Source organism: Heterocephalus glaber, unplaced genomic scaffold (assembly GCF_053883595.1).
Source record: "Heterocephalus glaber isolate CG9 unplaced genomic scaffold, H.glaber_assembly_v1.0 deba00001429, whole genome shotgun sequence".
Taxonomy (NCBI): domain Eukaryota; kingdom Metazoa; phylum Chordata; class Mammalia; order Rodentia; family Bathyergidae; genus Heterocephalus; species Heterocephalus glaber.
Window position 1 is genome coordinate 10,852,152 of NW_028258294.1, and position 144,179 is coordinate 10,996,330.

Below are 144,179 nucleotides of genomic sequence, written 5' to 3' on the forward strand. Positions count from 1 at the left end.
AAGTGAGACCTGAGTCAAGGTGCTGGCAGGGGGAAGAGCAAGGCTGTCAGAGATTGGAGGGTGGAATCAAAGATGATTATGAAATTTTTAGTTTGGTTGACGTCAAACACAAAAGCATGAAACATCTTTGGATCTCAATTCCTCCTAGAGCATTTAGCTTTTCTCCATTATTTTATCTGAAAGTTCCAGAAAATCCACTCTTATCTCTACTTGTTGATATTATATTCACTCTTCAAGCCACTGTGTTTGGAGATGATAAGTAGATGATCCTCAGCTCTGCTAAAGGACTAGACAGATCCTACAGGATTTTGTGATTGGAATAGCAGATTATGTGGCTGAGCCCAGAAGAAGGCAAATGGAATAAAAGGTATTTGGCTACAGGAAGTAAATCAAGTGACTGGCTGTAAATGTGTAACTCAATTGCTTGAATAGACTTGTTCCATCAAGATGATTTGGAATCATCTTATAAAGGCAGGGCTGGAACAGGATGACAATTTAGAAAGCAGAATCCTAGTCAATAGAATTTTTCCCAATCTCAAGAAAAAGCTTACAAGTAGAAGAGTCCCAGTGAGCATCAAGTGCAGAGAAAGACCAAAGGTTGGCAGCACATTTCCAAACAGTCTCTTCCAGTACCCTGCTCAGTACTCTGCATAGACATATTATTAATCTGGATCACCTAACTAGTGACTTCACTTTGATTTCTTACTCATCCTGCCTATCCTGGAGATGGGAGAACATTTATGCCCAGTGCCTGAAACTTTCTCTCTGAAAGAGAAGGTGAAGTATTTTAGTTTTCAGCTTTTCCTTGAAGCAATATCCCAAGACAGATTCTAGTGCATCGGTTTACTTAGGAAGTGAAGGAAAACACCAACAAGGGAATGAAGAAGTGAGATAATGAAGGGAAAGTGTCCAATGAAAAGTATGTTGTCAAGCCAGCTGCCACCATGGGTGACTGCAGCTTCATTCCACTTGTAACACCAAGTGGAATAAACATCAAGCATGGACATCTGTTCTCCAAGGCAATGAGTGAGGAAGCTGGGACATCTACATATGGATTCCTATTAGGCATTAGCTGAAGGCTTTTCCCAGAACACATTAATTCTCTTGAGCTTCTGGCCTTCCAGCAGGCACTCAAAATAAACACAAGAGGCAGAAGGTGACCCACAGGCAAGTAAATTCTGGTGCTGGCAGCTGAATATTGAACTACTGTGCTCTAAAGAGGTAGGGGTACTGAGAATATCCAAGGAAGACATGAAGTCTAGAATCATTTCCTTTCCTCTTCCCTAGGGATTCATCTCTGCACTCATGCTAGGCCTCCTGCGCCCTCCTGAATCCCCAGCCCAGCACAGATGCCTCAGCTTATCCTGAATGTCTGGGGCAATCCATTCTTCAGTGAAGCAAGAATAGCTATTTACCTTATGCCACGCTAAGGCTAGGTTATTAAAAATTCTTTCTAATATATCTTTAATATATCTTTCTGTATGTTATCATCACTAGAGAATTATGGGAAGACACAACTGCTGCTACAAAATGAACTTTTATGCATTCTGGATAAAACCAAGAACACTGTATAGTGTGTGGTGAATAGTAATTAATTTCTACATTTCCATTAATAGACATATTAAACATACCAAAGTGCAGAGAGTAGTGTTGATTCTCTTGAATCTTTTTTTTTTTTTTGAGATAAGGTCTCACTATGGAGCCCACACTGGCCTCAAACTTGTGGCAATCCTCCTACCTCAGCCTCCTGAGTGCTGGGATTATAGGAATCCACCACCATACCTGGCTTCTTAGATGGTTTTGAAGGAAAAAAGAAAAAAAGGACAAATAATGAATCATTCCATAAGTATTTTATGAAACTTAATTTCTCCCCTTCCTTCACTGTATCTACAATTCTTTACTGTTCACTTTTCTTTCTTTGTTTTTGTACAGGGGATTGAACTCAGGACCTTGCACTTGCCAGGCAGATGCGGCACCGCTGAGCTACATCCCAGGCTACTCCATAAGTATTTTAATAAAAATGAAACAAAAAATTATAGAATACACCAAGGCCTTAGAAAGAGGTGTTTCTGCTTGTCGCATTTGGCCAACATTCCTAACACCACAAACAATGCCCCTTTATATCAATATTGTTTTCTATAAAGGTCCTACTTGAATTTAAAACTCACCATACTCCCAATTCCCTTCTACCACCAATCTCAGTGGCATAAGGGAAGAGAGTGTCATCAGCACAGGGCAACTGAACATCGGACTGGTGTGCCTGTGAGTGAATCAACATTTGTTTGTTTTAATTGCACAAGTTGTGTATCAACATACTTGAATTACAAAGAAAACAAATATGGCTGAAGATACACTTAACTCCAATAAAAATGCAAAGTGTGTGAACAGGCTAATCAGGAATTGCTTCCCAAGTTTTGGCACACTGGACCCACAGAATAAAAGTAACTAAAAGATATACTTAAGCCCCAACTTACAGTTTGTGAACCCAAATTAAAGTTCCTTGAACTTACTCTACACTTTTACATAGAAAGTTTTATAAATGGTGGCTTAAGCCTTGGACCAACCCATCCCAACCTACTTACCCCATAATGTAGCATTAGCTGTACCATAGGATGGCTAGATATTTTCTATGGTTCCATCTTACATGACTTGCTTCTCTTGAATCAAATGTCCCCCTGGGTGATCCCACCACCTCCAACAGTTTAACCTTCCATCACTCATCAGTAACTCCAAGATCTGTAGCTCTACTCGATACCTCTGTTGAAAGCTCCAGACCTGCGTTACATATTCACTGTTGACTGGATATTCTCATCTGGAATAACTGCACACACTTAAATTTCAGCAAGCTTCAGACTAAACTCAGTATAGCCCATTCTACCCTCACTTCCTCATACTTAATGCTTGGATCGGGGATTTAGCTCAGTGTCGCCTCGCTTGCCTCACAAGCACAAGGTCCTGAGTTTGATCCCTGGTACCGGAAAAAAGAAATCCTCATACTTAATTCTCTTCCTGTTCACTTGGGATGAGAATCTTGGAGTCATCTTACACCTCACCAATTTCATGATACTACTTACTTGAAGATGCTGTTTCTCTACCCTCAACTATCATTTCTGCTATCATAAGGACAGAAAAACTTCTTTTTTTTTTGTTCTTTTATTGGTACATTTTAGGTATACAATTCGTTTACATTTATCATTGGGTGTTTGTACCTGTACATGATATATCTTGGTTCTTATTTTTTTCCTCATTACCTGTGCGCCTTTCACTCCCTCTGCCCTTCCCTATTTACATAGATTTCATTTCCATTTTGTTTTTCTTTTCTCATAGTTTTTCCTTTCCCTCTTTTCCTTTCCCCTTCCCCTCCCTTCACTCCTTTGTCTTTGGACCTTTTTTCCTACCGAATAGTTTCTCTAGTGTGAGAAACTGATAGTGTAAACAAGGGTTAAAATGATTAAAGTGAATAATTAATAATTTAAAATAGGAAAAAAGAAAAACTTCTTTCTTCAAGACCCAGTTCAAGAGTCTGGGCGCAGCGCGCCGTCCGGAGTGATTCCCGCCGGGCAGTGGCGACAGTGCCCGCGGGTCCCGAGGGACTGGAGGGCCAGGCCGCACGGCAGCGCCCCGGGTAACACCAAGAGAATGAACGAAGTAGATAAACTTGAAAGTATAAAAGAAGAATGGGTTTGTGAAACAGGACCTGACAATCACCCGCTTAGTGATAATCGACAAAGGAATTGTGAATATTTTGTTGACAGCCTCTTTGAGGAAGCTCAGATGATTGGAGCCAAATGCTTATCCTCCACTGAACAGAAGAAACAGGAGATCTAAGTATAAAATTATGGAAAAATGGATTCACAGTGAACGATGATTTTAGAAGTTATTCTAATGGTGCAAGTCAGCAGTTTCTGAACGCCATCAAGAAGGGGGAATTGCCTTCAGAATTACAGGGAATTTTTGATAAGGAGGAGGTGGATGTTAAAGTTGAAGATAAGAAAAATGAAGTATGCACGTCCATGAAGCCTGCATTCCACCCCTTCTCAGGGCAGGGCCACAGACTGGGAAGTGCCACACCAAAAATTGTTTCTAAAACAAAGGCTGTTGAAGTTGAAAGTAAAAATAATTTGTCCGCTGTTTGACTGAATAACTTGGAGCCCATCACTAATATACAGATATGGCTAGCAAATGGGAAAAGGATCATCCAGAAATTTAAAATTTCTCATAGATGTCTATGTCTACCTTAGAGTGCAGCTGGGGTCTTTATCTGCTTCTGCATTCACCGTGTGGCAGTGTCACATGTCTGTAGTCCCTAGAAGACACCATTAAACTACACTGAAGAGAGGATGAAAGAAATAAAAATTTAAAAAAAGACCCAGTTCAAATGTTGCTTCTCTTCTGAAGTCACTGATCCACTTGACTGCCAAAGCCTTAGGACAAGCAACATCAGGTTCCTTAAATCTATTTTTTAAACAGTGTTCCCATAGCATGCGATTCATTCTGATATTGCACTTGCCTTTTTGTAGTCTCATTATCTGCTACACAACCATCTTTCTCACTAAACTGTCATGTCCTCCAAGCCAAGAATTATTTTATACCTAATGTTCCTCCTACAGCCTAGTCCAGGACACAGAGGGGGGTTTTGGCACTACTGTAGAGATACTAGACCTGAAATCATCAGACAATCCAAGATGTAAAATTTTGTTTCTCTGAATATTGCTTTATCTACCTAGTAGGATCTTGGGATATATCTACTCATTTAAAATTAAATAAACCTCCTCCATCTTCTATATACATTGTAAATTTATCTTCTGTGAAAAATAATTTTCTGGTTCTGTTATTATCTGCTTAAAATGCTTAGATCTTGGAGAAAGCAAAAATAAGAGTTTCTCTAATGGGTAGAAACATGGGATTGATGTTTCAAAGAGATTTTCCATTATTCTATAAATTGAATCATATTTGCTTTTTTTATTCATTAAGTTTATTGGTACATTTTAGGTATACATTATGATCACATTCATCATTGGGAATTTGTGTCTATACATGATGTATCTTGGTTCTTGTTTGAATCATATTTCTTAATACCAGCTCTAAATCTATGTGCTTAATTGCTACTGAGCTACGTTTTCCTTCTTATTATTTCTGCTGCGTACTTTGTTTCAAACCAAGTCTTAGAATGTGAAAGAGGATAATTAGCTGTGATATTTAGACCAGCTGAGTAATAGTGCATTTTAGAGGGGGAAATGATGGTAAGACGTTTTTTAAAAAACAAAAAAACAAACAAACAAAAAACAATACCTGTAGGGGACAGGGGAAGGGGACGTTACCAGAACCTCTGCAGTGAGTCCTGGTCTCCTGCGAGCCACGGCAGCACACGGCGAATCACAGGAAAGGTAGAAAAATGAGACTGAGAAGAAGCTGAGTTTTGGGTCTGATCAGTGCTGCTCTGGGCAGCAAAGACAAAAGCCCCCAGCTTACCACACCTTTTATTCAGTACATCGGGAGAAACAAATGTAACAAATGACTTGCACAGAGTTCAGTAGTTCACATTGGGATAAACAAGGTGTAACGGAAGGCTTGCAGAGAGTTCAGTACATCTCCGGCAAACAAGATGTTAATCAGTCCAAGAACAATGAGGAACTGAGCAGATGTTTGTTCTCCCAGGATGTTTCTTGTCCTGGAGAATCACAGCATCACTGGATCACTGAAGTCTCAGTTGTGACCGGAGGCCAAACTGGAGTTATTCTGTAGCTTGGCTGTAGGCAAGAGAACTAGGCAACCAAATGATTTTTCCCTAGAATTATGTAGCATTGCTCCCAACAAATACCAAGTAAAGCTTTCGTTAAAGATATTTGTAGAATATCTGCAGATCACCAGATCTGCAACTCATTTCCACAGGATGTAAACATTACCTGTCATTGACATACTCTCCAAAAATGCTTTAATGAGATTTTTAAAAATTACCAATCGAGGCTATTAACTTTGAACTCCTGAAAAAGAAAAGTTGTTCTTTTTTATATCAGTTTTACAATGACTAGTATTTAATAAGAGACATACTATAGTACAAATTCTAGCAATTAAAGTTGAAAATTCTGAAAAAAAAGAAACATAGAGAATGGAATCACATTTAATCTTAACAAAAAAAAGTTGAAAATTCTGGTTGTAGATGGGATCCAGGGAAGTCATGGTGTTTGAAGTATGAGGATCACACCTGTCAGAGGAAAAAACTGTCCATAGTGAAATAAACATGTAGAATGGGAATGTGAAAGTCAGATCCTGACCTGCAGTTACAGACTATTTCAAATGTCACTTAAGGGTTTTAGAAAAGTCTGAAATTAAAAGTAGAGTAATAAAACCTAATTTAAATTGTATAAGAAAATGACCATTTATACTATACCTAGAAGTTTAATTGCAAATAAAAATTATATTTTTAGCTTTTTTAAAAGTCAGCATTTTTATTAGTGCATATTATACAGTCTAGTGGGTTTCATTTTGGCATATTCATACTATATAGAACATATTTTGATCACCCCTTGTTATGGTTTGTATTTAGATGTCTCCCCAAAGCCTCATGTGGATGAGGTGGGACTTTCTTTTTCAGAGGTAGCTGTATCTGGAATGTGTGATGCTGGGGTTAAGGGCATGTGCTTACATAAACCACTACACCCCAGTGATTAGTTTGGCACCACCCTAATCCGGGTAGTCTGAATAAGATAAAAAGGGGCAGAAAGATGCTACTAAACTTCTCTTGTTACCTTTGCTGCCTTGTGTGCACCATGTTGTTTCTGCTCTGCCATGCCAGTTTGTCATCCCTGCCTTGGAACTGGCTGATTATGGACTGAAACCTCTATGAACTGTAAGCCAAATAAACTCCTTCCCTTTTAACTTCGGATGTCAAGTATTTTGCCTCAGCAATGGGAGAAAATTAACACCCCCCACCCATTACTCTCTTCCTTTTCTCTCCTTCCCCCAACATCCTTCCTCTTCTCCCACAGTTTCCCTTCAATTTTCAGGTCATCTCTTTCTTTTTTTTGTTAGATTCCTCATATGAGAGAGAACATGCAATATTTGACTTTCTTAGTCTGGCTTATTTCATTTAACAAAATAGCTCCATCCATTTTTCTGCCAATACACGATTTCATTCTTTATGGCTGATATATATCACATATATCACACACACACACATACACACACATATACATATATATCATTTTCTTTATCCATTCATTTGTTGGTGGACACCTAAGCTGTGTCTATAGCTTACTTATTGTGAACTGTGCTGTGATAAACATGGGTATATAGGTATTTCTATAGTATGCTGACTTTTGGGGGGGACTATACTGAGGTGTAGTACAGCTGGATCAAATGGTAGCTCTAATTTGTTTTTTGAGGAACCTCCCTACTAACTTCTACAATGGATATATTAATTTATATTCCCACTAACAGTGTAGGAGGATCCCCCCCGCCTCCCAATCCTCACCAGAATTTATTAGTTTTTGTTTGGTTGGTTTGGTCTGTTTTTTTGAGACAGGGTATCACTATGTAGTTCAGACTGGCCTTGAACTATGTAGCACAGGCTGCAATTCTCCTGCCTCAGCCTTCTAAGTATTGGGTTTACAGGTGTGTGCTACCATGCCTTGTTCTGGTTTTTGTATTTTTGATGATAGCCCTTCTGTCTGAGGTGAGATGGAATCTCACTGTAGTTTTAATTTGCATTTCCCTGATAGCTAAAGATGTTGAGCATTTTTGTCTTTTTTTTTCATACTTATTGGACTTTGTTACTTTTTTTTTGTTTAGAATTTGCTATTCATTTGCCTACTTACTGGTTGAGCTGCTTTTTTTCTTTTTTGCTGTTTTTGAGTCGTTTATATATTCTAGATATTAATCCTCTATCAGAAGAGTAATTACCAAAGATCTTCTCCCGCTCTATAGGTTGTCTCTACTCTGTTGTTTACTTTGCTGTGCAGAAGTTTTTAATTCATTGATTCTTGGTATTTTTTCCCTATGGGTTCCTCTGGAAGTCTGGCTTCAAGTATTTCCCTTGTTTTCTTCAAATCTTTTCAAAGTTTCCAATCTCATGTCTAGGTCTTTAATCCATTTCCATTTGATTTTAGTACACGGTGAGAAGTAGGGATCTAGTTTCAATTTTCTGCACATAAATAATCAGTTTTTCCAGCATCATTTGTTAAACAGGCTTTTTAAAAAAACTAACATTATCAAACACACACACATACAAAAAATTAAAACCATTCAAAGAAGAACAATGCAAGGAGAAAAAAACTACAATAATATTTAAATACAGTAGAACTTAACCAAAACAAAACTGAAAAGCACTTAAACATTTTTCCATATAACTTAAAAAACCATCTCAAGCACCAACAAGACACCAGAGGATGTGATTTGTTTCAGAAAGGTCCCCAAAACTAACATTAAACAAATAATGATCTGGAAAACAAGCTCCAGTTAGTTAGCAGACTCCACACAAGCCAAACTTCTCCCTAATTTAAATTTCGATACAGTCATATGACTCGCAATGGAAACACAATCCAAGAAATATGTTATTCAACAGGCTTTTTTAAACCTATGCTCTTGAGTCCTGTGTTAAGAATCAGGTGACTGTAGTTTCATGAATTTGTCTCTCTGTCCTCTCTTCTATTCCGTTGGTCTACATGTCTATTTCTGCATTGGTACCAATGCTGGTTTTGTTACTATAGCTCTGTCCTATATTTTATCATAGTTCAGGAATTGTGATCCTCCCCAGCACCACTCTTTCTGCTCAGGATTGCTTTGGCTATTCTAGGTCTTTTGTGCTACCATATAAATTTTAGGATTTTTTTTTCCTAGTTGTGAAAAATGTCATTAGTATCTTGATGGACATTGTGTTGAACCTGGCTAAATAAAAATTCTTAACAACATGTGATTTGTGGAAAGTTGCTGGACCCCCAGCCGAGATTCCTCCTAAGCTTTCCTCCACCCCAGCCTTTTATTACACAATGTAATTAACTGCTGACACAGTCTCTCCCACTACACTGAGTTTCCTTACAGGTAGGTATCTCACTCTTTCCCTGTTTTAAACCAAGCCTAGCATCATGCCTGGCACAGAACAGGCTAAATACTTAATGCATGAATACAAGAAAACATAAATAGATTGTTAAAAGAAAAATTCCAAAGCATTCACAGAAATAAAGCCGAGCTGTTAATTTTACCCTCACTCTCTGACAACAGAAATACATACCTCTTATAAACACAAATGGTTGTGCTCTGCAGTAGAGGTACAGCATATAAATTACAAATCAATGATTCAACTTCCTCTTTGCCAAAGATCTTCTTTACTATAGCTGAATATTTCCACCCCTGTCAGATTGGTTCAGTGGGCTAATCACACCAGTAATCCATCTCTGATGGTGACAATAATAAGGATTTTGTTATAGTAAAGATCAACTGTCATCTCCTATAAACAACAGATTTTTTCCTGAGTATAAAAAAACTACTTTTGTTCTTGAGTATAAATGGCATTTGGAACAAAACTGAAAACTACAAAAATAAAAGCAACATCTGCAATTCTTCCATTAACATTTTAGTGTGCTTTCTTTAAATTCCTTACATAATTGAAATGAAGTTTCATCAATTTATATCTTGCTTATATTGAAAGCATTTTCCGTGTTACTAAATTTTCCTCAAAAACATCCTTTTGAACGGCTGCATATTATTTTGTCTCATAGAATACCACAATGTATTTGCCACTACAGTAAATAATGCTTGATGGAATCATCTTTTTACATAAACACTGTATTTTTAGACTTTTCATATGGAGATTTATGCATCCATTATCTAGCTTCAATCCATTTCCTTTGTGGTCCAGATTGTTAGGACAGAGTCCAAAAAATACAATTTCAGGTAAAGAGATGGAAATGTTTTAAGGCTTATGATAATTTAGCTAAATGGCTCTGTAGGAAGGATATATCATTTATACTCCCACCAACAACATAAGAGCCTCTTTCACTGCACCCTGACAAACATCTAGTCATTTATTTCATTTTGTGAAATGTAGATGATTTATCTATTGATTTTAGGTTCCAGAAGTCTTCTTTACCCAGAAGCGAATGGTGAGATGGCTTGTCATTCAGACCTGGGCTTCCATCCTCTAGCAGTTACGGCTGTGTGATTTATGCTAGTCAGTCTGTGAACATCTGCTTCAGTGGATAAAAATATCTACCTTGGTGGGGTTTGTGGTGATCAGATGCAGTGATGTTTGCAAAGAGCTTAGCACAGTCCTGGCCCCAAAAAGAGCTCAATAAATGGAGTATTTCTTTTAGACTAAAACCTCTGTGAGGTCATTTTTATTGTGCTTTTTGGTATTTTCATAGTGTCTGATTCACAGCTGTCACTCAATACTGAAAAACAAAAAAGATTTGTTCTGATAGGTAAAAGTAATATTGCACCAAAAGTTTAATTTCATTACAGCAAAGTCCTGGGCTTTTTAGCTATTTGCATTTCCAGTCTGTCACTTTAAAATTCATGGTCTTTGGTTATTCAGCCAATCTGACAGTTTGAATATGAACACACTCTATGTCCAACACATAATCTAAGAATTCATCCTAAAGGAACAAAGCAGCTATACTCACAAATATACATTATGTGTTCTTTATGCTGTTTAGTACTTTTCAAGTTTTCTAAAATAGCATCCATTTTTTTACATTTAGAAAAAATGATGTGATTTGGGTAGAAAAAAGAAAAAGTAGAAAAATTTCTTGCAGGTAATTACTATTCAGGTTTCTAGCTGATGGCCACATTACACTTAGAATCCTAAGAATCCCAGCAGAAGCCCACTCTCTGTCATATAGTATCGATTTTTAACTAAACCATTAACATTTTCAACTGCTCCAGAACATGGTATAAAGGTCACCGATGATTACCACTCAGTGTCTAAGGACTCTTGGTACCATCTCAAATGTCTTTTCCCAAAGAAAAACCCCTCTTGTTGTTCACCCTGTCCAGGCCAGTCACCAGCATTAAAGACATAACTCATGTTCTCTCCTGAGCTTTGCCTTCCTTTTCTGTAGACTGCCTGTTCAAACATGCTTCAGGATATAAGGCTCATGTCTCCAACTGTAAGAACATCCCTCAGTTGATGGGAGGCAGTGTGGCTGTGTGAAAAAAAAGGATTTGAATTCAGACAAAATTACATTTAAATCTCAGCTCTACCATTTATTTACATTAAACTTAATAATTAAAAGTTTAACATTTTATGTGAATTTAAATATTTCTAAGATTTAAATCTCAGCTTTAACATTTATTAGCTGAGTTCATCCTTAAGCCTTAACCCCTCTCTATAAAAGGGTAATAATGTCTACATTATATTAGGCATTGTTATAAGATACACAGCTGAGCCTACCATAGAACAGCAACACAACAGTTTCCCTCTTCCTTTTCCATTCTTCCTTTCTTTTTAGCACCTACTGCATTTGATAGGAAGAAAGGACTCGTGTAAACATGAGATGACTGTGTTAAGACTGGAAGAAGTGAGGAAAGAAAAGCCCTGGTTTCTTTGGTTTCAGGTCGTAGGATGGAGGGAAATGTGGGTGAAGAAACCATAAGAATTAGAACTGCAAGCAAGCCTGGGTTGGTTGTTTTGTAAATGTAGGCAGAATCTCAAGGAAAAAGGGAAAGAGCCAGGCATCTGTAATCCCAGAACTCTGGGAGGCTGAGGCAGGTAGACTCCAAGTTCAAGCCCAGCCTGGACAACTTAGTGACTTAACCAGACCACAGGTTCAATCCTCAGTACTGGAAAACAAACAAGCAAACAGTCGGAAAGACAATACACACTTTACACAGGTTGGAGGAAGGAAAGTGGGGTGCTGAGGGGGCAAGACAAACATTATTAACCTCTTTCTACTGAGCTGTCACAGATGGCAAAGGGCCATTAGGTCAGGTAAATGTGATAACATTTCCAGGTAGGAAATGGAAAGATTTCAGCAAAAACCAAGTATGTTCCTAAGCTCACCCAGAAGCTGTAGCTCTGGGAACCAGTGTTAGCTTCTCTGACTATCAAAGGAAATGTGTAGTCAAGCCTGGGAATAAGATCAAGGTTTAAATTAAATCAACTGCAACTGACAATAGTTATGAACTATAACTAAACTGAAATCAGCTATTTTTGTTAAAATCCTATATTAGGTTACAGCAACATGTATAATTATAAAATTTATTTGAAAATGCAAAGAGCCAAGAATTCTCATGACATCAATGAGGAATTTTAAGAAGTAGGAAAAACTGTTCTATAAGTAAAGATATATTATTAAGCCAGTCATTAATTCCAAATAGGTCAATGGAACAGAATGTTCAGAAACAGATCATGCAGATAGGAACAGAGCAGGTCAAAGGGTAGTCATTTCTGACTAGTGTTGGAGCAAGTGCATTATTTTATGAAATAAAATGAATGAATGAAATGTGAATCCACAAAAATCACACCATCCACAAAAATCAATTCCTAGCTGTATATTGAGTTCATTATGAAAGGCAAAACTGATAAACTTCTTGAAGATGACATCGAAGAATCTTCATGATGTTAGGATAGGGAGTGGTTTTCTCAAACAGGACACAGAAACAATCATTATTGATAAACTAAATAAAAGTCCAATTATAAAATTCAAAAATTATTCATTAACAGAACTTCTGTTCAATAAGACACCATTTACAGAACAAAATCTGAAGTGCAGACGCAAAAAAAGATAAAAGAAAAAGGAAAAATTTGACTACATGGAAAACAATCTCATTGCAAAAGAAAATAAGCAAAATCAAAATATAAACAAACTAGAAAAAAGTTCTGCAATATGCTCCAAAGTTGTTTTATTTCTTATGTAGAATGTTTTACATTGAGAAAAAAGGGACAAAAAATCATAGAAATATGGACAAAATACACGAATAAGCAATTCATCAAGAAATGGATGTAAAAAAAAGGCCCTTAGGTCAGGGATTTAGCTCAGTGGTTTCACCACCTGCCTCGCAAGTGCAAGGTCTAGAGTTCAATCCCCAATACCAAAAAAAAAAAAAAAAATTGAGATTTTTTTAAAGGGCCCTTAAACTTATTTTTACAAGTTTATTATGAGAAATGCAAAACTACACTGAGATAACATTTGTTATCCATCAGTTTGGCAAAGAATCAAAAGCCTGACAGTGTGTTCTGATAGCAAGGCTATGGAAATAGGCAGCTTTAGATCTTCTTGTTGGACTACAAAATGGCATCCACCTCTATCACAGGAAATTTGGCAATATTTAGGATGACTTCATACTCGTTACCCTTTTACTCAATCACACCTCTGAGAATGTTCTCGGAAGATACACTTTCGAGAATATGAAGGTACTAACACACAATGAGTACTGCAGTAATTGTTTGTAATTGTAAATACAGAAACTACCAAAATGCACAAATATATGAGACCAACAAGAAAAACTATGATATTTAAATTCAATGGAGTACCATAAAGCAATAAAAAAGTGAGGAAGATGTTTATGAAGTAATTTTCAGGACATAATGTTCACACAAAAGGGTATGTATAGTGTAAAATCTTTTGTGTAAGAAAGGAGAAATGAAAATATACACAGTCATGCTTGTTTTGGCAAAAAGAAACGTAGAAAGGACAATGATGAAAGGAGCCAGTGACCTACAGTAGTGGGCAGAAGTGATAGGGATAGGGAAGGAAGATCCTGAGTGCACATTTGAATGGTTTAGGCTTTGTGAAGCATGTGAATCATGCCCTACATAATCAAAAGCTAAAATTAGGTCTTGGACTACAGGGGAAAAGATCCTCTGTAAAGGAGTTACTGGACAACTGACAAAACTGGCACATGGACTGTGGATGAACTGTGCTGTGGCTACAGAAGAGAATGTCTTTATTCCTCAGGAACATTCACACAGGAGTGAGGCATAAAGGAGCATGACTCCAAAACCTACTCTCCAAGGATCAGCACAGCACCCTGGGAGGCTGAGGTAGGAGGGCTACAAGTTTGAGCCCAGTCTGGGCAACTTAGTGAGACCTTGTCTCAAAATGAAAAATAGAAAAGGGGCTGAGGATGTAGCTCAGTGTGGAGTCCCAGTGTTCAATCCTCAACACAAGAAAAAATTACATGTGTTCAGATTTGTGTATGACTATGAATGTATATATGTAAGATACACATACAAGGTATGATTGAAAAATATGGTAAATATGTAACTTAAAAAAATTATAACAGTAAAGGGGACACATTGCCATTAATGCCCCTCATATACCCACCCCTCACTTTAAACATGCTTATTCCATAGTTCTTGACACTCTGAAGCAGTTCTAGAAGTCCTTTCTCATGTCATCAGCTGCTATTGTGGCTTCTCCAATGTTTTGAATCCATTCAAGATATCTACTTTTCATGGTCATTTTGACTTTGGGGAAGAGCCAGAACCCACATGGTGCCAGGCCCAGTGAATAAGGTGGATAAAGACACGATGTAATTTCTTATGAAAATACCTTTTTATTGTATGTCACATGGCACCAGAACTCACTATATTTTTGATGATACCCCATGAAGACAGTCACAAAATAGGACTTCCAGAACTGCCTCACAAAGTAGTAAGGATGATGATAAGTGTGTTCAAATCAGGGATGAGTATTTTGAGGGGGATTAATGCCAATGAGTCTTTTACTATAATAAATTTTTTAAATTTAGGGTATAACTATCTATGATAGACTGATTTATTTCACTGTTTATGGTAAACATTTTAATGTATATAAAATAAATCTTTTAATATTTCCAGACTATCAAAGGACCTAAAGAAATACACCTGTGCCATCTGATTAAACAGATTTTTGTCTCTAGCAAAACTTGTTCAAAGTCACATATATTGCAGCATCAGTTCAAGTACTTAATATGTAGTTATGTTTACAAGCTTATAGTGGGCCAGGGATTTAGCCCAGTGGTTCCGTTGCCTGCCTCGCAAGCGCAAGGACCCGAGTTCAATACCCAGTACCAAAAAAAAAAAAAAAACAGTACAAGCTTATAGTATAAAAATATTTTTTAGGTTCCACCACTCCTAGCCCAGAAGTAGGGTCTTCCGGGATGCCTTTCCACCGCTCCCGGCCCAGAGGAAGGGGCTTCCAGGCCGCCATTCTACTGCTCCCAGCGCAAAGGAAGTGAGCTGCTCGGGGGCCAATGACACCCACCACTCCCCCCCCACCCCCCGCCCCCATTGAAATTAGAAGACACGTAAACAAGTCTCAAAACCAGACTTCCAGATCACCTACACCAACTCCAAAGGGAAATGAGATGGAATACTCTGATACTCAACCACCTGGATTCGCTGAACTGGCAACAAAAGATGATCTGGAAAAAATGAAATCAGAAATAATTTTGCAGATAACAACAGAGATTGTGCCCATAGTGCAAGACATGATTAATAAATCTAAAGAGCACACAGATAAAAAAACACAAGAGCTGAGGAACATGATGGAATCCCAAATAGGAAACAAATGGAATCCATGAAACAGATGCAAACAGATTACCAGGAGATTAAAAACTCCATTGACAGTTTAAGCAGCAGAATGAGCCAATGTGAGGACAGAATTTCAGATACAGAAGATAAGACTGCAATTAGTGAACAGGAAAAGAAAAATTGCTTCAAAGTTGTAAGGAACCACGAGAAATCAATCCAGCAGCTGCTAGACAATGCAAAGAAGAATAACATAAGACTGACTGCAGTCAATGAAGAAACAGGAGAGAGTGCAGATGACATAAAAAAACTGTTCACAGAAGCAATGGCAGAAAACTTCCCAAGGAGGGGAAAAGAACTTGACGTAAAGATCAGTGAGGCACATAGGATTCCAACCAGCGTTGATCAAAAAAAAAATCTACATATACGCATATAATAGTTAAGATTTCAGAAACCCAACAGAAGAACAAAGTTCTACAAGCAGTCAGAGAAAAGAAACAAATCACATACAAAGGAAAGCCCATCAGAATCACAGCAGACTTCTCAATGCAAACCCTCAAGGCAAGAAGAGCTTGGAGTGACATATTCCAAGTCCTCAAGGAAAACAGCTTCCAACCCAGATTGATGTACCCTGCAAAACTATCTTTCAAAATGGATGGAGAAATAAGAAACTTTCATGAAAAGAGCACCTTAGGAACTTCATGAATACCAAACCAGCACTCCAAAAAATTTTAAAGAATATCCTATGAAAAGGCAATGAGGGGCTGGGGATTTAGCTCAGTGGTTTCGCCGCCTGCTGCGCAAGCGCAAGGACCCAAGTTTAACCCTCAGTACCAAAAAAACAAAAAAAGACAATGAGGATCACAACTCCAGGAATCCCAGTGGAATGAATCCATCAGGCACAACAAGAAATCAAATGCAAAGGGGAAGAATCCAACAAAAAGAAAAGGTCATAACATTGACAAGTCAATACGTATCAGTTATAACCATCAATGCTAATGGTCTCAATACACCAATCAAAAGAAATAGACTGGCAGAATGGGTCAAGAAGCAAAATCCAACAATATGCTGCATACAAGAAACACACTTAATTCAAAAAGAAACTCACAGACTAAAAGTTAAAGATGGAAAACAATACTCCATGCAACAGGAACCCCCCCAAAAAGCAGGAGTAGCTATCCTCTTTGCAGATCAAGTGGATTTCAAGCCAATACTAATTAAGAGAGACAAAGAAGGACACTACATCCTTTTAAACGGAACAATCAAACAGAAAGAGATGAGATAATCATAAACATCTATGCACCAAATGCTAGTGTGCCCAACTATATAAAAAAAATATTAACGGACATGAAAAATCAAATAAACACTAATACAATAGTAGAGGGGGGCCACAACATCCCACTGTCACAAATAGATAAGATTAAATAGACAAAAAAATAAGCAAAAAAAGTACCAGAAATCAATGAAACTCTTGAACAAAGGAACTTAACAGATGTTTACAGAGTGGTCCACCCCACAAACACAGAATACATGTTCTTTTCAGTTGCACAAAGGTCATTCTCCAAAACAGACCACATACTGGCTCACAGGGCATGTTTAAGTAAGTGTAAAGGAACTGAAGTTATCCCCTGTATATTATCAGACCATAGTGTGATGAAATTGGAGATCAATAGCAAAAGAAACCACACAAATTTCATAAACACATGGAAATTGAACAACACACTTCTGAATAACCAATGGGTCATAGAGGAAATTAAAGAAGAAATCAGACAGTTCCTTCAATTAAATGACAATGACAATACAACATATCAGAATCGATGGGACACAATGAAACCAGTATTATGAGGGAAATTAATAGCAGTGAATACACATATTAAGAAAACAGAGCGAGCCCAATTAAACAACCTGATACTGAATCTCAAGCTTCTAGAAAAAGAAGAGCAGGACAAACCCAAAGCTCATACAAGGGAGGAAATTACAAAGAGCAGAACAGAAATCAATGCAATGGAGTCCAAGAGAATGATAGAAAAAAATCAATGAAGCCAAGAGTTCATTCTTCAAAAGAATAAACGAAATTAAGAAACCCTTAGCCAATCTTATCAGAAAAAGGAAAGAAAAGGCCCAAATCCATGTGATTAGGAATGAAAAGGGTGAAATTACAACAGACCCAGCAGAAATCCAGAGGATCATCAATACCTACTTTGAGAACCTATATGCCAATAAGATGGAAAACAAAGAAATGGACAGATTCCTAGATATGTATGAATTACCAAAGTTGAACAAAGAAGACCTAAAAATTCTAAACAACCCAGTATCAATGAAATTGAAAACGTAATTAAAAACTTACCAACTAAGAAAATCCCAGGTCCTGTTGGCTTCACTGCTGAATTCTACAGGACATTTCGAGAGGAACTACTGCCACTACTGTTTAAACTCTTCAGTGAAATTGAAAGGGAAGCAATACTCCCAAATTCATTCCTGGAAGCAAGCATCACCTTGAGCCCCAAAGCAGAGAAAGACCCAACCAAAAAAGAGAACTATAGGCCAATCTCACTAATGAACATAGATGCAAAAATCCTTCATAAGATACTGGCAAATAGAATGCAGAAGATCATCAAGAAGATCATACACCCTGATCAAGTGGGATTCATCCCAGGGATGCAGGGATGGTTCAACATATGCAAATCAATCAATGTAATACAGTATTTCAATAGAGCCAAGAACAAAAACCATATGATCATCTAAATAGATGCAGAAAAAGCATCTGACAAAATCCAACATGCATTTATGATAAAAGCCCTACAAAAAATTGGACTAGATGGTCTATACCTCACTCTGATAAAAGCCATATATGAAAAACCAAGAGCCAATATCATACTAAATGGTAAAAAAAGGAAATCCTTCACACTAAAATCAGGAACAAGACAAGGATGTCCACTATCACCACTCTTGTTCAATACAGTTTTGGAAACATTAGCCACAGCAATTAGACGAGAAAGAAATAAAAGGAATAAAGATAGGAAATGAAGAAGTCAAACTGTCATTATTTGCAGATGACATGATACTCTATATAGAAGACCTCAAGAACTCTACCAAGTCTTCTAGACTTAATAACTAAATTTGGTAAAGTAGCTGAATACAAGGTCAACACAAAAAAATCAATAGCTTTCCTCCACACGAACAACAGACTTACTGAGAAAGAGGGCAAACAATCCCTTTCACAATAGCATCCAAAAAACTGAGATACCTAGGAATCACCCTACAAAAGAAATCAAAGACCTCTTCTCTGAAAACTATGGCACTCTGAAAAGAGAGATTGAAGATGATATCAGAAAATGGGAAGACATCCCCTGCTCCTGGATAGGAAGGATCAACATAGTGAAAATGGCCATACTTCCAAAACTGCTATGTAGATTCAATGCAATCCCAATTTAAATCCCAGCAGCATACTTCATGGACCTTGAGAAAACAATCCAAAAATTCATTTGGAACAAGACAGACCCAGAATAGCAAAAGCTATTCTAGGTAACAGAGACATGGCAAGGGGTATCACAATCCCCAACTTGAAACTATACTACAAAGCTACTGTGATAAAAACAGCATAGTACTGGCAAAGAAACAGACCTGAGGACCAGTGGAACAGATTAGAAGATGCAGAATCAACTCCAGACACACTCAGCCATCTCATCTTCAATAAAGGAGCCAAACACCCTCACTGGAGGAAAGATAGCCTCTTTAATAAATGGTGCTGGAAAAATTGGGTTTCAACTTGTCAAAGATTAAAACTAGACCTATATCTCTCACCATACACTAAACTAAAATCAAATGGATTAAAGATCTAAATATTAAATCAGAAATGCTAAACCAGCTGGAACAGAGGTTAGGTAGAACTCTTGAAGACATTGATGTAGGAAAAGATTTTATGAACAAAACCTCAGTTGCCCGTGAACTAGCACAAACAATCAACAAATGGGATCTCTTCTTATTAAAAAGCTTCTGTACAGCAAGAGAAACCACCAGCAGTGTGAAGAGACCACACACAATGTGGGGAAAAAAATCTTCACCTGCTGTTCCTGAAAGGTCTACTATCTAGAATCTATAAAGAACTTTAAAAAATCAGACTTCCCAAATTTATAGACCCAATCCAAAAATGGGCATCTGAAATGAACAGACATTTCTCAAAGAAGTAGAAATAGGAAATAAACATATGAAAAAATGTTCCATATCACTGGTCATTCAAGAGATGCAAATGAACACAATGATGAGATTCCACCTCACCCCAGGAAGAATGGCTGCTATTATAAAACCAGTAACAAATGCTGGCGGGGCTGTGGGGAAAGAGGAACCCTACTCCACTGCTGGTGGGAGTGTAGACTGGTGCAACCACTGTGGAAATCAGTATTCAGATACCTCAAAGAACTAGAACGGAAAGTCCCATTTGACTCAGGTATTCCCCTCTTGGGTGTCTTCCCCAAAGAATTAAAAGAATCATACCACAGTGATATATGTGTACCCATGTTCATAGCAGCACAATTTGTAATAGCTAAAACGTGGAAGCATCCCAAATTCCCATCAACTGGAGTCTGGATAAAGAAAATATGTTTTTTTATAAAATGGAGTACTACTCAGCCATAAAAAATGAGAAATTAGAGACATTTATAGCTAAATGGATGCACATTGAGGCCACACTCTTAAGTGAAATAAATAGGACACACATGTGTAAATACTGAATAGTTTCTCTAGTGTGAGAAACTGAAAATGTAAATAAGGACTAAAAGGTATAAGAGATAATGTGAAATAGGAAGAAAAGGGGCAAAGGGGAAGGGGAAGTGGGAGGGGTAGGGGAAAGGAAAGAAGGGAATGGAATTAATATGAGAAAATGAAAAAATGGAAACGTCTTTGTAAATAGGGAGGGATGGAGGGGTTGGAGGGCAGGGGAAGGGGGAAAAAGAAGAACCAAGAGAGATTATGTAAAGGTGCAAATTTCCAATGATGAATGTCATTATAGTGTATACCTAAAATGTACCAATAAAATATAATGAATTTGTAAAAAAAAAAAAAAACTAAAAGAAGAAGAAAAAATATTTTTTATTAAAATATAAAGTAACAAACTTGAAATTAAACCAGCATGGTGACCACAAGTACTTTCACACTAATTCTGGTCATCTGCACAAGAATCATCAGGACTGCATAGCAGCTAAGACAGAAAAAGATCAAGCATCAGCCAACCAGCCGAGGACCCAATGCAGCTCTTTTGGTTAGTTAACTACAATATGCAATTACCAGCCAAGAGCTCTTGAAAATTCACTTTACCACTTCTGACATAAAAGCATCCCAGATTGAATATATTTTATTTGATCTAAAATAAACAATAACATTTAAGTCGCACATTGCTGATGGTTTAAAGGGTTAATAAGGATATGGAAAAATGTGGATACCAAGTATGATGGTATTTACCTTGGTATGAAGACTAGAATATTTAGCTGTACAATATAAAGTTGTAATCCAAAATTTTGGTTTTTTTGGTACCGGGGATCAAACTCAGGATCTTGGGCTTGTGAGGCAGGTGGCAGCACCACTGAGCTAAATCCCTGGCCCTCCAATAATATTTTTTACTAGTCATGCCAGAAGTAATTGGAGAAACATGTACCTTATTGTTCACAAGTTGTATGTGGGGAGAAAAATTATAGGGAAACAGACATTTTGATATGGACTTCAAAGTCTCAATTTTGAAAAACCAAATACATATTACTCTTATAATTTAAAAAGAGCTAAAATCAGATCTAATGATCTGTCATAGGATATACAAATGTGCATGGTAATAACAACCTATGTGAACTAAGATCAAACTAAAATTCTAGTAAGTTCAAAATTTTTAAAAGGAAATAAGGTAAGCAAATGATGAAATGTGGACATTTTCATTCAAGGACAGAAGCTCTCTGAATTCAAAACTAAATTTTTATTATGCAAAACATTGATAATTTTACTGGAAATTAATCTTAAAATGCCACAAAATATTATAAATTAAATGTATGACAGATACAAAAAGGACATCAAATGACTTTAGGAGAAAGTTGCATTAAAATATTTTACATTTTGAAGAAAAAGTATACAGTGGGAGCCTTTTTAAATTCAACTTTTCGAATAAAGAATTTCTCTTTATGAAAACATAAAACATTTTTCTCCTTGAACTTTTATATGTAAATTTTACCAAGCTGGCAATTTCTATAGTGACAAGCTCAACCAGTAAAACATGTAAGGCAATTTACATATAACTTGAGAAGGCTAAACATAGTACTGCTGCATAGATTTAGTATTACTGCATAGATTCTAAATTTGCTGCAAAACTATATATGCTAACTTCTTCATTTGAAAATTGCAGTTGAATTACTGTAACTGCACTTAGAGGTGGGAGCAACACCTTGTGGCAGAGTAAGCACCCTGAGGGACGGAAGTGTGGATGCTCAGCCAGAGGAGCAAACAGTTCACAGGCTCCAGGACAGCAGTGATATTCTAGATTCTAGCGCTTCCATGAACACTCACTTTCCAATTACTTGTTAAATTGTATGACTTTTCTGTATTTACTGTAGGTAGTAAGTATAAAATCTTATGAAAAAATGTTTTACACGTCCCTGAATTAAAGGTCATCTGCTTAGTTGCCTGGCTTTTCTAAGCGGTCTCTTTCCTAGAATTTCCTAGAAGTGCAGTGCATTAACCTGGTATTTGCAAGATAGGGAACAAAGAGGCCAGGAAGAGAATTATTCTTTGGTAAGCATGGAAGGACTCCCTACAAATGTTTTCCTCAGACTATTTTCATCACTTCTCTCTCACAGCCTTCCAAAGCAACTGTAAGTGCTCTGGAATCATCTGAAAGACTTCTACACACCTATATCAAGAGCTCTGAAAATTATCACATAAAAACAAACAATGGATTCTGATGCCTCAATACAGAGAATCAAGGGAATGTGTTACATTTAACTGTGCAACAACATTTAATCAAGAAGGCTTTTCTTTCCCATTTTATTCGCCATATTTCTAGGACACGATGCACGCAACTATTCAATGAATGAATTAGTTGAAGAGTTCCTCCTCTGTAACTGCATGGAATCATTTTCCTCAGCAGCTCACTGCATCATTTTAAATAGATCTTCGCATACTCTAGAGCAATTTTTTAAAGAGAAAAAGCCTCACTCCTTTTTCCCAGGAAGCAGTGAGGGTACTTTAGTGGCCATGCACTGACTCTCAGCCTCACCCAGGAACACATAAGCAACAGCCACGAGCTGACGCTCCCCACTGCTCAGCCCAAGGTGGGGTGCTCTGGGCAGTGAGCTTCAGCAGTTTCACAAAGGAAATCTTACTTTTTACTTTCAGGATATCCAGAACCTCTAGGAAATTATCAAAACTGTGTAAAGGTTAATTTTTTTTTCTTTTGGAGACAGTCTTGCTATGTAGCTCAGGCTGGTTTCGAACTCACATCATTCTCCTGCCTCAGCCCCCTGTGTGCTGGAATTAAAATCATGTACCACCATGACCAGAAGGTTAAATTTCATAAGCTCTTCCCTTCAATTTGGCTAAATGTAATACTGAGATGCTAACATAGTCTTTGATCATGAAGCAGAAATGGATTATAGTGGATTTCTTTTACTTCCTAGTTAAGAACAATCACCAAAGTTTTTACTGAGTAAGATATATACTAACGTGTCAAAAAACATTTTAAATCATATAGAACATCCTCAGATAATAATAACCAGATTAAAAAAGGAGAACCTATACTATATTTATATCTCTAAAATAGGTAAATTATCTTAATAGAGTCATGTGAGTCATGTCCAGGAAATAACACTTATACATCAGATTCTGTTAAGTAAGTCTTCTTCAAATTCTTCAGTTAAGAGCAATAATTTAAAAATCCTCAATGGTAAACTCTTAGCTTGCAATGTTTCAGTTTTTCCTGTATCTTGGAAATCTGGAAGTTTCATTAAATATATTATCTTCTGTTTCTTCTTAAAGAATGAATGCTCATAAAAGGATCATCATCATCTTCCTGAAAGGACATAGAAATGTGAAGTCAGAAACTGCTCCACCCTTCCGTGAGGCAAGACAGACACTTATGGCAAAGTAATATCAGCGGGAGTCACTTTCTCTTTTCTCCTGGGGTAATTTCATTTTTCTGTTTCCCTTATACATGTGAAATATATAAGTCCAATTAAATTCTTAGTGAGCATTAAAAGTAAAAATTTATCCTGTGATGTATGAGTGTGTGTGTGTGTATATATATCTACAATTGTAGAATATACACTTCCTCAGATATTAACCTTAACCAATACAAATGAGATATAGTTAAGCCAGGAAAAAAAATACTCAAACCATGTCTTTTGGTTTGTGAACACCAGCAGTTTTTTTTCACTTACAATTTATTACAGGTGCCTGCTGTTCTGGAAATTCAGCCAAAAAATAATGAAGCCACCTAGTGCAGAGCTAACTCAAAAACAGTTGTAATTCTTAGTTCCCATTATGCATTTAATGCCAGAAGTAGACAGCTATTCTCAAACTGATGCAAAAAATCACCTAGTGAAGCAATCTTTCAAACAGTTTTTTGGAAAAAGAAGCATAAAGTATTATTTCAAGAGTTCCCATGTTGATGGGCTGTACATTATATGTATGGTTAGAATAAAGAGGAATATGAAATAATAACTAAGAAGTTAATTAAAGGGAATGAAAACAACTAACAAACCTCAAATAAGCCCAAGTTACATAAATTGATTATATTCTGCAACTAAATATTCAGACGATAAAAACAAATTTATAGGGCCAGGGATTTAGCTCAGTGGTTCTGCCACCTGCCTTGCAAGGGCAAGGTCCTGGGTTGGATCCCCGGTACCAAACAAACAACAAATTTATAAATTTCAGATTTATGTTTCCATTAAGATAATAAAAGAAATTATTTTCTTGATGTCAGGCCTTACTGGTGGTATTAACAAATTCAAATGTTAACTAAAGTAACAATCTCATAAGAAATGGATGCCTTGAGAACTACAAATTGACTTTCATGATTAAGGCAGCAACTTATTACAGATAAATCCAAAATGAAGTATAACAGAGAATCTGCTAATAGTTCTTCTTTGCAGTCAAACTTTTAACCACATGTATATCCAGATTCCTTGCTCACTTCTTCCTGGAAGCAACATGTCAACATTTCATAGTTACTCTGAGCTCTTGCTGTCATTTTTCTTTGAAGCCTGACTTGTGGCCTCTCAAGCCTTGAAGCTTCTCAAGCTGTTTTAAAATTACATAAAAGACAGATAATAAGAAATATAGAGACAGATCTCTTGCAAATGGGAACAGGACCAAGAGATGGAGGAAGGCAAGGGGAAGGGAATGAGAAAAGAATTAGGATATGTTATATAAACATTCCAACTCCCCACAAGGAATATAATCATTATGTACTGCAAACATATTATAATAAAAAATAAAAATTGAAGAAAATCAGAGCTGATAAAGAAGGCACAAGTCACATGCTAGGATGTGAATGAACCTTGAAGACACACTGCAGAGTGGAATAGGCCAGTCACAAAAAGATAAAGATTATAGGGCCTGGGATGTAGCTCAGTGGTTCCACCACCTGCCTCGCAAGCACAAGGTCCTGAGTTCGATCCCCAGTACAAAAAAAAAAAAAAAAAAGATAAAGATTGTGATTCCACTTATATGAGGTACCTGAAATAGATATTTATAGAAAGAGAAAGTAGAATATTAGATACCAGGGGCTAGGAAAAGAGAGAATAGAGAACTTGGTTAACACAATTATGCCAAAGACGGCAATTTTTAAAATTTCTGCATAAAATTCATGTATGCTACCTAGAAAAATTCAAGGAACAAGAATTTGAAGGAAAAAATTTTACTGTGTTCCATTGTTATGGGCGTTCCAAATAGGGAACGGTAGGCATTTAATGGTTAAGGGGGTATATAGTTTCAGTTCTACAAGATGAAAAAGTTCAAGAATCTATTTTACAACAATGTGCATATATATAACCCTCTTGAACTGTATACTTAATGGTTAAGATGGATTTTAAAAAAATGGCTAGGATGGTAAGTTTTATGTGTTGTTAGTACAATTAAAAAAAAATTTTAATGGAACATAAATAAATGAAAGAGTGATGGGCCTAAGAGAAATACCTTCAAGCAACTTAACAAAAACTTGCAAAAGTCCTTCAAATGGCAATCATGGAGGAAAGGGAAAGGCCGGGACTCTTCAGTCCTGTAGCTTTAATTCAATTTAATTGAAACAGATAACAAAGACAAAGCAAGTCCTTCTTATATTTCTTCCTATTCCTCATTTAAATTAGAGGACATTTTAGTTTATGAATTAACTTTTCCCACACATCTTACTAGACAGCATTTTGGTCAATGTCCAAGTACATTTGTGACATGAAAATCACCACCATGTACCATCTTATATATGAAACACGTGGGACATAGATTTGGTCCTTAATAAGCATTCTATTAAAGTAACATTAAAGCTCTTACATTATCATCACCATCATCTCTTCAAATATAAATGGCAGAAGCTAAAAAAAACTACTCCCATCCTGTTAACTGGGCAAATTACCTAAGAGCTGAGTGAACATTGTATTTTAACAAGCTGCATAATTGCATTGCTGGGCACTCAACACAGTGTTATTTTTTGATTTTTAACATTACAGTTGAAAGGAAGTTTAACTATTTTTAAAAAATAACTTTTAGCAACTAGCTAGCAGCCTCTAACTTACAATTTAAAAAGTTTAAAATTTAACAATATTATTTTATTACCTCTTCTGATTCAAAATCAATCCCCTTAGCTATTTGGCTCTGGGACGTGGGTTTGCTAGCTGATATGCTTGACCACCTGAGGGGAAGTGAAAAGGAAAAGCCAAACACAATGAACTAGGGCATCTATCCAAAATGCAGTTCTAGACAATTCCCTTCCATCTACTTTAGAGGCAATAAAAATTTAATGGTAAGAGAAAGACTTCTGGAGCTAGGGTTTGGATTGCAGCTTTTCCATTTACTAGCTGTGTGGCTTTAAACAAGTTACTTGACTTCTCAGTGCCTCAATTTCATCTGTAAAATGGGGATAATAATTTTTTTAGCAGATTCAGTATATTAATATGCTTAAACACTTAAAACAGTGCCTAATATATTAAGTACCACACAGATTTTTACTTGTTTTCATTACATATTAAAATTTCTCTATTGCCATCCCCCACTTATGAAAATTATGGCAACATTGAAATCTTTTTAATTCAAATCTGTCCTTTTATAACAGGATAAAATGATCTTAGGAAAGACCCATCACTCTCCAGAGCTCTTTCTTCTATCATAATCCACATTCTAAGGAACTAAAACCACTCATAATTAAGGGTCTACATCACAGGATTTCACACATAATTATGTACTAATTCAATCATCTTTTAATGGATTCCAATGGGTTCAACACTTTTCATTACAATCTAAGCTGCCCAAAGGTAGTGACCATATTAAAACATTCATTATGTCTTCCATCAAATCTAATTTAGTACTTCCATATGAAGTAGTAAAAAGGGCTATTGATTATTTTAAGTATTTTCATTAATTGATCTAATTTCATTAGATAAGCAGTTTTCACTCAAAATGTTAATACCTAAAAGAAAATAGCAATATTGAGTCAAGTCAAGCTTAAGAGCATCAGGCAAGAAACAAAAGGGGTAAGAACATGAAAGTATTCTGAAGGCAGAATAAGTCTATATGACCTTCCTTTTAGTGTTTAGCACAGTACTATGTATAATTAAGTATATAAAATATGATAATGAAAAAAGTTGAAATCAATAGTAACAAAACAGAAAATTATTTTCTATTTATTGAGGAAACTGTAAGTCTTTGGTCAAGAAAATCACTGTGTAGGGCCGGGGATTTAGCTCAGTGGCTTCGCCACCTGTTGTGCAAGCGCAAGGACCCGAGTTTGATCCCCGGTACCAAAAAAAAAAAAAAAAAAAAAAAAATCACTGTGTAATAAATACAAAAAGAACTAAAAAATCAAGTTATTTAAAATTCTCTCCCCAGTGCTGGGGCTTAAACCCAGGGCCTCACCCATGTTAGGCACTCCACCACTGAAGTGCAGCCCCAACACCTTTTTAAATGTTGAGAAAGGTATACTAAGTGGCTCGGGCTGGCTTTGAACTTGTGGTTATCCTGCCTCAGAGGCAGGATTTCAGCTGGGATTTCAGGCATATAGATTTTAAGTTATTTAAATTTTCAATAAAAATGCTTGTGATAATGGTGTATCAGGTCTATGAACTAGGCTTTCATCTGTTTTTTCATTTCTCTACAAACTTTAATATTTGAAAATAATTCAAAAGGCATGGAAAAACATATCATTATGAAATTCAGGGTAATTTTCATCTTTTTTTTAAGGAAGTCTCTGACCTACCTTTGATCTGTCTTTGAAGTGGTAGGAAAAATGTCTTCTTCCTCATCTGATTCATCTACCTCAATCACCTAAGGGGAGGGAGGGAAATAAAACAAATAGTTTTCCTGAGAATGGAACACCTGAATAAAAAATGAATTAAATAACTGAATTACAATGTAGCTTTTTTTCCCATATACAAAAAAGTCACGAAAGAGCCAGGAAACAAGTAAGCAGCAATTATTAACACAAAAGCCCATCTGACCCCTCCAGTGTGCCTCTTCATTCACAAGTAGTGTTCTATACTGGGATCTTCTCTCCTGGCCATCTCCGGAGCCTGGGACCTAAAGAACACTTAGATTGGTGAGTGACTCGCATAGGCTGGAGTATAGCTGTGTCCTGTGATTTTCTTCTTGGGCTCTGATGAGGAATTAACTCCTCAGTGTTCTAAACGCATGAGGTATCAGACCATGTGGGAAGTACTAGATATCTTACAATTGCATTTATCCCTCTTAAATACCACTTGTTAGTGTTAAGATCCAACAGCAATATTTCTGATTTTCATTCCATCATCCAAATACTAAACATTCCTCTACATTTTTTTTTATGTTATTTTGACACCTGGCACATGCATGTGCTGTCTTTATCTGATGTGCAAATGAGGATGAAGCCTAGGATAGAACCTAAGGCCAAGCAAGCAGCTAAACATCCTGCAATGCATCAGACATTCCTTCACAAAAAAGAATCATCAGGGACGGGGGATTTAGCTCAGTGCCTCTGGCACCTGCCTTGCAAATGTTCAATCCCTGGTACCAAAACAAAAGAAAAGAAAACAAAAACAACCCCAGCCCACAAAAAAGAATCATCTGATCTAGAATGCTAATGGGGTTGCCACTGAGAAACTGTTATGGGAGGAGTATTTGCTTGGAGTTAAGACACACAGAATTTGAAAGTGAGGTAACAGGAGAATCAAGTCCCTACAGGACTCTTTCTGGAATCTAAAGAACCAAAGGCCCATGCTAAGTCTACAGCAGAATTCAAAGATCCTATGACCGTTTATTCTGCCTTGAGTCTACACTGATATAGACTCTATACGTAAAGAACCTGCCTTCAAGAGTAGTATTCCATGCCATTTGGGTTCGGCCTTGTTATCCTTAAAAATATTACTGTATGTAAATACTTAACAGGTTTCTAAGACTGTAGACCATTAGTATAAAAAAATAGAAATAAGAAAAATAACCCCTAGTCTTCCTCATTGTAGATAACTGAAATCAGCTTTAATGTCCCATATTTTTTCCTCTTTTACTTTGTAAGTCAAGGAATTGACAACTCATGATGCAGGAAACACAAGTTTATTAATACAGAACCTATAAAACTTTTTCTTACCTCTGAATAATTCTTAGTAGCAACGTTGCGGGAGGGCTGCTGTCTTGAAGATTTAAAAGCTAGAATGTAAAACATGACATAATTCTTAAAATAGAAAAATCTATACATTTCCTTATCTGACTGCAAAAACCCATGATGATCACTTATAAAATCATTTATACTTTTTAAAATCAGAAGAGACGTGGAATTATATGTTCATTCAATGTCTAGCTGTTAAGTCTCATGCTTTCAGTTTATTCAAATATAGTAACAAGCAGTATTCATAAATAGACCCACATTTAAATACTTTATTATAAAATACCGTAAGGATAAAATATGACCACCCAGCCAACTGAACCACTAGCTAATGAAGGTAAGCCTCCTAATCCCTTCCTTTTTTTGTAGTTAATGATAAGTTTTCTGTGGCTACATTAGGAGCTTTCTCATTCTCTTCTACCTTAGTACCAACATCCAGTCTCTTAAAAAAATATACCAGGCGGAATTCTACACAGCATTTTATCTTTCACTGCATGACAAAACTTGCCTTTGAATACTTACTTTTTTTGCTTTGGAAACTTGGAAGTTTAGCTACCTCTTTCTCTTTTCCCTTATTTTTCCCTAAGATCAAAGCCTACATTTCAAGTAGCTTATTGAATTTATTTTCTTATAAGCCTTGCCAGTTTGCTAATATCAAATATATCTTCCCAAGACAACCCCAACCTAAACAAGGCAAAGAAGGAAAGAGGATTAGAAAAACCAAACATCCAAAGAATCCTTCAGAGCCCAAAATTCTTCGAAAAGGAAAACCTGAGGAATCATTCTACCTTGCCTACATTTATCATTTCTTCATGTTTGCTGTTTCAGGTTCTACCCCAATCTTGTAATGTTCATCTGAGAGAAGAGATGAAAGGCAAAAGTTCTTACCTGCTTTTTCAATTATTGTTCTTACATCCTACTTTACTAAAAAGGTTAGACTAGGCAAATGAATAGAAAAACTAGTGATCAGAAGGCTTTCAAAGAATATTTCTAGTTCATATTTATTCAATGTTTGCTCAACTCTTTGATCTTTGTAAACAGAAAATCTTTCTTTCAATCCCCAGTGGATGGTAAAAGATGAATTTGCAAAATTAACTTTGTGAAATAAGTTATGAAATAATTAACTTTATCAGAAAAGTAAGCACTATGTTTTGTCGGGGAGGTAATATATTATGGTGGTTAAGAGGTCTGGTTTGGAGTTACTCACTTTGATTTTCTTTTCCTTGACTATGGCCACATTCCTTGGCTTCTTGAAATCTCAATTTCCTCACCAGTAAAAAAGCATTAGTACTTCACGCACACAATTGTGGAAATAAAGAGGTATTTAATGCAAATTGCTCTGGCAAGCGCCCACCAGGCAGTAGGCATGCACACACAGGAGACTGTTAGTGGCAGGAAATGTAGCAGCAGCAGTGGAACTCATTCATCAACTACACATAAAAGCAGGGGCTGCAGAGGTATCTTTTATTTGCTCAGCCGCCACTCTCTGCACAATAACTTCAATGGAAAAATTTGGGATGCCAACTCTTACTAACAACTGCTGCTGGCCAGAAGTGTAATTTCCACCTTTCTCAACAAAATTTCAGTAGGACAATAAATCTCCATATTCCATGGAGGTTGTTGTAATAGAATTTGGCCTTTTTTTATCTCTTCAGTCCTCCATTTGTAATGGGTATCTAGAAGCTATAGTTTTAATGCTACTTCTGTCCCAATATGATGACAAATAAGCTAGTGCCTCATGGTTATTTTGTTAAGACTTAAAAAACACCAAATCGTAACTTGATAAAAATGTTTCATGTGTTCATATTAAAAAATTAGTTTTTTAAAAGCCCATATTGGAAGTAATCAGTTAAATTAGCAAAACCCTTACATCAAATCAGTTAGATGAAGGTAAATTTAAAGCAGTAATATATGTAACAATTCATCTTGGATTTGGGTTATAGCTTTAGAGGTAGTGCTTGCCAAGCACGTGTGAGGGCCTGGGATGGATCTCCAGCATCACTGAACAAAACAAGTATATACCATCTACCTTCATAAATTTATTGTAAAACTGCCACTAATACAGCAGTAGCAACCACCTACTGAGTTTTTACTAGATGCTATTCTGAGTACTATATATACTTAAGTTTACTTAAAATAATTATCCCTTGAACTAGTACCACATTGTTAATTTTATAGCAAGAGATCTGAGGCTTACTGAATAACCACAATCTATTGTTTTTGTTTTTTTTTTTGTACCAGGGATTGAACGCAGAACCTTGTGCTTGCAAGGCAGGCACAGGCCACTGAGCTAAATCCCCAGCCCAACCACAATTTATTCTTACTGAAGGCCTAACACGTGTAGTTTCTGTACTAGGTAACTCTCATGCATTTTCTTAGCAATACTCAACACAGCCCCAGGAGGTGGAAGCAACCACTAGCCCATCTTACAGACAATGATACTGAAAGTTATTAAAGATGGAAAGCTTAAGTAATCTGCTGCAGGACACACAGCTAGTAAACTGAGGAGTTAGGATTCAAACCAAGGTCTTTCTTGACTTTATAACCACTCTCTCAAACCTTTATGCTATATAATCTCTAAATGATTTTCATCCTGTCATTTTCAAGCATTTAATGAGCACTCTGGCACTGTGCCAGACACACTGAACAGTGACAAGCAAGAATGACTCAGCCCTGTTCTCACAGTGCTTACTATGTGAGAGCACCAGACTGGACTGAACCCAGCCTGACTCCAGAGCTGGTTCTTAACCACAATGTTATGCTGCACAAGGCACCACAGTAAGGCTTTAGCCTAGAATACAATTCAGAAAATCTGAAGCTTTATATTAATTTGGTTTACTGACATAGCCTCTTTTCCAGATGAATATTATTGCTGAAAAAACTGACATCAGGCTAATTTGTAAAGCAGTGTAACTGGTCTCTTGTATTTCTACACAAAAAGCACCTTTATTCCACCCCAACAATAGGTAACAGCAGTAGTCATTAAAGGATGCTTTTGAAAGCATCACTGCATAATGGTTCTAAAAAGAACTGATGTCAAAAAGTAAAAAATGTTTTCTAAACCCCTAAGACAGTCCTCCACACAAATGGAAGCACCTTTGAATTGAAACATGAGTTTCAATTTATAAACAAGGATAAGATAATAAATGAGATTCAACAAACCATTCATTGTAAGCTAAGTTATACAGACCCTTCTGCTGAAAACAACCCAAGCTGCTACTGCAAATATTAAGAAAAAAATTTCCCAATGACATTTGAAGAGCTGATCATCTGATCATATAATAAAGAATTATAGGGCCAAAGCTGAAGAAAAGTTGGAAGCCAGAAAAGCAAGCGGTCCCTTTCCCTGAGGACACCTGTCATTCAAGGAAAATGTTAACACTGGCTGTGAGAGCCTTAGAGAAGAAGGGAGGGAGCTGCCTGCCAAAGTGAAAGCTCCTTCTATTTCCTACTATAAATGAAGACCCTCACTGGTTAAGGAGACAAACAAGATTTCATAGGCACTTGTTATCACACTGGTCCAGATAACCCTCAGTTTATACAATATCTAATTTAAAGTGATTTAAGATTTGAGGTACCCTAGAAGCCTCAAAATGAGCTTCACCCAATATCTCAAGATTATTCCTATAAGTTTCTAAGAACAACAAATAGCAAAGTATGCAAGAAAATAAGTCATGACAAAGGAAAACCAACCAACAGAAACAAATCAGAAACAGTGGAAAAAGGCCGAAAACATCCCAATATTAGGTTATTATTAAGCACAAAGCACAAAATAAGTATTTTTACTTGGCGCATACAAAAAATTAAAGATGGGCTTAAAAACATCAGCAGGGAATTTTAAAAAATTATTAGAAATGAAAGATCGCTGGGTGTGGTGGCACACACCTGTAATCCTAGCACTTGAAAGGTTAAGGCACAAGGATTAGAGAGAGTTCCAGGCCAACTAGAACTACATAGTGAGTTCCAAGGCCAGCCTAGAATACACAGCAAGACCCTCTCTCAACGCCCCTACACCAAAAGACATTTAAAAATTCAAAAGATAGTTTTTAGAATAGATAAGTTAGAATACTGATCAGGTATAATTATTCAGAATGTAGCACAGGAAGAGAAAACAAAGTATGAGAGAAATTAAGTCCTGGGAAGATAAAAAAGGATCTTATATTTATTTAACTAAGGACCCAGAGGGAAGAGTAAAATAACAAAAGAGACGTAATATCTGAAAGGATAACAATGAAGAATTTTCTCGAAATAACAGAAGACACCAATTCACTGATTTATGAAGCCCAATAAATCCTAAACAGGTTAAAAAAGAATTCCATTATTTAGATTTATGGTAGCAAAACTACAGCACACCAAAGACAGAAAACTGAGGGGAAATAGATTACTTTAAAAATGTTGCAAGCTTAACTAAGACCTGATGTCTAAACAACAATCGATGGAAACAAGAAGATTCAATTAAAGTGATTAATTCTACCCTTTGGTGTCAAGGAATATGTCACAAAAAACAAACCAGGAGAAGGAAAGGCTGGTTGGACTAAGGTAAACACAGGTAATCTACAACCTATAACCCTGTCACTTGCAGGCCAGCCAACTTTTAGTGGTTAACATGCAATTCTAGAATTTACTCACTTTCACCCTAAATTGGGTTTATCACATTTTCCTGAATCTCAGATTTGATATGTTGTGTCATGTACAAAAATATGTTGCATTATATCCAAAGTGATCCACTGATATTCTTTTTGCTCTTTCATCTCCTTCCTTAAAAATATTTTTTATTAAAATGAAATTTACGTGTCATAAAGTTAATTATTTAATGTTAAAACTTCAGGAGTTTTTAGTATAATCAGTGTTGTACAATAGCACTCCTGCTTAGTTCTCTATCTTTAAGATTCCAAATAATGTGTAACTAATGACTAATTTGCTGTTAATTACTACTGTATTGTAGCTAATTTCCAAGTTTTCACCTGTAGGATTTTATTGGGTTCTTTCAAAAATCTTTATCTTTAATGTTTTTAATTATACACTGAAATTAACATTGAAATTAAGACCACAGTTATTTTAACGGTTATGACTGATGACTTCAGTATCTGTAGCTTCAGGCATTAATTTAGTTATTGGAATTTTGTTCATTTTTAATTTGTATTTTCTTGTTATGTCTTATGTTACACATTACAATCATATTTTGTGTATGTGCGAATTATGTATATACGTCACATATGAAAAAAAGAATAAAGATTCAGCGAAATCATTAAACAGTTATTTCTAAAAAAAAAAAATTTACTCACTTTCTACTTTCTTTTTCTTTTTTTCACAGCAACATTTCATAAATTCCTATTACAGTATATGCCAGGCTTTTTGTTCCATTTTCTCAGAATCATTAAGTACAGTACTGATTACCATTTCCAGTTTACATGCAAAATAACTTAGGACAGTGAGTGGCTTGTCCAAAGCTACAGTGCTTTTCAAAGTTGAACTCAGACTGGATCCTCTATAATATACTATACTGCCTTTTCTCTCTTTTTTTGCCCTTCTTTGCCTTTGTATTCCACCTATCAGGAATGAAATAGCAACTTTTTAAATGTTCTTCTCTAAATGGCAATAAAGACAAGCTTCTGAAGTGAAAAGCTAAGGATCTTAGGGGGTTTTCTGAAGCACTGAATAATATTTGAGTAAAAAGATAGCAATAGAACTTCTGGTAAGAAGATGCCTTGTGAGTCTCAAATAATTTGATGTTTGTGTCCTTTCTCTAATGTCAGATGTGATTCAAGAAAGGATGAAATTTCCTTTAAGGGAGTGACAACATTTCCTTCTAAGGCAGCTTATTATTTCATTTTTATATTAATTAGGCAACTGTGTAACAGATTCCTCTTCTAAGAACCAGTAACTAGGTTTCTAATCTTATCCTGCTTTTGAAACTACAAGGGATGATCAAAATATATGGTGAATGGTTAAATTTTTAAAAATAAACTTATTAGTGTAAAAGGCACATTGCCATTAATCCCCTCAAAATACTTCCCATACACATTTCATAAATACCCTATTCTCACCACTTTCTGAAGCAGTTCTGGAAGTCCTCTTTTTTTTTTTTTTTTTTTTAAGTACTGGGGATATAACGGGACCTTGCGCTGGCAAAGCAGGCGGCGGAACCACTGAGGTAAAACCCCGGCCCTGGAAGTCCTCTTTCTGAGTACCTTTATGATGTATGACCAAAAATGCAGTGAGTGCTGCTGACCAGTGTCACACAATGGAAAAGCAGGCTCATAAGAACATTATGGTGTGTCCCATCCACCTAATTCAATGGATCTGGCACCATCTGACTTATGGCTCATCCTGAAGTCAAAATGACCATGAAAGGTAAGCATTTTCAATCAATTCAGGACATCAAGGCAGCTGCGACAGCACAACTAAAGACACCAAAAAGGACTTTTACAGCTGCTCCAGAAAGTGGCAAGAACAATACAATGTACATTGAAAGTGAGGGGGGAGAATTCTGAGGGGGATTAATGGCAATGTCCTTTACCATAATGTTGTTTTAAATTTAAACATTCGTGTATTTTTAGACCATACCTTATAATACCATGGTCAACTATTGGCTGTGTTCAGAAAATATGGGATCAATCAAGTCCTAGTACTGACTAGTCATGGGACCTTGGGTGAGTTTCCCATTTTTTCAAAGCTTCAATTCCCATTTCTGTAAAACAGATAATTTAAATACCTACCATACAGAACTGTGTAGAAGTACTTCAAAATATTAGCTATTATTGATACTATTAGTAGTTTTATCAATCAGGACAAACTGGTTTAGCTCAGTTCCCTTAGCCATAAAATGAGGGAGTGAGCTAAGTTGTTCTTAAGTCTTCCAAGTCTATCCTATCAGATAATCAACTTATATCAGTGTTTGAGGCATTTCCCATCCACCTCTATTCAGTCTCATTGCTTTATTTTTCTAAACATTCATTATTCCTGTGTCACAGGTAAAAGTAACAATATTTGTCTTAAAAACCATTAAAGCTTACTAACTGTTGAATAGCTCTGATCTGTGCCAAAAATCTTATAAAGAATAATGTATCTGGTGATCTTAACTGTCAAGACTATAATGACTACAGCACAAATAAATGAGGGATACAAATGGAGATTTCTTCAGTCTTCTTATGTTGGAATTTATAAATAATGGCTAGATAATAGTCTGCAGCTTGTACTCACCATCTAAGATAGACATATTTCTGGATGTTGACACAGTGGTCCTTGAGCTCCTGCTTCGAGTAAAGGTATTCAGGCCAGTGCCTGCTAGAAGAAAAACAAGCAGTTAATATACAATCTCTAGGGACTTTTTTTTTTTGGTACCGGGGATCAAACTTGGGTCTTTCCGCTTTCAAGGCAGGCAGTGGAACCACTGAGCTAAATCCCCCGCCCTCTAGGGACTTTTTTAATAGCACCTAAACAAGGCGAGAGCTAGATAAAGTTATGTCAAAACAGTTCATAAAAATCCAAAGGCATTTATAAGAAGAACATCTAGAGTCTGGTCGATTTTCAGAGGCTATTCTTTTAGGCTACATCTTGATTCACATTTGTCCAATTAAAATTTAAGGAAAAATTTTGTGAATGTAAGGATAAAGAAAATAATCATCATTAGAAAATGGAAATTTCTTTCCCTGGAGATTTTAAACTAAATTACTATTCATTTTACCACCTTAAAATTCAAATGGATTTGGGCCAGGGATTTAGCTCAGTGGGGCTGCCGCTGGCCTCAAAGCGTAAGATCCCAAGTTCAATCCCCGGTACCAAAAAAAAAAATTCATATGGATTTTATGAAAACAATTAAAAATTTATAATGTACATCAGGAAGCAACTGTCCATTTTCTATTGTTCATCACATTAAATACAGTGATGATGATTAAGGCTAATGATTGCCTTTAGAAATGAAATTGTTTTCAGGTAGTTTTCCTTTTAAACAAATTTTATGGAGACCATTTTACAAGCATGTATTTTCTTACGAAAGCAGTAAGAATCACTGTTATGATCTGGAGAGGATATTAGCTAGACATTTTTCTTAACAACTGGCTAGAGGTGTAGCTCAGTGGTAGTGCACTTGATCAGAGTGGATGAGGCCATGGGTTCGATCCCTGGCACCACAAAAAAAAAAAAAGAAAGAAAAACAATTCATATTTATCTATTATTATTTTATACATGTGAAAGTATGACTAGAAAAGTACTACTATAAGAGAAACACAATGAAACATTTAAAACATAGGTTATGAACAATTAAAACTCTATGTTGCAAGTGGCCATTCAAAATTCATTTAAGTCAAGGTACATGTTAGAACGGTATTAAAGACTTCGTACAGTATAAAAATAAATTTTTAAACAACTGTGTCTTAGAAACCAAACTTCACAATTCAATTCTGATTACAAGATGCAATTCTTCATTTCCCACTCAACTTTCAAGTGAGAAGTATGCAAGACAGCAGTCAGTGCTAACCTCTGCCTCTCTGAGAGCCTCCTCGGGGGGCCAAGTTCTGCCCTCTGCCTCCTCTTTGCCCTCGGCCTCGCCCCCTCCCTCTGCTGGGTGCTGTGGAGATGCTGTCATCAGAGTCATTTGCCATCTGTTCCGCAAGATCCATACTCATGAGGTCATCAGCACTGAAGGCAGAAGCAGAGTCCTCTGACTGGGATCTGAGCGCTCGGGCCCTACTCATAGCCTGTACACGGGGTTGGGGTAAAGCACTCATTAGTGAATAATGCAGTACCCTAACAGTTAATTTAGCCATTCAGATAAACATTTAACATTGTCAAACCACCTACATCATTATTTTTCACTAATCACACTACAAAAATATAAAGGAGAATTACCCTACCAATCATATTCAATTATATGTCAGATCAATTTACAATACTACCTGTAAAACAACACCTTTTTAAAAGGTTTACCAACAGGGACAGGGATTTAGCTCAGTAGTTCTGCTGCCTGCCTTGCAAGCAAAAGGACCTGAGTTCGATCCCCAGTTCCAAAAAAAAAAAGGAAAGGGTTATCAACAAAACTGAATTTGACAGGATCAAAATTTTCAGAACTGGTGGGAATATTGACAATCATCCTTAATTGAATACCACATTTCTAAGACACTATCAGTATTTGAGCTACTTTTTAGAATGGGCTCTTAATAAACAAGACAACTTAGAAACAACAGCTGTTATCTCTGGGTGGTGAAATTCTAAGGTGCTTTTGTTTCCTTTATGATTCTTGAATATTATAAATTTTATACAGTACACCTTTTTAAAACATTTTTATATAACTAGAAAAAACATGAACCATCTCTTACAAATATATATACTTACATAAAAAGAACTGAAGGCCTGAGAAATAATAACTCTTAGAACTAAGAATATATAACTTTTTTTTGGTACCGGGGATCGAACTCGGGTCCTTGCGCTTGCACAGCAGGCGATGAAACCACTGAGCTAAATCCCCAGCCCAAGAATATATAACTTTTTAATTTTATTTTTTAAAAATCTGGAAAAAAGAAGTTTGAGACAATCAAATATTCTAACTCATTAACAGTAGAATAAAAGCAATTCTTCCTTGATTCCTCTACTTAAAACAATCAAAACGTAACAAGGATAAGCACACTTAAAACACATTTTTAATAATACTAGAAATAGTTCCAACTCCCAAACACACAATCAATGAAGAACAGTAAATGAATATGATGAATATTTGACCTAGCTTGGAAGGAAAACTAAGGAGAGTTAGGAAGGTTAGAGGTCTCCACATTCATGCATACATTCCAAGATACCATACAATGCCGTTTCTTGCTAGGAAAGACTCATTTTAGGTCTTAACCTAGATGACCAGAGCATTTCTAAGGTCTGTGATACCATAAAGCAAAGAGAGGTAGAGCTAAATGAGGAGATGGAGGAACAGGGCAGGCAGAGTAGAAGTGGGAGTGAAGTGTATTCTGGGAGGGGTGGGTTAAGTTAACTCAGTATTCAAAAAGGAAAAATAAGACTTGTAATCTATGTAACTTAAAAAATGAAGAACTTAGGGCCAGGGATTTAGCTCAGTGGTGTGGCCGCCTGCCTGGCTCACAAGCACAAGGTCCCTAGTTCAATTCCCAGTACCAAAAAAAAAAGAACAACTTAAATGGATCCAAGAAAATACAGATAACATTAACAGGCTAATTACAAAAGAAAAAATTGAGGAAAATGTTAACAGAATGACACCCTCCCAAAAAAGACCACAACCAGCAAGTTTCACAGGTAAATTTTACATTTTCAAAGAACAAATCATTCACTACTATTTAACAATGCCACAGCCCAAAGAAGGAAAGCTTTCAAATGCTTGAGAAGCTAGCATGACATGGTACTGACAAAGCTGCCTGCACTAAAAGAAAATTACAGCATCTTACCAATATGATAACAACGAAGAGAATACAGGAGCATATGGAAGATGACTATGTCATTACCAGGGAGTTTACAAAGTGATACAGGATGAGTCAGTAATAGGATAGATATTATTAAATTCATTATATTAAAAAAGGGAGAAAAATCCACATTAATCTGCTGAGATGCCAAAAAAGGCACTTAACTTTTCAGCCATTCCTCATTTAAATAAACTTCAGGAATGGGTGAATGCTTCCTCTACATGGCAAAAACCCTAAACATGCTATAGCAATATCTGTACAATGAAGACAGAACACAAGTGTGTTTAAGTGAGTGTCTCTACAAATCAATTAGGTAAAGACTACCCTCTATTAAAGGAAGGGGGCCAAAGAGGTGAACAATGTTTCATTTAAATGACTTATAAACATAAGAACTGTTCAGATTCACTAGTTTAAGAAGGAAGTACAAATTAAAAGCAGCAATGAAAAATAATCTTATCTCTTGGATTCCTAAAGATCAAAAAATGCAGTAATACATTATGAAGGCAAGATTCTGGGGAAATAAGTGCTGTCAAATGTTAGTTAAAAATTGGTATGATATCTTTGGAGCAATGAGGCAGTATCTGATAAAATTTAAAAATTCATATGTCTTATTATGCTTTCTATTTCTTGGAATGAATTACCATTATTTCCAAATTTAACAGTTTTCTCTGGGTCCAAATAATGTATCTTTATTTTTACCATTTCAATCATTGCATTCAAATATCATTTAATCTATCTTTTCTATACAACAGATTTTGGAGTTTACTGATCGCTAAGACGCTTTCATTATCCCACACTTAAACTCTATACTTATTCAACAATAACTTCCCGTTCCTCACTTCCCCAGGTTCTGGTAACACTACTCTTTCTGTCTGAATGAGTAGCCTAAGCACCTCATGTAAACGGAAGAAATCATGTAATATTTGACTGTCTGCATCCACTCAGCATAATGTTTTGAAGTTTGATCTGTTGTAGCATGTATTTGAAATTTTTTTTTTTTTTGGTACCAGGGATCGAGCTCTGGACCTTGCACTTGCAAAGCAGGTGGCAGCAGAACCAGGTGGCGGCAGAACCACTGAGCTAAATCCCGGGCCTACAATTTTGTTCTTTTTAAAGACGTACTAACATTTATTCCCTTGGAAGCAGACACTATATTTTGTTTATCCACTCATTTGTTCACAGACATTCAGGTTGTTTCAATCTTTTGGCTACTGTGAATCATGCTGCTATGAACACTGATGTATAAGTATCTACTGAAAATCCTTGCTTTCTATTCTTTTGGTTATATATTTATACGGGGAAATACAAGATTCATGGTAATTCTGTGTTCAATTTTCATAGGAACCACCATACTGTTCTGCAAATTAGCTACATTATTTTAAATCCTAGTAGCAATGTACATGGGTTTCAATTTCTTCATAATCTTGCCAATATTTGTTGTCTTCTGTGTGTTTAATAGCCATCCAAATGGTGTGAAGTGTTATCTCACTGTGGTTTCAATTTGTTTTTCTCTACCAATCAGTGATGTTCAGTATCTTTGTTGATTGGTCATTTGTAAATCTGTGAAAAAATGCCTATTCATGTCCATTTTTTGAATTGAGTTTTATTAAGTTTTAGAAGTCTCTTCAATGCACTGTGGGCATCTGATATATGATTTATAAATATTTTCTCCATTCTGCAGACTACCTTTTCACTCTGCTCATAGTGCCTAGCATAACATTTTAAAAAAAGAGTATTTAGCTGGGGATTTAGCTCAGTGGTTCCGGCACCTGCCTCACAAGCACAAAGTCCCAAGTTCGATCCTTGGTACCAAAAAAAAAAAGAGTATCAACCCTCCCTCAAATTCAGATAGAAAAATAGTCAAAATAGATCAAAGAACTAAATACTAAAGCAGAAACAACTTGCTGGAATATAAAAGTTAAAACTCTTGAAATCATAGGCATAGGCAAGGACTTTCTGAACAGAACCCTGGTTCCACAGCAGATAGTACCAAGAATCAACAACATGAGCTAACAGATTAAAAAGCTTCTGGTTCAGCAAAAGAAATCGCCAACAAAGTGAAAAGAGGGAATGAAAAAAGAATTAAGATGTATTATGTACATATACCAACTCCACACAAGAAATGTAAACGTTATGTACTGCAAACATGTTCTAATTTAAAAAATAAATAGTAAAAGGCCACATAAACTCAGAGCCCCAGATCAGACTAACAGTCTTTATATTTTTAAAGAACTTTTGAAAAACAAAACAAAAAACTAGTATATGTGATAGAGATTTATATAGCCTGTAAAACCTAATATTTACTGTTTGACCCTTTGATTCAGTGTGAACTTATAATAAAACAGTTGAGTTTTCTTCTCTGTGAAAACCTTTAAAGTACAATTTTTTTTTTAAATGGAAGGACAAATATTTTGTCTTTTGTTTAAATAATTTAAGCAGGGTACTGAAATTCATATTCTGAGCTAAATGATTGTTATGACTTGTGTCTAGATGTCTTCCCAAAGCCTCGTGCTTTCTGAGAGGTGGTTGAATCTAGAGTTTGTGATTGATTCATCGTGGGGCTAGGCCCGAGGGCACTGGGATTATGGGCCCAAGTGCTCCCTGCCCTAAGCAGTCTGAATAAGATAAAAGGGGCAGCAAGAGGCTGTGACGATCTCTCTTGTTGCTTCCACTACCTCTCTTGTTGCTGCTGTCTTCCATCGCCATATACTGTTGCCCCTCTGCCACTCTGCCTTGGAGCCAGCCGATTATGGACTGAAACCTCTATGAACTGTGAGCTAAATAAACCTTTCCTCCTTTAACTTTGGGTGTCTGGTATTTTCTCTCAGCAACAAGAGAAAAGTAACTAAGACAATGATTTTACAGAGATATGAGTTATATCTTGGGAAAGTATCAAACTCTTTTACCCAAGTTCTAAGTAGTATGCTGGGGCTAAACAAATTTTTAACATGCTATATCCTGTTGAAAACTTACCAGTGCTATGGCTTGAATGTGTCCCCCACATTTTGTGTCGGAAACTTAATGCCCTTAGTCATGTTAATGGTACTGAGAGGTGAGACCTTCTGAAGGTTACTGGGTCATGATGGTTCTGCCCTCATGAAGGTACTAATCCATTCATGGATAATGAATTAATGGGTTGTCAAGGGAGTGGGTTTCACCATCTGACACCCTCTATTATGTCATAACCCAACACGAAAGATCCTCAACAGAGATGCTCCCCAGATGTCTGACTTCACAGCTTCTAGTAATGTGAGCTGAATAAATGTCTCTTCTTCATAAATTACCGGGTCTCAGGCATTCTGTCATAGAAACAGAAGATAGACTGATACCTAGGAAGGCCTGGTTACCTACAAGTCTTCCAGCTAAAAATCTAAACTCATCATTCTTTGCTCTGAAAGACAGTCATTTGAAATATGTCATACACTTTCCTACCTTCTTTATATAATCTGTTCATCATTTTTACTGATAGTGCTGGAAAATGAACCCAGGGTGTCACACATGCTAGGCAAGTGCTCTACCACTAAGTCATACCCTCAGCCCCTACTCTTATCCTTTTTAAAAGATTAATAAAGGGCCAGGGATTCAGCTCAGTGGTGCTGCCACCTGCCTCAAAAGCGAAAGGTCCCGAGGTGGATCCCAGGTACCAAAGACAAAACAAAAAATAAAATAAAATATTAAATTGAGGTCTGTGGCTTCAAACCCAAAGGATCCACTATAAACAAAATTTCTGTAATCTGTTAAATTAAAAGAGTTAATCAAGATTAAACCAGATGATTCAAGAACCAGGAACTATTTCTTTCTAGCATGCATTTTTACCATTTGGCAAATTCTTTTTTATTTTAAGAGCATCTTATAAGATGAATACAAATGTAATAAATGTGGTACAGACCCCTACTCTATTGTTTCTTCCCCTTAACTTCCAAAAACAGTCTATAAACGGCAGCTGTGAGGTGCCTATAATCCCAGCACTCAAGAGGAGGCTGAGGCAGGAAGATCTATCAAAAAGAATTCAATAAATATTTTCTTTAGACAACTGTCTTTCACTTACAAAACTGAAAATATCTTGTGGACACAGACCATAGCTTTTTCATATTCATATTTCTAATTAAAAGCAGACTGTCAACCCATAGTTATGAAAAATATCTGCTGATTGAAAGCAATCAGGACAAAAATCTAAGAGTTAAATAATTTATATAACAATTGCTAAATACTAGATGGCAACCATAAAACACTAGAGACCATCAGAAAACAAGTATATTTCAGCCAAGACAGAGGCCCAAAACTTAAGTAAGTGCTTCCTAACTTCTTGTTCCTAACATACAAAGTGATAGACAAGACAAGCGATGATGGTGTCTAAGGTAATTTTAACATTTTAGAATGGGCATGGAAAGAAAATCTACTTACCCACCCCAATAGGGCAAGAGTTTATATTATGTAGATAAGATGCTCTGATAGCAACTAGATATTAATTTTAAAAGGCTATTTTTGTGGGCTGGGGATTTAGCTCATTGGCACCACACCTGCCTCGCAAGTGCAAGGTCCTGAGTTCGATCCCCGGTACCAAAAAAAAAAGCTATTTTTGTAAATGTCCTCCTATCAAGCGCTTTAGACAAGAACAAAATCAAAAGGAGTAACAATAAGAATACCTGCAGGCTCAAATGAAATGAATCAAAGGCAGCCTTCCGCAGCCAACCCCTGCTTGCTGCTATCCAGGACAACTGTGCATTAACTTCAATATAAGCATGCTAATTACTCTAATTTAACAAACTATCAAATGAGCGCAGAAATTTACAGCAGAAAAATTACCTCTCGAACTTCATCATCTTCTTCACTGGTATTTTTTTGCCTGCTTTCTCTGAAACGGCGTACCTAAATCATAACAGAGGAAATTGCAAACATGTTGGTCATCCCAGTTATAGAAAAAGTACAAAATCGCACACTATGATTAAGAAATGGTTTTTGGCATAATATAAAGCTTGGGAATTTAACTATAGTTTGTTTCACAAAAGAATGACTAAAGACATTATGTGTTCTCCAGTTACATTAAAATACCAGAAATGTGTTGTACAAAAATATTGGCTCTAAGCAAAATTACATTACCTGCTGCCAAAATGTTCTACACCACTGAAAAACAATCCATCAGACTGCAAAGGAAAAAAAAAATCCTAACATCTTATGGGCACTGTACTTCAGTAAAACAGTTAAAAATAAGTATCTCTCCTCTATGAGGCTTCAAATATTTATTCTACTGCTCAAATCACTCTTGTACACTAGCCTCAAGATAACTAGGAGGCTCTCTAAAATGGTATCTAAAGTGAGAGAGCCACTAAAGATCTACTTTATCAAAAGTCAACTACTGAACATTGGCTAAGCATGACCCTGGAACCAAGAGGAATACCCCAGACTTCTTTTATAGTGTTTCCTGCTCAGAAGGCTCTGACAATGCAGTTACACAGTTATTTAATATCTAAGTAATTTATTCAATAATCTATCCAGCACCTAATATGTACAAGCCACTAATATCAGAAATGCAAATCTGAAAGTAGTAAAAACTCTGCCCTCACAGAGCTTACAATCTAGTGAGTATCTGGGAGGGAGGATAGTCAGTGACAAAATTAAAGTTATATTTTACAAGGCAAAAAGAATCATGTTAATTTACAGTTGATCCCTGAGAAGTCTCTGGAATCTTCAGGGTCAGTCTGTTTCCTGATGGTTTCAACTTGCATGACTATGATTATGTGGACAGAGGCCACAAAAGGACTCCCTAGGAATTTCTGTACAGATCCTGGTGTTCAATACCTGAACCACTGTATGCAAGTACAGAGTTGGGAAGCTTAAGCCACAGATCCCAATGCCTGCCTGTAGTCTTCTTACTGTACTCTTCTTATCCTTTACCTTAAAATAAAATCTTTAAGTGACTACGTTCCCAGGAGTCTTATACATCCTTTCAAATATCTGCAGCTGTGAATCTTTGCAACAGGTGCTCTGCTTCCTGGATACCAGAAACTAAGCATTTTTGCTCCACCACACTCTTCTGCCATGATGTTTCTGCCTTGGAGCCAGCCAACTGTGGACTGAATTCTCTGAAACTGTGATCCAAATTAAACCTTTCTTCTTTAAGTTGTGGATGTTGGGTACTGTGTCTCAGAGATAGGAAAGTAACTATATGTAAGACTCTGTTGTAGCTACTTTCTAGCTATTTTCTAATTTAACCCTCATTTTTATAGATAAGGAAGGACAAATCAGAGAGGTTAAATAACAGTGTGGGAGGGTGGTTTCAGAGCTACTCTCATGAACAGACTGTCCAAAACAGACCTGGGCTGGGGATTTAGCTCAGTGGTTCTGCCACCTACCTCGCAAGCACAAGGACCCAAGTTCGATCCCTGGTACCAAAAAAAAAACAAACCAAAACAGACCTACTCACCTCTTCATCAATTTTATCTTCTAAGGCATCGATATGACGTTCTTTAAGAAATCTCTGTGTTTTCTCCAATTGATATTTCACTAATTCCTCAATGGCATCTTTTTCTTCCTTATCTACAAATTCTTGTACTGCTTCACCCATCCCTCTTTCTGTTAGCAGTGAGAGCTGAACATTCTGTAAAAGAGATGCATACCACCAGATGCAGAAATAGTATCTACTCCTTATACAATAACTACCTAAAAGCAAGGCAAATTACAGGATAAAGTTATCAGGGAAAAAGATACAGAATTAACCAGTTATGTAAGTGGGGACCCAAATTGCTAGACAGTTGTACCAGACATCCCTGCCCAGTACTAGCGGGCTATGAATGGCACCTGTTTCTTGCCTCCCTCAATTCAGCTATATTGTCTTACATCAGGAGTCAGACCCAGGCCTTACGTGACTCAAATGGGCATGTCAGGTAGCAGAGTCGGGCTAGTATTGCTCCTTTGCTAATAGGTGTCACCGAGGCTTAAGTCCTGATCTGTGAAGTCACAGGGCTCTGCTGAATTATGTGCAGTTGAGGTCAGTGTGACCCCAATTAAAATCCTTTCCCCTCAATTACGGCTAATTGTACCCAGTCCCAGTACCGGTTTATTCTATCCAAGCAAGATAAGCAGTGCTTACTCCCTAACAGCCCTGCCTGGCACTATGCCAGGTGTTCGGCAGTATTTCACTAGATGCCTTCTAAGCATACCCAGCTCCCTATCCCTTAGCATGACTGTGTTCAATAAAAACTGGATGCACTTGGGGGCCTTTGTTTTTGCTGCCATCAGGACCCATCACTGATCAGGACCCAAGACTCAGCTTCTCCACTCTAAGTCTCATTTCCTGTCTGTTCTTTAATTCACCTTGTCCTGGCCTCACAGGCCAGGACCCATGGCAGAGGTCCTGGTAACATCCCCTTTCCCATTCCCTATAGACAGGTAAGCCTACTGATAAAAATTAAGGACCAGAAAAAGCAAAGTTAAACCAAGAAAAGGGAGAAGAGTTCAGAACAGGTAATGATGCAAGAACTCAACAGCTGGAATTTACAGTCTAGAAATGGCTGCTGCTGATTAGAGTTCAGGTTAATCCATTATCTTGGTGGGCAAGATAATTTCCCCTAAAGACATCCACGCCTTAATCCCTGGGACCTATGAATAGGTCACATAGTGAAAGGGACTTAAAGTTACAGATAGGATTAAGGCTTCTTGTCAGCTGACTGTAAAATACAGTACAGGGACACTCCAGGTAAATCAACCAAAGGGAAAGAGCGAGGCAGAAGGAGGGAGCTGGAGAAAAATGTAAGTGGGAAAATGGTCACAGATGTAACACTGCTGGCTTTGAAGATGGACAAGGGGGACCAAGAGGCAAGAAATGCAGGAGCTATTAGAGATTGGAAAAGGTAATGAAATGGATTCTCCTGTAGGGTTTCCAGAAATGAACACAGCTGCACTGACACTTTGATTTTCAGTCCAGTGAGACATACAGATTCCTAACCAAAAGAACTGCAAGGTATCTGTGTTGCTTTAAATAAGTACACCCAGAGAAACTTAAGAATGCCATATACTCTTGATAGTTTGAGTAGCTTCACAATATGTGGCTGTATTTGCAAAGTATTTCTGAAGTTACATTCAAATAATCAAATTCTATTTAGACTTTTAAGTAGAGATAAAAAAAGAGGCCAACAACAATAAGTCACACTAATAATACTGACAACACCAACAACATTAACTGAGCACCAATTTGTCATTATTATAGTATTATTATTTGGGGTTTTTGAGACAGGGTCTCACTATGTAGTAGTTCAGGCTGGTCTTGAGCCTACTATGTAGCCCAGACTGGCCTTGAATTCTCAGCAATCCTGCCTCAGCTCCTATATACTGGGATTACAGGCCCATGCCACTACACCTAGCCTAATTTTTGTTGATGTACAATACTACAAATGAATGTAACTAAATGTCACCCTACTTACTTCATAGAAACACTGATTGATTCATTTTAAGTTAACAATTATTCATCCTCTAAAACAGAATCTATTATCATAACATAACCATTATTCAAAATGAAAACTATAAGATATTACCTTCTCTGCAGTTTGAAAATATTGTTTTACAAGGTCTTCTACCCTAAGAGTTGTTCCTTCTGAAGGTTTTGTGATAAGCTTCCCAAAGTTGATCTCTTCTCCTAGAAAAAAAAAGTTTATTTAAAAAAAAAAAGCAACATCTATTATATTAAAACAGGCAAGCTCACTGCAGTTTGCTGTCACTGGAGGAATGGCCATCCACCAGCTGCGGGCTTGCTCAACACAGTACTTTCAGACATCTTTGCTAAGAGCTACTCTCTCTTGCTGACAGTACTCCCTTTCCACGCTTCAGGGAGAGTGTCTCTTGTAGCTGTTTTCATAAGGTGGTCCTTAGACCATTGAGGGTCCCCATGGCATTTTCAGGGACTATGCCTGTGGTGGGCTAATTGATGGTCAACTTGAGTGGGAATGCCCAGCTGAACTGAGTCAGCGTAGCTCTGGGTGTGGAAGATCTACCTGATGATTGTTGGAATGGCATAAGAGGAGAACAGGAGGGGAAGATTGCACGCTGTTGATTTTCCTGGAGAAGCTTGCTAAGGCTGGTTTTCCTGATACAAGCTTGCTGTCTTCGTTGTCAGAGGAGGAGCTCGGGTTCTCGCTGTGGCTGGGGATGTCTGCTGATATCTTCGGAGGAGCTCTGGTCTTCTCTTTGAGCATTGTTTCAAGTGTAGATCCCTCAGCCTGGTGGCACAGACCCTTCACCCACCGGTGCAGACGTTCTAGCTTTCACCACTGGCCTTTGGGCCTTTCCGGTGCAGATCCTCCATATGGACTTGCATGAAACATTGCCATGGGCTCTAGGCCAATGGCTGGACTCTTGTGGGACACTGCTGTGGGATCCAGGCCTTGGCTGCATTCTTCACGTCTCCAGCATGTGGACAGACCTCTTGTATTCTTCTGCATTTGACTTTTTGAGTGAATATTATAAAATAATCCTATAAATTATCTCTCCTGTATTAAATCTATTCCCTTGCAAACCACTAATACAAATCAAAACAACTTTCATGATACTACTAAAATGGTTTTGCCTTTTCCATTGTATGGACATTTGCACCAAGGATACAAAAGCAACTGGGAGTAAAACTGCCAATGCCTTGGGTTGAATTAAGGTGGTGGCTCAGAGCTTTACAGAAGTCTCCACCATGTAGTCACAGCTCAAAACTGTCAACAAGCCAGTTTACTTAAGAATGTCCCCAAAGAAGCAAGAGACAGCATATTAGATCTGTCAATTAGATCTCGGCACTTGAGTACACAGTTTTTCAACACTCTTTAAGACAAAGGAAATATGCTTAAAGCACTTTTGCTGCATTCCTAAACAGGATGATTGTCCCCTCAAAAAACCAGGGATGGAACAAAAACAATACCACACCAGAAAAAATCAGGGAACATCAGATCTAGGATTTGCTCTGCTGAGGTTCCTTGGGTGGTAAATGGATGTTAAGTGTCTAGTAGGTATGGCAATCTGGTATTAAAAACACAATGATGAGGCTGGGCATGGTGTCACACTCCTGTAATCCCAGCACTCAGGAGACTGAGGCAGAAGGATTGCTATGAGTTTGAGGCCAGCCTGCACTACATAGTGAGAGCTTGTCTTTAAAAAACAAACAAAAAGTACATCATTAAAAAAGACAGGTTCCGGGCTGGGGATTTAGCTCAGTGGTTCCACCGCCTGCCTCGCAAGTGCAAGGTCCTAAGTTCAATCCCTAGTAACAACAACAACAACAACAACAACAAAAAGACAGGTTCCCTGCCCATGAGAGCAAATGAGGACAACATAAGATGGTAAGTGCAGAGGATAGGACACACAGAAAAGAAAGCAATTATTCTCCAAGAAGGCTGAACATCACATCCAGATATCAAATACAGCTATCAAGTGAGTCAAGAATTGCAAAATGAATAAGATTCACCAAGCAAAAGAGGGGGAAAAACACTTCCAGCAGGAAAAGTATGTACAAAGGCCTAGAAGGTAAAAAGGCAAACAGTTCAGTGTCTCTTGCCAAATGAACAAAAATCTTACGTGAATTTCAAACAGGACAGTTAGTATTACTTCATAAATATAAGTACTTTTTTACTTTGCCAGACACTGTCAAGACATTAACAGTGCATCATCTAAGCCTCACAACAATCCTGAGGCCAGCACAGTTATTCTTAGTTTATAGATAATAATGCTAACAGCAGAGGTTATTAATGTGCACAGCTCTGCACATGTAGTTAAGTGGCAGAGTTGGCCAAAACAACAGAAAATGCTTCCAGTAAGACATACAAAAGTGACACTATTTCCACTGAGCCATGCAAGCTGAAATAAAAAAAGAATTGCTAGAAGGAAACTCACTAGCAAGAAAACTAAAGAAGGAAGTATATACTGTAGTTTTCTTTTCTATTGGTACTAGGGATTGAATTCAGGGTCCAGTGCCTGCTAGGGAAGCACTGAATCAATGAACTACATCCTCCATAGTTACTTTTCTTTTCCTTTTTTTGAGACAGTCTTGCTATATTGCCCAGACTGACCTAGAACTTGCAAACCTCCTGACTCGGCCTATTGAGTATAGCTCTCTTACGAATACTACACTCAAGATGTTTCAAGGAATTCAAAGGGGTACACAATGAAAGAAGACCATTAGCAAGAAACAAATAATTAAATCTGGGCTAATAAAACCAGCATGACTTACTTGTAAACAACAGCCATGTGTTTCTATGAAAATTCTCTTATTTAATAGCCTAAGAACAAGAGCCTCTATATTTAACATAATTGATATTTCTTATGAAAAAAATGACTATTTCATTCAATGATCTTGTTTTACAAATGTTAGAAAAGGTCAATTCTTACAAAAATTTTAATTGGAAATTAATTACCTGGATCATCAGAAATATCAGGCTACAGAAAACTTCTTACTTCAAAAGCCTTCTTAAACCATTGTACACTCTCAAAATACTTAATAATGCAAAATTTAAGAGTACATTCTCTGAACATTAATGACATATAGTAATCTGTGTGTTATTAGCCAGCAGCACTGTTTTAAAAAGACAAGTTTACAGAGAAAGTCTTCCATTTCTTCATTTATAGGGCCAGGGATTTGGCTCAGTGGCACCGCACCTGCCTCTCAAGCACAAGGTCCTGAGTTTGATCCCAGGTACCAAAAAAACCCCAGTATAACCAGTTCTTCATTTATATCCACAAGTTTAAAAAATGACAGCATGCTAATTTTTAGAAGACAAAAGATTTAATTATTCCAACTATCATTTTTATCTATATTACAATATACTAAAACATTTTCTATTATCTAATATTTCTTTTACCAAAGACTGATTTATACAAAGCATGTAAGAGGATTCATTAACGTATAAAAATCACTAGCTTACCTGTTTTTTCCTTTTGTTCTCTATGCCTGAAAAAATGGATAATATCTTTTGGATTAGCTACCCGATCCACAAATTTCTGGCTAAAACGATGAATGTTGAAAGGTTCAAAGCCTCCACTATAGTCCACCTGAAAATACAGAATAACCTATGAAGACTAGGAAACAACAACTGCCAATTTTTGAAAAATACATTCATTCTTTGGTATTTATAGTTTTTATGTTCAATACTTTTAAATTTATGAATTAATTTTCTACCATACATTTTAAGGATCATGGTGATGTATCATTTATCATATTGAGAAAACAATGTCTGGAAAGTTTATAAACTAAAGCAAAATATTTTGTTCAAAGGAATCAAATCACAGCAAGAATTTCCAGAATATTAGAATGATTTCATGTCCTATGACAATAATAATAGTCTAGGTACCTACCAGGAATACCATCTGAAAGGAGGTGGAGTTTCTAAACAAACTTCCAAACTTTCAAAACAAGATGATAAACCCTAATAAAACGCAACGCCAGACTTAAGAAGAACCAATGTTCACTGGTGTATTGTCCCAGGGCTGTGTCTTCACACCGGACAAGAACAAATGCTAGGAGAGTTCAGGTAGGAAAGAATCACGTCTGGAAGTTTGGAACAATTATCTTTGAAACACAGTATCCTGTTGGAACTAACAATCTCACTCAAGGCAGGCTCTTCCTAAATAAGTCTCTAGTGGTAGGCAGACTTTTCCAAAGAGAAATACCACCTTTCCTTCAAGGAGAGACAATCATTTTCCTACACTAGCTGATCTCAAAGCATGCTCTGAGACCAGCACGGTATCAGCTTATGCAGAGGACTCGCTACCTTGACTCTACCCTACTCACACTCTATGTCACACCTGGCACCATCTGCTAAGCTTTCTCTCTATTCTATTCATTTATCTGACAGTTGTTTATCATATACTTCTCCTCACTCCCCAGCTTATGAGTTTAGCAAGTTCAAAAATTTATCTGTGTTAGATCATCACTACATCCCCCGACATCCATTAACAGAAGGTACTCAGTAAAATCTGTTCAGTGAATGACTTAATTAGGATCCCCTAGTTTTTACATGGCATTATTATAATATTATTTACATGACAGACATCTGTTCTTTTGTTTCATGAATGAATGAATGATTTACTGTGTTTAGGAAAAAGAATGCCAACTTGCTATCTGTTTGGTCAGTTCTAATAGAATCAGGCAGACATGGATGAGAAACATGGGATCTTTGTCCCAATAAAGAAGACCATGTGGTTTCCCTAAAATAACCATCTTTGTATCATCCAGACCATCTCCACAGCTGCCATGCTGTAAAGGAGAAAATACTAAATGCTAAAGCTAGTGGGTCTTTCCAAAATGCCCGACTACTTACTATAGCCTAGTTTCATCTGTAATTTCTGCTCCCAAGAGTTACAAAACTCACTCATTAAGCAAACTGTATTGGGTGTCTTCAACATTCTAGGCACTCTGCTAAGGGTTAGGGATATAACCATAAATAGTATACAACACAGATTTTCAAAAATTCACACGCTAACCACAAAGACAAATGTAAATAAGTAACTGCAAGCAGAGCGTGAAAGGTGCAGTAAGAGGTACACGCAGAGTAGAATGGGGACATGAAAGAGAAGCACTAACTCTGTAGGAGGCCCAGAAAGGCTTCTTTGGGAGGAAGGTTTTAAGAGGGTGCTGAAGGAGATACAAAGCAAAGAGGAAGTGCATGGCATACTGCAGGGGCAGCATGGAAAACGTTCAAATGAAATAATTCCACCTGGCACAGGGATGAGGAAGTTTAGTCCATTATGACTGAAGTGTAGGTGTACTTAGGAGGAAGAAAGTTAAGATAAGGGAGTGGTGTAGACCAGATCCTATAAGTGGCAATGTCATCCTAAAAAGTTTTGATTTGTTTTTATTAATGCTCAGAAACCACTGAGAAATCACAGCAGAAAAGACACCCAAGATTGTGTTTTACAAACACTTCAGCATTAATGTGGAGGAAAAGCAACTGGTGAGGTGAGGGGGGAACTGGAGCAAATTCTAGGAGAAAGCCACAGCTAGCTACAGTCCAGTAAATGACAAGGGCTCAGCTGCAGCAATGGCAGTAGGAGGGACAAAGGGACTAGATTACTTCCTATGCACCAAACATGAATTCATTTGTACCTCAAAAATTTTAAAAGTATAAACTAATGGAAAAGTTGCTCAAGGTCATACAATTAGTGGTAGGATCAGAATCAAACCAAGAGAATGAGAAAGACAGAGTAGCAGTAGGAAAAGGAAAAAGCACAGCAGCAAATAAATGATGTTATTACTAATTTTTTCACAAGGGGAAAAATAAGTGGGTTTGTAGGCACAGGAAACAATTCAAACAATAACTTAAATAAATAAATCGCATATGGTAGGTTAGGAGAACTTGTTATGAAAAAGAAAAAGGAGAAGGTAAGTGACACCAGCAGAACTGAGGGGAAGGACTGAGCCTGTGACCTTCACGGGCCTCAGTGAGGTAGTATCTGAGCAGAACCTTGGAGAGCTACGATTGTGTCTGATGTGTTTAAGAAATTGCAAGAAGGGGCCAAGGATTTAGCTCAGTGGTTCCGGCACCTGCCTTGCAAGCGCAAGCTCCGAGTTCGATCCCCGACACCAAAAAAAGAAACTACAAGAAGGGCAAGCTGCCCAGAGTGGAGTGGTAAGGGAGAATAAAGATGGCAGTTAGAGGCCTCAGGCAATCTATTATATATAACAACAAATTATTTAGAAAATGATAGAAATATGAATATCAAAATTAAACTGTGATTAAATCAAATCCTTACAGGTATATTATTTTTGTCTCCAATGGTGATACTCTTATTACTATAATCAATTGCCTTACTACTTTTCAAATAATCCACATAAACTTTACATTACTATTTTGAAAATTAATATATTTTTATTTTACATAAGCAGGACTTACTCGCAATCGTAGAAGAGGCTTCTCTGGCTGTTGAGAATTTCCCAAACGTTCTCGTTCAGCATTTTCAAGCATTTCTTCAATCTAAAAAACAAACAAACAAACAAAACAACAAAGAACCACCACCAACAACAAAAAAGATTTAAAAAGCATTAAATTTAGTTTAAAATTGGCTGACTAGTAGCTTATATTCCTACCCTAGGGATTTTCCTGAACTACATGTTCATCTTTATTTCCTAGGTCATTTATATCTTTTAAAATTATCTTCTTGTAGCTCTCCCACTAATAATGTTTTTCCTTTGTTCTTATTTTTCAATCTCTAAAGTGATTCTTTTACAAGAAAATTTAAAACATTGTTTCTGCTCCAATTTTCTATTCATATTTCAATAGGACTTCCCTCAACTTAAAAGCAAATAAATCTAGTTTTTTCAGCCAAATCATACAGAATATATAAGAATCTATTTAAAAAAAAGTCTTGGGTTATTTATTTTGGAAGAGTTCAAGCTAAAAGAAAATATGACAAATGTTATCAAATATATGATGCTGTCTCATACTACAGACAGATAAGATTATGAAATCATGGACTTGGAAGAGATCTAATGACAAATACACTTATACTACCTTGTTCCTGAGGTCAAAACTAAATTATAAGGCAGATTTTAATTCCCAACACAACTTTTAACAGCTAGAGTTGTTTGCCTGCTGAAGATCCAAACATAACATGAAACCTTCCGTGAGAAAGATTCTATCTAGTATTGCCTCTTTGTAACTTAGTTCTCTTAGGAACAATAATAGAACAAGTGTTTCTATTCTCAGATCTCTCCACATCTAAGACTTTATAATCTTCTCTTTTAAATTATCTACAACACAGTTCAACAGAATTTTCAGTGATGATGTTTTTCATCTACCATATTCAGTATGGTTGCCATGAACCGTAAGTAGATGGATACTGAGCAGTAGCAATGTGGTTAGTATAGGAAGAAAGTGGATTTTCAATTTAATTGTAATTAATTACATTTAAGTAGTGAAATGTGTTAATGACTACCATACTGGACAGCACAGAGATATAAGAGTATAATCTCCTAGTCCAGTGACGGCAAACCTTTTAGAGTTTTCAATGATACAAACAGCCCCCTGTAGCACATGTGCTGTAGGTTCACCACCAGTGTCAATTCTTTCAATGCAACAAGCATTTATAGAGTACCTGTTCAACAGGTAATAACCAGTTCAAAGACTAAGATAGAAAAGCTAAGATAGCCGTCTGTCCTCATATACATATAAACAATATATAATGAAGTCAATAATAGAAATAGAGTACCAAGGTAACAAAGTTTATGTACATATCCATGTGTTTAAATGGACCCTTATCACTTTTGCTATTGCTAGCACCCATTCTCTCTGTATTCGTGTGACCATTCAAAGTCCATGAGATTTAGGTGGAAGCCACTCAGTGAATTTCAATCAGAGGTGATTTTGACCCCAAGGGGACACCTGACAAAGTTTGTCATGAATAGGGATGAATGAAACTTCTGGCATCTACCACATAGAGGCTAAGGAAGATACTGCTAAATAGCTTACAAAGCACAGAATCGCCTCTCACAACAGAAAAATGGCTATAGTGTCAACTGAGCCAAGGTTGAAAAACTCTGGGGTAACTCTGGGGAAGGGCACATGTCTCAGGCCTGGATACCATCAACACAGAGCCAATCTATGCATTTTGCATCTGCCTTACTTCAGAGATTGGGTTTCGAGATGCATATAAAACCTCAGCCCAATAAAACTCAACATTCAAGATTAATTTGTTACCAAGACAAACAGTTCTTCTGGCTGATAAACTATTGTTAGTCTATTGGCCACCATACGAGAATGTCTTCTTTATAGTGATACTTAACAAAGAAACCACCAGAGTCAGTGGTAGAGAACTGGACACAAAAACAGAAAGAAACTCAAACCCTAATTTAAGTTTGAGTTCCTGGAGTTGGTCACCTTGAAACCAGCATGCTCTTAAAAACATTTTAGTTATGCAAGCTACACACTGCTCATAAAGCATGCCACTTGACAAGTTACTTTATCTAAGGGTCAGCTCATTGTAGCTGAACTGTGGAAGGTAGGGCTGGGGGTATAGTGGCAGAGCAGTGGCCTAGTATGTGCTAGGCCCTGATCCCTGCGTTCTATCTCTAGAGCCATAAAACAATAACAACAAAACAAATGTGGATGGTAGACCTTACCTACTTATAGCACTATTGAATGGATTAAATGAAAAATGCTTTCAATAATGCACAGTACATAAGCAGACACAATTTCTATCATTATTATTGCCTTATGTGGTTTTTTTATGAGAATAAAATGTAATTCAGAAAAGCTAACAAAGGGTAAGAACTGAATGTCAGCAATTGGTTATCATTATTATTTTTTTAGGAGATAAAATTATATTGGACATGCAAATATATAACACAAAATGACCAAAGTTAAGTCAGCAAGCAATGGTAAAAATAACAATTTACTGCTTTATAATGTTAATGTTTTTCACCAAGACAAGTTACAGTCAAATTAAAGTGAGTTATGGAAAATGAAATACATGAAGATGTATTTATAGAAGTGCAGACTAAATATTTATTTTCCATACAGGTATGCAAATAAAGACATACAGTAAGTGCACACTTGATATGACAATGCAGGCAATACTTAGTTTAAGATACTCTTGAGTAATTCATGCACAAGCCTTCGCAAAGTACAAGTTCAGTCTGTATTTTGGGGGATGTGGAGGGATGACTAAAAAAATACTGAGTTCCTTGCAAGAATATCAGTATGGACCAGATGAGGGTGAGGGTGGTCAGTTATATATATATTACTTACTGTAATTTGTGATTGTCGAGGAAGAGTTGTGGCTGTTGGTGTGATAGTAATACTACTGGTGACTTTATTGGTTGTTTTGTTTAGTGCCCCATTAGTTATGCCCTGAGTTCTGTTATCCTGCAGTGGTTTTGATGGACTGGCAAGTCTCACAGGGCTAGCCACAGCCTGCATGTAAGGACTTCCTAAGTGAATGCGGATTTTATTATCCTCAGTAGTTATCACACTTGAAGTATTACTGTTTGAACACTGAAAACTGCCATGACTGTCGGTCTGGGGAGACTCTGAAAATTGCGTGCTTGGCACTGATTCCTATTGGCTCTGGGGAGCATCCCTGCTCAGGGGAACTAGTTGAACCAGTCACAGCCAAAACCTGAATGGGTGACACTGACCTTTCTGGAATTATAGAATCACAAGACTCTAGGGTCTGTGCTCTTGCAAAGGTTCCCATGGTATCTGAGGACACGCTTTGCTCTAAATTCATGAGGCCTTCAGTAGAAGTTCTGGACTTCATTGGTGTTATGGAAGCATTCTGGAGAATAGCTATCCTTTGCTTTGGGATGCCACAGTTTGGAATCACTGCAGTACTTGTGTAACAGTGTGGACTCTCTGTGGAAGGACTCGTGATTTCAAGAGTAGCCGTGTTTTGGACATGGTCTGGAGTAACCTTTATATGAAGTGGCTGCCCAGATGAATGGCTTAGGACTAGATCTCCAGGTTGCACAAAGTTGCCATTGGGTTTAGTTTGTATTTTTTTCACTCTGAGGAGGGCCTCCTTAGATTTCATCCAAGAAATCCATAGCTTCCTGTTTACAGGAAGGGGACTGGATGGGTTGCATCTGAAGGACAGTACAGATTCCTCATTAGGGTCCTCATTCTGGTCCTCACTCTCCTCATACAACTGACCATTGATGACCGTTCGTTCCAGAGGAATGAGACTCTTGTAGTCTGGTGGTTCATTATCTACTGCTTCTGTTTGGACTTCTTTAAAAAATACTTGAGGGTCAGAAATTCTTCTTCCATTGAGACTGGGCTGGTGGCTCTTATTAAAATGCTGGTACCGTTCTAATTCTTTAGTGAGGTTTATAATCTCTCGGCCTAAATCTCTGTTCCTGTTTTCTTGTTGATTTAGTTTCTTTTGAAGAACTGGCTGATCTCCCTGGAGGTGGCAATATTAGGTCCTCTGTTGCCATGTACTCATGAATTTTCTCTTTTAATGCATCCACTTCTCTTGAGAGATGCCCGGACTTAGCTGCTTCTTGAAGCCTTTTAAAAAGCCATTGTTCATGGCTGGACTCTGTCTTTTCTAACTTGTACTTGGCAAGTTCCATTTTAACATGTTCCAGCTCTTCAGATAAAAATTGAACTTTGTCTCGTTCATCAGCATACCTTTGTTCTAGTCTCACATTCATCTTCTGTTTTCATGAGGTCATCCTCAATGGCTTTCATATCCTTTAGTTTCACTCTTTCCATTTCTTGAGAGAGCTCTTTAATCTTGTTTTCTTGGTGTAATGCTATTGTGGATTTACTAGAGTCTTGATTTAATTTATTTTTAAGAAAATCTTTCTCAGTTGCTTCCAAAGATTGAAGCCTATTTTTCAACATACTAACTTTTGACAGGAGATCATTTCCTTTCTCCTCTTCTGCTTTCAATTTATTTTTAAGATCATCTCTCTCCTTGGTTACACTGTACATCTTTTCTTCCACATCAGTTTTGGACTTGAGTGCCCTTTTAGTTTCTTCAATTAACTTCTCAGTAACTGTTGTTACTTTATTTTGCTCCACCCGAAGCTGAGAAAAAGCAGCTTGTAACTTATCTTCAGTTTGCTTTAACTTTTCACTCAGTTTTCCGTTCATCTACAAGCATCACAGTTAATGTTTTTAATTTAGTTAAATCCTCCTTTAGGGTGAATTCTGTCTGTTCCAGCCTACTTTCAATGGTTTCTAACTCTTTGATCCTCACCTTTAAACTCTCTAGTTCTTGAGACAACTGTTTTGTAGTCATTTTTTCTTTTTCTAAATTGCATTTCAAAGAGTAACATTCTTGTTTGCTTTTGTTGAAAGCATCTTCTAATTTTTCCAGAGCCATAATCCTTTAAGTTTTTCAACTTCCAGTTTACTTGCTCTGTGTTGTTTTCTTTTCAAGCCTCTTATTGAGATCTCTACACTGTTCCTCCACTTTTACGAGCCATGTTTCCCTTCCATATCTAATACATGCTTCCTAAGCTCCTCCACCTCAGCCAGGATACCAATGTTTCCATATTCTCCTTTGTTGATTTTTTCTTTCATATCTTGAAGCTCCTCTTCTGCTTTTCGTAAGAATGTTTGTTGCTTCTAAACTCATCAATTTGCTGTCTGAGTGCTGCCAGTTTTTGTCGGAACTGGCGATTTTGACTGTCCTCGGTGAGCTTTGCCATTTTGTCTTGGTTCTGATGAAACTTTGTGGTGTGGGTTTGCAGTTCTTTCTCTAGCCTGGTTGCCTTCTGCTCTTCTTCCTGAATTCTGGCTTCAGCAAGAGTCAATTTAACATGTGTTTCCTTTGCTCTTGTGGTCAGGTCTTGGATTTTCTGTCTCTGAAGGGCCAACTGTGCTGTCAGCCTTTGTTGTTCATCCACCACCATCAAAGCAAAAGACTTCAGCTTGGTCAGCTCTTTCAGGGCTGTGACTCTCTTCTCCTTTTCTTGCTCCTTTTCCTCCTGGGACTCAGTTTCTTGATCAATCAGCTTCTTTAATCTGAGCTGCCTGCGGTAAGCCAAAGTTCCAGCCTGTCACACCGCCTCACTGCGCGCCTGCTGTGCAAGCTGCTCCGGGAGTTGCCCAAACAATGTGAGCGGAATGCTGGGCCCGCTGGTTAAGTCATTGCACAGCCTTATAAGGCGCTCAGCATGGGCAGTGGGGGCTCCGGTGACAGCCAGACCCTCGGCGGCACTGCGGAGCAGTGTGCCCGACTCCCATCAACGACCTGGCGGTGTGGACCCATCGGCCTAGTTATTATTATTTTGTTGTTGTTGTTACCGGAGTTCGAGCTCAGGAACTTGCACTTGTGAGGCAGGCGGTGGAACTACGGAGCTAAATCCCCAGCTCAGCAATTAGTTATTATGATATTAAACTATATACCAGTAAAAGCATTCACCAAATTCAGTAGGGGCACCAGAGTTTCTACAGAGTTTTAGGGGTGACAATCTACATGGAGGTACAAGGGCTTAGGATAAAGGTATGAGGTGGCAAAGCAAATATTTTAAAGATTTTATTTTATTTTATTTTTTGGTACCAGGGATCAAACTCGGGACCTTGCACGTGCGAGGCAGGTGGTGGCAGCACTGAGCTAAATCCCCAGCCTGTACCATGTTTTTTGAAAGAAAGTATCCGGGAGAGAGAAGTTTTGTTTTCTTGGTTTTTTTTTTTTTTTTTTGGTAACAGGGATCGAACTCGTGACCTTGCTCTTTTGAGGCAGGTGCCAAAACCACTGAGCTAAATCCCTGGCCCTGAGAGAAGTATTTTTTATACCTAGCATTCCTCTATTAGAATGGCTGCAAAAGAAAAAAATATCTTTGACAATAACTTGTTTCCTGAACAACAGGTATCTTACTATTCATTTCACAAGAATGTAATAAACATAGTAAAGGCTTTCTTGTATTATTTAATTGAAGGTAAATAATTTCTTGGCTAAAGTATATCCCACTGACTTTATATAAAAGATTACCTTCTCCAGACAGAAGCTTTGTATGGCTTGAGTTACTTTGGGATTATCTGGGTTAAAAATGTTTGGATGATTAGCCAGAACAACATCTTCCATAAAAAATGGTCGTACTGTTTGAAGAGGAATTTTCTGCATATTCATCTTCCTCCCTTTAATATGCAGCAAACCAACATGTCTAAAAGGGGAAAAAATTGAAAGCTTAGTCACAACATAAATTTCCTCAGAAAATGTACATATAAAAGCTATATTTCTAAATTTAGCTCCTACAAGATATTCCCTTACAAAACCATACTCTTAAAAATAAATGTTTTGAGGCAGGGATTTATCTCAGTGGCACTGCGTCTGCCTTGCAAGCACAAGGTCCTGAGTTCAATCCCAGGTACCAAAAATTAAATAAATAAAATGTTTTGAGTAGTTTAATCTTTATGTTATTAAAGGATAATATTCTTCTTCCTCAGAATAAAATCCATTCATCTATCATTTTCGCTATCTAAACAAATACACAGTCTTCTAATGGAAAGTAGACCTAACAAATATAATAAAATGTTATCAGAACTAAGATCAAATTAATTTGAAGCACAGCCACAGAGATAAAAACAATAATCATACATCTTACTACCATATTCTTAAAACGATTTTTTTTTCTCTTTTGAGATAGCATTTTGCTAGGTGATTCAAGCCCATTATAAAAATTGAGTTTAATCACTATAAATCACTTTTTAAAAATATATCATTTTGCCATAGAATTAAATGAAATTAGATATACTATGCCAGTAGTGGTAAACCTATTGCACACATGCCACAGTGGGCTGTGTTATCATTGAAAGCTCTAAAAAATTTGCCATCACTGCACTATACTATTGCATTTATAACAAAGGAAAATGAAAATTAAGCAATTTTCTGGCAACTGGTTTATAATAGGACTTTGTGAAATTACTCATCAGCTATATAGCATCTAATCTGAAATTTAATAAACTGAATCTGCCTAATGAGCAGCAAAATCACTAACACCAACTGGATGCTCTCTTGTTGAAAATGGCTTAACATCTAGGAAAACAATAAAACTACATAGAATGACCACTCTTCATAAATAAATCTGTTTATTTTGGCCAGCATCCCAAACATAGTGGATGATTAGCAGATTATTACAGGAAGGAATTCTTAAAAACTTATTTGAATATGTAATAATTACTCACTTCTTCACAGCTTCTCCTGGAGAAAGAGAAGTAACCACTGAGCTTCCAGGCTGTGATACGTAAAAGAGTTGTTGTTCATTTTTGGTCGGAGCTATTTTACACTCATGCTCATGGCCCCAGATAACAAGATCGATGAAGTCATCCAAAAATTGTTCTGGAATGAAGTTAGTACTTCCATGTTTACTCCTACACCAAGATTTAAAAAAACAAATAACAAAAAAAAAAGCAAAAACACAAATAACATAAATTCACAGCAATATAGAAAACTTCTGTATTCACAGATCTACACAGGTCTTTATGATAGGAATGACACATATCCTTCTTTGTATAAGAAACTGCCCAAGGGATTGGAAATGAAAAGATAATCAGTATTTAATTTCTGACCATCAAGAGTTTATAAGACACAGTCAGATAGGAATCCTAAGAGAGAATATAGTTGATTGTGTATTTCAAGGAAGATCACAAAAAGCTTTACCAGGGAAAGGACCCCCCTTTGGTCAAGTCAGAGAAGCATGAGCTGTCAATGGTTAAAAACCACAAGTTGCTCTCATTATACACCCTCAAAGAGACAGAAAATGAAAGTGAGTTAAATCTAAGCTTTGTGGTATAAAAAAATTTTTTAATGTGTCCAGTCATTTAAAATATCCTGTTTCTTTTAATTATACAAACATAATGGGAGTTAAAATGTCAATTCAAGGGCTGAGGATTTAGCTCAGTCAAAAGCACAAGGTCCTGAGTTCGATCCCCAGAACCAAAAAAAAAGTCAATTCAGCATGAGTAAAGAGTTTCCAGTGTTAAATATCATATGAACAAATGATTTGCAACTGTGGTTTTATATTTAGTAAAGTCATCACGCAGTGAGAAAAGACAGGAAGAGTTTTCCTTAATATTAACTAATATTATTTGAGAAAAGTATTTGAATACGTACTTTACCCTAGCATTCATTTGATCCAAACCAATATTCACTCATTCATCCAACCAATATTTAGTGAGTGTCTACTATGTATATCAAGCAGGTAACACAGCAGCGAACCAAGCCCTTGCTCTTGTCAGGGAATTAAACAACAGCACAATGTGTGTGTGTGTGTGTGTGTGTGTGTGTGTGTGTGTGTAATAAAACTTGTCAGGTAGTGACAGGTGATATTAAGAAAAATAAAAGAGGGGCCAGGGATTTAGCTCAGTGGTTCCGCCGCCTGCCTCGCACGTGCAAGGTCCCGAGTTTGATCCCTGGTACCAAAAAAAAAAAGAAAAAGAAAAGGAAGTGCAACAGGGAAGGGGATACTACTTTCCATATGGGGTAGTCAGGAACAGTCTCTCCAGGGAGTAACAAATGAGCAAGGAACTGCAATGAGGGATCAGTATGCAACAGAAGAGAGTCCTCTGCATGGGAAGAGCACAAGGCAAAGGTGCTGAAGTGGTGAGGTGATCCATGGGCTGAAGGTGGTCCATGGGCTCCAGATGGTCCACTGGCTCAAGGGTCATGGCTTAGGGAGATAAGTGTGGCTGAACACAGTAATGCAGAAGGCAGGAAATGAAATCAGGGCAGCAGCTGGCTTGTGTATCTTAGAATGTTTTCATGTAAAGAACAAACATTCCCGGTATGAGACTGTCACTACTGCTAAAGACAAGCAGGTAACTGTCATATGCAACATGTCATTTTCCCTTCATGGAGCACTGGCTCTTTACTGACAAAAAGAAGGAAGATTATGCAAGTAGGCAGACTCTGATCTGTGGCCTAGAAGTAGATCAAAATATCCTCTTTGATGCTGGAAGTGATGGCACATGCCTATAAACCCAGCACTCTGGAAAGCTAAGGCAAGAGGATTATAAGTTCAAGTCCAGACCGGGCAACTTAGTGACTTTGAAAGATCCTGTCTCAAAATTAAAAATTAAAAAAAGAGCTGGGGATGTAGCTTAGTGTGAAACCCCTAGGTAACTCAAAGAATAAAATAAAGATCCTTAAATCTATAGTGATATAAATAAATGAAGAAGGGACAAATTTTCCTTTTGAAGAATTCTAATTACTAAACAGAAAGAATAAGACAAATGGTCACAATGGCAATACCACAGTATTAACTGTTGGAAACATGATCACCAAACAGATAATAAAATTAATGGGCAAAAATTTAAGGTGAAACAGGATATTTATATGATCTCAATGTATTTTTCCAAAAATATTCATTAAATTAAAAAAGCAGAAAATGGGTACTTTATACTGGAGAAGTCTGTAATACACCTTAATCAAATGATGAAGGTTAACCCACCAGCAGTGAGACACATCAACATCACATGTTTACCTGTTCCCCTTACTAACTGTTATGTCTTGTATCTAGATGTACCCCCCAAAGTCTCATGTCCTCTTAGATGGAGCTTTGTAGAGCTGGGTAGATCTAGGGTGGGTGATACTGAGATTAAGAATGTGTGGTACACATTAGTCCACTGTTGGTTTAGCATAGTTCTGGGTGTCAATAATGGAAAGGCTCACCATGGGTGTGGGTGGCACCACCCAAAAGGCTTGTAGCCTGGATGGGTCAAAAGGGAAAAATGGAAGGCAGGCTGCTGCTGCTGCTTTCTGCCTGTTCTGCCATGGACTGTTTCTCCTCTTCAATGTCCCTGGTGCCATGCCATCCTGCCTTGGAGTTAGTCACCTATGAACTAAACCTCTTAAAACTATGAGTTTTGAAATAAACCTTTCCTTCAACTTGTGTCAGGTATTTTGTCCCAGTAATAACAAAAGTAACTACAACACTAATGCTGCCTTTTACCTTTCTTTCTGGCTTAAATTCTTGGAATTACTTTAAGTTCTCCTTTCAACTAATCCTTACTTTGGCATAGTACAAAGTCTGGCAAAACTGGGAAGCACTCCACAAGAGAGAATAACTCGTAAGTGTGTGAAGTTACGCGGAAATGATACACATCAAAACCCTAGCATACTCTTCCTTTGACACTCATATTATTCACTCAAGAACATACGTAAGGCAATCCAAGTCTGCTTCCTGAAGTCCTTTTTTAACCCAGTACCTAATATAAGTCTGTATTCAATAAATGCAGAGTACTCTGTATTCAATAAGTACGTTCAATAAAGAAATCATACAATCAGTCCCCAAATCCCTTGGATTCTTCCTTGACAGCTTCCCAGGTTTCTCCTCTATCAGTTTCACTGGTATCACTGCTGCCACCTCACATTTTCTACTGCAGGAACCATATAATAAATCTCAGCTTTCTCAATCTCTTCCTTTCAATCAACCCTGTATCCTACCAACAGATTGAACTTACAAGTACCAACAAAAGTAGGCCCACTAGTTATATTTACATATTCTGGAAAGATGCTTTCACATATATGGACCAAGAGAAATATGTAAGAAAGGTTTCTAAATGTGCAAGAAGGCAAAAAACTGGAAATAAAAGTGTTCACTGACAAGAAGAAGAAATATAACTGTGCACATCAGTAAAAATAAATTACATTTCTGAGCCAAAATGGATCTCAGTAACGTAATATTGAAAATAAGTTGCCTGTAAAACATACAGCATGATTTGTTATATTAAAACTAAATAAAATCAATTGTGAACATATATGATTAAATAATAATGAAATGATTAATTCAAACCTGAGAATGCTTCCTCTGAGGTATGAGGAAGCAGATGAGATCAAGCAAGAGGATGGGACAATGTAATGGGTAAGATTCCACCTTTTGCTGAATTTAGGAGTATTGGTTTTATGGTTATTTTTATTTCTCATCCATATGTTACAAATATTCCTTTATAGATATTAACATATACTGAAAACAATTTAAAAATGAAATCACATAAAGCAAATCTAAGTTTTGCCTGATCCTACACTGGCAACCTTGAAGGAATACAAGTATTTTACTACAGTAGATGAGCTTGAAAACAGGTCTGAGGAACCTCCATTATTGACCCAAAAGCTTTCAGAGAATACCTTTACCTGTTCTGATGAATCACAAATAAGTTAAACCAAGAGCTCTCATCTTCTTTTGGTCTCAACATTGTTACTTTTTTATTGACAAACATTCGATAGAGCCTTTCATCTGGAATGGATCCTGAAGTGGACATAACATTATTTTTAAATTATTTTCTTTCTTTGGTTAAAAAAAAATTTTCACTTCTAAATTATGTGTTTCTCAAAATATTTTACTGTATTGTTTAAAAATATATTTGAATTCTGGAATTATTTATGGGTGATGTCATTTATAAATCTATGTTCCAGGTTTGAACACAACAGCAGTGAGTTGCATTCAAAGAACATTTCCTATTTCAGGCATATGTACCTTTAATTCAGGAACATGGGAATTAAAAGGAAATTTCCTATGTTTAAATTATGAAACTTCTAGTAATTTTGTTTTTCACTATCCCTTTAATAAACATTAAAGTTCACATACTTTTAACCCAACACATAAATTATAACATGTATAGTTATACAGATTAAAGGGGACAATAAATGTGTTCTAAAGTACATTATTATTATTTTGTGTTTTTAAATAAAAATATTTTGCTTTTTAATAACTCATTTACTCTCAATACTTCTTCCCATATTCTTCAGTTTGCCTAGTGGAAACTAACAAAAACAAATAAACAATAACAAATTTAAACATTATAAAAGGAGAAAAGGCCAGGATTCCAAGGTGAAGAATAACAGTGCAGGACTGGAGAGGGAACAGATGAGGTCACTACTTTACAGATCCCAGAAGGAAAACCAACAATGTAGAAGTTGGCTGTGGAGTAAATAGCTGAGGTGGAATGCAGATTACATACTTGAAGACACAAGAAAAGCACAAAAGCCTGGGGCATCAAAGGCTGACCTACTTAGGTGCTAAAGCACTACGACCACTAAAAACTGGAAGGCAGGTGTGAGGAGAGTAAAAAGTTTAACGGAAAGGAGAAGGTAGTTTAGGCAGATGGAATAAGCTTTGAAAAGGAGAGTGGTCTGAGTGGCATGAAAGAAGAGTGGTGGGAAATAAGGACAACAGTGATCTTTGGTCCTGCCCCAAAGCCCATCAGTACAAAATCTACAGGGACACAGGAGGGCCGGGGATTTAGCTCAGTGGCACCGCTCCTGCCTCAAAAGCGCTAGGTCCTGAGTTCGATCCCCTGTACAAAAACAAAACAAAACAAAACAAAACAGGGACGCAGGATTTCAGAAGACCACGTGGTCAACATCCTGAGGACAGCCTGAAGAGGGAAAGGAACTTACTGATTACAAAGAGTTGTAGAATTCATAGCCGTTTATAGTGAAGGGTAGGTCTTTGGGGTGGAGACAGACTCCACTTAAGGCAGACCAGGATAAGAGGAAACTGGGAGAAAATAGATAAAACATGCACAGAGGCATGAAATGGGATCTGTTCTTAATCTGAACCTAGAAGGAGAAACCATTTTCTGGAGAGATGATCCCTAACACTGCAATGATTAAAACTATTAATAGCTTTAAAAAAAAAATGATCTTGCTCTATCACTTGCAGAATCAGACAAAAAGGCACAATAAATGGACTTGAAATACATTATTTCTAAACCCCAAACTAAGGAGGAAGGTGGCACAGGAGAGTGATGGTATAATTTAAAAAGTATGTCATGTGCATGTATGAATGTGCCAAAATTAAATCCATTAATCTGTATAATCTAATAAAAAATATAGGAAAAATACATACATACATCATTTCTAGCCTTAGGTATACTTGAGATATAAAATAATGAAAGCACTTTTTAAAAAGAATCTTTAGTCTTTCATTCACATGGAATTAAGCCTAGCAAATAAGCTTTTACCTACTGAACACTAAATAAATTGAAGTTAGTGAGGCTGATACAGCAAATTTCTGATCATTACAGATGGACAGCTCTGGACTAGCACTGTCCAGTAGACATATAACTAGAGCTACTAATGCATGTCAAATGTCATTTTAATAGTAGCCACATTAACACAAATAAAAAGACAAATTTAATTAACTTATTTTATCTAATATATTAATAATATCTTCTATAGCTTTCCTTTAGTTCTTGAAATCTGGTGTGTACTTTATAGGTAGAGCACACTGTAATTGTCTAGCCACACTTCAAGTGCTCCATGCCTACAGGAGGCTAGTGGTTACTGTACTCCTCAGCAACACAGTAGACCTCTGAAAGACTTCCAAGATACCAAAATGCAGTTTTGATGGAGAATTATTCTAAATTAAATTTTATAGAATTATTCTATAATTCATTTTTTAAAATAATTAGTCCCTAATTCTAATATTTAAGATTCTGTATCTGAGTCTAAAAGAAAAAGCCTAAAACAATAGATACTAAAGGGAATTTTTTTTTCACCAAAACTATTAAAAACAAGATTATATTATCATTTATTGTTCCTTATAAATAGTAAAAAATTTTTACCAAACCTTCCATTATATTTTACAATCACTAATGAGAAGTAATCTGATTTGGTTCACTTTTTTCCAAAGGACTACAAAGTTGTCTCCAAAATTACATTTCTCAATAATTGTTTAAACAATTTTTAAGTGACATATATACTGAAATAAAGTCATCTTACCTAAACCATAGAGAGCAATTTTTGTGCTTCCTTTTTGAAGCAAAACTGGACTAATATCTATCTTCTCAACAGACATTGAACGTCCAAAGTGATTTATAAATCCAGCACAACTTAAAATATCCAGGGCACAGAGTGCATCTGCCTATACAAATTATCAAAGAATGTTAATGTGTATATAAAAACAAGTGATTTATATGAGCATCATATTATCTATTATAAGCCTAACCCATATTCACTATAGGTTGAGTACACCTTACTCAAAATGCTTCAGACCAGAAGTGTTTCAGATTTTGGAATTTTTCAGATTTTAGAGTGTTTCTATAAAACACTTGGCCGTTGAGCATCCCAAATTTAAACATCCAAAATCCAAAACTTTTTGACCAGTAAGTTTCAGATTTTGAAGCATTTTGGATCTCTTGTTTTTGGATTAGAGATCTTTAACCCACGATTACAAAACTATAGATTAGGAAAAGTTTCTTTTCAAAACAAAATTCCAATAGTAAAAGTATTTGCTACTTTTTTCTATTACAAATTTGCTACAGCAACAAGAATCACATGCTAAATGCAAAGTTAATATGATATCACAACTATCATGATAACTTGGCCACTAAAATATAAAAATCAGCTGTGAAACACATGCTTTGTAATAATTAAGTAGATTTCTTAAGAACTAGAGGAAAAAGACTATATATATAACTACAGACTTATATTTGACCAGATAAAATAAAGATGCTTTGAGTTTAGGACCTCTAATCTTATATCTTTATCAGAGCCAATAGAATAATCTAATGTAGATTTAAAGTTGCTCATAAAACAATCATTTCCTTGGGACAGGGATTTAGCTCAGTGGTGCCGTAGCCTGCCTTGCAAGCACAAGGTCCTGAGTTTGAGCCCCAGTACCAAAACCAAAAACAATTATTTCCTATGAGACCATAAGTGATATCAAAATACTGGTAACTACAGAGTACTACGAAAACGTTAGGTGTTTATTCCTACTCCTGGTTATGCATTGTTAAACTCAGCTCTGATGATATAAAAGTGATGGAGAACCTTTTAGAGCTTTCAATGATACAAACAGCACACTGTGGCACGTGTGCCATAGATTCACCGCCACTGATGTAAAAGCATAGCTCATATAGCAATTCTTAGATATTTTCTAAATCCAAAAAACAGCACAGATACTTATATTAATGGTAAAAGTGATTCTGACTTCTTGACTCAATTTGACTACAAATTGCTGGGAAAACTGGTGGTCTCCAAAGATAAACTAAACTGGTCATTTCTAAACCTTTACCTACAACAAAACAATAATTACCCCAGTGGGATCATCATGATTCCCATGAATACTAAACACTGGAATTGAAATGTTGAGATTGCCATCTTGGTAGTTCACCCATGGAAACCTTTGAAAAAGAAGAAAAGTTAAAGTTTCTAGGAAGGACAAAAGCTGTTTCCCAGAGTCTCCTCAGAGACACTAACACACCTGGAGGCAAACTGTGTGACCCAAATTAGCAGATAACCACTGGTTTAGAGCTTTAGAACATAAAACAGGCAATAATTCATTTCAATTAAAGTTTGAAAATATTTTGAAGTATTACATTTTAGAGTTCATGCTGGTCTCAAACTCACAGTGATCCTCCTGCCTCAGCCTCTCAAGTGCTGGGATTACAGGTAGGTGCCCCCATGCCTGGCACTGAAGCCTTTGTATAGGTTTTTATTTGTAGTGGGGAAAGGGGAGAAAACATATTGAGTATACCTGGTATCTAAAAGATCTAGAATAACAATTCCAATTCTATCATCTACTAGCTGTGCAGTTTAGTCTCCTGCCCACTCCTGCTCCCAGCTTTCCAGCTCCTCTTCTCAGGGGCAAATAATATTAGCAATTTCTTTTTTGTGTTTGTTGTTCTTATTTTTTATTAGTACATGTTGGCAGTACATAATGACTACGTTCTTTGTGGGAAGTTGGTTCATGTACATGACACATCTTAACTCTTTTTCATCTCCTTCCTCTTCTCGATTCCCTTTCCATTAGGGAGATCTATCTCATCACTTTTCTTTTTTTGGTACTGGAGATCGAACTCGTGACCTTGCGCTTACAAAATAGGCAGCAGAACCACTGAGCCAAATCCCCAGCCCTTATCTCACTACTTTTATTATCTATCTTTTATTATGCTCTTTACCTTGGTTCACGAACATAATTCTTTCCACAATTCTGGTCACAAACAAAACTGGATGCAAACCAAATCAAATTTAATGGTTAGGTTCAATGTTAACCTTATGGAGAAATTTGATTCGGTTCTTGTCCAATTCAGTTTGCAAACAGAATCATGGAAAGAATTAAGTTCATGAATTGAGGAACCACTGTATTTATATTTTGGGTTTCTTATATGAGTAAACATGCAATATTTAAGCTTCTTTGCCTATTTCACTTAACATTATAGTCTCAAGATGCATCCATTTTTCTACAAATACTCAAGTTTATCCTTTGTGGCAGAGTAGTGCTCCACTGTATGTAAATTTTTTTGGTACTGGGAATCGAACTCAGGACCTTACACTTGTGAGACAGGAACTGTACCACTGAGCTAAATCCCCAGCTTAAATACATTTATTTTTTATCCATTTATCTATTCATGGGCATACAACCACTTCCAAGATTTACCTATTATAAATTGTACTACCATAAAAATAGGTATGTATATATCACTATAATAGGATGTCTTTTAACTCTTTGGGGAAGACACTTAGAAGGAGAATAGCTAGGTAAAGTACAACTTCTAGCTTTAGTTTTTTTAAGAATCGCTATATTGATTTACAGTGGCCACACTAATTTATATTCCCATCAACAGTGCAGAATGGTTCTTTACCCCGCAGCCTCACCAACATTTGTTACTATTTGTTTCCCTGATGATGGCTTTTCTTTCTAGGGTAAAATGGAATCTCAGTGTTGTTTTAACTTGAATTTTTCTAATGGCCATTGATGTTGAACATTTCTTCACGTTTTTATTGGCCATGTGTACTTCTTCTGAGTAGTGTCTATGCATTTCACTTGCCCGTTTTTTGATCGGGTCTTTTAGCTTGAAGGGTCTAATTTTCCATAATTCTTTATATATTCCAGATATTAGTCCTCTATCTGAGGAAAACCTGGCCAAAATTTTTCCCATTCTGTTGTTTCTTTTGTTGTGCAGAAGCTCTTTAATTCGTTATGATCACATCTGTTGATCTTTGGTATTACTTCCTATGCAACCAGAGTTTTGTTCATAAAGTCCTTCTGCCTATGACTTCACGAATTTTACCTATTTTATCTTCTAGCAGATTAAGTGTTTCTGCTTTAACATTTAAATCTCTGATTCATTTTGATACTAGTTTATGGTGAGAGATACGGGTTTAGATTCAATCTTCTGCATGTGGATAGCCAGTTTTCCCAGCAGCATTTATTAAAAAGGCGACATTTCCTCCGGTATATATTCTTGGCCCCTTTGTTAATGTTAGTAATTTCTATCACATCTTTTTAAAAATAATCTCATACCTACATAAACACATAAATATATCTTCTTACATCTTTCATAAATGTTAGCATAGTTTAGATCTCTGCCTCTCTGCTTTTATCACTTTACATAGTTTAGAAATCATTCCATAGCAGTACTAAATACAAAAGGCTTCCTTTTGCTTTTTGTTGGCTGGCAAAGTACTCCATTGTATGGTTTACTATACACTGTTTAGACAGTTCCCTACCAGTGGACATTATTTTTTCCAGCTTTTTGTTTTACAAACAATGCTACAGTGAGTAATCTTGCACAAAGTTTGCCCTTATGAGAAGGTACCTGTAGGAAAATATCTAGAAGGAAATTCTGGATAAAAAGACTTGTGCATTTTTAATCTTGGTAACTACTGCCAATTTCTCTCCATGGACTGTTCAAATTTACACATAACATAATGACAATGTATCAGGACAGTTTCCCCAACCCCACCAACATGGTATATTATCAGGCTTTAAATTTATGCTAGTGGTTCTCACCCTGACTACATGTTAAGAATTACCTGGGCAACTTTTAAGAAATACCACTGCTTATGACACACTCAAAGAGACACATAGGTTGGCATGTATATCGGGCATCAGAACTTTATAGGATTCTTAGTTAACTGTAAGAAGCACTCAGGACTGAGAATCACTGATCCATGCCAATCTTCCAGAAGAAAAATATTTCAGTATGGCTTCATTTTATATTTTTCTTATGAACAAGATAGAGCTTTTTAAAAATATGTTTAGGGCCAGGGATTTAGCTCAGTGGCACCACGCCCACCATGCAAGTGCAAGGTCCTGAGTTTGATCTCTGGTACCGCAAAAAAAAAAAATATATATATATTTTTAAATGCCACCTTATCTCCTTTTCTTCAAACTGTGTCCATATTCTTTACCTATTTTTAATGTTACGAATTTTTTTGATTTGAAAGGACATGATGGATGGCCCTAGGCTGAGGACTGCTACCCACCTCACGGAATTCAAGAAGCAGAAAGCAAAGAGTATAGCCAGGAAGGGAAGTAACAGCCTTCCAGGTCAGGGCCCCAGTGTTACCCACCTCTTCTGAGTAGGCCCCACCTTCCAACAGCAAGTTGGCTAAACGGTCCCTATAATCCAATCATCTTTCAAAACTCCCTTCTTTGCACACATAAGGCTTTAGGAGGACAGCCAGATATAAAGCATTATAGCCTATAAATTCTTTGATTCTTCCTTCTAGAAGCTGAATCTCCCCTGGACTTCAGGGACTAACTTTTAACAAAGAGTATATAGAAAGGAGAAAATAGCTTTCTAGTGGTGAAACCTCGCGGGCACCACCTTAATCAAGTGATCGAGTTAACATCACCAGTGACAAGTCCTGTCAATATCATGTACCTACTGATACAATGCTATCAAAGGGTTCACCTCTGCTATTCCTCCCCTAATCCCAATCTACACGAAAGATCAAATGAAAGACATTCTACAAAATTCTCAAGTGATAGGCCTCAAAAGTATCAGTGTTATCATGAAAATACATGCCCAGAGTGGTGGTATATGTCTATAATCCCAGCACTCAGGAGGCTGAGGCAGGAGGATTGCTGTGAATTTGAGAACAGCTTGGGCTACACAGTAAGTTCAAGGTCATCCTGAACTACATGGTAAGACCCTGTCTCAAACAACAACAACAATAAAAAGAGACTTTAACAGATGCTAAAGGAGACTAAGGTAACACTTAAATGCAAAATGGTACCCTGTACCATATTTAAGAAGAAACATCATGGTATCTGTACCATTTGGGGTTCTAGAGAAATATCATAAATTTCAAAAGGACAAATCTTAAAAAAAAAAATGATATATTTGACTACATGAAAATTAAATATTTTGGTCAAAAGACTACATAAAATCAAAAGACAATCTACAGATTGTCCAGGGATAAAAATATTTATGCCTAACAAAGGCTTACTATCTAGAATATACAATAACTGATATAAATCAGGTAGGAAAAGATTTTTAAAAATCCCAACAGAAGCTATAAAAGAGGATATAAAAATCTAAGATACTCAGTTCCCAATATTTGTACAATGATATACAAAAAATCCAAACAACTGCATTTATTATGAAAATAGTTTATAGGCTAATTGCTAAAGTGTTTATTTGATTCACACAGAAAATAAGTTTTATCACTTAAGTAATAAATATACTTACTTACTAAAACCAAAGTTGACTGACTGATCGCTGATGATTTCAAACTGTACTGGACGATCACCCATACAATATTTTCTAAATAACTCCAGGCAAGAATGTAATGTTTTTCTTGAAGGTTTATTTTCATGGAAAAGATCACCACCTAACAAAATAAAATCTACCTAATCAACAGAAAATGGTGTTAAAATTAGTAAATTTTACAGGTAAAAATTTTTAAAATTTTTTTAAAGATGAAAGATATACAAAAAATTTCACAAGACACTATTATATACGGCAATTTAAAATCTTACATTTTATTTATTCAAAGGGACTTCAAATCCAGTAATTACTCTTACTCCAATTTAGGTTCCTAAACCACATTCAAAAAACTACCTTTAAATTACTACAGTAAGTCCTTGAGTCAAGTTTTTCAAGGCAATTATATTGCATTTTTCAAATTTTAAGTAAAATACCAACTTAGTACTTTAACAGAACACAGAGAAGAGATATCAATTCAATCCAAGTTATTCACTGAATTATTATAGAGTTCTTGCATACACCAGTAGCTAAGGAAACAGCAATCTAGAAAAGAGATGGTATCCCTGCCCTCATCAAACATTTTGGATATAACAATGAATAAAATAAAACTACTGTCCTAAATATCTTCAAGCTCTGATGGGTAAGGAAAACTGCTGTGTACCTAAACACAAGTCAGACTCTGACTAGAACAATTATGTAAATAAACTGAAACAGAGATGACATTACAATGAATCCTGAGGAAAAGACATTCATGCAAGGACAGAAAGTCTGGAGGGATGTACTAACACGGTGGCATCTGAGACATACTACGAAGGACAAACAAGATTTTGAGGAAATAATATCAGTGAAGGGAAATCACACAGAAAAAAAACCAATACAATCACACTTTCCAGAAGTATATAAGCTAAAGAAATTTAAGTTCTTAATTATCCTAAAGAACAGTGGAGTACAGATCACTGTGGCTACAACAGTTAGGGGAACTTTAAGAAAAATGTAAGATTTAAGCTAGGCCTTTAAAGAAAATGATCATAATCAAACTTATGGAGCAAACAAAATAAACATGTAAAAAATACATTGGGGGAATGAAAAGTTGTTGGGTTATGGGTATCACTTGCAAGATGGAAGAGTTGCTTACATAGCAATGTGAATGTACTACTTGACTGTTTACTTTTAAAAACGGTTAAGATGGTAAATTTCATGTTATGTGTATTCTACAACAATTTAAAAATGTTTTTAACAAATGTTTTTAAAAATTAACTTGTGCCTCCAGGAAACCCTGAGAAGGGCTTAACTTGCTTCTATGGTATTCCTGACAAACCTGCAGAACCTGAATAGAACCTGAATCAAATCATGAAGAAATACTAGACATTTACAACTCAAAAAGCAATGTACAAAATAACCAGCCCATACTCTTCCAACATAATGTGGATCATGGAAGACAAAAGCAGATTGGGTAAATGTACTAGGTTAAAAAAGATGAGACATAACAACAAAATGCAATATGTAATCTTGGCTTAGGTACTATGCACTACCTTCCTGCCCCTAAGTTGCTATAACAAACATTACGGGGACAACTGGCAATACATTAGAACTACATAATAGTATTGAATCAATATTACTTTCCTGGTTTTGATGTGTGTACTATGGTAATACATCCAATTTACACTTAAATGGTTCAGGAAAATGTGTGTGTGTGTGTATAAGGAGAAAAAAAAAGAGAGCACATGTGATAAAATATTAGAAAATCTAGGTGCAGGGTAAGGAATTCTCTGTACTATTCTTGCAATTGTTTCAGTAAGACCGATTATTAAAAGTAATTTCAAAATTAAAATTTTTTTAAAGACTCTAAAGAACAAGGGAATAAAAATAACACTAGCTAAAAAAAAAAACCACTAGCTAAATGGCATGGACCCACATGATAGAAGATTTAAAAGTCAGGAAGAATTTAGAGTTCAGTAATAAATACTAAATACATATAAATATAATATACACCTGGAAGTTCACCATGGGCGCCCTTTGGGCTGAGGGGAGCAACTGGATTAAGGGATGCTGGGAAGGGAATCAGGAAACAAAAGTCAAGGAAAGGACAAAGGAGAAGTGGCTTGGGTTCAGGGAAAGAAATGTTTTAAAATTAAGAGGGAGCACATCCAGGATTCTCTGGCAGAAATAGACCAGTTTTGGCTATAAGATTCTCTACACTGGAAAAGAAGAATCCATCTTTAAAAGATATAATGCCAATCATTCTTTTACTCAATTAACAAATTAATAAGAGTACCTACTACTTTTTACATCCTTTCTAGGTAATATAAACAAGTATCAACAAGCAGAAAAGGTTTTTAACTCCCATGGAGGGTACCTTCCAATAGAAAACACAAAAGTTCATAAATTATTCCAGAGCTATGTAATAAAACAATGTTATAGAGTGCTAGGGAAGACCCTTCAAAAAGGTTAAATCTGAACTGAGAAGTCAACCCTACCAAGATCGAAGCGCTCCAAGCACAGGAAACCAGACCTGTGAAAGTTCCAGAGTAGAACACACCAGCGTAAACAGAGCCCTGTAGACCAGGAAGAGCTAAAGAAGAAGGCTCCTGGCAGAAGCCAGATCAAGTCAGTCTTGTAGTGTGAATTTTTATATTCAAGGGAAAGCCATTTGAAACATTTTAAGCAGCACAATGACAGACCTGATTCGGGATTTTAAAAGTTTACCTTAGCAGCTATGCTGAATGGATACAGGGAGAAAGAATGACTTGGAAAGAGCAGTAGAGGGCAAATGCACTTCAGGTAAACTACAATGAAAGTTTATAGGTGTGAAAATATAAGGTAGTGAGGAAGTTCCATTTATATTCAGGAGGAAGAACTAAAGGCTTTACAGATAAAATGAATAGAAACTGCAGAAGTCAAGGTTATTAATTTGCAAGTCACTAGCACTTGTGCTTATTTTCCAACTCTTTCCTGAGCTCTAAACTGACATTCAACTGCCTGCTGGAATGTTTCCCTGAAAGTCCTATTGAAATTTCCAGTTCTAAATTGGTGTAAATCAGAATTCACTACCTTCCCACACAAATAATTCTTCATTTATCTAGTTCTACTACTGGTACCATCATCCACCCAGACTCAACGTACTTCAGTCATTGCCATCCCTTTTCCCTCATCCTCACTCCTATAACCCAGGGACCCAAATCCTACCTTTGTAATATCTCTTGCATTCACTTCCCTTTTCCATTACTAATGCCATTTAAAAAAAATTTTTTTTTTGGTACCGGGGCTCGAACTTGGGACCTTGCGCTTGCAAGGCAGGCGGAAGAACCACTGAGCTAAATCCCCGGCCCTAATGCCATTATTTTTCGAAAAGCCTCAAAACAGTCTTCAGTAACGACTCATTCTGTTATATCATGCTGCCAGAAGACTGGCTACTGAATTCAATACAAACTCCTCTGTCTGGCATTTGAAGCCTTCTTCAATGCAACTCAAACCTTCACTTCTAGTCTTTCAGCATGCTTCCTAACACATGGCCTACAACTGAGTCAAAGAGATGTGCTGGTCACCTAACACACTTCATACTGTAACAGGTCTGTGCCTTTATTCCTGCTTCACTAGAATGTACATTCCATATGCTCTTCAAGCATCAAAGTCTATTCTTCCTTCACAGCCCAAGTTTAATGTCACCTCCTTCATTAAGCTCATCTTGCAATTCTCATATAATTGTGATCTATTCCAGCTCTAAATTCCCAGGAAATGCTGCTTATGATTTTATAGCTCTTACCACATGACTTTCCATATGTATATTCTGGGTATCTGTTTTTGCTCATATATTAGTTTGCTATATGTTCTTTGAAAGCAAAAACTATGACAGTAATATTTTCATTTCCAATAGAAATTGACCATGCATTCATTAAACACCCCATGAATATTTGTAAATTATAAGCCTATTTGCATTAAAGTAGCTCCTACTTGAATAAAGGACACAACACATATAAAATCTGCTTTGAAGAGCTGGGGATTTAGCTCAGTGGCACTGCACCTGCCTCACAAGCGCAAGGTCCTGAGTTTGATCCCCAGTGGGGGAGGGGTGTCTGCTTTGAGCTTTTAGAATATTGATACTTAGGCAGTGTGGGCATATGAACCTATAAAAATCAAACTTCAGGGAAAAGAGCCTGTTGACCAAGGAAATAGAGTAGAAATCCCACAGATGTAAATGAAACTCACTTCACTTTCCTGAGCAAGTTTTAAAATTTCATCAAGTGTGACAAATGTATCATTTCCTCTCACTGCATCTTTCTCCATAAATCCAAGATGAATATCAGTTGCAACTAAGATTTTAAATGTATTTTCATCAACACTGTATTAAAAAATAAAAAATTTGAATGCATTAAAAGATATTTGAGCAAAAGAGACCTAAGGACAAAATAAATAACAGCAGTTATGTATGGAATAAAATCATTTTTCTATCCTTCAACTTGGTCTGAAATTTTGAAGTATTAAACAGATAGTTAAAATCAGTTCCCCTTGCCACTAATTCAATACAGAACAAAGGTACATACATTTTAAAGGATTCTGAAACTGCTTCAGAAACGTATAACCTTGTTATAACCAGTTTTATATACTCTCAAATAATCCAGACCTTAAAACTTGCTTCTCCTCCTAGTCTATTCCACCATAAAAACCCAAAAGCCTTTGATCCTTACTTCTAAACTTGGCTTATCTGATTTTGCACATTTCTAGGAAAATAATTATATTAATCTAGTAACTTACATTCAGACTCCTGAAAATACTTGCTTGACTCCACTATCTACATAGTTACTTTTTCATTAATAAATTTGGGGAAGTAAAATAACCACTTCAATTCAAATGAAATTTGGTAAAGGTACTTTCATATGAAGCAGCAATACAATAGTTATGAACATTCTTAAACTTAATGTAACTTTTAATTTTTTTTTTTTTTTTGAGAGAGGTTCACACTGTAGCCCAGGCTGGCCTTGAACTGACTATGTAGCCCCAGATGGCCTTGAACTTGCTATGATCCTCCAGCCTCAGCCTACCAAGTGCTGGGATTATAGGTGTGCACCACAACAGCCAGCTCAATTCTTTAAAATACTTTAAAATATCTATGATCTTAACTCTGAAAAATGAAAAGGGTATATACAGAGAAATTAACTGATCTATCACTCAACTAGTGACAGAAACAGCAGTAAATACTACAATGAAAACTCAGGGGCCGGGGATTTAGCTCAGTGGTTCCACTGCTTACCTCACAAGCAGAAGGTCCCGAGTTCAATCTCTGCTACCAAAAAAACCCCCAGAAAACTTGGACTATTTCTACCAAATCAGAAAAGAGTTTTAAAAACATTTTTATATCTATCTCCCAAATCCAAATCTTTATATACAAAAAAAATTTTAGGATTTTTCTTCAAAAATTTCAAAAATAATATGCACAAAGTTCTGATGGCTACAAAATTTTCAGATCAGATTACCACATCCTTCCATATTCCATAGCAGTGTACAGAGTACTTTCATAAAAATTCTCACATTTAACCCTCAAAATTAATCTGAGAAAGGCATCATTATTCCAATTACACAAAAAGAAGAAAGAGACAAGGCTCAGAATTGCTGACTTGCCTAATGTTACAACTAATTTTGACCAAAGACTTGCAACCAGGTGAAAGACTGCAAGTCTAAAGTTTTTTCCATTTAACTTTTATGTACATTCACTTTATTCAAATTTATTTTTAATTCAATCAAATAGTAGAGCAATTTACTCTAAAAATCTGCTTAAGCAGAACCGCAGTGACTATTAGGATTTCATCATAAAAATTTAAGGATACTTACAGCTTAAATATTTTAAGACAAAGCCTAAGGACATAAGCTTACATATAAAAAATATAGCAATATAAAAAAATTACTGCAAGACTCCAAACTATAGCACCATATTATCTTTTCGACAGTAAACAAATAACATAACATGGACTTTTACACATTCCAAATATTCTTTTTGATGACTAACACTTTCAGTCCAAAGGTAAATCTGTTTACTACTGTTTTCTTTAAAGGTGCTTATAGTTGATAGACTTTAAAAACCAAAAGTAACAATAGATTCCAGAAGTCACAGGCTTACAGTGCATCTGCAGGACTCATTTTTATGGCCAGTAGAGCTCCTCTGGGACCAGGTTTCTCTCCAAGTACCTCTGGGTGTTGTGTTCGAGTCTGTCAGAAAACTCACTCGATTCCAAATTCTAAAAACATGTATCATAAAACGCATTTTTTAAAAAGTTGAACATATTTAATCAACATGAGTTAGGTTGCACAGGGCACAGACTTCTTAAATATGCCGACTTGCAATTTTGGAAAAGACCTATTTTCATCTAAGCATCTACTATACTTTTTTTTAATAAGCTAAGAATAGAAAATTACATCTCCAATGCCACTCTAGTTTTACGATTATGGCTAAACTTAACTCCCATTTTCTCTTCCCTTGCTCCTACTAAAAATAAATGCAGATTAAATAAATGGGCAGAAAGGATCACATAGGATTCTAGCTCAGCACACAACTCTGGATGTGAAGAAATATTTAAATTGCGTGCATAGGACATTCTGAAGCCTGGAAGCAACCTCGTATTTCCTCTCAAACATAAGATTTTGAAAGGCATGGGCTTGTTTTCGGAAGAGAAGGACCCTATATATAAAGCTAGAATAAATAAACAACCAAACACGTGGTCTGCGGAGAAACACCTTTGAGTGGCAGCACAACTACTAAAGCGGCCAGATTTTGGAACCACCAGCAGCAACCACGAAAGCCCTTCCAAACTGCAGGTTCCGCTGGGACTCCAAGACTCAGCAAGCCCCAGCCACGGGACTCGGAAGCCAGCACGCCAGCCCTCCAAGATCCTCCCAGAGGGTCCTACTCACTGTGGGCTACGGCCCCAGAACCTGTAAAACTAGGAGGAGGATATGATTCCTAAATTATCCCATAACCGGATTCTTCAAAGCCTCACCACCGTGCCTGAGGCTGTCTTCTATCCCGCAAGAGGGGGCGAGAGTCGCAAGAAGTCTCAGCAGCGTCCTGGGAGAGCCCGCTGGGCCGTAAACCTGAATTGGACGCGGGAAAACAGCTTGTGTCTCTCGCGATACCTCATGAGGAGGTAAGCGGTCTAGGGCCCTTCTCGACTCTCATTGGCCGCCGAAAAAACGGTGAGGAGGCCGGGCGATGAGGCCCCGCCCCCGTTAAGGAACCAATCCTTAGCCGACTGGGGACAGACCCGGAAGCGAGGTTCGTGACGGTGATTTTCTTCTCTGTACAGTGGGTAGGTAACTTGTCTCTGTCTCGGACCAGGCTTTGAATTGGTCGTGTAGAGGTGATCGCCTTTCGACCCCGGCCTAGCTGTGGAGGTCTAGCAGCGTAGATGATCCTAGGTAGGACTGAGGCGGCTTCCTCGCCCTTGGCTGTTTGGAAGGCCGCAGACGCGATTCCCTGGCCTGTGAGTGACCAGCCTTAGCCAGAGTTGGACTGGCGGCTCTCTCATTCCCACTCCCCAGACCCTTTATTTTGTGCTTCCCTTTATTGTCGCCCTTGGATCCCCTGATTAGTGCAATAAAAGTAAATGTGGAATATTTTAATTAGATTAGTCGCTCAGTTCCATTGAATGGTTCTTGGTCTGTGGCAAATTGTTTTAACCTATGCAGACCTCAATGCATTCACCTGTAAAATGGGGCTTATAGCCCCATCTATCACGGAATTATCTTTGAGGCAATGGCAAAATGGAAGATACGCTTTAAGTTAGAAAACACATTACTTCCTGATGGGTTTCCATTAAATAAGAATCTTGTTTTATTTTACACGCAGAATCAGGGAGGTACATCTGGGTTTGACTTTTTAAACTAAGTATACCAAGAAAATTTTATATGTAATTTATTATATATCAAACTGTAAATTCAGAATTTATATAAAGGGAGTTTTTATAAAAATGAAAGTCATGTTGGGGGGATAAAATCTGTGCCATAATGTCACTATATTTTATATAATTACAAGTGAACCTTAGATTATTTATTGGCATCTAAATTTTTAATGAATTAATGTATGAGCACTTTTGTTTTGCAAGGTGCAGGAGATAGTTTGAGAATAAAGCAAAAAGTGGAAAATCCAAGAGAATTAATAAAACAAAGCAGTTCTTATGGGGTTTCTCAAAAGACTGAAAAGCTGGATAGGTCTTAGAAATTCTTTAATGTAAGCTTTATAGTTTGCAGTGAAGTTATAGGTCCAGAGAAGTTACTGAACATGAATAGTAGATTCAAACTTGCATCTGGTGCTCTTGCCACTAGTAATAAAATTTAATAATACATTAAGATTGTGTACTATTAAACATGTGAAATTAAATAAAACAAAATCAGTATCTTAGGGATATAACTAATTCTGGATCGTCTCAGAATTCATTCCAGGCAAAAGCAAATGAGAAGACTTTAATTAAATTTAACACTACAAAAATAAAATAAAAAAATTTAACACTATGAATATTTTTTAATGCCTAGTATATCCAAGTGGGACCTATATATAGGTTAAACTGGTTCCTATCCTTAAGTTTATAATCTTTTAAGATGCTAAAACTGAAAGTTGATGAAACAACACAAATTGTAGCATCAAAAACAGGAAAAAAGGGCTGGGGAGTTAGCTCAGTGGTTCCACCGCCTGCCTTGCAAGTGCAAGGTCCCAAGTTCAGTCCCCGGTACCAAACAAAAAAAAAAACCAAGAAAAAATACATCTAATGAATGAAAGAATCAAGATTAAAAAAAAGATCAAAGCTCGAGAAAGAATGAAAGAGCATCTGAAAATAATTTTAAAAGTCTAGTAAGATTTCAACAAATACAACTTGAAGGCTGAGAAGTATTTTTAGAAAATTATTATAATACTCATTTTTAATTGAGAATTAAGATGTAGGGGCCGGAGATTTAGTTCAGTGGTTCCGGCACCTGCCTCACAAGCGCAAGGACCCGAGTTCGATCCCTGGTACCAAAAAAAAAAAAGAGAGAGAATTAAGATGTATACGCTGTGTAAGTCTTAAGCTGATATTAGTTTACAAATTAGCACAAGGCAAGTGTGAAGTACACAGCAAGACCTTGTCTCAAAAAAAAAATTAATATGGCAGTCCAGTAGAATAAACATCACTTCCTTCAGAAAGCCGCCTTTAATCCTTTGAGATGGCTGACTCATAGCCCCCTATATACTCATAGTATCTGGATATGATCCAGTTGTTGTACTTAGCACGGTGTCTTCACCTCCACTAGACAGTAAGCTTCTTGAGGTTCAGACTGGATCTGTTCATTATTAAGTCCCAGTACTCAGCCATTCTATTCATATTTGTTGAGTGGAGTGAATGACAGCCAAGGTTCAGTTTAAAACAAAGAGCAAACTAAGAACTATCTGCCTGCCAATGAATAAGACTGCTTTTTACAGCAGCAGCTTTTCTCAGGCTTGAAATTATTGAAGTAGAAGTAGGGTAATAATTTCAGGTGTTGTAATAAAGATATTGCATTAATAAGAGATTGGACAGATATCCTTTTAGGGCAGTGATAGTGAACCTTTTAGAGAATGAGTACCCAACCTGCAACCCGAAACCCACTTATGTTTTACAAAGTGCCAGCACTGCATTTATACCTTAATACTGAGCTTTTAGTTTAGAAAAAACAACTTATACATTAACACCTTTTGTCTTGAAAGAAAAATATAGTAACACGCATGCCATAGGTTTGCCCCCTCTGTTTTAGGGGCTATTTCATCTTTAAGAATCCTTTAAAGTTGTTTTTTAGGAGTTAGACATGTTTGTTTCTGATCTATATTATCTATTTTTGTAAAAATCTTTAATGTATGTGTATTCATTGTCTGTTATACTTTAAAAACTTCAACCATTCATCATTCTTAACGTAATACCTAAATGAATATATTCAACTATTATATTCAAAATAATTGTTGTAATTATTGACTTAGTAGAGGAAAACAACAAGAAATAAGACCATTAAAGATCACAGATAACTGAACTCTGTCATTTAGTAGATTTAATGAATATCATGAAAAAAACCCAAGAGTTTAGATATGGCCTGTTTCTGCATGCTTATGAAACTGTTCTTGGTGCTATTGATAAAGTCTCACTGTTTTGCTAATTCTGTGTTTGTGTTTTCAGATCTTGATGAATAAAATAAAGCTGACATAATTCATCTCAACAAAGATTACATTCTTAGTATCTGAAATGTTTTTTATGTAGAATAGTTGTAAAAATGGAAAGAGAGAAAGTAAATGATGATGGAAAACTAGACCCAGAGATTTCCTCGGACTTTTCTGAACACTTTAACCAACTTGAATTGTTGGAAACACATGGACACCTTATTCCTACTGGCACTCAAAGCCTGTGGGTAGGCAATTCTGATGAAGATGAGGAGGAGCAATATGAAAAACATGAAGAGTGGTATCAATTGCAAGAAAAAAAAATGGAAAAAGATCCAAACAAATTGCTTCTTTGGGCTGCTGAAAAAAATCGGGTAAAGAGAAAAAAAAGACGAAACTATAATGTAATAGGAAAAGCAATGGGTTTGGAGCCAGAAGACCTGCTCCTGAACCAGATCTGTTCTATCTGTATCTTTGGGCAAATTCCACAGTTTTTGAACCTCAAGTTTCTTATCTGTTTAAATGGCTATATCTTCTCTTTTATATAGGATTGTGAGAATCAAATGAAGCAATTACATAAAAGTACATACTAGGTTACAAACTCAAGTATTCTTTGGGGATTTAAGAGTAACTATAAAGATAGCAAGCAATCATTTATATTTTTTAATCATTTATGTTAAATTATTAGGATCATCTTTCAGGTAAGTATAACTTAAGATATATAGGATGAAAATTAACATTTATTAAATACTATACTAGGAGCCTTACTGTGTTGTTTTATTTACTCCTCAAGAATAGTTAATATAGGGCCGGGGATTTAGCTCAGTGGTCCCGCTGCCTGCCTCGAAAGTGTAAGGTCATGAGTTCGATCCCCGGTACCAAAAAAAAAAACACCTACTGGACAGCTTAAGTTTCTTTATTATTTTGCTTTGAGATGCGATTTTATAAGACCTCTTTTTTCCTTCTCAGCTTGCTACAGTGCGGAGATTACTTTCTGAAAAGGCCACTCATGTAAACACCAGGGATGAAGATGAGTATACTCCCCTTCATCGAGCAGCCTACAGTGGACACTTAGATATTGTCCAGGAGCTGGTTGCACAGGGGGCAGATGTTCATGCAGTCACTGTGGATGGCTGGACACCTTTGCACAGTGCTTGTAAGTGGAGTAATACCAGAGTGGCTTCTTTCCTACTTCAGCATGATGCAGATATCAATGCTCAAACAAAAGGCCTCCTAACCCCTTTGCATCTTGCTGCTGGCAACAGAGACAGCAAAGATACCCTGGAACTCCTCCTGATGAACCGTTACATCAAACCAAGTCTGAAGAACAGCTTGGAAGAAACTGCATTTGATATTGCCAGAAGGACAAGTATCTATCACTATCTCTTTGAAATCGTGGAAGGCTGTACAAATTCTTCACCTCAGTCTTAATGGTTCTAATAATTTTCTTGCATTTCTAAGTACCAGTGCCTCCTTTGTGTGAGATATAAAATATTGCCATAATACAAAATTGACATCAAATGTCTTACTACAGAAACTCAGTGGTACTCATTATGTTTTTCAAGCGACTTGCCTAACCTTGATGTCAAAATGTATTTGAGAGTTGTTTGGATGTATCTTTAATGATTTTTGTGGAGTTTGTGATTTTTATCAGAAGTAATTTTAACTTACCTACACTTAATAACTCGACACGGGTAATACAGAAACTAAAGATATTTTTGGTGCTTATCCAAGAGAAATGTATTTTTAAATATCCCAAATACTGGATTTTTGTTGAGTATTTAGTATATTGACATGTATTTTTGTAAGGTGAGGTAACTCATTTTAATTTAAAAGTCTTAAATACGCTGGTGCAGTTCAACTGTCTTCTCTACATTATCATAGCCAATTGCTTTCCTTCCAAACCAGAAAAACTAACATATTAGTGACTTGAATCTTTATAAGTTAAAAAACGTTTAAAAAGGGCCAGGGATTTAGCTCAGTGGTTTCGCTTCCTGCTGCGCAAGCACAAGGACCCGAGTTCAATCCCCAGTACCAAAAAAAAAAAAAAGTTAAAAAAAACTTAGATCTTTGTTTTTTAAAATGTAGACCATTTTCAGGAAAGTGGTTGTTTAATCTATGAATGTTATATACTGCCTCCCTTACCACAATCACATGATCCTGTGAATAGTCCTACCTCGCACCGGTCAACCTACATGATCCTTACTCCTATAGTGAATCAGTATGATCTTTTAGACATGTACACAGCTATACCTTGGTCTAGGAGATCATAACATAACTTGTCTCCAACTAGTTCTTCCTGCCTAATCCTGCTGGATTGGGCACTGCTCAGATAATCTGTTGCGTTCACAGGAAATGTTGATTTTCCAAGGTCTTCATTTTATATAAGCCATTACAAAGGCAAAGTGACAAGGAATAAGGAACTCTTAAGACTGAAGGGATGATTATTATGTGGGGATTAGAACCACCAAGTGGCTCAGCTTTCTTTAAAAACCCTAGTGTGTATAGTGACAAAAAGCATAAAAATAAATATTCAAGAAAAATAAAGTACAAGTTTTGACAATAAAAAAGTCTTAACCTGTGTATAATTTTGTTAGAATAATTGTTCAAACAGCGTGCATTTAATATCTACTTTCTTAGTGTCTCCAGTGCAGTTTTCCATAGACTATTTAACCCTTCTGTGACTATTCCCAAAAGGTCTTCTCTTAACTTCTCAGCTCGAGAATAAAACTCACATTCAAGGGCAAGGAAACTATATCAATTGCTCTTTGCATCCCACCCCCCACTTTGGGGATTCAACCCAAGGCCTTTGTACTGAGCTATATCCCCAGCATTTTTTAATTTTTTATTTTGAGACAAGGTCTTCCTAAGTCCCACCTGAGCTTGCACTTGAGATCCTTTGTCAGCCTCCCAGAGTGGTGGGATTGAACATGTGCACCACCACCCCAGCTTGTTAGTATATTCAAAATGTTTTATTAGTATATATTTGCAGTAGATAGTGGTTAACTTTATTATGTACATAACACATCTTAATTCTTTTTATCCCCTTCCCCTCCCATTCCTCTCTGTTCCCTCTAAATCTTGTTCCCATTTCCATTTGAAAAAGCTCTACAGTGGTACTATATTTCCATCTTTTCTTTGATTCTCTTTTTTTAATTCCTCTTCCCTTTGTTGCCTCCCACCACCTTCATCTCATGTTCCCCTTCCCATTTGAAAAAGATTTTCCTACTTCGTATTATTTATCCTTTATTTTGTTCTGTATATTTTTTGAATCTCTACCTAAGCTTGTCTCGAGCCAATCCATATGACTCAATTACCTTAGACTAAATAATAGTGTTATTTGGTCAAATATATGTGGCAGTTGCTTGGTTAAGACAATATCGGATCATCTTAGAAAATTAATAGTAAATGAACTAAATCATTGTGACAATATTATTTTGTGATATATGGTTAGAATGTGCCTCAGTTTCTGAAGTCCAATATCTTACAAAAGTTTTTGCAGAACATAAAAGGTTACTGTTTAATCTGGTCCAAGTAAGTCATACCAAATGATAGGTACAGCTCAAAGTAATGGTAAAATAGGACCCTATCTATCCCAGTAGACTGCTGAACATGGCAGCTTGGTTATCTAAAAGTCGCAGAACCTGTGGCTCTATTCTTAATTGGGAATAGGTTACATTCATGATTTTATATAATTTAAGTATGGGGCCTGACTTAGTCACTTTCTCATCACTGGGACACAATACTTGACATGTACAACTTAAAGGAGGAGAAGTTTATTTTGGCTCACATTTTTAGTCTGTAGTTGGCCAGCTCCAAGGCAGAAAGGCATGGTGGAAAGGATTGGCAGAGGAAAGCTGCTCACATGGCAGCCAGGAAACAAACAGCAAAGGGGGGTGAGGGCCAGTGGAGAGGGATATACACCCTTGCGGGTCATGCCTCCACCTACCCACTTCTGGGTAGACCCACCCTCCTAACATTACATGTAATACAGCACCTCTATGATTCAATCGTCTTTAAAAAGCCTCACCTGTAGGCTAGACGTCTAGATATAAACCATAGCAGGGCCAAAGAAGCCTTCTTATTTCTGATTAGGAGTTGACAAATTTGACTGACTACTCGTTTTCACGCCTCAATGTGCGAGCAAATTGCATATAAAGAAATCCCTCCTCCAAGTTTACAATAAAATATGTAGCATAGGTATTGTTTGCTCTCTTTATACTTTCGTTAGTATTTACGCGACTCCTCTGTCCATGGAAGGCATTCACTAGTGGTGCTTTTGACATGCTGGTACTTTCCAGTTTTTGCAGTCTAAATAGCTAAATAACTTAGCTTGCAAATAAAATTTTCTCTAATAGTTTATTCAAAGACTTTGTTTTAATAACTAAAGGCTTAATTTTTAATTACATGGTTGAGGAAAAGATGACTTTTATTGGGCTGGGGATTTAGCTCAGTGGTTCTGCCACCTGCCTTGCAAGCGCAAGGTCCAGAGTTTGATCCCCGGTACCAAAAAAAAAAGATGACTTTTATTATTGTTGATGGTAAACATAATTCATAGGCTTACTGTCAAATCAGTTGGCTCTTCCTTTATAAATCTCAAACATATTTCTCCAGGGAGACTTCTGGCCCATAACCTACCGTACTGATGCGACAGTCTTTGCAGTAGAGATGTGAGGACATTTATTTGTTTCTATGTGTTTCCATCTATTATGCCATCCACAACTATTGTTATAAGATTACAGTTGAGAAACCCAGACACTGTCCTAAGACTTATGTCCCACACCAGTATGAAATCTCTGGATCAACTCTATTCCTGATTAACACATACACCATCTTTACCCTACCTGAAATGAAAATTTCAGGTTGAAATTTATGGAACTGCCTGAAAAAATCTGATTATCAAATCATCAATCATGCCTTGCTATAATTAGTTTATCATGAGAGGCTCTAATTCTACAGGATTACTAGATGGCCATGAAACTTTGTAATATAAAGTGCTTTCTCTGAATGGAAATTAAGATCTTTGTTTAAGTCAAGATGATAGGGAAAAGTTTTAGATAAAAATAGATTTAATATTAAGGTAGTTGTAGAAGCAAAATAAGTAATGTGTTCTTTTAAGATTGCTTTTCCAGGGCCGGGGATTTAGCTCAGTGGTTCCAGTGCCTGCCTCGCAAGCACAAGGTCCTGAGTTCAATCCCCGGTACCAAAAAAAAAAAAAAGATTTGCTTTTCCCATAACGTTCCTTGTTTAAAGTGAAGATAATCTGACTCTTTAACCAGTAACTTCATTAACCTAACAAAGTTGCAATGCCAGGGTGAATTTACAATGTGTATGTGCCTATCTTGTGTCTGTGACTTGTAAATAGGAACTGGAATTGTATTTACACATCAAAGACTACTAGGGATGAGATAATGACTAAAAAGGATATAAAAAGAGAAACGCTGAACAAAGGGGACAGGATACTAACCAGACCGGTTTCTGGCAGTCCCGCCCTCTCATGAGTAGAAATTTTATTATTTTACCCAAATTCTGTGTCTCCGTGTATTTCTTTCCGAGATCTCTGGAACAAAGACAATAAGAAGGATTGAATGTAGGCTGATAACATTTTTAATTCCTTGAAATTTCCCTTAGGAGTTCCAAAATAAGTGGGAATTATCTAAACCAGTATTATCAAATAAAAACAGTATAGGCCCAGGGGTTTAGCTGGCCCGGGGGTTTAGCTCAGTGGTTCCGGCGCCTGCCTTGCAAGCGCAAGGTCCCGAGTTCGATCCCCGGCACACACACACACACACACACACACACACAAAAAGTGAACATTAAAAACAGTATAAGCCCCAATGAGAAATGTAATTGTGTTGTATACCTACAATGTACCAATAAAAGAATTTAATACAAAAAAAAAATAAAATAAATATAAGGATGATTGATTAAAAAAAAACAGTATAAGCCACATATGTAATTTTAAGGGTTTTTTTAGTAGCCACATTAAACAAAAATAGGTGAAAATTATGTTAAAAGGATATTTTTAACTCAGTATGTCCAAAATACTCATTTCAACATGAGATACTATTATGCCTTGAATCTAGATGCCCCCCCACCAAACCCTCCTGGGGTCATAGGTGGAGCTTTTCAGCAGTGGCTGGATCTAGAGTGTGTGATGCTGGGATTAAGGACGTGATTCTAGGATTGATTCATGGTGCAATGTTAGGATTAAGGGCTAGTAGCTTAGACAGAATATAAGGGACAGAAAGAGGGCTGTTTTGTCACTGCTTATCCTTTGCTGCCTTCTGCTGCCAGGAACTGTTTCTCCTCTGTGATGCCCCTCTGCTATGCCACTTGGAGGCAGCCAACTATGGACTGAAACCTCTACAAACTGTGAGCTTAAGTAAACCTTTCCTCCAAAAGAAGAAAAAACTCAAAGACTAAGCAAAATAATTTGGACCATAAGGAAATAAGATTCTAACAGAAAATGTATTTCCTTAGTGGATCCAAGGGCTTGAATTACTTATTGCTCATTCTATGCTGATCTTCCTGATACCTATTAAATGAGTTTCTCAACATTCATACCTAATTTTGTTCCTTTTTTCAAGATGAGTTCTTGTTAATACTAAATACTGAATAAAAATACTGAATAAAAATATTCATTTTTGGTTCATTATTTTATTCATTCAAAACCCAAGTACACACACACACACACACACACACACACACACACACACACACACAAATAACAAGGCAAAAAGGGCTGGGGATTTTGCTCAGTGGTTCTGGCGACTGCCTCGCAAGCGCAAGGACCCAAGTTCGATCCCCGGTACCAAAAAAACCCAAAAAAAACCTCCAAGTACATCCAATAGTCTTCACTATGAATTTAGTGACATGGTCACATCCTCCAGTATCTCACACTGTAGCAAGATTTGTAAGGCAGAAAAACAGTTTAATGAAAGAAATAGCTTATATAATCAAAAAGTAAACTGCTACCTAATTTGTTTTCTTTTTTCTTATTGTATTCCAAATCTCCACTAGATGTGTAGTACTTAAAAATTAGAAAAGCATTGGTGAATTAATTTGAGTTCAGAAAGGTCACTGTCTTCTGAGCAGTCCCTGGAGTTCATATACAGCTATATTAACCAGAAGCAATGTGCAAATATCAAAGAGAGAGAGAGGAAAGAGTGAGACAGCGATCCTGACATCATGAGAAACATCAGAGTCCCATCAGGTTTTTCAAAACCCTAGTTTAATAACTCATGAATTGAATGCACACTGATTGCAGAGACCAAGAAAATGTACACTGATTACAGAGATTTCTGTATCCAAGGTGCAGCTTTACTGGGAGAAGCATATAAACACCTGAGATAAGAATCAGACACTTGAGGGCACGTACCAGAAAAGGACAGATTTTTTTTTACAATGCTTTGCATATTTCTTACTTGAAATTTGAAGATATGCAAACCTTATAAGGACTAAAAAGGTATTAGAGTCCTCTCTTCCTTTCTTTTGCTCGTAGTTTCACCCTTGCATAATAAGGTGGTTTGGAGTCCATCTAAAAAGTTAACTGTGGCCTGTTTCTCGCCCTCCGTGTTATTCACATTTGGAGCCAATAATTCTTGTGTGTGTGTGTGTGTGTGTGTGTGTGTGTGTAGTAGTAGCAGTAGTAGTAGTGGTGGTGGTGGTGCTAGGGGACTTCCTGTGCACTGTAAGATGTTTAGCAACATCCCTGGATGTCCTGAACTCATTAGATGCCACTGGCACCTTCCAGCTCCTTCCCCTTGGTTGAGACAATGAGAAAAGATCTCCAGATATTGGCAAAGTCCTTGGCTAAATGTCATTGAAAATATCTAAGGCAAGAGATTTTGTAATTTGACCAGCCACATGGTTGTTTTTACTAGCATGCAAGTAAATATTAAATTAAATTGTGTTTTCCTTAGATTTTGTTAGATATTTCAAATACTCATCAGTATGCATTAAAAAATTAGGTAATCGATTCTACTGTACATATTTAATATTTTATTAATGAGATTATTTAAATATCCAAAAATTGAACTAAAACATGTAATTAGGAAAGTGGAGTTCTCCAGTAATGACTATTGTTTCCCACTCCTGGCTTTGGCCTCTAGAAATTTTTTTCCTTAGATCAGATGAGTTGATTTTTTTAAAAACTAATTTTTTGTGTATCAACAGAGATGATAGCCACATTCTGATTTTTAATAGTTTGCATCATTACAAATGTAAATTTTTTTGCTGCATTATTGAATGAAATTGCAATTAAGTTGACACCTAGAATTTGCTTCTAGAATATAAAAAGGGTGGGGGGGGTGTAAGGGGGGGTAAGAGTCGGGAGGGGTAAGTGATTCCACCCCTGCCACAGAGGATAGTGGGGAGGGAGCTAGGAGGTTCAAGTGGAAACAAATAACAGAATAAACAAGAAAATAGAATACATTTGATTATTAAAAATCAAAGTTCTTTCAATTTTCTATTAGAATGTAAAAATTTATGGTGTAATTTATTTTGGCAACTACTTTACAAATGAATTCCAAGATGAAATACATAAAAATAATGTACAAAAATATATTTATATCTGTCTATCAGCATCCCCCTAATGTCTTTAGCATGAATGAAACAGCCTCATCTGAACTTTATAAAAGTTCTTGTATATCTACAAAGTGTGGCACACCAAACCACTGTGATAATATCAGTAGCTAGCAACTGGAGTACGTGCTGTGGGCCAACTGTGCAGCAAGTCCTTCACATCCATGATCTCAGGTTAGCTTCACAATCCTCATGTGCAGTAGATACCATTGTTCAGATGAGGAAATGAGGCCTATAAAAGTTAATGGCCCATTGTCACACAGTTAGTACATGATGGAGGTTAAATTTCAAACTGTGATACTGACTGTATTTGTAAAGTTGATTAGGAATGCATTATTCAATGCACATTCAGTGTGTTTTCTTTGAACTAAGTTCCCACATAGCTTATATTCAAATAAAACAACTTTTTTCTTGTGGTATTTTTGAATGTTACTATTTGCATACTGTTATGGTTTGGACAGAAAATTTCCTCCTAAAACTTCATGAGCTCAGAGGCAGGGCTTGTGGAAGGTGATTGGATTATGTGGACCTACAGATGACTTGCTGTTAAGATGTGGCGCCTGGTCAGAGACAGGTCCCTGAGCGTGTGGCCTGGAAGGGTATAGTCCCTGGCTCTTCCTTTCTAGCTCTGCTTCCTTGCAACCATGATACAAGCAGCTTTTCCTCCACTGTGCACCTCTGCTATGCTGTTCCTGCCTTGGAGCCTACTGACCAAGAACTGAAAAGTGAGCCACAATAAACTTCTCCTTTCAGTTGTGGGTGTTGGTATTGTGTTCCAGTGATGAGTGAGTTACTAAGACACATACCACCAGTTAGTCTGTCAGTAATTATAATAATACATATATAATATGATTATACATATATAATATTCTTTACTATTGATTTTATGTGATTCATGTATGGTAGAGTTTGAGAACATACAAATTACTACTAGGAGCAAATTGTATTTATTTTTAAAGTTTTCACAGATATTTTAAAATCTGATTATTTGTATCTACATTTTAAGTGCGTATGTCATATATCCATATATAAAATATGCAGTATGTCTTAGCCATAAACAAATTTGTTAATTTGGTTTCTTCTTCCATGTAGAAGTCCTTGCTTTTTTATTGTACACAAATTTCTTTTTTTATTGTGAGAACATTTAACATGAAATTTACCTCTTAAAAATGTAAATGTATACATAACAATTCCCCACACTGAATATAATCATTAGGTACTGCAAACATGTACTAACAAAAATTAAAAATTTAAAAAAGTAAGTGTATAGTATTGTTATCCATAATACAATGCTGTGTAGCAGATCTCTGGAACTCACTCATTTTGCACAAGTCAAACTTTATACCACTGAACGTCTCCTCATTTCTACTTTCCCCTAGTCCCTGGCAACTACATTTTACTTTGCTTCTATGAATTTGTGTCTTAACTACCTCATACAAGGAGGGAGTCATGCAGTAAGTAGAAGCAAACTGCATTTTACAGCACAAAAACATAAATAAGCAAAAATCCTGTTAGTTTAAAAATCAAAGAATCAAAGCGCTTTTTAAAAAGAAAAACAAAGTTCAGAGACTTATACAACCTGTTTTCAAGATTAGCTATGAAACTAGTATCAAGGCACTGTGGAGTTAGTATTAGACATCAAGGTCAAAGGAAGAGAAGAAAATCTAGAAATAAATCCAGATGCAGATGGTAAATTGAGTTTTTACAAAAATGCCAAGGAATTTAATGGGGAATTCTCTTTAGAAAATGGTATTGGAACAAAAGAATATTTATTTGAAAAATGAACTCATTTACAGACAGAAAGAATAACAGTGGTTGTCTGGTGACAGTCAGAGGTTGGACTATAAAAGGTCAGGGCAAATATTTTGGAGGTAAATGGAATACTTCTTATCTTGATTATGTCGGTGGTTTTGCAGGTGTATACCACTGTCAAAAATCACTGAATTCTGTAGTGCTTTAAGTAGAATGTAGATTTTTTTCTATGTTAGTTATTCTTCAAGGAAGTTGAATTTTAAAGGCAGGTTTTCAAATATGACTATGTTATTCTTTTGTTACTTCCATAACTACCAGGGATACATGATGACTTTTCATGTTTTAGGGCTGTAACTTCACGAAGGCTTACAGAGTACTTACTGTGAGTTATAAACAGACAAAAAAAAATATTTTACCAATTCATTGGAAATTTAAAATCCAAAACAAAAAGACTTTTGTAAGAAGCAGTTTCTCTATTAAATGACAAAATAAGAAATAAGATAATTGCCTCCCAATTAAGTCCATTTGGCAGCATTCAATAAGTTTGAAAAGATGGCTTATTACTATGTAAGAATGATTTGGCTGGCTTTTAAAATAATTTAGATGAGGACTGTTAGAATCTACATTAGGGTATCAAAGCTATTATAGCATTTATTTCTCTGAAGAAAAACCAGTAGTACTGAACATCCAATTGCTTATTCAGTTACCCCAAAACTGAGCAGAAAAAGACTGAGATGATTTGAGACTTTCTGTAAATCCATAGAATTAAACAGTGTATAAATTAATCCACCAAATTTTTTAAAATACCATTAAATGATATTAAATTTATATACTAACTTGATAACATTAACTTTTTAGTTCTTTAATAAAGATGTCATTTTAATATTGAATATATATATATTTTTAATTTTTATGTGTGTGAGAAAGATTTAGTGTTGGGTTTTGTCTCCATCTAGTGGACATGTTCTTCTTTTTCACTTCACTTCATTGAAATTTTAAAAGGTGTAAGCCACCACGCTTTTGTTTATTTTTAGTTTTGTGGAAGTAAAAGAAAAACCACAGTTCATTGCCAAAATAGTACATTTTATATTTTTTCAATAATTTATTCCCAAGAGAATTTGCAGTGGTATCTAATTGAAGATACACATATTATGATTATAAATTTTAAAATCAAAAGCCATTTAGAAGGAAACAAACTGCATAAATTATATATTTACTACAATTGACACGTTATCTCCAAGTTTTTAATATTGGAGGAAAGAGAAAAACAGTAATTGTATGAATCTTACTTAATCAAATAAATCACATTTTTATGAGCAAAAATATCCAGACTAATTTATTTTTTCTAACTAAAATACACATTATAATTTTGTAGAGATATACTAAATATACAGTAAAATGTAGAAATATTGATGACTATAGAAAGTAAGCATACCCATGTAACCAAGCCAGGATATACTCCCTCTTAGTGTTCCTTCAAAGGTGAGCACTATTCTATTGCTATCACTATTACATAATTTTTGCCCACATAAACGAAATCATTTGCATTTATGTACATTTTCAGATTTGTTTTGCTTTGTTACTAGGGGTTAAACCCAGGGCCTTTGCACTGAGCTGTACCACCAGCCCTTATTTTTTATTTAGAGATAGGGTCTTGATAAATTGCTAAATTGCCCAGGCTGGGCTTGAATTTTTGACCCTCCTGCCTCAGCCTCCTAGAGTGCTGGGATTACAGACATGTGCCACTATACTTGGCTACTGTGTGGATTTATGTACTCAATGTTAAATCTGTGAAATTCATCCATATTTCTACACATAGAAGTGTTTTTTTCTTGTTCATTGCTGTATTCTGTTACATGAATATACACTAATCTACAGATATGTTTTTATTTTTTATTCTTTTGTGGACATTTGGATTGTTTCCAGTTTGGGCCTTTTATGAATAACGTTCCTGGGAATATCCTAATATATGGCTTTGGTGCACATATTACACACTTCAGTATATACCTAGTGTAGTCTGTGGAGTAGAAGAATATACTTATATTCAGCTTTCATAAAAAACTGCCAAAACAGTTCTTCAAAGTGGTCATTCCAGTCTACACTCTTACCAGCAGGGATTAAGAATTCCTATTGCTCCATATCTTCCCTACCCTTGTTACTACAGAGTGTGTTGTTTCTTGTTTGTTTAACAGCTGTTCTAGTGGGTGCATAGTAATAGCTAATTGTACTTTCAGTTGCATTATCCTGATTACTGGTAATGTGGAACAAATGTTTTCATGCTGATTAGTTATTTAGAGCACCTCTTTTGTGAAGTTCTTTTCCTCATTCTCCATTTTCTTACTGGGTTGTGAGCCTTTTTCTTATAGATTTGTAGCAGTTCTTTATATACTCTGGATATTGGTTATCAGTGGGCTATATGTATTGAAAAAATGTTGTCTAAGGCTCTGGCTAGATTTTGCAGATGTATAATTTCCGTCTGTACTGGGGATTGAACCTAAGACCTTGACACATGAAAGGGAAGCACTTTATTACTGAGCTACCTCCCCAGCCCATTTTTATTTTGAAACAGTTTTACTAAATTGCACAAGCTGGCCTCAAATTTGCAATCTTCTTGCTTCAACCTTCCAAGCAGCTGGGATTACAGGTATGTGCCACTCTATGCATGGCTGACTTTTCACACTCTTAATGGTGATTTTAACAAGGAGGGGGAATTAATTTTAATGATTTCTAATATATCTATTGTCTTTCTTATGGTTGGTACTTTTTGTTTCTTGTTTAAGAAATAGTTTACCTACCCCCAAGATCATGGAGATCTATTTTAATTATCCTCTAGAAGCTTTAGTGTTTTATCTTCACTGCCTTTTTTTTAAAGAGAGGGTCTTGCTATGCAGTTCAGGCTAGCCTTGAACTCACTATGTGGCTCAGGCAAGCCTCAAAACTCATTGTGACCCAGGCTGGGGATTTAGCTCAGTGGTTCTGGCAACTGCCTCAAAAGCACAAGGTCCCAAGTTCGATCCCTGGCACCAAAAAATAAACAAACAAAAAAAACCCCTCATAGTGATCATTCTGCCTCAGCCTCCCAAGTGCTGGGATTACAGGCATGCATCACCATGCCTGGCCAGAATTTCAGTGCTATTGATTTGAGATTTTTGTTTGATGTGTGGCAGAAGTCAGGTTTCATTTTTTCCAGATGAATGCCCAATTTATCCAATAACACTTATTTCAAAAACTTCCCCTGTTCTAGTTGCTTCCTGGTTGCTGAGACACAATTCCCTACACCCACGACTCTAAGGAGGAAAGGTTTATTTTGGCTCACAGTTTGTAGAGGTTTCAGTCCATAGTTGGCTGGCTCCAAGGCAAGGTGGCATGGCAGAGGGGCATCGCAGAGGAGAATGGTTCATGGCATGGCAGTGGGAAACAGAAAGAGACCAAGGAAAGAGGGAAGGAGATAGGCCCTTTCATGCCACAGCCCCAGTGACCTATCTCCTCCAATGAGGCTTCACCTCATTTAGCTATAAACTTACCAGTGGACTAATCCACAGACAGGTATCATGCTGCTATGATCCAGCCAACTCCCCAAATACCACCTACATGAGATTCTATGGGGATATATAGGGATAAACCATAGCATCCCCTACCCCCAAACACAAAAACACTCCACAATACTGACATTTCTGTCATACATGTAGTGATCATACATGGCTGGGACTGTTTCTAGATTCTTTTGTTCCATTTATCTGGTTGTAACTACTAAATTATTGTGTTATCCAAATGAGTAAAAAGTAGTTGTATTTGGGATGCTATGGAGACATATAGAATGTTCTGTATTTGGTTACAAGTCTTGTAGAACAATTTAATGCTATAAAATAATGCACATTTAACTTTTATAAAATTAACACCACAACGTAATTCTTTTTTTAATGAGTGCAAAATAAAACAAAAGCAGCTTCATGATCCAAATAAAAAACTCTGGATTTTCTTTCTGGCTCTTCAAATCCAACTTTTCTGAACTTGATGTCCTCTCCTGTAAAATTAGTAATTGTATGTGAAGGAGTCTGATCACAGCCATCCTAGATTGACCATAGACCACTATAAGCTTCCCACACCTAGGCTTTTACACCTGCTAAAGATGTATAACCATGGGTTAATGGAGGAGCAGAGCCACCCCCAACACCAAGGAGGACCCTTCCAGGCTGCCATATCACTGCCCCCAGCACCGAGGAGGTCAGCCACACAGGTGCCAGCAGCACACCACCCCCGCAGTGAAATCAGAAGACACGTAAACAAATCTGAAAATCAGACTCCTAGATCACCTAAAGCAACCCCTAAGGAAAACAAGATGGAACAATCTGATACTCAACAACCTGGACTCTCTGAACTGGTAACAAAAGATCTGGAAAAAATGAAATCAGAAATAATTTGTCAGATAACAGCAGAGATTGTGCTCACAGTGCAAGACATGATTAATAAATCTAGAGAGGAGCTTAGGAACATGATGGAATCCCAACACAGGAAAGAAATGGAATCCATAAAACAAATGCAAACAGATTACCAGGAGATTTAAAACTCCACTGAAAGTTTATGCAGCAGAATGAGCCAATGTGAAGGCAAAATTTCAGATATAAAAGATAAGATTGCAATTAGTGATCTGGAAAAGAAAAAACTCTTTACAATAGTAAGGGACCACGAGAAATCAATCCATCAGCTGCTGGACAAAGCAAAGAAGAACAACATAAGACTGATCAGTCAATGAAGAAACAGGAGAAAGTGCAGATGACATAAAAAAAACCTGTTCACAGAACTGATGGCAGAAAACTTCCAAAGCAGGGGAAAAGAACTTGACATACAGATAAGTGAGGCACATAGGACTCCAACTAGCCTTGATAAAAAAAAAATCTACTCATAGACATATAATAGTTAAGATTCCAGAAACCCAACAGAAGAACAAAGTTCTACAAGCACTGAGAGAAAAGAAACAAATCACATACAAAGGAAAGCCCATCAGAATCACAGCAGACTTCTCAATGCAAATCCTCAAGGCAAGAAGAGCTTGGAGTGCTGTATTGCAAGCCCTAAAGGAAAACAGCCTGCATTCCGGATTGATATACCCTGAAAAGTTATCTTTCAACTTTGATGGAGAAATAAGTTACTTTAATGACAAAGAGGACCTTAAGAACTCCATGAATACCAAACCAGCACTCCAAAAATTTTTAGACAATATCCTAGGGAGAGACAATGAGGATCACAACCCCAGGAAGCCCAGCAAATGAATCCATCAGGCATGACAAGAAATTAAACACAAAGGGGGAGAATGAAGCAACAACAAAAGTCATGGCAAGGATAAGGATACATATCAATTATAACCATCAATGTTAATGGTCTCAATTCATCAATCAAAAGAAATAGATTGGCAGAATGGGTCAAGAAGCAAGATCTAACAGTATGCTGCATACAAGAAACACACTTAATTCAAAAAGAAACTCATAGACTGAAAGTTAAAGGGTGGAAAACAATACTCCATGGGACAGGAACCCCAAATAAAAGGAGGAGTAGCTATCCTCTTTGAAGATCAAGTGGATTTCAAACCAAAACTGATTAAGAGAGGCAAAGAAGGACACTATATCCTTGTAAAGAGAACAATCCAAGAAGAGATGACAATCATAAATATCTATGCATCAAACACTAGTGCACCCAACTATATAAAAAAAAATAATGGACATGAAAAATCATATAAGCACTAATACAATAGTAGTGGGGAACCTCAATAACCCAATGTCATAAAATGGAGTACTACTCAGCCATAAAAAATTAGAAATTAGACATTTATAGCTAAGTGGATGCACATTGAGGTGATGCTCTTAAGTGAAATAAATAGGACACACATGTATAAACACCAAATAGTTTCTCTGGTGTGAGAAACTGAAAGTGTAAATAAGGTCTAAAATGTATAATAGGTAATGTGAAATAGGAAGGAAAGGGGCAAAGGGGAAGGAAGTGGGAGGGCTAGGGGAAAGGATAGAAGGGAATGGGATTAATATGAGAAAATGGAAAAATAGGAACAAAATCTTTGTAAATAGGGAGGAATGGAGAGGTTGAAGGGAGGGTTGGGCAAGGGTGAAAAATAAGAACCAAGAGAGATTATGTAAAGGTGCAAATTTCCAATGATGAATGTCATTATGTTGTATACCTAAAATGTACCAATGATTAGAATGAATAATCGATAATGCAAAATAGGAAGAAAAGGTCCAAAAGGGTAGGGGTAGTGGGAGGGGCAGGGGAAAGGAAAGAAAGGAAAGGAAAAATGATGAGAAATGGAAAAAATGGAAAAAAAGTCTTTGTAAAAAGGGAAGGGTGGAGGGGGTGAAGGGAGGGCTAGGAATGGGAAAAAAATAAGAACCAAGATGCATTATGTAAAGATACAATTCCCAATGAGAAATGTAATTGTGTTGTATACCTAAAATGTACCAATAAAAGAATTTAACAACAAAAAAAATACCCCAATGTTACAAATACAAAGATCAACTGGACAAAAAACAAGCAACAAAATACTAGAACTCATGAAAAAATGAACTTAACAAATGTTTACAGTGTTCCACCCCATACAATCAGAATACACGTTCTTCTCAGCTGCACATGGGTTATTGTCCAAAATACACCACATATTCACTCATAAACATGTTTAAGTAAGTACAAAGGAAATAAAGTTATCCCCTGTAAATTATCAGACCATAGTGCAAAAAAATTGGAGATCAATAGCAAAAGAAACTCAAAAAATTTCATGAACACATGGAAATTGAAAAACACACTTCTGAATAATCAATGGGTCACAGAGGAAATTAAAGAAGAAATCAGACAGTTCCTACAATTAAATGACAATGACAATACAACATTTCAGAATCTATGGGACACAATGAGAGTCGTCTTACCAGGGAAATTCATAGCAGTGAATACTCATATTAGGAAAACAGAGCAAGCCCAATTAAACACCCTGATGCTGAACCTCAAGCTTCTAGAAAAAGAAGAGCAGGACAAACCCAAGGCTCATACAAGGGAGGGAATTATAAAGAGCAGAGCAGAAATCAATGCAATGGAGACTAAGAGAATGATACAAAAAAATCAATGAAGCCAAGAGTTGGTTCTTTGAGAAAATAAAAGAAATTGACAAACCCTTAGCCAACCTTATCCAAAAAAGAACAGAAAAGACCCAAGTCCATGCAATTAGGAATGAAAAGGGTGAAATTACAATAGACCCAGCAGAAATCCAGAGGAACATCAATACCTACTTCAAGAACCTATACACCAGTAAGATGGAAAACACAGGAGAAATGGGCAGATTCCTAGATAAGTATGAATTACCAAAGTTGAACAAAGAAGACCTAAAAGTTCTAAACAACCCAATATCAATCAATGAAATTGAAAATGTAATTAAAAACTTATCAACTGAGAAAAGCCCAGGTCCTGATGGCTTCACTGCTGAATTCTACACAACATTTAGAGAGGAACTACTGCCACTACTGTTTAACTCCTCAATGAAATTGAAAGGGAAGCAATACTCCCAAATTCATTCCTGGAAGCAAGCATCACCTTGATCACCAAAGCAGAGAAAGACCCAACCAAAAAAGAGAACTATAGGCCAATCTCACTAATGAACATAGATGCAAAAATCCTTCATAAGATACTGGCAAGTAGAATGCAGAAGATCATCAAGAAGATTATACACCCTGACCAAATGGGATTCATCCCAGGGATGCAGGGATGGTTCAACATATGCAAATCAATCAATGTGATACAGTATTTCAATAGAGCCAAGAACAAAAACCATATGATCATCTAAATAGATGCAGAAAAAGCATCTGACAAAATCCAACATGCATTTATGATAAAAACCCTACAAAAAATTGGAATAGATGGTCTCTACTTCAATCTGGTAAAAGCCACCTATGAAAAACCAACAGCTAATATCATACTAAATGGTCAAAACCTGAAATCCTTCACACTAAAATCAGGAACAAGATAAGAATGTCCACTATCACCACTCCTGTTCAATATAGTTTTGGAAACATTAGTCACAGCAATTAGACAAGAGAAAGAAATAAAAGGAATAAAGATAGGAAATGAAGAAGTCAAATTGTCATTATTTGCAGATGACATAATACTCTATATAGAAGACCCCAAGAACTCCACCAAAAATCTTCTAGACTTAATAACCAAATTCAGTAAAGTACTTGGATACAAGGTCAAAACACAAAAACCAATAGCTTTCATCTACACGAACAACAGACTCACTGAGAGAGAAATAGGGCAAAGAATTCCTTTCACAATAGCATCCAAAAAACTGAAATACCTAGGAATCAAGTTAACAAAAGAAATCAAAGACCTCTTCTCTGAAAACTATAGCACTCTGAAAAGAGAGATTGAAGATGATATCAGAAAATGGAAAGACATCCCCTGCTCCTGGGTAGGAAGGATCAACATAGTGAAAATGGCCATACTTCCAAAACTGCTATATAGATTCAATGCAATCCCAATTGAAATCCAAGCAGCATATTTCACGGACCTGGAGAAAACAATTCAAAAATTCATTTGGGACAAGAAGAGAACTAGAATAGCAAAAGCAATTCTAGGCAACAGAGACATGGCAGGGGGTTTCACAATTCCCAACTGGAAACTATACTACAAAGCTACTGTGATAAAAACAGCATGGTACTGGGAAAGAAACAGACCTGAGGACCAGTGGAACAGATTAGATGATGCAGAAAGAACTCCACCCACACTGAGCCATCTTATCTTCCATAAAAGAGCCAAGCACCCTCACTGGAGGAAAGATAGCCTCTTTAAGAAATGGTGCTGGAGTAGTCCCAGCACCCAGAAGGAAGCTCCCCCACAGTCATCCCAGGCTCCTAGGGCAGAGAAGGTGAGCCGTTCCCAGCACCTGGAAGGAAGCTCCCTGCCTCCATCCCAGGCTCCTAGGGCAGAGAAGCTCAGCCAGTCCCAGCACCTGGAAGGAAGCTCCCCTGCCACCATCCCAAGCTCCTAGGGCAGAGAAGCTGAGCCGGTCCCAGAACCCAGAAGGAAGCTCCCCCGCTGCCATCCCAAGCTCCTAGGGCAGAGAAGGTGAGCCGCATGGGTGCCAGAAGCACCCCCACCCCCGTGGAAATGAGAAGACACATAAACAAGGCTCAAAAACAGACTTCCACATCACCTACAGCAACCCCAAAGGGAAACAAGATGGAACAATATGATATTCAACCACCTGGACTCTCTGAACTGGCAACAAAAGAGGATCTGGGAAAAATGAAATCAGAAATAATTACTCAGGTAACAGCAAAGATTTTGCTCATGGTGCAAGACATGATTAATAAATCTAGAGAGGACACAGATAAAAAAAATAGAGGAGCTGAGGAACATGATGGAATCCCAACATAGGAAACAAATGGAATCCATAAAACACATACAAACAGATTTCCAGGAGATTAAAAACTCCATCAAAAGTCTGCGCAGCAGAATGCCAATGTGAGGATAGAATTTCACATATAGAAGATAAGATTTCAATTAGTGACCAGGAAAAGAAAAATTGCTTTAAAATTGTAAGGGGACACGAGAAATCAATACAGCAGCTGCTAGATGATGCAAAGAAGAATAACATAAGACTGATTGGAGTCAATGAAGAAAGAGGAGAGCGTGCAGATGACATAAAAAAACTCTTCACAGAAGTGATGGTAGAAAACTTCCCAATCAGGGGGAAAGAACTTGACATACAGATAAGTGAGGCATATAGGACTCCAGCTAGCCTTAATCAAAAAAAATCAACACATAGGCACATAATAGTTAGGATTCCAGAAATCCAACAGAAGAACAAAATTCTACAAGCAGTGAGAGAAAAGAAACCAATCACATACAAAGGAAAGCCCATCAGAATCACAGCAGACTTCTCAATGCAAACCCTCAAGGCAAGAAGAGCTTGGAGTGATGTATTTCAAGCCCTAAAGGAAAACAGCCTCCAACCCAGATTGATGTACCCTGCAAAACTATCTTTCAAAATGGATGGAGAAATAAGATACTTTCATGATAAAGAGTACCTCCGGAACTTCATGAATACCAAACCAGCAGTCCAAAAAATTTTAGACAATACCCTAGGAAAAGACAATGAGGATTACAACCCCAGGAAACCCAGCAGAATGAATCCATTGGGCGTGACAAATTAAACACAAAGGGGTAGAACCCAACAAAAAGAAAAAGTCATCACAAGGCTTTTAAAACTTTTAACTTCATCTCCCTAATGAGTGTATAATTCAATCTTATTATTGTACTGATTAGTATTTTTCTGATTCTAGGGTTGCACACCTTTCCTTGTGCTGTACTGGCTATTTATCATCTTCTTCTGTCTACATTTTAATTGGGTTGTCTATTAATAAGCTCTAAGAATTCTTTATGTATTCTGGTCATAGGTTATATGCATCATAAATATGGTCTGCTTAAGGACTACTTTTCATTTTAATGATGTCATTTAAAGTTCTAAATTTTGATGGAATCGCATTTATCAATTTTTTTCTTTTATACTTCATGTTTTTTGTATCCTAGGTAGTTCTTGCCTATCCAGAATTCATAAATATTTTCCCTTATAATTTCTTCTTAAAGCTTTATACTTTTAGGCTTTCTTATTTAGGTTCATAGATTCCTTCAAGTTATTTTCATGTATGGAAAAAAAGGGTTGAGGTTAATTTTTTATATACGGATACCAGGTGTTCTAGTGCCGTTTGCTGCAAACACTGTCTCTTCCTCAGCTCTTGAATTGAGTTTATATTCTATAAAATGCTAATGTTAAATAATCTTTCCAAACTCAGTGGACCATATATGTGTGGTTCTATTTCTAGATTCTCTGTTTTTTTCAAATGATCTATATGTCTTTCCTTGCACCAACACTGCCTTCATTACTGTAGCTTTAGAAGAAGTCTTAAAATTAGGTACTAAACGTCTTCCAACACTGTTTTTGTTTTTGTTTTTGTTTTTAACTTTTCTAGGTCCTTTGTACTCCTACATAACTTTTAAATTTCAATATCCAACCCTTCATTTATAGCAAGTATATACAGACCTAAATTTTCATATATACCTTGTGTTTTCTAATCCTGCTAAATTCAAGTACAAGTTCTAGGGGCTCCTAGAGATTTCTTAGTATTTTCTCTGTAGATGATCATTTCATCTACATATAAAGATTTTGCTTCTGCCATGCCAATCCTTTCCTAGTTGTGTCATTTTATTGCCAGACTATTTTGGTGGGGACTAGGTTTCAAAGTTTAATGGATAGATAAAGAGTAAGCATATCTGCCCTTGTTCCCCACCTTAAGGAGAAAGCATTGTATCTTCTCCATTCATATAAGGTGTTTTTGCTGGAAGTGTGGAGTACATGTCTTTAATCTGTTGAGAAGGTTCTGTTCTACTTCTACTCTCCTGATAGCTTTTACCATGAACAGCTGTAGAATTTAGTCCAACACTTTTTCTCCAACTAGTGACAGGATCATATGGCTTTTTCTTTTCCTCTGTTAAAATGATGACTTTTGGGGGTAGATCTTCCAATGCTGAACCAACACTGCCATCCCTATAACAAAACCACTTTCTACATCCTGCCAGATCTGACTTCTAATAGTTTGTTTTGTTAAACAAATTTCTATCTATGTTCATACTTTTTTCTTCTATTATCTTTATCCAGTTTTATGATTAGCACAATGTTGAGTTCCTAAAATGAGGGGAAAAGTGTTCCGTCTTTTTTCTGCTTTAATTGTTTGATATAATTTATCAGTTAAAATGTTTATGAGCCTGATGTTGTCATACAGGTAGGTTTTCAAGCTAGGAATATACTTTCTTTAATAGGTGCTATTCAAATTTTATATTTCCCCCAGAGTTAGTTTCATTAATTTGTCTTCCAAGTTACTTCTTAGAAGTTGTCAAATTTATTTCAAAAAAGATTTTTGTAATATGCTTTCTATATCTTTTTAAATTCTGTAAAATCTGTGGTAATGTCTCCTAGATCTTAATATTGTAATTTAGAAATGTATAACTGATATTGTGTAACAGGAAGAAAATTTCTAAAAGAGCAGGCGAATTGGGAGGGATAGGGGAAGGGAAAAAAGGGAAAGGAAAAAATATGAGAAGAGGAAAAAAATGGAAACAAGGTCTTTGCAAATAGGGAAGGGTGGAGGGGGTGAAGGGAGGGCAAGGGAAGGGGAAAACAAATAAGAACCAAAAGACTCATGTACAAGATCCCATTGATGAATGTAATTGTATTTTATACATAAAATGTACCAATAAAGTTCATGGGGAAAAGAAAAGAAATGGTGCTGGAAAAATTGGGTTTCAACTTGCCAAAGATTAATACTAGACCTATATCTCTTGCCATCCACTAAACTAAAATTGAAATGGATTAAAGATCTAAATATTAAAATAGAAACCCTGAACCGGCTGGAACAGAGGTTAGGTAGAACTCTTGAAGACATTGATGTAGGAAAGATTTTATGAACAAAACCTCAGTTGGCCATGAACTAGCACAAACAATCAACAAGTGGGATCTTTTCTTACTAAAAAGCTTCTGCACAGCAAAGAAAACCGCCAACAGTGTGAAGAGACATCCCACAATGTCGGAAAAAGTTTTTCCCTCTGTTCCTCAGACAAAGGTCTGCTATCTCAAATCTATAAAGAACTTAAAAAAATCAGACCTTCCAAATTTAAAGACCCAATCCAAAAATAGGCATCTGAAATGAACAGACATTTCTCAGACAAAGAAGTAGAAATAGCAAATAAACATATGAAAAAATGTTCAACATCACTGGTCATTCGAGAGATGCAAATGAAAACAAGGCTGAGATTCCACCTCACTCCAGAAAGAATGGCTGCTACCATGAAATCAACCAATAACAAATGCTGGTGGGGCTGTGTGGAAAGAGGAACACTGCTCCACTGCTGGTAGGAGTGTAGAACTGGTGCAACCACTGTGGAAATCAGTATGGAGATACCTCAAAGAACTAGGACTGGAAGTCCCATTTGACCCAGCTATTCCCCTGCTGAGTATCTTCCCCAAAGAATTAAAAGAATCATACCACAGTGATATGTGTGCACCCATGTTCATAGCAGCACAATTTGTAGTAGCTAAAACTTGGAAGCAGCCCAATTGCCCATCAACTGGAGACTGGATAAAGAAAATGTGGTTTTTTAAATAAAATGGAGTACTACTCAGCCATAAAAAATGAGAAATTAGAGACATTTATAGCTAAATGGATGCACATTGAGGCGATACTCTTAAGTGAAATAAATAGGACACGTGTAAATACCAAATAGTTTCTCTAGTGTGAGAAACTGAAAGTGTAAAGAAGGACTAAAAGGTATAATAGATAATGTGAAATAGGAAGAAAAGGGGCAAAGGGAAAGGGGAAGTGGGAGGGGTCGGGGAAAGGAAAGAAGGGAATGGAATTAATATGAGAAATTAAAAAAATGGAAACAAAGTGTTTGTAAATGGGGTGGGATGGAGGAGTTCAAGGAAGGGTAGGGGAATGGGAAAAAATAAAAACCAGGAGAGATTATGTAAAGGTGCACATTTCCAATGATGAATGTCATTATATTGTATACCTAAAATGTACCAATAAAATTAATTTTTTAAAAAACCATGGGTTAATGAGGCCCAGTTACCATGGCTACATCCCATAACTCCCACCATTCTTCAGCCCTGCCCTTAACAGGCATGTACTCCCTGTACATTCTCAGGCCTTGTCCCTGGCAGGTAGTCACAACTCTTTTCCACTGAACCTTCCCCTCGAAAGTTCCATTTTGACCTTTTCCTTTCACAGCTCCCTTTTATGCTCATGAGCCTATAAAAGTCCCCATAGCCTGTCGGGGTTACTGGTCTGGTCTAAGTGCCAGCGGTGTCCCTCTCAGGTTGTTCTGAAATACATCTGTCCTGTTGAGTTCATACCTTTATTTTTTCTTCCTTTTTTTTCGTAGCAATATGGATTGAAACAGATTGTGAATACAAAAGTATTTGGGAAGCTATAATTGTTTAATAATAGTAATTTACAATCCAAAAGTTGAGAATCCTCAATATTCATTTATTCAATCACATTGCGTGTAGCAGGCAACGGGATGCAACAGGTGTGACATTGGTTAAACCGAGACCATATCTTGAATTCACCTGCCCAGTACCTGCCCGCCCTCCACACCTTTTCTGTTCTGGGCAGTGACCTACCCCGATGTTGGAATTAGGCATTTGTAGTTAACATTCCAGCTCACCACTTCTTACTGTGTGGCCTGAGAGGTTTTCCTGTGTTTTTGAACTTCGTTTCCTCATCAGGGATCTGAAAAGCCTCTCTTGAAGAGCTGGTGTGAGAAAAATTAGAGATTAATGCTAGGCCCCTTACTTTGGTCAGTAAGTAATCGCAGCTCCAGAATTTCAGCACCTTTGACACGCAGGAGGTCGGACTTGAGGCCAGAAGTTGAGCAGCAAGCCTCCTATGTCGCTATGGCAACTGAAGACGCCTCGCGTTGCCAGGCAGCTTCCGCAGAGCTGAGAAAGTCTGGCTGCCTGTAGATGCCAAGAGTCCGCGCCATGTGGCAGCAGGAAGCGCTGGTGGTGACCGCCGCTGCGGAGCCCGAAGCTGGCCGCGATGAGGAGCAGCTTCGGCAGCCAACAGGGCTGGGGGGTAGAGTGCGCGGGGAGCCCGGCGGCGCTCCCCAGGAGCCACGTAGACAGTGTGAGTTCCGCTCTCTGAAAGGAGGGAGGTGGGATGTGGAGAACGACTGGAAGCGAAGCTGGGGGACGCTGGAATGAAACTGGCTGAAGCCGCCTTGGTTTGGGCGGGGAGAAGGGAGGCGCCGCTTTGGCAGAGAGAGGCAAAGGTGAGGTTACTGTGGCAGAAAGCGTCCCATCTAAGCCCTCCTTCACAAAAGTCCTCTGAGCCCAGGATCACCTTCCACTTAATGGGTGGGTAGTGGCATTAGTTTGAATATTATATAGATATAGATATATCCATATATGATTCACACACATTTACATGTACATTTTATATATATATATATATATACATATATATATATATATGTATATATATAATAGGTGTGTATGTATATGAGTATAAACGCCCAGGGAAACATGCAGATCATTTTGCATATTCCTTCATTTTATAGATCAGGAATTTGAAGTATAGAACAGAAGAAAGGAAATAATTTACAACCTCGCTCAATCAGAGCTGGAGAAATAACTTAAAACACTTCAACTTTCATCTCTTAGACTCTTAAATTGATAAATTATTACCTGGTTCTTTTAGAATCTCACAATTACGGGGCCACATTTTAACATACTGCCATTTCCTCTTTGCCCTACCAAACATACAAACAATATTCAAATAATGACCACATCTGATGGGGTTATAACTTGAATCTTGCTCAGGTTACTGTGCTCACCCATTGTTTTGTGAATTTACAGCTATTTCATGGTCTCTTGCAACCACAGGTCTTCAGCAGGTGCTAAGGAATGATGGTGAATGTAACAGGGCCAAAAAGGAATGCAAGCAGCTTCCAACTCTTCGGCAGCACCTCCTTGATTGCATCTCTGGGGAGCAGCTGGAGGTTTTCCAGATTCCCTAGGCACTAGCCAGCCCCAGGAGGGAGTGTTGGGCTGAAATCCTCAGTACTTGGGATTCGGTGGACCATGTGCCTTTCTCTCCTGAGACCTCATCAAAAAGTAGTCACAGACTCAGTGCCTCCAAGAAAGGGGCCTCTTCCCTCACCATCAGCCCCACTGTGACTACCATACTTCATTCCTTTTGTTACTAACAGCATGCTGAGGACTTAATTAGAGTCATTAAATTCAGTGTATTTAAGTAATACAGATTCATTATTCCTATTTAAAATTCTATCTGCGAGTTTCCCCATTAAATGCTACTATCTAAAGTTTTTTTTTGGTCCTATGGCTCTAGGAGTGAAGGGTGGACTTAATCATTCAGTCACCAAGTCTACATCTATTGAGTCTGAACTGCATGCCAAGCTGGGCAAGTTGCAGGGAAAGGAGTAATGAGTTACTGCAGGTGTCCAAACTCACCAGCTTATCAAGTTGGGCTAGTATATTTTGTCCCAGAGAAGGGAAAGCTGACTAATAGAGAGAGGGCTTTTCCCATGTAGATATTCCTGAACTATATAGAGGCTATTTGAACACTAAATTTATTATAAGTAAGGCCACCTTTAGCATCATTTGTAGTGCTCTCACCATTCTGGCTGACCTCTTCCTACACTGTCTAGTAATTGAATTCCTGAACCCAGTATTCTAGGTCTGATCTGATTATGTAGTGTGATGGAACTATAATTCTCCTGATCAGAACACTATAGTTCTATTAAGTGGATCCAAAATAACATTTGCTGTTTTACCAGACATTGTATTAACATATTAGACAAATGCAATTTATGATAATCCTTAGTTTGTCTTCTTCCTTTCTGCATTTCTGGTTGCCTGAATAGATCTGGTTCAGGCCTTTTCAGTTCTATTCTTACGTATTTGATTTGTTTGATCCTAAATACAAGTCATTATATTTATCTCTACCAAAACCACCCTATGGATTTTTGCACTTTCTTCCAGGTATAGAAGTAGCTCTTAAGGCCTGATTTTGCAACTTAACCATTCACCCATGTTTATGCCATTCTCACAACTGGCGAGTTTGCTGGTAGTTCCTTTATCCAAATTAGCAAATTACATGGTGATTTCAACAGGACCAAGTAGTCTTTAGAAGCCCTTGATCTGTTATATAGCATCTTTGTCATGGGCATTCTGTCATCTACAGATTTGCTTTATCAAATGCCTATTGAAATGTAAGGTTCCTCCCAATTTAGTAAGTTGGTAACTCCTGAGGTGTGGGAGAGTCAGGTGGGTGTGGCCTCTTGTTTTTATGACTTTAGGAAATCACTTGCTTAACCATGTCTAGCAATACATTTTTGGAACACCCAAAACAATGGAACATAATGAAATGTGTTCTCTTCAAATTCTTGTTCCTCGAATTTTTCTAGGTAACATATATGAATTTCATGCAAAAAGTAAAAAAATTTCAAAAATTTGCTTTAACTATAAGATAGAAATAATTATACTTGCCCACAGATAATTGGGAGAAAGGGAAATAATATATGTAGGATGCCTAAGGCATAATAACACTAAAAAAATTTTAGCAATTGTTCTCAACAAAAGAAAGCCTGAAATAACATTGTTCCAAAAGAAAGTCTAGAATAACAGTATTTGCCACTACTTTGGAACACTTAATGATCACGATTCCTCATTGTTTATATATACAAGCCATTTGCTGATCATACACTCCAAATGTTGAAGATCAACATCCAGCTGTGATAGTTTGCAGATTTTCTTCTTTTCTCCCTGCTTCCCCTCCCTTCATCCCTCCTTCCTTTCTTCTTATTCTAAGCAGAAGATATTTGCCCATACTAGCCCCTTACTACTCTAAATTTTCACAGTTCCTCAAATCACTTTTAGTGAGTTCCTTTGTTGCTTTCTTAGCAACAAAGCTGAAATTTGTCAGGTGACCTGAATTTAAAGAGGTAACTCTTCTCTCTGCTCTCCCGTTATAGACTTTGCTTCCCTCCTAGCCATATTTGTTAAATCCTTGTCTCCCTGAAGAGCATGATTCTACAGAAAAAAGTTTAAAACAAAGTTAGGTTCAAGTAATGCTGACACTTAACCCTCATTTATATGACTCTCAACTTTTACAAAACAAGAATGAGATCCTAAAAGTATCTAATTCTACCTTGTCTGTGTCTGAGAGTGTGTTTGAGTCCTTCTGACTAGGTCTATTTTATGACCAGGAATGCACCAGGGCAGGTCTGGGGCGGCAGGTCTCTTGCCCTCTTTGGGACAGTCTAGACTCAACTCAGGTCTAATGGACTCACTTGTGTTTTTTTATTGGTTGGTCTGGAAAAGATGAGACATTTGCCATGTCATTGTGAGTTTGAAACCAAGTTTTAAATAACTAAAGTATTTGTTTTCCATGGCTCCTTGAATTGGATACTGAGACTAGGACCACTGGTCCCTGACATTCAGAAGGCCGCATTGGCAGACATGTGCATAGAATATTGTTTATTTAGAGCTCTGTCTAACCAACTCTGCTTAGTTCTACCTGAACACATATTTGTTGAACATCTGTTATTATGCCACGCTCTATTTTAGGGCTCTAATAAATTGAAATACAGCCTTCCCATTCTTATAGTGCTTATGGTCTGGTAAAGAAGACAGATATTAAATTAATAGCTACACAAAAAATGAATGTAAGTAAAACCAAGCTGTGTGCAAATTACAGTAGAGAAAAGGAAAGGAAAAAAGGAGAGTATTATGAGAAAAGGACATTTCTAGATTGTGGAGTCAAGGAGTTAGTTTCCCTGAGGAACTAATATTTAAGCTGAGACATAGAATTTGAGTAGACATTATACAGGCAAAAAAAAAATCAGAAGCAAGACAGTTCAGGCAGAGAAGATGCCATGTACAAAGGTGGGAATAGACAGAAGGGCCACCTGGCTGGAGCCCAGAAAGCAACAGACAGAGGCTGGCAGTGAGAACAGACAGGCAGGGCCAGGGAGCACAGGGCCCTTTTGTTCCCCTCGAGCTCTGTCCTCTGGGGTGAGCAGAAGAAATGTAAAACTGTAATTTAAAAAAAAAAAGAAATGAAAAACAAAAAAGAAAGAAAGTAAAGAAATGTAGCTATGGTATTTAGAACAAATAATTCAGTCTTTGAGTGTAGCAGTAATTAGGGCCAAATTTAGAGGGCAGGAAGAAGTCGTTAAGTGTCTGTAAGTGGTTCACAACTATAATTCAGATTTGATTTTTAAAATAATGATTTAAAAATGCTGGAGTTGGCTGGGGATTTAGCTCAGTGGTTCCACCGCCTGCCTCAAAAGCTAAGGACCCGAGTTTGATCCCCGGTACCAAAAAAAAAAAAAAAAAAAAAAAATTCTGGAGTCATTCTATATTCTGTGCCTGAATTGCAAGCTCCCTGCTCATATTTTTCTTGTTCATTGTTTTGTCCTCAACTCTAAGCCAATTGCCTGGCAGAGTAGGGCTTTAGTAAGAATTTATTGACTAAATGAGTGAAAGTCTTCTTGAAGCTAGTGAGGAAATTCCTTTCTTTTTTTTTTGCAGTACCAAGGATCAAACTCAGGACCTTGTGCTTGTGAGGCAGGCGCAGCACCACTGAGCCAAATCCTTGGCCCATATATTTCTTCATAATACATAAATGAGGAACCTGAAACTTACCCTACAAGATCAGGAATTACATGAAAGTATGAAATCCCCAAAGAACCAGAAATTGCAATGGAAGAGATCTTTCCATGATAGCATCTGCAGGGCAAATTGTCTGATACATATATAGAATGATGTGCCTTTTAAAAAAGTTATTCATATAGGTGTAATGGCTAGAAAGTTGGGCAGGATTTATGATAAGTAACCAATTTTTTAATGCTTTATAGGGAAGAAATTTTTATACTGTGAGCCACATAAGAGAATTAAGGAAGTTTTGGAAGAAGAACTTTATATCAAGAGAGATGAATGCCACATTAAAAACCCACCTTCAGGTAATCTCAGTGACAAATGAAGTATATTTGTGAAATGAATATGGAATTACCTATTTGATGGCAGCATTTATTACAAAATTATACCTGTAAAAATAAAAAATGGGTAATGGATTCTTGGGAAATTCCTGAATTTCTCTAATTATTTGGCCTATGTCCAAATAAACCTTTATATTTAGAAAACTGAGCTAAATATCAGTTTGTAGTTTGCTGCTCCATTTTTTATAGTGTTATCTTTATTTAATGACAAGCAAAGAATTTTTCATATGCTTGTAAAACACAGTGACATCTTCAGCTTATCAATCTAGGCATGGCTAATAATAGTGACTCCTAATATCTAGATTGTATCAGAATTACCCAGGATCTTATTAAAAGCAGGCTGCTGGCCCCATTCCTAGAGCATCTGGCTCAATAGTTTTGGGGTAGGGCTTAAAAATTTATATTTCTGCCAAGTAAAGTTTGATGCCTCTGGTTCAGAGAACACACTTTGCCAACTACTGACCCAGAAAAATTAAGTTGTTTAAACAGGTCAAGTCATTCTAAGATTTCATCCCACAAACACAGAATGTGTGAGTTTTATAAGTTGCATGATCTGGACACTGACAGCACTCACTGGGGGATTCATGTGAGGACAGATATACTCTGGGAGCCCCAGAACTCCCCAAGATGTACTTTTGAAACTGCTAGTCCCCCTCATTTTCATGGTTCCTTCTCAGTGGTTATTAAGTGCATATTTCATGCTCTTCAATTATCAAGTTTTTATTGAAATGCTCTTGGGTACCAGCAATTGCTAGCAGAAATGCAAGAATTTAAAATAGGACTCCTGGGGTTGGGGATTTAGCTCAGTGGTTCTGGCGCCTGCTTTGCAAGCTCAAGGTCCAGAGTTCAATCCCCAGTACCAAAAAAAACAGGACTCCTATGCTCAGAGAATTTCATATTTTCTGAGGAGGATTGCTCTGGGGAGGAGGGTCTCAGATTCCCTCAGGATTCTAAGAGCAAGTGCTGCAAGCTCAAAGGTGTATTATTTCAAAGTCCATGATGCACACGCCCACTTTACGTTTCTTTCTTTTTTCTTTTTTTTTTTTGTACTGGGGATCAAACTTAGGACCTTGCACTTGGAAGGCAGGTGCTGGAACCACTGAGCTAAATCCCCAGCCCTACATTTCTAAACTAGCTATAGAAACAGCTTTTGGGTCTTCTCATATCATCTGCTTTTACAGGATGAGAGACCATTGACTTGACCAAATCCACTCAAACAATGTCTCAAGGAAGTATTAAAGTCTACTTTGAACTCCATGAATGGAAGCAGAATGAACTACATTTCAGCTGTGAAACCTAGCCTATATGTACTATTTCCTAGGTGGTTAAAATTTTTTTATAACTCTATTCTATTATAGTTTGGATTTATCTTCATTGTTTTTAAAGATTACATACAGAACTATATACTAGTTGTATGTAGTATCCTTCTTACTGGATACATTTGGTTGTGAGACTGTTTAAGTGAGTAGGAAGTAAACACTGATTTTCTAGGAAATCTTTTAAATATCACTTACACAAAATAGAGACTGGATTGCATTTTTATATCATCCACCAGAGGTCAACATAAATATATGGGGAGAGCCGTGAGTAAAATGAGTTCTTCAAGGACAATGAGAATTTCCAAAGAAGATGAGAACCAGGATAATTTCATATCATGCAATCTGAGGAAGGAACACAGTTTGAGGAAAAAGCTGTCAACCATGTTAAATGTTGCAGATTTCAAGCTAGTAAAGGACAAAACAGAATCCACTGGTCTTAGCCATATTGGGTCATTGGACACCAAAATGAATAGAATGTCAACAGGATTTTTGGTCAGATCAGAATTTGGAATATGGTCTGCCACTTACTTAAAAAGCATAACCATGGACAAATTTAAGAACCTCCCCAAAATCTTGTTACTTATTCTAAAATGGAGGCCTTAATGCCTATATCACATAGCTTTTGCAAAGATTTGTGTTAAGCAAAATAAAGTCAGTATCCTCAGGTTGCTTTCATTCTAGTAGGAGAGTCAATAAGGGAGTGTACAGATAAATGTGTCACTTCAGGTAATGGTAAAAAAAATAAGGCAGAAAAAAGGAAGTAGTAGAAAGGATTAGAAGTGACTTAAAGGAGAAGTGGCTTCTATTTTAACCCGGTGGAATGTGAAGGCCTCTCTGAGATGGTGGCATGTGAACTGAAACCCAAATGAAGGAAAAAGACACTCAGTGGTCTGGATGAAGCAGGAAGGTCCTGAGGTGGACATAGACTTGGCATGTTCTAGAGTATCAAGAAAGCCTGTGTGACTAAACCAGATTGGAAAAGTATAGAAGATCAGAGAAGTGACCAGGTGATATGAGAATAAAAATTACTTTAAGAATTATAAGAAACCACTGGGGAATCTTGAGCATGGAGGTGAGGTGTGGCTATTTATTTTGTAAACAGTGTCTCTGGTTTCTGTGTAGAGAACAGACAAAGGGGACCACAGTAGAAGCTATCACAGGAGCTTTTGCTAGGCCTGTGAGAGATGGTGGGGGCTTGGGTCCTGACTCAGCTGTGCGACTGAGGCTATATTTCATACGTAGGTTCATCAGGATTAGCCAATGGACTTATATGGAGTGTAAGCATTTGACTTAACCAGCTGGGTGAAAGGGCGTGCTGTTTCTTGATATGTAGAAGATAAGTTATGAGTAGGTTTTTAAAAGTCTGGGGTAAAGAATTAGATTGAGCTCAGTTCTGGACATGTTAAGTTTGAGAGGCCTATCAAACATCCAAATGTAGAGTCAAGTAGGCTTTTTGGATTTAAGGGGGAAAATAAAGACTAGAAATATACACTTTTGGAGTCATTAGTACAATACAGCTAAATACAATCACCCAAGGTGAGAGTGTAGATAAAGGGGGCAGGTTCTCCAAATTTTGAAGGCCACAAGGAGAATCAGCAAAGAGGATGGGGAGAAATTGGTCAAAGAGGTAGGAGCAAAACCAGGAATGGAGCATGGTGACTAGAGACCAAGTTGAAGAAGTGTTTTAAAAAAGAGTGAAGAGTTGTGTCAGATGAGTATAATGGGTAGGCTACTGGCTTTGACATTCAAGAGAACTATTTGCAATCTGGAAGAGCAATTTCCTTGAACTCACAAGGACAAAAGCCTAATTGGAAAACATTACATAAAGAGGGAAAGATAATGGATCAAGTATACTTACTCCTTTTTAAAAAATATTATTTTATTGGTACATTTTAGATATACGATATAATGACATTCATCATTGGAAATTTGCACCTTTACATAATCTCTCTTGGTTCTTATATTGCCCCTTCCCCTGCTCTCCCTTAAACCCCTCCATCCCTCCCTATTTACAAAGACTGTTTCCATCTTCTCATATTAATTCCATTCCCTTCTTTCCTTTCCCCGACCCCTCCCACTTCCCCTTTCCCTTTGCCCCTTTTCTTCCTATTTCACATTACCTATTATACCTTTTAGTCCTTCTTTACACTTTCAGTTTCTCACACTAGAGAAACCATTTGGTATTTACATGTGTGTCCTATTTATTTCACTTAAGAGTATCGCCTCAATGTGCATCCATTTAGCTATAAATGTCTCTAATTTCTCATTTTTATGGCTGAGTACTACTCCATTTTATTAAAAAAACCACATTTTCTTTTTCCAGTCTCCAGTTGATGGGCAATTGGGCTGCTTCCAAGTTTTAGCTATTACAAATTGTGCTGCTATGAACATGGGTGCACATATACCACTGTGGTATGATTCTTTTAATTCTTTGGGGAAGACACTCAGCAGGGGAATAGCTGGGTCAAATGGGACTTCCAGTCCTAGTTCTTTGAAGTATCTGAATACTGATTTCCACAGTGGTTGCACCAGTCTACACTCTCACCAACAGTGGAGCAGTGTTCCTCTTTCCACACAGCCCCACCAGCATTTGTTATTGGTTGATTTCATGGTAGCAGCCATTCTTTCTGGAGTGAGGTGGAATCTCAGCCTTGTTTTCATTTGCATCTCTCGAATGACCAGTGATGTTGAACATTTTTTCATATGTTTATTTGCTATTTCTACTTCTTTGTCTGAGAAATGTCTGTTCATTTCAGATGCCCATTTTTGGATTGGGTCTTTAAATTTGGAAGGTCTGATTTTTTTAAGTTCTTTATAGATTCTAGATAATAGACCTTTGTCTGAGGAACAGAGGGAAAAACTTTTTCCGACATTGTGGGATGTCTCTTCACACTGTTGGTGGTTTTCTTTGCTGTGCAGAAGCTTTTTAGTAAGAAGAGATCCTACTTGTTGATTGTTTGTGCTAGTTCATGGCCAACTGAGGTTTTGTTCATAAAATCTTTTCCTACACCAATGTCTTCAAGAGTTCTACCTAACCTCTGTTCCAGCCGGTTCAGTGTTTCTATTTTAATATTTAGATCTTTAATCCATTTCAATTTTAGTTTAGTGGATGGCAAGGGATATAGGTCTAGTATTAATCTTTGGCAAGTTGAAACCCAATTTTTCCAGCACCATTTATTAAAGAGGCTATCTTTCCTCCAGTGAGGGTGTTTGGCTCCTTTGTCAAAGATGAGGTGGCTGAGTGTGTCTGGAGTTGTTTCTGCATCTTCTGATCTGTTCCACTGGTTCTCTGGTCTGTTTCTTTGCCAGTACCATGCTGTTTTTATCACAGTAGCTTTGTAGTTTAGTTTCAAGTTGGGGATTGTGAAACCACTGCCATGTCTCTGTTACCTAGAATTGCTTTTGCTATTCTGAGTCTCTTTTTGTTCCAAATGAATTTTTGGACAATTTTTTCAAGGTCCATGAAATATGCTGCTGGGATTTCAATTGGAATTGCATTGAGTCTATATAGCAGTTTTGGAAGTATGGCCATTTTCACTATGTTGATCCTTCCTACCCAGGAGCAGGGGATGTCTTTCCATTTTCTGATATCATCTTCAATCTCTCTTTTCAGAGTGCTATAGTTTTCAGAAGAGGTCTTTGATTTCTTTTGTTAGGTTGATTCCTAGGTATTTCAGCTTTTTGGATGCTATTGTGAAAGGAATTCTTTGCCCTATTTCTCTCTCAGTGAGTCTGTTGTTTGTGTAGATGAAAGTTATTGGTTTTTTGTGTTGACTTTGTATCCAGATACTTTACTGAATTTGGTTATTGAGTCTAGAAGACTTTTGATGGAGTTCTTGGGGGTCTTCTATGTAGAGCATCATGTCATGTGCAAATGACAATTTGACTTCTTCATTTCCTATCTTTATTCCTTTTATTTCTTTCTCTTGTCCAATTGCTGTGGCTAATGTTTCCAAAACTATATTGAACAGGAGTGGTGATGGTGGACATCCTTGTCTTGTTCCTGATTTTAGTGGGAATGATTTCAGTTTTTGAGCATTTAGTATGATATTAGCTGTTGGTTTTTCATAGGTGGCTTTTACCAGATTGAAGTAGAGACCATCTATTCCAATTTTTTGTAGGGTTTTTATCATAAATGCATGTTGGATTTTGTCAGATGCTTTTTCTGCATCTATTTAGATGATCATATGGTTTTTGTTCTTGGCTCTATTGAAATACTGTATCACATTGATTGATTTGCATATGTTGAACCATCCCTGCATCCCTGGGATGAATTCCCCTTGGTCAGGGTGTATGATCCTCTTGATGATCTTCTGCATTCTATTTGCCAGTATCTTATGAAGGATTTTTGCATCTATGTTCATTAGTGAGATTGGCCTATAGTTCTCTTTTTTGGTTGGGTCTTTCTCTGCTTTGGGGATCAAGGTGATGCTTGCTTCCAGGAATGAATTTGGGAGTATTGCTTCCCTTTCAATTTCATTGAAGAGTTTAAACAGTAGTGGCAGTAGTTCCTCTCTAAATGTTGTGTAGAATTCAGCAGTGAAGCCATCAGGACCTGGGCTTTTCTCAGTTGGTAAGTTTTTAATTACATTTTCAATTTCATTGATTGATATTGGGTTGTTTAGAATTTTTAGGTCTTCTTCGTTCAACTTTGGTAATTCACACTTATCTAGGAATCTGCCCATTTCTTCTGTGTTTTCCACCTTATTGGCATATAGGTTCTTGTAGTAGGTATTGATGATCCTCTGGATTTCTGCTGGGTCTATTGTAATTTCACCCTTTTCATTCCTAATTGCATGGACTTGGGTCTTTTCTGTTCTTTTTTTGATAAGGTTGGCTAAGGGTTTGTCAATTTTTTTTATTCTATCAAAGAACCAACTCTTGGCTTCATTAATTTTTTGTATCATTCTCTTAGTCTCCATTGCATTGATTTCTGCTCTGCTCTTTATAATTTCCTCCCTTGTATGAGCCTTGGGTTTGTCCTGCTCTTCTTTTTCTAGAAGCTTGAGGTTCAGCATCAGGGTGTTTAATTGGGCTTGCTCTGTTTTCCTAATATGAGTATTCACTGCTATGAATTTCCCTCATAAGACTGGTGTCATTGTGTCCCATAGATTCCGATATGTTGTATTGTCATTGTCATTTAATTGTAGGAACTGTCTGATTTCTTCTTTAATTTCCTCTGTGACCCATTGGTTATTCAGAAGTGTGTTGTTCAATTTCCACATGTTTATGAAATTCTTGCAGTTTCTTTTGGTATTGATCTCCAGTTTTTTTGCACTATGGTCTGATAATATACAGGGGATAGCTTCAATTCCTTTGCACTTATTTAAACATGTTCTATGAGCGAGTATGTGGTCTATTTTGGAGAATGACCTGTGTGCAACTGAAAAGAATGTGTATTCTGATTTTGTGGGGTGGAACACCCTGTAAACATCTGTTCAGTTCATTTATTCAAGAGTTTGGTTGACTTCTAGTATTTATTTGCTTATTTTTTGTCTAGTTGATCTATCTATTTGTGACAGTGGGATTTTGAGGCCCCCGTCTACGTGCTTATTTGATTTTTCATATGTTAGTATTTGTTTTATATAGTTGGGCACACTAGTGTTTGGGGCATATATATTTATGTTTGTCATCTCTTCCTGTTGAATTGTTTCCTTTACAAGGATATATTGTCCTTGTCTCTCTTAATCTGTTGGTTTGAAATCCACTTGATCTGCAAAGAGGATAGCTACTCCTGCTTTTTTCCAGGTTCCTGTCATATGGAGTATTGTTTTCTGCTCTTTAACTTTCAGTCCATGAGTTTCTCTTTGAATTAAGTGTGTTTCTTGAATGTAGCATGTTGTTGGATCTTGCTTCTTGACCCATTTTGCTAGTCTGTTTCTTTTGATTGGTGAATTGAGACCATTAACATCGATGGTTATAACTGATATGTATTGACTTATCATTGTCATGAGGTTTTCTTTTTGTTGGAGTCTCCCACTTTACATTTAATTTCTTGTAGTGCCTGATGGATTCATTGTGCTGGGCTTCCTGGGGTTGTGATCTACATTGTCTTTCCCTAGGAAATTGTCTAAAATTTTTTGGAGTTCTGGTTTAGTATTCATGAAATTCCTAAGGTGCTCTTTTCATGAAAGTATCTTATTTCTCCATCAATTTTGAAAGATAGTTTTGCAGGGTACATCTCCCTCGGTTGGAGGCTGTTTTCCTTTAGGGCTTGGAATACGTCACTCCAAGCTCTTCTTGCCTTGAGGATTTGCATTGAGAAGTCTGCTGTGATTCTGATGGGCTTTCCTTTGTATGTGTTTTGTTTCTTTTTTCTAACTGCTTGTAGAACTTTGTTCTTCTGTTGAGTTTCTGGAATCTTAACAGTTATATTCCTATGTGTAGATTTTTTTTGATCAAGGCTAGTTGGAGTCCCATATGCCTCAATTATCTGTATGTCAAGTTCTTTTCCCCTTGTTGGGAAGTTTTCTGCCATTATGTCTGTGAACAGTTTTTTTATGTTGTCTGCACTCTCTCCTGTTTCTTTCTTGACTCCAATCAGTCTTATTTTGTTCTTCTTTGCATCATCTAGCAGCTGCTGGATTGATTTCTTGTGGTCCCTTACAATTTTAAAGCAATTTTTCTTTTCCTGGTCACTAATTGAAATCTTATTTTCTATATCTGCAATTCTGTCCTCACATTGGCTCATTCTGGTGTGTAGACTTTCAGTGGAGTTTTTATTCTCCTCGAAATCTGTTTGCCTCTGTTTTATGGATTCCATTTCTTTCCTATGTTGGGATTCCATCATGTTCCTCAGCTCCACTCTAGATTTATTAATCATGTATTGCACTGTGGGCACAATCTCTGCTGTTATCTGACAAATTATTTCTGATTTCAATTTTTCCAGATCCTCTTTTGTTGCCAGTTCAGGGATTCCAGGTGGTTGAGTATCAGAGTGTTCCATCTCATTTCCCTTTGTGGTTGCTGTAGGTGATCTGGCAGTCTTGTTTTGAGACTTGTTTACCTGTCTTCTCATTTCAACCTGGGGGGGGGGGTAGGGGCAGCTGCTGGAGGGTGTGCTGTTGGCGCCCGCACAACTCACCTCCTCTGCACTGGGACTGGTGGTACGGCGGCCCGGAAGCCCCTTCCACTGTGCTGGGAACAGTGGTCCGTGGCCCAGAAGCCCCTTCTTCTGTGCTGGGAGCAGTGGTACGGCGGCTCAGAAGCGCCTACCTCTGCACTCAAGTATACTTACTCCTAACATCTATAGATAGCTTCTATAGGAGCCACTCAAGTCCCTAAAAGTTTTGTACAGAATTCTGAGTGGGCATTACAAAATGTATCTTCCAAGAAGAGGAACCATAACTGTCGTCAGATATTTAAAGGCGGAGCGTGTCACTGCAGATCTTGATCTAGAGGGTCCAGTGGCTGGCTCAGGGCTACCAATACTGAGAGTCAGCTGGAAAAGTATGGCACCTTCTCTGGCTACTGGTCCGTGTTCTGGATATGAATATGAGGCTTCTAGCCTACAGATATGTGCATTCAGTGGGGTGCATTAAGTGCTGGCATGAGAAGTAATGATGATGGTGATAATATACTAATGGCTGTCACAGAAATACCTTCTGCACTTGACAGGTTGAGCTTTGTTTATAAATTAGGTTTTAAAATTCCTGTAACAGCTGGGTATGGTGGTACACTCCTGTAATTTCTTTTTTTTTCCTTAAATTCTTTTATTGGTAAATTTTAGGTATACAATACGTTTACATTTATCATTGGATGCTTGTACCTGTACATGATGTATCTTGGTTTTCATTTTTTTTCTGCCATTCCCTGTGTGCCCCTCACCCCCTCCACCCTTCCCTATTTACATAGATTTCGTTTCCATTTTTTTTCTTTTCTCATAATTTTTCCTTTCCCTTCTTTCCTTTCCCCATCTCCTCCCACCACCCCTACCCCTTTGAACCTTTTCCTATTTCAAAATACCAATTATTCATTATTAATCCTTTTAATCCTTATTTACACTTTCAGTTTCTCACACTAGAGAAACTATTCGGTATTTACACGTGTCCTATTTATTTCATTCAAGAGTATGGCCTCAATATGCATCCATTTAGCTATAAATGACTCAACTTTCTCATTCTTTATGGCTGAGTAGTACTCCATTTTATTAAAAAAAAACACCACATCATCTTTATCCAGTTTCCAGATGATGGGAACTTGGGCTGTTTCCAAGCTTTAGCTATTACAAACTGTGCCTCTATAAACATGAGTGCACATATATCTCTGTGGTACGATTCTTTTAATTCTTTTGGGAAGATACTCAGCAGTGGAATAGCTGGATCAAATGGGACCTCCAGCCCTAGTTCTTTGAGGTATCTCCACACTGATTTCCATAGTGGTCACACCAGTCTGCACTCCCACCAACAATGGAGAAGGGTTCCTTTCTCCCCACACCCCCACCAGCATTTTTTATTGGTTGATTTCTTGATAGCAGCCACTCTTTCTGGAGTGAAGTAGAATCTCAGTGTTGTTTTCATCTGTATCTCTTGAATGATCAGTGATGTTGAACATTTTTTCATGTGTTTATTTGCTGCTTTTACTTCTTTGCCTAAGAAATGTCTGTTCATTTCAGATGCCCATTTTTGAATTGGGTCTTTGAATTTGAATTTGGGGAGACTGATTTTTTTCAGTTCTTTATATATTCTAGATAGTAGTCCTTTGTGCGAGGTACAGCTGCTAAAAAATTTTCCCCACATTGTAGGTTGTCTGTTAGCTCTGTTGGTGGTTTCTCTTGCAGTGCAGAAGCTTTTTTTTTTTTTTGAGGAAACAATGAAACTTATTATGAGACCAAACCACTAGGAAAATATATCACAGGCTTGACACAGCTGACAGGCTATATTATCATTTAAAGTAATAAATTGGTAAAAAGACAACACATACCTTATCCAAAAGATAAGGTGCCATGCTGGGGCAGGAACACTATGTTGTAAAGGCCCCAGGCAAAAACGGTATTTGGTAAAGGAGTCAGAGCTCAAATTGCTTACTTTTTGACCTTCCTGTTGCCAGGGAATTACCTCAATAAGACGCTGTAATTCAGGAGGCTAAGAAAACAGTGCTGGGTTTAGGCTTTTAGTCCTGTTCTATAAAAACCATTTTCTTCAAGTTCAGTACTTCACAACTCTCTTAACTAACCAACAGTTCCTATTTCAGTTTTTCAGAGTCAAAACTCTTTACCCTACAAGGGAAAAGTGTCACTGCAAGATTGTCCTGTTAACTGCCACAAAAAGCATGAGGAAGGTCTGTTTTCCATATAGTGTGTGACACTAACTCATTTTTTGCAATCGTTTCCAGATTGAAAAACATAGTGTATGAATATTAAGACATGCACATCCATATCCTGATGGCTAGAAAAGGACATGCACAAGGAGCCTTTCAGAGTTCTCATCTACTCTCTCAACTCCACATCTTAAATCCTCTTCATGCCCTCGCCTATAAAAAAGCAAGCAAAATGAAGGTATAGACCCCTCCCCACACCTCTTTTGAGACAGGGTCTTGCTATGTAGTCTGGGCTCGTCTTGAACTCACTATGTAGCTCAGGCTGGCTTCAAACTCATGGCAATCCTTGTGCCTCAGCCTCCCAAATGCTGGGATTACAGGCTTGTAAGTTAGTTATCTGAATTTTGTTTCATGCCTTAGTAGAAAATAGTGTGGTGATATTTCTGGTAAATAGGAAATTAGCTACAGAGACACTTCTGCAACTCCACTAGGTCATAGGCAGCTTAGAGGAACCTACCAGCCTGCTAATATCTGTGTATTAAAACACAGGTAACTTGGAGGTCTCTACTGCCAGGATAAAGTCTTGCCACATGAAATTTAGGCTCTAAAACATTCTTTTGTGCTATCTTTGACCCAAACTTTAGCACCAGTTTTTTTTTTTTTTTTTCATTTCACTTTCTAGCTTCCAAATGTAGAAGAATCAGGGTCCAGAGGCAAGTGAAATGTCTTAAACTTGCTGTCATCCTTAGTTTCTTCATTCATAAGTTTTACTTCCTGCCCTAAAACCCTATGGCTACTGGCAAAGATTTTTATTTCCCAATGGATAAGAGAGACGCCCTCATCCTTTTGGTCATAGTTGGAATGGGGTTCATGTGGTCATCTACACACTTGGCCACACAACTGTCCAGCTGTTGTTTCACCTGAAGCTCTTTATTCCCTCCATCCATCGAATCTTTGGCTTTGTCATTGCAATGCATCGTGCACCGGGCCAGGAGGTCCTAGAACTTTTCCAGCTCATTGGTCACCAAGGCCTGGGCCTGAGCCAGGGGTGAATGGCAGCACTCAATCCACTGGTGCACTTGCTATAGGGATGCGTGGTTGTCCTCACAGCAGTTGTCACTGCACCAGAACATGAGGCTGTAGGGAACAGGGGAAGGGGACGTTACCAGAACCTCTGCAGTGAGTCCTGGTCTCCTGCGAGCCACGGCAGCACACAGCGAATTACAGGAAAGGTAGAAAAATGAGACTGATAAGAAGCTAAGCTTTGGGTCTGATCAGTGCTGCTCTGGGCAGCAAAGACAAAAACCCTCTAGCTTGCAGCACTTTTTATTCAGTACATGGGGAAACAAATGTAACAAGTGAAAAATAGAGTTCAGTACTCCACATTGGGATAAACAAGGTGTAACAAAAACCTGGGGGGCAGTGGAAATCTAAGAACAATGAGGAATTATGCAGATGAAGATTTGGTTCCTCTCTGGCATCTCCCACTGGTGTGGTCTTGTCCTGGAGATTGCAGCATCCGGGGGGATCACTGAGGTCTCAGTTGTGACCAGAGGCCAAAATGCAATTATGTCTAGAATGTCCTAGCTGGGCTGTAGGCAGGATAACTAGGCCTACTCAAGTGATTTTTCCCTAGAATTATGTAGCATTGCTCCCAACATGAGGCCCTGCATCTTCCGGATGTTCTCTCTCTCCACACTCTTCACCATGGAGTCTACCACCTCCTGCACCCGGAACTGCTGCAGCTCCACCATAGCAACCCCCTGAAGCTTTTTAATAAGTTGAAATCCCAGTTGTTGATTCTTTCTGCTAGTTCCCGTGCTATTGAGGTTTTATTCATAAAGTCTTTTCCTATGCCAATATCTTTAAGCGTTTACCTAACTTATCTTCCAGCAAGTTTAGTGTTTCTGTCTTAATATTTAGATCTTTAATCCACTTCAATCTTAGTTTAGTGCATGGTAATAGGTATGGGTCTAGTTTTAATCTCTGACAGGTTGAAATCCAGTTTTTCCAACACCGTTTATTAAATAGGCTATCTTTCCTCCAAAGAGGGTGGTTGGCTCCTTTGTCAAAGATGAGGTGACTGAGTATGTCTGAAGTTGTTTCTGTATCTTCTAATCTATTCTACTGATCCTCGGTTCTGTTTCTTTGCCAGTACCATGCTGTTTTTATCACAGTAGCTTTGCAGTATAGCTTCAAGTTGGGTATCGTGATACCCCCAGCCATGTCTCTGTTGCCTAGAATTACTTTTGCTATTCTAGGTCGCTTCTGATTCCAAATGAATTTTTGGATTGTTTTCTCTAGTTCTGTGATGTATATTGTTGGAATTTCAATCGGCATTGCATTGAATCTATATAGTAGTTTTGGAAGTATGGCCATTTTCACTATATTGGTTCTTCCTACCCAGGAACAAGGGATGTCTTTCCATTTTCTTATATCCTCCTTGATCTCCTTTTTCAGGGTGCTGTAGTTTTCATACATTCCTGTAATTTCAACACTCAGGCCCAATACTCTGCCTCAGGCTGAGGCAGGAGAATCATTGGAAATTTGAGGCCAGTCTGGTCTACATAGTGTATTCAAGGCCAATCTGGACTACACAGTGAGACTGTCTCAAACAAACAAACAAACAAAAAGAAGAAAAACCCAAGCAAATGAAAATAAATAAAATTCCTGTAACATCCTTATAGATATATGCTGTTCTTTGTGCACATTTTCCAAGTTTGGGAGCTGTCTCAGAGGGGTACTGACTGGCTCAATGTCACCCAGCTGGCTAGTGGAATAGCTGGTATTTGAATGCAGGATTATTCTGTCCATCTTTATAGCATTTGCTTGTGTTTACAGAGGGGAAAACTTTTGAAATTGATTTATTAGCTAACAGCATAGGGTTCTCTTCAGGAAAAATAATTGCCATTTTTCTGGTTCAGCCTCAGTACAGCCTCCAGGTTCAAACCTGTGGCAGGACAGGTTTCAGAAGTTTACCCATTTCTATTAGATAAGGATTCAGAGCCTGGTCTGCAAGAAAAGATTCTCAGCATGAGGGGGAAGTTTTTAAAAATCATATATTCTAATCAGATGAAAATAGAACTTGGGGCAATTTATGGAACTTTCTGGATAAGGACGAATTTAGCTAATGTCATCATTCATGTATTCTCAGCAATTTCCTGAAGATTTCCTCTCCCTACAACTTTTTTAAAAGAGAGGCTTGTGAGACACTCATTATAGACAAGTGCATTTATTTTGCCATTTACAGTATTCAAAAACTACTTCTATGTCTCCAAGAACTTCTTTGGGGGACTTTGCAAAAATATTGTGTTAATTCAGTATTCTCAAGGGCTTGTGCATTTTTGTGGCTGAAACCTGCAGTGGTTACATCATGAAAAATTTGATTAATGCAGCTTACTAGTTTTCCCCTTATACAACATTTCCTTTTGGAATGAATTTCAGAAGTGTACGTCAAGTGCATTAATTTGTGTCTGTTTGTGCCTTAACACATGGAAACTTAATTGTGAGTCCAGCTTATTTACTATTTAGTGCAAATTTAGAAAGTGTAAAATGTTGCTAAGGAAATATAGATAGGTTTGTTGTTTATTATTTTGTTCAATAAAAATGTTTTATTCTTCTACAATACACAAGGAATTTACTACACACCGCTGGCATGTCAAGATAATTGTAGAGTCTAGAAGTTACCAAACATAAATTAAAATTACTTAAATTTTTCTTCCTCTGGTCAAATTTCTGAATATGTTTACACAAGGGAAGTATAGAAACACATATAACTCTAAACTAGCTATTCAAGTTGTGTTCATTATTCACAGTCCAGAGACCACCAAAAGGAACAAAAATATTTTTAGAGTGAGTTTATCTTCCATATGCGACTAGGCTATGTCCTCCTGGCTAGAATTTTTGGTATATAGCATGGTTTCATGATTTTAAAACTTAGAATAAAAATTGACCTAGAAGATCTCTAACTAGAAAGGGTTACAGGTATGAGAGAGAAGAAGAATGTCTAGAAGACTCTGGGAAAGAGTTTGATTCTTTTCAGTTTGCTTCCCCCCTACGCCTGCTGCCCTTCTCTTTTCAGACCAGTCTGCCAACATGGAGGTCCTGCTGACTCTGCTCCCCATGTTGTCTTCTTTCCCCCTCCTGGAATGTACATGTCCAGAGCTGAGCGAGTTCAGTTTCTTTTAAAAGAAGCAGTCAGGGCCGGGGATTTAGCTCAGTGGTGCCGCTGCCTGCTTTGCAAGCACAAGGTCTGAAGTTCAATCCCCGGTATCTTCTCCTCCTTCCTTTTGTTGAGGGGCAGATACCAGAGATAGAACTCACAACCTTGCGCTTGTGAGGCAGGCACAGTGCCACTGAGCTAAATCCCCAGCCCCCTATCTGTGCTTCTTTCTAGACCTCTTTCTTTCCATTTGAACGTGTCACCTTCTGTAACATCTTCACCCAAGCATCATATCCAAAAAAAGTAGTGTTCTTTGTTGCAGCAACCTCTATCCCTGAATACACTAAATACTTTGCATAACTGTATTTTGCTTTGAATCTTTTTATGTATTTCATAGCATCTGCATTTACATTTCAGGTGTTGTCTCTGTTCAGTGTTAACTTTAGTTATTCCTATAATTGCATAAGAAAGAGCACACTTAATCTTGACTAATACAATGCTTCTAATTTCCATTGGTCTGCACAGTTCTGCTTCTGGATTTTCAGTTTCTTTTAATATACCAGATCTTTTCACAATGTAAAACAAAAACAAGTCTATTTCCTTGGCCTCTTTCAGGGTGTCACACACAAGGAAGTGTTTGATAAATGTTTGTGAGCACCTGAATTTGAAAGTCCAATCCCAGGGGCTGGAGAGCAGCCCTTTTCTATCTCTAGACGAGACAGGACAGGCCACTGGCTTGAATGGCAAGAGAAGATTTAGGTTAGATATAAAGAACAGCTTAATCTTTATAAGGTCGTGACAGAAGGAGATTGTGGAGTCTTCCTTGAAGGAGGAAGAAATTGATTTTGACAGATAGCTTCAGCTACTCCATTCCCAAATATGGCTGGAGAAGCAAGTATTGACATTCAGTTTGGTGGGTAAGCTCAGTGACTATACCACTGGAAGTGCAATTGGAGTTCATGATTGGATAGTAAAATCATTGTTCCTATAAAATAAATAGGAATCAGGGATCAAACTCAGGACCTTGTGCTTGCCAGGTAGATGCTGGCATCACTGAGCTAAACCTCCGCCCCATAAATAGCAATCATTTATAGAGTACAAAGCACTTTCTATTCATCTCCTCTACATTCTACAATAATCCTTTGAGGTAGATATTATTATCCCCATTTGGAAAATAAGGGAACTGAGACATAGTGGCATAAAATAACTTGCCCAAATTCACACAGTTAGAGGTGGTAGACATGAGCATGAAACCCTGCTCTCCTCTGAACCCAAAGATTGTGCTCCTTGCTCTAACTTTTGTTGAGAGATCAAGTATCAGTGACGATGACAGTGGGCAACCCTGGATCCATGGAGAGTCTTCGCCATTACAATCTGTAGGTTCAGAAATCAGAAAAACAACTTAGGCCAACTAAACTGAATTCACCTGTTTACTTGACTTGGGTTGTGATTTTCTGTACAGAAATTCATGAAATGTTTATTGACTGAGTCTCGAAACCTAAGTAACTGCTTATAAGCTATGGACCACAGCCCAGTGCAAATCATTACTAAAACTTCTTGAATTGTATCAGGATACAAGACCTATAATTTGCTGTGTACCAATGTGTAGACATCATTTTCCAAGCATTTTGTTATGTGTTTTAAATGCAAGATTCAGTGAGTTATTGCTTATTTCAAGGAGGTTTAAGCAGCATTAGTTTGTGGCTTCTAGAAGATTCTTGAATCTGTTGGATGAAGTAATATGGAATTTTTGGTTTTCTTCTCTGTGGAAACACTTCCACTTACTGCAGGACTTAAGTCAGATTCATAAAGTTGGCTGAATAAATTCTATGTATTAACTTTTATTTATTCTGGATTCTTTTGTGTCATGTTATATGTGTGCCTATTCTGGCTTTTGTGTATTTGTTTAGGGGCAAGTTAAATTATATAAGAGCACTATAGAGGCTTAATTGCATGGGGAACACTTGAATGTATGAAATGAAACAAAAGGTTAAATAGGGCTGGGGATGTATCACAGTGGCGCCAAGCCTGCCTGGCAAGCGCAAGGTCTTGAGTTTGATCCCTGGTGGGGGTGGGTGTTAAATAAATGACAAAGACTTTGCTTGGGTGGCTTGATGAATTAAACAAAATAAATCTCTACCCCAATAACTGAAAAATATAATCATCAAATAAACACTCAAGAAACACTTAGAGCTAAAAAGAGAATACACTAATAATCACCTTCTTGCTTTTGAAAATATTGACAGTGGCCCTGGAAAGGATTTGGAGCATTAAAAAGAATCTCCCTGTAGGATGCTTAAAGCCAGGACTACCAAGCAGAAACAGTTTACTGCCACAAGCCAAGTACTATTCGAGGCACGGAGGACTGAGAAGTAAGACCCTGATGCCCTTGACTTCCACGGACGCCCCTGAGGGTACTGTGCAGTTTACAAACCAGTGGTATATGCTTTATTTAAAGATCACAATCAAAAGTCAACCCCCCCTTCTTTCTTTCAAGTCACTTTTTGTTTAACCACATTACGTCACTGTGGAAGTCAAACAGATAACCGAAGTGTTCCCAGAACACAGACACGATACCAGACTTACATTGCTGACTTTTCTCTTTCCTTCTTATCCATAAAAGACTTTCTAGCTCACAGCCAGCCTGTGGGGGGAATCTTGAACTTTCCTTTCTTTTAGATGGATGATCTTTGTTTACAGTGAAATGAAAAAAGGAGATGAGGGAATTTAGAACAAGCAAGTGCCTTGCTTGGCTCCCTTGTTTCACCTGGACCCAATGTACTGCTCCTCAACAGATATATATCTTGGAACGAAGTATTGCTCATTGCTCATTGCTCATTTCTCATTGTCATAGCCAGTTTCTGCCAGGGTCATTTGTAGTAAGATATATGGGAGGCAGAGGTCTAGACATGGAAGCATGGTATCCAAATAACGTAGGGACATGCAACTGGGTACATGAGCCCCCCAAATCTCTCTACTATCAGTGATAATACTGAGTAAAAGAAATGAATAAAAGCTAAGTATGCATACTTTCAACCAAGATATGAATCATAATGGCAAACATTGGATAGTACTGCTTATTATAGATTCTTTATACAGCAATATTTAATATTCTATTTAATTTTTACAATCATATGAAATAACTATAATTTATTTTATAGTTAAAGAAAACAAGGTACAGAGAGGCTGAATAATTTAGACAACACCACTCAACTAGTAAGTAGAAGAATGGCGATTTGAACCAAGACAGCCTGTCCCTAGAGCCCATGGTTTCAACCATGAAGCACTGTTGCACCCCTGAGCTAAACAGCACCTGGAATCTGGGCTGTCTATTGAACCTTAATGAGATGAGAGCACTGCAAAAGTGACTGTAAGGATAAGGCCAGGGATGGACCTATAGGATGTGGGCTCAGGGGCAGGAAAATATAGCCACTGAGAAACAAAGTTAAAAACAAAAACAAAACATATTATTAAGGGGACTTTGTGTAGCAAACAGGAACCAGTTATAGAGACCTGGATTTAATAATAATAAAGTAGTAGACCCCATTTACCATGTGACAAGAATGGCAGTAAATGTTTTATAGTTCTGTAACGCATATGAACACATGAGATGAGGATTATAATCTCTATTTTCCAAGTAAGAGAACTGAGGCATAGAGATACTACATTATCCAAGATCCCATGTCTAGTAGGTAATAAAGCCAAAACTGCAAACCTTTGTCCATCTGGCTTCCAAAACTATGTTCTTAACCACTCGGCAGCCGGAGAATCTAATCACTGGGCAATAAGAATGGAGCCATTTGGAAGGTTGTGATTAAATAGGCACAAATGTCAGTGCTCTGGGGGGTGTGGTGGGAAATTAGGGTTGGGAACCTAGGAGGCAACTGTACTCATACTCCCCAAAGATCTCATTGTCCTGGAGTAATGGTTGATACAACCCAAACCTGGGCTACTTTCCTACTGGGGGGCTGTTTATCTCGACTTTCCTCTCATTTTGTGAGGTCCCTTTTTTAGTGAGGTCCCTTTTTTACAACCATCATTCTGAGAAAACTCACAAAACAATTTATCTAAAGATGGATAGTTTCCTAAATTCAAATTATAAGACTAATTGAAGAATAAATTACCTTTATTGGAAGACATAAAAGTCCAGTAAACTATCCAGTTCATTAGTTGGGATCATCCGATAAAAAATAAGTTTGATTTTTTTTTATTGCCTTCATCCATACAATCTAGGAAAGACTTGTTCCTGGCTCCCACTTATTGCTAACCCATCCAGACTACATTCCTAGCAGCCCCAGTACTCTGTTCATACCCCCATGCAAAGCTCTTATGGTGATCATCTTACAATATATAAGTGTTACTGACTTAGCTTCATTTCTGTAAGTTACCAGGTGCATTTTTGCCATTTGATATCAAGTTCTGCTATATAATCACAACTGGTCAATTTATATGAATCAGACTGATGACTAATTATTATCAATGAAAAAAGAAAGATACTATGCACAAAATATATGAGATGAGAAAAATACACAGATAATTTTTTTAAATTGTCCACAGGAATTCATACACTATCAAAAGCTCCATGAAGACAGGGACCATGTCTCTTCCTCATCATTGTTTTCCTGGCACTTAGCACGGTCCCTGGCACAGTAGATGCTCAGTTCCATTCATCATGAAGAACCAGTGAATAAATGGACCGGAAAGTATTTGGTGAATGCCTGCTTTATGGTCAGGATCTTTTTGCTGATAACCCATACACATTTTCCCCTCCCCAAAAGTAGTTTTCTCACCTATGAAACAGGATATAAACAATGGTGAAGAACAAGTGATCTTATTGTATTTAGTGTATAAGTTATTAAAAGTTGCATATATTTTATATACATATTGGCATGTTGGAACTAACATTTTTAAGAGAGATTTTCTGTGGATTACAATATTTCCAGGAACTTCTCCCATACAGTAACTCTCAGCTAGATAATTTCATTGAAACACTTGCTTACATATTCTTTTTTTCTTTTTTTTTTACTCTAGGATAAGATGAACAGAATATGTCATTGAGAAGGAACCTCTTTCTCCTAGTGTGTGAAGAACACCGAAGAAACTTGTTTCTCAATTTCAGATGTGTGGGGGGAAAAGTATATTAGTCTGTAAAATCTACTTATAAATTACCCAAAGTAAGAAAGATTGTTGGTAAAGTTTTCTCAGTACCCAAAAATAATGAAGGAAAATACTGTACCTACCTTTAGTTGTCCCAGTTGGAATAAACTGAGCTTCTAATTCAGCCTATTTTATTAAACACGTGAAACGATGATGAAGCAGAGACACATGAGTCTTTTCTTCAAGGTGGACATTATAAATCTTAACCCTTTACCACAGTATAATGTGCTAATCTATTTAAGAACAGAAATAAATACAGATATAGATAATGGTTAGTAAATGACAAAAATGAAAAATCTAACAGAGATGATCATTTTTATACCAGCTCACCATTTCACTAGACTTTGTTTACCAAATAGAAAGGAGACAGAAACTTTATGAAGATATGTTTATCACAATTTAATAATATTTTTAGATTAAAAAGATAATAAAAAGAATAAAATAACCCCCTTACTTTTCAAAGTATTACATATGCAATATAGAAAAATTGGAAATATGAATGCAAAAACCCCTCATTTATAATTTTATTTCCAGAAACAACCATGATAGCATGTAGATATATATTTATTTTTTCTATGCATGTTTTACTTTACTTGTTTAAAATCATATTGCATAATGTATATATTTATTATCCCTTTTAATATAACATGCCATTTATTAATTACATAAAAATTCTTTATATATTTATACTAAATTTTCCTTTGCTATATTTTCTGGATATTTGAATTTTCCCAATTTTTCATCTAATATATCCTTTGTGATTCATTCCTACCCCTGCCCTCTAAACACATACTTAAGAAGTTCTTTTGTTTAGCCAGGCACAGTCGTGCATACCTGTAATCACAGCTACTCTGGAGGCTGAGGCAGGAAGATTGCAAGTTTGAGCCCAATGAACATGGCGACTTAAAGACCCTGTTTGGAAATCAAAAGAAAAGGACTGGAGTGTAACTCAGTGGAGCTCACAAGTGCACATACACAAAAAAGAAAAGAAAAAATATTTCTTCTAGTATTCTGATCACACATTTTTAATCTCTTTCCTCTGTAGGATAAATTCATCTTAAAACCTTGCCATTCTCAAGTTCATTACTGTTTGTAATGTAATAAGTCAAGTATGGTCAACAAAGATTTGTTGACGAGGTATGTCCTGCCTCTACTTAAAAATATTTACACTGTGAAACAGTCAATAATCTCTTGAGTCAAGCTTCAAACTTTTCCAAGCTTAATATAAAAATTTCCATTTGGTTAATGAACACTGGATGAGCTTCTACACATAGGACAGTTCCACCCGCCACCATGTTTATGGAACTCTTTCATCACTGACTACTTCAAAAACAGTGTTGCAGGCCGATAGCTAAAACTGAGGGGTTACATCTTCAATTAATTGCGAAATATAACATCAAAACTACCTTGAGTTAGGAAAAAAAGGTCTAAAATCTTTAGCTTCTAAAAATTCTCACCATTGGCCTTTTCACATGTGTATTAGGATGCTACACAAAAAGTGCAATGGGTGAGGAGCACTGACTTTCATCCATCCATTTGAAATGATGTCCTGTTTCTATTTGGGCTCCCAGTGTGACCTTGTAAACATGCTCAGGGATTTTCTTTCTCACTTCCACTTTACCTTTGCTAATAAATACGCTCCCGCCCTCTTCCCTGTTTATTTTGAACCTTGCTGCCTGGGCTGACTGCTCTGAATCATCCCTTTCTGACCAGCCTGTAAGACTAACAAGGACTGAGCTCATGGTGCTGTGCCCCTGCTAGTGTTTCTGTCCTTATTCTATTCTGGGTCTCTGGCTCATTTTGCAGTTCATTACTGTTCTTCATTGCCTTGTTGCATATTTTCTCAAGAGGATATATGTATAGGGTTTGTTGTCCCAGCATTATTATAATAGTGAATTAAAAGCCACCCAAATGCCCAATGTAGGGGATGATTTAAAAAATCATAGTATGATGAAAGTGTTTTGTTTTGTGTTTTAATTCAATCAACTTTTAAATTTCAAAAACCAGAATTACAAGGGTATTTCTTTAAAACGTTAAAAATATAGCAATCCTAAACCAAAAACCATTTTCATACACAATGACGAAATATATTAAAAGGCTTCTGAGAACAAAAATGCTGTTTTTTCTAAAAGTGTTTGCAACTTGTTCACTTTCACTTTTCATGGTGTATACCTCCTGACTCTGGACCCTAAGAGTTACCTCAGTTCCTGCCAGAGATAATTACTTGCAGGTATTGGAGAGATTGGTGTCATAAGGGTATATGCCTGATTGCTTAATTGGCCAAATAGCCATGGCAAAAGCATCTGTGAGCCACACAGATTGAAGATTAAAAGTAGAAAAAAATGGGAAAACCATTTCCTTACAGTTGCACCAGGTAGAAAAATTTTTTCTAAAACAGCTTTTTAGTCTTATTTTTAAGACTGATTTATCTTACTGTCACACCCTTTGTCTCATAACTAAAATATTTATAGAAAGGGAAATTATATGAGGAAGTTTTTGGTTTTGTTTTAATAAAAATACATATTACACATATTTTATAGTCCACATTTTTCACTCAGCCATACATTATGACCTTTTGCCTATGTAATGTATGCTTGTCTAAATCATCAAATTTTAATGGATATTTCCACCTTTTCCTATCCATACAACAAAAAGGAAACCCTTTAGATTTTCCTCATATGTTTATATTCTGGAAGGAATAAGCCAGGAGGACTTTAAATGAAAATAGGGTAATCAAGAGTCAACATTGTCCATTTTAAGAACTCCAACCTCCTTAGTTCCCAGAATGTTCCAGCCACATTTATACTCCTGTCTAGACACACACACACACACACACACACACACATTGCAGAGACAGAGAGAGAGAGAGAGAGATCGGGATATTAGAGAGTAACATGGAGGACAGCATACTAAGTGAAATAAGCCCTGTCATAGAAAGACAAAAGCTGCCTGATTCAACTTATATTAAGAATTTAAAATAGCTGACTAAACACATAGAAACAGACAGAGGGATGGCAGTCACCAGGGGCTCTGAGGCAGCACTAAGAAAGGAGAGTTGCTAATCAATAGGTCCAAAATGTCTATTATCCAGGATGTATATATTCTAGATATCTGTTGAGCTCTGTGCCTAATAATAGCAATTTTGTATTGTACACTTAAAAATGTCTTTCAAGGGTAAATCTCATGTTAAGGCTTCTTACTATAATAAAATAAAATGTTAAAGTAAGAGATTAAAATCTGATTAAACTTCTGGTTACATGAACAGGGCTTGTTAATTAACTGTGGTTTTCCATATTAGTGGTATATTTTGCAAATGAGAGACTCCTTAGTAATACAGTTGCCTTTAGTTTTATCTGGCTTAATTATATGCTTGCAGTACATGTGTGTGGGCTAAACAGCTTCCTTCTAGTTTATAATTCCACATTTCATCTCCATAAATAAAGCAAAGAAAGTAGAAACCAGTGGACATTCATGTCTACCTCCCTCCTACAACTGAAACTTGCTTCCTTTGAGAAACCTTACCCAACAAATGGTAAAGGAAGATGAGAAGGTTGCAAAGATAAGGTGCCTAAAAGACACTTGCTCTGACAACGACACTTGATCAATACAGAAGTAACAAAAGATAAAGTGGCAAGGCAATGTCCCATCAAAAGGCGGGCGGGACAGGTTACTGAAGGGTAAACACATTGACAGCTTTTGACTTGATGTCAGCCTTTGAACTCAGGCCTGCGATTGTTCTGCAGCTGTTATTTAATTGCATATGATGATATGATAGCTGGCGAGTCCTGCAGGGTGGCGATCTTCATCTCTTTGCTTAGTTATTCCATGTGCCTAGCATTTAACTGGCAAAATTTATAGCTTTTGCAGGTTGTAAAACCAAACAACAGCTGACCCTAGCATAGTTCTGCAAATATTAATATAGAACAAGTCTCAGTGCTGCTTAGCTGGGAAGCACTTTAGAAATAGCTCTGCAACCCTGATAATGACAAAGGAGTCATGCTGTAATATATAAAAGTGAAGAAAATCTGAAGAATTTTACCTTGTAAAGGAACACAACAAATTCTGAGATCATCATATCAAATCTTAGCTACTAACAGTCCCCAGCAGTATTTCTCAAACTATTAATTGGGAAATGGGACCCAGGAGAGCTTTTCCCAGAAGAGTTTTGCCCTCTTCTAGGGGAAGAACAGCTATTTACTGGTGTAAACGAGCAATGGTGGGTTTTCCAAATGGGTGGTCACACTGCACCTACATCTTTCACAGAAGAGTCACTGCTATTTCCCTGCTGCCTTGGATGACCTAAGAAATTCAGTCTGAACAGTGAGCTCACTCAAGAAAGAGACTTTATTTTTATGTGATACTCAATGGTGCTGGCCAGGACAGAAGTAGTTCTTGCGATGTGGTTAGACAGCTAAGGCAATGTTTCTCTCTTCCTCTCTCCCTCCTCTTTGCCTCTCCTTCTCCCTCTCCTTCTAGCTTTTCTCTCTCCTTCTTCCTCTCTTTCTTACAAAAACTAATAGTGTGTTAAATTGCACTAAGCAACAAAGATTATATATATACCAAAGGTTCTTTTTGGAGGGATTGAAAATAATTGTATATCCAGCATTATTAATGTGATTTCACCCTTGTATATTGTTCAAGTCTTCTGGGCTGTGGTTTATTTGGCCACAGAAAACTGAACCTGGGACTACAAAATTTGGCTGTCCCACTACTTTGGATTTTTTTATCCTTGTCATACAAGGAGCATGCACTTACCCTTTCATTTTTGTACTTACCAACAATCATTTATATGTCCTTAATTTTGTTCACTTTTATCCAACAAGTATGTCTTCATATTTCAGGTGTCCCAGTCCCTTTCTAGAGGAGAGATCACAGGAAGAAGTGTGATGGAACCCAGTCAGACTCACTGTTCAGTTCTGATTGAATGCTTGAGAGGAATTTACTACTCAAGGCAGAGAATTACCTGACTTGTAGGGAAAACATATCTTCTTCTCCATTTTTTTTCTTGAAGTGTGCCCTAATCTATGTGAGGTGAGGTCAGAGAGAGGGAGGGAAAGGATAACTGAGAGCCAGTCTTCCAGATGCAGAGAACTGGGCCAGCTCTCTGCTAGGTTGGTTTGAGTTCAGTATAGCCAAGCTCTGATGTAGGGAAAATACCACCATAAGCTCAGTCCAGGTTTGTTTGAGATCCTGAGATGGTGTGAAATTTTTGCTCAGTCATCTGACTAAAAACTCAGGTAGACTTGGGATGGAGGAGGGGGATAAGGCTGGTAAACCTGAATTAGATATGGGGAGCCCAACTTATCATTTTTACCCTACATCTGGGTAATATAATATTAATCTTAGTCATTATTTTATAGCTCAAAGTCTTTTGAATGATCTTCATGAGTGCAGAAATTGAATTGCTTCACTAGTGCCCTATAAATATAAAATTAATAGGAATAGTCTTTCATTTACCTATTAATTTATTTTATAAATATTCATTAGGCATGTGCCAGGCCCTTACTGTGATATTTACATGTTTGTCTCAATGTCAGAATAATTTTCTTTTGGTTAAGTCTTGGATTCCATCACTTTTTTTTTTTGGTACTGGGGATGGAACTCGGGACCTTGTGCTTGCGCAGCAGGCGCCAGAACCACTGAGCTAAATCCCTGGCCCAAATTCCATCACTTTTACATGTGACTGTTAATAATCCATTTTAGAAAAGTTAGTTTATTAAAATAATGGAGTTAAGCCCTTGAAACACTTAAAATATCATGGAAATATCTCTGACTTTAACAAAAATTTTACCATGTACATTTTCTTGAACATTCAAGTTCTTGAATTGTCTGTTTAGTCAAGTAAATGTACAGGAAGAACATGAGCACATAAAGTTTAAAACCCTAAAGTAAATATAGTGAGTTCTTGTATTGACTAATTATGATTTCTTTTAGGGCCAGTCAATTATTTCACTTGAGTACAAAAAAGAAAAGCTTATAAATTTGTGTTAGAGTTTTCTTTTTTGCATTAAGGATTTAAGAAGGGCTTGAACAATAAATTGTGGATTGCTGTTATCTTACACAATTTCTAATAATTTTTAACTGTTTTTACCATATTTATTTGCCCAAGTATACAGTTAAAAAATTGTGCCTGACAAAGGAGACAATCCCTACCTATTTGCTTTTCGAACCACACCTGTTCACTGGCTTCTCAACATTTCTTACTAAGTACATAATAACAGAGGGACTTTGAACTGCCTTTAACTTTTCCTAAAGGGGAAAATTTGAAAATATACTTAGCAGGTCAGCGTTCAGTCACAGAAATTTCAGATCCAACTAAAAATGGCAACCCCCTTGGAGGGACAGTGCTCAAGCTGACAGATTTGTTCTGGCTAGAAACTGAGGCAATCAGAATATACCAGCTCTCTCTCTGGTGGGTAGACTAGAATAGGCTTAAAATTAACTCAGTATGGTAGCAAATGAGCTGTTTCCCCGGGGAAGAACAAAGAGTGAGGTTGAATTTTAGGTACCAGAGTTGGCTTGGTTCTTGTGCCCACAAAATTCCGTCCTATGTAAAAGTTTGATACTGAGTGGGTCACCCTGGCACATTGTGAATTATTTATTCTTCTTGACAAATTGAGCCTTGAGTTATGGAGCTTTTGCACTACTGGAGCAACCCTCAGGATGCAAAAGCCCTTCTTTATATCTGCCCTTGCTTTATGCTTGCAACTGAAAGCCAGTTATTTTGTGCAATGTCTTTCAGAAACTGAGGGGACTTTAAACACACAAATCATTTACTGATATTAAATTAGAATGAATCATGGAATGTTTAAATTTCTAAAGTGATTCAGAGTTCATTTAGTCCAGCCTCTTCATTTGAAAAATAGTGATTATTCCTTGTGTATGGGTAATAGATATATTGTTGCCTATCCCGCTCCCTTCCCTCTTCTTTAAACAGCAACACTTCACTTTTTCCTTTGCAGGATTACCTTCTTTCCATTTTTGTTCCTTGAGGATTAGATGGGGCTGATTCTACCCCTAGCTCCAGAGGAACATCTAAAAAGAGGCCACATTCCTGGACCATAGTGATTGCATGAAGAATGAGCTCCTGCTCCAGGTTGGGCCCCAAAGAACAACCAACTTTGATGAATACTCTAATGATTACCACAAGAGTTCTATTGTAACTTTTTTTTTTTTTTTGAGACAGAGTCTCACCATGTAGTATAGGCTGGCCTCAAACTTCCCAGACAGACTAGCCTGGCCTTGAATTTATAATCCTCCTATCTCTGCCTAACAAGTGCTAGGATTACAGATGTGCCCCCACAATGCCTGAAAGTTGTGGGGAATCTTAAATTCACAGCAAGTAATTTATATAGCCAAGATCTCTTTATACCTACCCACCTTCTAGAGAGGAACAGATACTGACAGATAATTTCTATAATACCTTAAGAGCATTCATTTATTCAGTGAGTATTCAGTGAGATGATGAATACTACTATTAGATGCCTTGTTCAGTGCTATGGATGAAGTCATGAATGAAAGAGTTACAATTCTTGACCCATGCTATTCTGAAAAGTGTATATATTTGGAAGCACTCAGGGTGGCCATGTAAACTACCCTGGATGTGTGTATGTGGGTGTCCAGAAAGGTGTCTTAAAGGAAGGTATTGGCCTTTCTACATACCTCTGAATTTATTCTTCTTCAATTTACTTCCTCATCCTCACAGCTACCATCATAGTTCAAGCTCCTTTTCATTTCACATCTGAATTATAGCAATTGTTTTCCAACTGAACTAAATACCCCCAGTCTTACCCTGGTTTTACCCAACTTACCCTTTACTGATGACGGCATGATTTTTTCTTAGAAATTTTTTACAGAAGTATGTATAATATATAGAAAAGCACACATATAAGCATATAGCTTGATGAATCTCCTTAGCAAATCACACCCATTAACCAGTGCCTACCTTAATAAATATGACAGAAATGTCAGAAGCCCTCCCCCTGTCCCCAGTATAGCACCACCTCACATGATAAAAATCCTTTATTTAAAAAGATGGACCTCATCATATTGCCCTCTTGCTTTACTAAACCTTCCAAGGACACTCTACAACTTTTAGAATAAAATTCCAACTCCTTAGCCAAACTGTACCCTAGTAAGTCCTAACCTACCGTCCTAGCCTTTGCAGTGCTGCTCCGTCTGTGTAGATGAGCACTCAGCTTTCTTCCTCTCCCATTTTAATTATTCCTAATTACTTCAGAGGCTATCTTCTTAGTCTTCCATGATTCCTTCCCTTCTCACTGTCTTTTTTTTCCCCCTAGATTTCTTCTTTTTTTTTTTTTGGTGCCAGGGATCAAACTAAGGACTTTGTGCTTACAAGGCAGGGACAGTGCCACTGAGCTAAATCCCTGGCCCCTTTTCATAGATTTTTGAAAGTCGAAATAATTGTTATCTCAGTTTCCCAATTTGTTCAGTGGATAAATGAGAACACCTGGGATCATTGCTTCACCAGCACTCTTTTCCTCCTCTTTCTCCCCATCCTTGACTCTCTTTCAAAAAGATTCATCCATTGCTTAGTGAGTAAATCACTAAGTAGGACCGTCAGTCAGCACTTAGTGAAGAAACTGTGACTGGTTTCCAGTGATCCAGGCACACTCTTCTCCCCAGTTCCTCCTGGCCTGACACGGAGATGAGACTTATGTAGGGGCAGTTTGTGGTCCTGATCCATAACAAGATAAGTGGGCACAATGGGAATTGATATTCATGAGATCTAAAGCATTTTCCAGGTAAAAGTTGATTTTGCTGAACATGTGGAGGATTTAAGGGAAAATTAGGAGTGGGGAAAGAAAGCAGGCAAAAGAGCAGGTTAACATACACCAAATGCCTATCTACCATGCGCATACACAATCTTAGGCTTTAGCTTTGATGACTTATTTAACTGAGGTAGGAGAGGAATATGTGCATAAATGTACAGATTTTTTGAATTGCATAAAGGGAAAGCCAATACACTCTTTCTTTCTTTCTTTCTTTTTGGTTGAAACAAGTTATTTTTGTATTTATAGCTTTTTTAAAAAATTAAAAATAGCAGAGTGGAAACTCTCTGAAATATCTAGCTTTTTTTTTCTTTATTTTTTATTTTTAGTATTGATGATGGAACTCAGGACCTTGCCCTTGCGAGGCAGGCAGCGGCACCACTGAGCTAAATCCTCGGCCCTGAAATATCTAGCTTTTAATTTAAAAATCTAAATTTCTATTTGTCAAATCAGAACAAAACAAAACAGAGACATTATAAAGGATTTTCTGTGCAGGAGAAAAAGTTAATAGTTGATGGGCACAACCAGAGCACTCAATTTGCTTCTGAGGGTTGGTAGGCAGAGCCACCCAAAACAACTTGTACAGAAGTATTTACACTCTGTTTTTGATTGTTAATAAAAATGTCCTTGATAATAAATCCTGATGGTATATATATATATATATATATATATATATATACATACATATGTGTGTGTGTGTGCGTGTTAGAAGAAAATATTCTGAATGCCTTCCCCATAAAGAAGTGATGTTTGAGGTGATTGATGTGTTTACCCTGATCTGAACATTACATACTATATACACATGTATCAAAACATAACACAGC

The 144,179-nt window shown here is 37.1% G+C and overlaps 3 protein-coding genes and 3 pseudogenes across 17 annotated transcripts; 3 read left to right on the top strand and 3 right to left on the bottom strand.

Annotated features, from left to right (window-relative positions):
- The first annotated feature begins 3,573 nt into the window (after nucleotides 1-3,573).
- LOC101705452 (UBX domain-containing protein 2A pseudogene) lies at nucleotides 3,574-4,346 on the top strand (annotated as a pseudogene).
- A 16,177-nt stretch (nucleotides 4,347-20,523) lies between these two features.
- Nucleotides 20,524-81,686, bottom strand: Mre11 (MRE11 double strand break repair nuclease). 10 transcript variants are annotated; one of them, XM_004838047.3, is made up of 20 exons: nucleotides 81,540-81,686; nucleotides 80,663-80,780; nucleotides 78,757-78,889; nucleotides 74,533-74,693; nucleotides 70,146-70,233; nucleotides 68,831-68,972; nucleotides 66,239-66,353; nucleotides 62,293-62,478; nucleotides 61,100-61,271; nucleotides 54,547-54,627; nucleotides 51,580-51,706; nucleotides 48,220-48,320; nucleotides 46,113-46,286; nucleotides 44,495-44,557; nucleotides 37,750-37,969; nucleotides 36,474-36,557; nucleotides 29,256-29,314; nucleotides 27,894-27,961; nucleotides 26,258-26,333; nucleotides 20,524-23,495 (listed from the first exon to the last, which is right to left on the bottom strand). In XM_004838047.3, exons 2-20 carry the CDS (start codon nucleotides 80,680-80,682, stop codon nucleotides 23,439-23,441), a joined length of 2,127 nt encoding a protein of 708 aa, XP_004838104.2. In that variant the 5' UTR covers nucleotides 80,683-80,780; nucleotides 81,540-81,686; the 3' UTR covers nucleotides 20,524-23,438. The 10 variants fall into 10 exon arrangements, with proteins under 10 accessions (XP_004838104.2, XP_021108322.2, XP_012925094.1 ...); XM_021252663.2 differs by having other exon boundaries at nucleotides 23,307-23,495; nucleotides 81,548-81,676; XM_013069640.3 differs by lacking the exon at nucleotides 26,258-26,333 and having other exon boundaries at nucleotides 23,307-23,495.
- On the bottom strand, nucleotides 57,184-60,164 carry LOC106008337 (filamin A-interacting protein 1-like pseudogene; annotated as a pseudogene).
- Nucleotides 81,687-81,706: 20 nt separating the features above from the next.
- Nucleotides 81,707-87,267, top strand: Ankrd49 (ankyrin repeat domain 49). Of its 3 annotated transcripts, none has more exons than XM_004838050.4 (3): nucleotides 81,707-81,814; nucleotides 84,717-85,071; nucleotides 85,667-87,267. In XM_004838050.4, the coding sequence occupies exons 2-3, from the start codon at nucleotides 84,811-84,813 to the stop codon at nucleotides 86,126-86,128; spliced, it is 723 nt and encodes a 240-aa protein (XP_004838107.1). In that variant the 5' UTR covers nucleotides 81,707-81,814; nucleotides 84,717-84,810; the 3' UTR covers nucleotides 86,129-87,267. The 3 variants fall into 3 exon arrangements, with proteins under 3 accessions (XP_004838107.1, XP_004838106.1, XP_087068423.1); XM_004838049.4 differs by having other exon boundaries at nucleotides 81,727-81,848; XM_087212297.1 differs by lacking the exon at nucleotides 81,707-81,814 and having other exon boundaries at nucleotides 84,642-85,071.
- Nucleotides 87,268-109,593: 22,326 nt separating this feature from the next.
- CUNH11orf97 (chromosome unknown C11orf97 homolog) lies at nucleotides 109,594-135,131 on the top strand. Of its 4 annotated transcripts, none has more exons than XM_021252670.2 (4): nucleotides 109,594-109,770; nucleotides 114,527-114,631; nucleotides 131,653-131,820; nucleotides 134,438-134,966. In XM_021252670.2, exons 1-4 carry the CDS (start codon nucleotides 109,608-109,610, stop codon nucleotides 134,440-134,442), a joined length of 441 nt encoding a protein of 146 aa, XP_021108329.1. In that variant the 5' UTR covers nucleotides 109,594-109,607; the 3' UTR covers nucleotides 134,443-134,966. The 4 variants fall into 4 exon arrangements, with proteins under 4 accessions (XP_021108329.1, XP_012923908.1, XP_087068424.1 ...); XM_013068454.3 differs by having other exon boundaries at nucleotides 131,653-131,778; nucleotides 134,438-134,960; XM_087212298.1 differs by lacking the exon at nucleotides 134,438-134,966 and adding an exon at nucleotides 133,964-134,330 and having other exon boundaries at nucleotides 131,653-131,778.
- On the bottom strand, nucleotides 126,054-126,998 carry LOC101710374 (TIM double twin CX3C motif protein-like; annotated as a pseudogene).
- Nucleotides 135,132-144,179: the final 9,048 nt, after the last annotated feature.

Excerpts from the sequence above, each read along its gene's own strand:
- Mre11 (XM_004838047.3), bottom strand. The coding sequence starts at position 80,682 with ATGAGTCCTGCAGATGCACT. Across the intron at positions 54,628-61,099 it reads AAAGCTTCTGTCTGGAGAAG|ATTGAAGAAATGCTTGAAAA; the intron begins GTAATCTTTTAT and ends TTTGTTTTTTAG. Across the intron at positions 51,707-54,546 it reads AGCCTCTTCTACGATTGCGA|GTGGACTATAGTGGAGGCTT; the intron begins GTAAGTCCTGCT and ends CTGTATTTTCAG.
- Ankrd49 (XM_004838050.4), top strand. The coding sequence starts at position 84,811 with ATGGAAAGAGAGAAAGTAAATGATGATGGAAAACTAGACCCAGAGATT. Across the intron at positions 85,072-85,666 it reads GGGCTGCTGAAAAAAATCGG|CTTGCTACAGTGCGGAGATT; the intron begins GTAAAGAGAAAA and ends TTTCCTTCTCAG.
- CUNH11orf97 (XM_021252670.2), top strand. The coding sequence starts at position 109,608 with ATGCCAAGAGTCCGCGCCATGTGGCAGCAGGAAGCGCTGGTGGTGACC. Across the intron at positions 109,771-114,526 it reads CCAGGAGCCACGTAGACAGT|GGAAGAAATTTTTATACTGT; the intron begins GTGAGTTCCGCT and ends AATGCTTTATAG. Across the intron at positions 114,632-131,652 it reads CATTAAAAACCCACCTTCAG|TGGCCCTGGAAAGGATTTGG; the intron begins GTAATCTCAGTG and ends AAATATTGACAG.